This window comes from Rhinolophus hipposideros (assembly GCF_964194185.1).
Source record: "Rhinolophus hipposideros genome assembly, chromosome: 21".
In the NCBI taxonomy this organism is placed as follows: domain Eukaryota; kingdom Metazoa; phylum Chordata; class Mammalia; order Chiroptera; family Rhinolophidae; genus Rhinolophus; species Rhinolophus hipposideros.
This window is the reverse complement of record NC_138067.1, coordinates 29,795,821-29,918,183: the sequence shown is the minus strand read 5'-3', so window position 1 is coordinate 29,918,183 and position 122,363 is coordinate 29,795,821. Positions and strand designations below refer to the sequence as shown.

The 122,363-nt window shown below is 47.8% G+C and overlaps 2 protein-coding genes across 4 annotated transcripts; one reads left to right on the top strand and one right to left on the bottom strand.

Moving 5' to 3' along the window:
- Positions 1-27,794: 27,794 nt before the first annotated feature.
- Positions 27,795-47,243, top strand: MEAK7 (MTOR associated protein, eak-7 homolog). Of its 2 annotated transcripts, XM_081032536.1 has the most exons (10): positions 27,795-27,907; positions 31,623-31,660; positions 33,345-33,486; positions 34,711-34,888; positions 36,121-36,351; positions 36,694-36,838; positions 38,900-39,325; positions 41,515-41,633; positions 43,215-43,394; positions 43,895-47,243. In XM_081032536.1, the coding sequence occupies exons 4-10, from the start codon at positions 34,736-34,738 to the stop codon at positions 44,003-44,005; spliced, it is 1,365 nt and encodes a 454-aa protein (XP_080888662.1). In that variant the 5' UTR covers positions 27,795-27,907; positions 31,623-31,660; positions 33,345-33,486; positions 34,711-34,735; the 3' UTR covers positions 44,006-47,243. The 2 variants fall into 2 exon arrangements, with proteins under 2 accessions (XP_080888662.1, XP_080888663.1); XM_081032537.1 differs by lacking the exon at positions 31,623-31,660 and having other exon boundaries at positions 27,810-27,907.
- Positions 47,244-50,315: 3,072 nt separating this feature from the next.
- On the bottom strand, positions 50,316-110,447 carry ATP2C2 (ATPase secretory pathway Ca2+ transporting 2). 2 transcript variants are annotated; one of them, XM_081032534.1, is made up of 27 exons: positions 110,184-110,447; positions 93,765-93,875; positions 91,382-91,498; positions 85,022-85,111; positions 83,843-83,878; positions 83,677-83,738; positions 80,833-80,941; positions 77,123-77,272; positions 76,966-77,034; positions 76,562-76,637; positions 73,025-73,091; positions 67,593-67,717; positions 67,347-67,444; positions 66,363-66,464; positions 65,190-65,279; positions 62,874-62,975; positions 60,887-61,043; positions 59,128-59,298; positions 58,247-58,344; positions 58,097-58,147; positions 56,889-57,055; positions 55,513-55,581; positions 55,288-55,404; positions 53,816-53,963; positions 52,366-52,464; positions 52,088-52,229; positions 50,316-50,696 (listed from the first exon to the last, which is right to left on the bottom strand). In XM_081032534.1, the coding sequence occupies exons 1-27, from the start codon at positions 110,280-110,282 to the stop codon at positions 50,578-50,580; spliced, it is 2,841 nt and encodes a 946-aa protein (XP_080888660.1). In that variant the 5' UTR covers positions 110,283-110,447; the 3' UTR covers positions 50,316-50,577. The 2 variants fall into 2 exon arrangements, with proteins under 2 accessions (XP_080888660.1, XP_080888661.1); XM_081032535.1 differs by lacking the exon at positions 91,382-91,498 and having other exon boundaries at positions 110,184-110,392.
- Positions 110,448-122,363: the final 11,916 nt, after the last annotated feature.

Below are 122,363 nucleotides of genomic sequence, written 5' to 3'. Positions count from 1 at the left end.
GTGGGGAGGACAGCAGCCTGAAGGGACCAAGTGGCTCCTGCAATGTGCAGCCAAGGATGGGCAGCAGCCGTTTCAGAGCGTGGAAAGCTTCATAAAATGCTCATGAGGTTGCGATTCATAATGCATGAGAGGTCAGGTGGGGGTGCCCCACCGGACACAAGGCCTTTGTTCTCAGCGGGGTCTGAGGGGGCACTTTCCTCGCAATCATCTCAGAGGAAGGAAGCAAAGAAGATTTATCTCCCAGAGTCTAAGCAACTTCCTTTGGGGAGGCCGCTATCTGTCCCGCACAGAACTCTGAATGCTCCCCAGAGAATGCTTTGCAATGTTACTAAGGGTCAGACTTTGAAGGATCAAAGATATACAGCTGGCTTACAGCATCTTGGAAAATGTACATTCTATTGTGTGCACGTGTGTGTGTGTGTGTGTGTGGAGCTTCTTTCCAGACCAGCCATTTGCACAGATATTTTGCATTGTTCATCTCCCAGCCTCTTTGTGAAGTTTTGTTTGTTTGGTTTGGTTTTAAACAAGAGGAGAAAGAAAATTAGGAGAGCAGATAGAATTTTCCCCAGATCAATAGCTCAGCTGGAAATGGTCTGAAGGTTGAAGGTCAACTAATCAATCACCAAATACGTTGTGAGGACCTTCTTCCTAGAAGGGAAGCTCATGGGAGAGTGAGCATGAGATGGTTATGTGGTCAGTTCCGGGCTGCTGCAGCCAAGGGGCTGTTGAATGTGTTTCACAGGAAGTTTCAAGGCAGACTTGGTTTTTGCCAACAGCTGACTCTGTTTTCTGCTTCTACATGGGAGCTGTTTCATACCATGGGACCCTGCCCCCTTGGCCACAACAGATTGCATCAGGGCTGAATGCCTGATCCAAGCGGTGCCCATCAGTGTCTCTGTCCTATAAAATTGTTGTTGGAACTGATTTTAGAACAGAGGAGATGAAATCTTGGGTGGGGTTGACACCATGTTGTCTCACTCAGAGAGGGAATAAGGTGCGGTGTAGAAAGGAGAGTTTGATGATGAGCGGGAAGAAGAGAGAGAGATTAGACATTTATATAATGTATGTGGTGATCACCTCCCGATTAGTCTAGTACCCACCTGGCACTATACAGGGATTAAGAAATACAAATTAGTAGATACAAAGTAGTCACAGGGATGTACAGTATGAGAATGTAGTCAATGTTGCAACCAACCACATTTTTTATGCAAGACCAGCTACATAATATGTGGGTCTTAGTGCAACAGGAGACCATGGGGCCACTTGTTCAAAATTTTTAAGAATTTCAAGGTGGCAACAGCAGAGCATGAAACCAAGTAGGAACCCCTCCTAAGGTGGAGCCCTGTGGGACTGTACAGGTTGCACGCCCTTGGAGCCGGTCTGGATTTGTGGGTCTGCAACTAAAAAACCTTGAGCAAGACAGACCAGTTGGAAAAGTGATCTTTCCCACCGAAGGAAAGGTATTTCAAAATCCTTCCTTGAACTGCAGGAGGCAACCACAGGCCAGGAAAACTTAGAGGGCAGAAAAAGTGCAGGACAACTAAGTAAAATGAGAGAAAAGGTATTCCTAGCTCAGGCTTTTAGCAAGAGCCCTGGGGGTGGAACGGGCGCTGGGAGCAAACTCCTCTAATGCCATGCTGCTGGGACAAGTGCAGACAGAGCCCAGAGTTCAGAGAGAAATGGTCCAGGGCAGAGCTGTGCAGCCCAAGAAGCCCAAAGGGAGCCCAACACAGAGCTTGATGATGAAGAAGGGGAGTCTGGACTAGATAAGGGCAAAGGGAGAGAACTTTCTTTTGGTCCAGTGCAACTAAGGGGCCCATCAACAGCACAGAGGGGATGGCTGAAAAGGACCATTTGCACCTGTCATTAATATGTCTGTACAGCTGCCCTGTGGTATTTATTGCTATGTTTAATTAACTGTGCAATTAACTGAATGCTGTTCTCATTCTCCATTGTGAGTTCAAAATTCCCATCCAGTCCTTTATAAAATCTCATTAACAGAAGACGATATATCATGCCTTACTCTTTTTTTGAAAAAAGTCATGTTTATTGAAGCACAATTTACATTCAGTAAAAGTCACTCCAAATTTGACCAACATACAATCAAAATGATCAAAATGTAGAAGAGTTCCTCAAAACTCCCTCATGCGTTTTTGCAATCAACCCTGCCCTTAGGAATCCATTGATTGGTTTTGTCAAAAGGGTCAAATGTAATCATGAGGTATCTATTATGGAAAAATCTGAAGAGTATAAAACCTAGTGTATTTTTTTTTTAAAGATTTTATTGGGGAAGGGGAACAGAACTTTACTGGGGAACAGTGTGCATCTCCAGGCCTTTTTTCCATGTCAAGTTGTTGTCCTTTCAATCTTAGTTGTGGAGGGTGCCGTTCAGCTTCAAGTTGTTGTCCTTTCAGGCAACGTTGAAGTTGAGAGGACACGCTCCAACCAACTGAGCCATCCGGGAAGCAGCTCAGCTCAAGGTGCCCTGTTCAATCTTAGTTGCAGGGGGCGCTGCCCACCATCCCTGTGGGACTCGAGGAGTTAAACCGGCAACCTTGTGGTTGAGAGCCCACTGGCCCATGTGGGAATCGAACTGAACCGACAGCCTTCAGAGTCAGAAGCACGGAGCTCTAACCTCCTGAGCCACCGGGCTGGCCCTAAAACCTAGTTTTTAAAAGGAATACATCGTCTTTGGAATATATCATCTTTAGAACAGTCAAAAGAATGGAATTTTAAAATAAGCTTTGTCAATGAAAGCACAGTGGACAAAATTGTCTTAAGATAGTTGTAGAATAGCTAGTCTAGTTACTGTATCAAGTTGGGTGGTAGAAAATCTCCTTTAAATAATGGCATTGAATTTTATGGAAATTATGGGGCAGATGTATGTTGTTACAGATATTTGACACCTTCTCAAAATTTACTCCTGCTCCCATGAAAGGGAAAAAGAGAGCAAAAACTTCTTTGTACATATCAATCGTCACATGTTCAAATATACCTTATCTATGTGACGTGCTTCTTTTCAAGCACCAACCAGCCCTGAACTTTGTCAGCATCTTGAACTGGACTGAGTCGAGTCACGCCATGACCGAAAAGACACCTCATTCTTTGAATTGGATCCAACCCATCTGTGTGAGGCAGTCTCGTTGCTGGGGCTCAAGTGGCTGGGGAGAGGTTGGCAGTGTCCATAATACGGGTTCTTAGCTGCTTTGTCTCTGCCCCTGGGGAGCACTTCACATCCCAGGCACCTCGCTGGGAGCCGATGGGGTGGGAGGGCGACAGGGGATTGGCTGACCAGGACAACACCACAGCCCACAGCCCTGTGACGTGTCACCCCACTGGGGTTTCATCAGTCCTGCCCAGGAATCAGTAAATTCCTATTAAGAGCTGTCTTGTAATCATTTAGAATCTACTTGATTGGATTAAACATCGAGGAAAGCATGAGAGGTCTTTCACATCCAGTTTCTCTGTGTCTGTTGCGTTTTCCTGATAGATGGCCCTGGGAATCCTGTTGGAAAAGGAAATAATGAGTAGTGTGATGCCCTTAGTGGAATGGTTAGGAGATCAGCCTTAGATGGAGGACAGGTCTGGGGGTGAATCACAGCAACTCCACTTAAGGACTGTGTGGTCTTGGTAAATCACCAAACCTCTCTGAGCCTCAGTTTTCCTCAGCTGTAACGTGGGAATAATATTTCCTACACCACAAGGTTGCCGTGAGGATTAAAGGAGATAATATAAAGTTAGCTGTACTGATACAAATTATTGTTATTATTGTTAAGTTGTTATTCCATGCTGGTTCTTAATAAACACTACTTTTTTTTTCATGTGTTCCTAGGCCATCCATTCTAGGATCTTGCCTGTGTGTTAAAAGGAGGTCAATGCATGGAAGTGCTAGCAGGAACCATGTTATGGTTGTGTATGTACATGCAGAAAAGAGTCGGCTGGCCCAAGAAGGTTCTCCTTAGAAAGGCCTACTTGTAAGAGTGGCCCTCGGTTGATGTCTGGGAACTGGGCATTTGAACTGTTCCCTGCATTCCCTAACTGATAAGGATATTTTACTGTGCCTAGTCTGTTTGCACAATGTGGTTTATACTGAACACTTGCTTTCTTAATGGGGATCTGGGATTTTGATTCAAGCAAAATGGAGTGTACCTACATGACCAGGCCCCAGTAAAACCCTGGACGGTGAGTCTAATGGGCTTCCCAGGCAGACACGTTGCTTGTACATTGCTATGGGAAGAGTGTGCTCTGTGTCAACCTTCATGAAAGGGAGAAGCATAAGGAAACAAAGGCATGGATTCCTCTAGACTTCATGTACCAGTCAACTGGGGCTGCTATAACAAAATGCCATAGACTGGGGGGGCTTACACAACAGATATTTATTTCCCACCCCTCTGGAGGCTGGGAATACTAGATCAAGATACCGACTGGTTTGGTTCCTGGTGAGAGCTCTCTTCCTGGCTTGTAGAAGGTCACCTTCTCCCTGTGTCCTCACATGGAGGAGAAAGAGGGAGCTCCAGTCTCTTCTCATAAGGACACTAATCTTATCCTGGGGGTCCTACCTTTCTGATCTCATCTAACCTCCCAAAGACCCCAACTCCAAATGCCATCGCAGTGGGGGTTAGGGCTTCAACCTCTGAATTTGGAGGGGACGTAACATTCCGTTGATAACACCCCACCTGTGTGTTTTTCCTTTACAATCTGGCTGTGTATCCTGACTCCGTGGCTGAAATAAATCTTAACCATGAATACAACTATGTGCTGAAAATATGAGTCCTTTTAGTGAATCTCTGAATATGGGGGTGGTCTTGGGGACCTCTGACACAACGTGTGTGTGTGTGTGTGTGTGTGTGTGTGTGTGTGTGTGTGTGTGTGAGAGAGAGAGATGCTTCTCGTTTCTGGAAGGTAGTTATGTTATTTTCAATAAGGAACAAATACATATGCTTTAAAATGTTGTCAAATGAATGTGCAGAAAACAATGTTATTTCAGTACTAAGAACACATTCTTGGTGCAGCACCCGCAGTGACAGTTTCCGACAGCTGCTCAGCTGTGTGGCTTCCTTCCTGCTCCTGGCCCTTGGCCCCAACATCCCTCCTGATGATGAGATTGTTAGAACCCACCATCGCCTCCTCCCTTGACTGCAAGCAGGAAATGGCTGGGGTATCCTGGAGTAAGGCCTTGCCCCAGGAAGGGAACTGAGTGTGCATGCAATGAGAAACCAGAACTCCCATATATGGATATGAGATTTTGAGCAACCCAACAAGAGGCTTCTGGAATTGGCATTAAGGTCCTCAGCTGCTCCTGGGGAATTCCTCTTAGGAATGCTGAGGCCACCGGCCATTCTTTTCAGAAAGGTCACCGCATATGTCACATTCACTGTCCCAGTGATTGCCCTGGTTACACTTATGAATGAGAGAATCAGAATGGGGTGATTTCAGCAAGCAGAATGGACAAAAGGACATGTTGCCAAAAATGCAAATCCAGCAGCCAGATTGCCCATACATTTGCAAGTTGGTAACATTTTGTGTTTTTTTGTTCAAGTTCTAGCTTGTCTACTTAGAGGGTGCGTTTGCCTGAAGTTCTCAGAACTGGCCTGGGATGGGGGAGGGTACTTTTACACAGGACACCTCTTCCAGTCTGTGGAAATTGTGGAGGGATGAGCAAATGAAAAAGAGCAGGAGCAGTTATGGCTCTTAGGAATGCTGCGTAGGATCCCAAAGGGCAGCGGGTTGAGTGAGAGAGGGAGGAGAGTATAGTGGTTAGAACAAGGGCTGGTGTGTCAGACTTGGTCCTCCGGTCTGCCTTGACCACGGTGAACTTGGGCAAGTCATGGGACCTCTCTGAGCGTCTGTTTCCTCATTTGTAACGTGGTGATGATAGTTGCTACTTCAGAGGGCGCTGTGAGGATGAAAGGAAGTTATGCATACCAAGTACAGGCACCGTTATCTACTAGCTCCTCAGGGTTTATCGTGATCGCATGTTGAGGGGAGGGGAGTTTCTACCTTCCTGTGGGCATAAAAGAAGAACAGGGAAAGGAACTAAACTTTATCTAAGTCAATAATGTACCAGAAACTTTACATTTATTTACTCCAAACAAGTGTCTTGTGAGTCAGGGCAGGACTTTTTAAACTTGAATGTGGGTGTGAATTCCCTGGGGATCTTGTTAAAATGTGGATTCTGATTCAGCAGATCTGTGGGGGTGGGGCTGAGATTCTGCATTTCTTAACAGACTCTCAGAGCATGCTGATGCTGCTGGTCCATTGAGCACTCTAAATGACAATAAGATAGGCAACGCTTACTGTGCCCATTTCACAGACAAGGAAACTGAGGTTCAATAAGGAAAACCAGGTCTGTCTGACTTTAAAACCTGTACTCTCTCTCCCGTTCTTGTAAAGTTTTCTCAGTGGCTGGATGACATACTGATTGTCATAGGACAGGAAGATAAATCAGACAGGGTTGGGCAGCATGGATCTGAGGCACACAGAATGAAGGAGGGGCACAGATTAGGACGTTACTGAAGCAATTCCAATGGGAGGACATACAGTTCTGGAATAGAGGGTGAGAATAGAAAGGTGACAGGTACAGTTAAGCTTTGGAAATAGAGACTGGAGTGAGGAGGCTTTTGGCAGACTTGGGATGTAATGGGGTCACGGAGCAGTGTTGAGTCCAGGCAAGCCGCATCTGTATTAGTCAGGGTCAGTGTCCAAAATGTTTTTCCAAAGGAAAGTAATGATGGGGCTATTATTTATAAAGGATTGGGTAGTGGAGGAAACCAAAACAGGGTGGAGAAATGCCCACAAGCTGCAGCAGGGAGCCACTGCAATTCCTAGCCTAAGAGGAGAAGAGAAAAAAATCTACCAGCAGCATCGGAGAGAGGCTGACCACTAGGAGCTGTGGCCATGGCCAAAGAATGAAGCCAGAGCAAACCCAGTTGGAGCTGGGGGAAAGGGCACACATAGCCTGGCCTGTCTCTCTTCTTAGCCTCTCATCTCCTGCTGATGTTTCCCATTGGTCAACTCCAAGGGAGCCTCAGGGATAAGATCATGGACATCAGCTTCCTGGGCCCCAGGGCAGAGAATGGATCTGGAGAATAATCAGCTTGTCCTTGAATCTGCTTACCAGATGGGTGACCCTGGGCCAGACAGCTATCATCTCTGAGCCTTGGTTTTTGTGACTGTAAAGTAGGCCATACAACAGTACCTTTCCCATAGAGTTATTGTAAGCATTCAACCAGATAATGTACATTACTGTCTCTTATAATAACCCAGCTGATCAGGAAAGAAGCTTTGGGAAAAGAAAAGGTTTTCTTTCTGATGTCTAGAGCTGAAGACACAATGGTTCCGCTGGAAGTGTCAACAATCCAAACAGTCCTATTTTCCAAATACAGAGGGTGCCAAAAAAAAAATGTATACACGTTTTAAAAAAGGAAAAAACTGTTAAAATCATAATAATATATACCGATAACAAAAGATGAATACTAGTCATGTTTGACTTCTGCAATTACAAGAGGTGCTCAAAGTGGTTACCATCAGCATTCAGACACTTCTGATTACGGTGAACTATTGCTTGATCAATGTTGACCAAAGTGTCCACTTGTATACATTTTTTTGGCACCCGCCTATTAAGAAAACCTCTAGGACTCTGTAATGTAGTTCTAAACCAGTCCTGAATCACCACCCCCATACTGAAACATAGCAACTGTCTTCATATTCTGATGGTTTAGATAAAGCGCAGAGACCGTGAAAATGCTATTTTATGTGGCTTTGGCTGTATCTCATCTGATGACTGATGGAGAAAGAGCGAAACGTTTGCAGTAGACAGGAGGCTGCAAAACTACGCCTTGTTCCTGTCACTGCAGTGAAAGACTCCACCATATTCCTAGATACACATACCAGAAACTCAGGAGGCATCCTTGACTCCACCCCTCACCCTTATGTCCGATTCATCTGTAAGTCCTGTTGATTTTATGAGAGCAGCTCACTTCCATTTCCACCACTCTAGTCTAAGCCCCTGCCATCCTTTACCTCCTCACAAGTTCCCACTCTTCCCATCTGTTGTCCATATAGCAGCTGAGGTGAGGTTTCTGAAATGCAAATCTTAGTATGTCACTTCCTGTTGAAACCTTTGAATGACTTCCCATTGCTCCAAGAACATCGTCCTACAAGACCTCTCCTGTGCTAGCCTTGCTCATGTCTGTGGCCACCTGTCCTGACCTGTTCTGTTCCAACTAACACTGGCTTCCTTTTGATCCCCCAGACCTAGCTGGTTCTTGCAGACCCCACTGGTTCTCACAGTCTGGACTGAGTTTCCTTCTCTCCCTACTGTCCATCTCCTCCTCCCCATTTCTCAGGTGTAACTCCCACTTCCTCGGGACACCCCTTGGCCTTTCTGACCAGGTCCCATCCTCTGTTATCCCTTCTCCTGGCCCTATTTGTATTCTCCTTCAAGGCACTTGGGCGTCCTAACCATCTGCTCGATACTATAGGCCAAGGGGATTTTTTGCCCTTAGATTCAGTGAGTTTTGATCCTGTTCATGAGCCAAACCTGCTTTTCCTTTCTTTGTGTTTCCAAGGGCAGTGGGTAAGAACATTGATGCCAGAAGCAAATACCCAAGTGTAAATCCCAGCTCAGATGCCCCTGTGTGATTTCAAGCAAGTCAGTTAACATTTCTGTGCCTTGGTTGCCTCAGATGTAATACTTAAATAATGCCTGAGACTGCCTCATGCAATTGTGGCGATGGTTAAATGAATCGATGCCTGTGAAGGTCTCAGATCAGTGTCTGGTATGGAGCAAATGCGATGTTTTTGTGCTTGGTATTATTGTATTTTAAAATAACAAACCATACTTCCCCAAAGAACAGACCTCGGTTGGGAAAATTTCTTGAGTCAGTGCCTGCGTGGTCAGAGGAGCCACCTCTTCTGCTTAGAACTAGGAGACCTAAGCTCCAGTCTTGGCCCGGCCCTTACTAGCTGTGTGGCTTCGCACAGGTTACTAGCTCTTTCTGAGCACCAGTTCCCACATCTGTGACATAAGCTGCCATTCTTCCCCACAAGATTCCTGAGCATTCAAAAAAAATATATATATATTGGCTCAAAGGCAATGGCTGGCCTTGAGAATCTCTTCTTTTGAACCAATTATCTAACATTCACACAGGCAAACGCACCATCAGAGAAGTAATCGTGTTTCTCTGAGCTTGGCTCATGCCACCATTGGAAAGCTCTCAGAGTCGTTATTGATAGCACAGCCACCGTCTTTTCCTGTTTTTTTTTTTTCACCGTGTGGGCTGCTGAGCGGCTGGAATTGTCATCTCCACAGTGGGGTTGAAAGAGCATGAGGAACTCTCAGTCGTGACAGAGCAAATAGTGTGCCCATGGTTCTCCAAAGCCTGTGGCGCCCCCTCACATGTGCTGGGCCCCACCCCTGGACATCCCATGACTTCCCTGAGCAGAAAGTCTGGGTCTTTGACTGGCTGGGCTAGTGGAGGCTGGATTGTACTTTCTTGGTGGGGGGGATTTGCATGGAATCTGCTTATGCTCTCAGCTTGGCCGGCGCAGCGGAACAAAAGATGGAGGCAGAGCCATAGGGCCTGTGTGCTACAGGGAGGTGAAGAAGGAGGTAAGGAGAAGCAGGAGAGGAGAACCTCCTCCAACCTGGGGTTGAGATGCTTCTCTGAACACCAGGCTAGGGTAGGGACGCTGCCCGCCTGCTGTCATTATATTTCCAAGGAGAGGCTCAGGAGGGCTGATGGTGGGGACCAGGGGTGAGCCTGGAATTGGCACCTTTAAGGCAGAGCTCCTGAATGTGTGGTCTGGGGACCACACACTGGTCAGGAGGTGCCTTCCTTAGGTTTCTCTGGGCAAATGATCAGCAATTCTCTCAGTTTCATTTTTATACACATGCAAGGACGCTTAGTTGTAACACAAAAGAAAGTTTTTAAGGAAAGGTATTATAATCATTAAGGTGGTGTCCATGGGACAGGGAAAGAAACATTAACAGAAAAGCATGCACGTCCTTCTCCAGCCTTCCAAGTGGGACTGATTGCAGGATTGATTGATTGGACTGTTCTTAGATCTTGATAGTTCTGATCAGGGAAATGGGTTACATTTATATGAAAAGGGGGCACAGTGAAAAGATGCAGGAAAGAGAACAGACCTTACAGGGGAGGGAAGGTGAAAGAGAGGCAAGAGCAAGGGTATTAGGGAGAGAGACTGGGTCAGCAACTCCTTGTGGTGGCACTTTGGGGAGAGACCAGAGCACGTAGGACATCTTGTCATGCTGTGGCCACCTGTGTCTCTTGAATCCTGTTTCTGTACGTGGGGACACACCTATCTGACGAGTTCTGAGCTAAAAGCCAAGTTGAACTCTGTGCCAGTTCAGGTCCCATGCGGAACGGATACTGGTTGGAATTAGACGTGCAAGATACTTACAGTGTGTGATGCCACGTGATGGATCTAGGGAGAACCTTCCGTCCACAGTTTGGGTCTGACACCCAAGAAAGGAGAAGCGAAAGGAAGTAGGGCTGGGCAGGAAGAGGCTCAGTCAGTAGGGCATCAAGGAGGAAGTCTCAGCCAGGCCATCGGGGAGCCCCAGAACAAAGAAGACCCCTTGGAGGAGCCCCCATATGGGGCTAGAATGGCCCACTCCCTGCCATTGGCTGGGAGCAGGAAGGCTGCCAGGTTGTTGGAGGGAGATCTGAGTAGTGCACACCCATGGCTGCCACAAATCCGGGAGCACACAGTAGCCTCAAAGAGGGTGAGTGCAAAAGTCCACCGCAGAAGCCACAGTTAGAAGGTGAAGGTGGGGAGGAGTCTCAGGATGAGGGCTGCAAGAGCCTCACGGAAAGAAGGCAGAGTACAGTTTCCAAAACGCTGCCATGTGGGCCACCACCTCTCCGCAAGTTCTTAAAGACCTCCTGGAGCCACAAGGCTCCATGTTCTACAAAGCCTCAGCCAGCGTGCCAACAGTTGGCAGTCACACCACCCCAGTTCTCAATGCTGCTGTGCTTTGAAACCTCGGGTGCCTGAGCCCTACTTCCCAGAGCTTCCGACTCCGCTGGTCTGGGAGCAGCCTGGGTGTCATGACTGGTGTACATATGTGTTCCATGAGATTCCATCGTGCCGCCCAGCTGAGAGCTGCTGGTCTATACCAAGAGCGATGGGCAATTTGATCTTTCGACTCAACTACCTATTGGGTCTAACAGACTGTCAGTCCAAGTGTATGTGTCCCAGCTCAGGGGACCTCCCTCAGGAGCACTGAGGCCTTGGGACACTCACATTCAGGGTGTCTTTTCAAAGCAAGATCCTTTAGTGTCGGATGTTAGATGTTTGTAACAGCACTGTCAGATGAACATACTTTTATTTGGGGCCAGATCGTTCATTGGTGGCCTCTCCTGGGTGTTGGTGCCCCAGTTTATTCCATGAAATCTACAGGCTGGCAGGTGGGGCCACATCTCAGGGCCACCCCCCCATCCCTCAGGGAGGTGCTGGGTGTGCAGCCACCTGATTGCCCCTGTCTGGCCCCAGTTTCCTGGAGGTGCTGTAATAGAGGTTGTCAGCACCTGTCTCGGGATTGACGCCAGCCTCCTCCACCAGTTTACAAGCCACTGAAATCTCTTAAAGGAGGACACAGTTTTTCTTCCTTTTAGATTAAAGAAGAGACTTAATGAACATAAAATCCCTCAGAGAACAGCAACTTAAGTACTAAGAGGTGTGAGCCACAAAGCAGACCTGTGGTGGGTTGAATGGTGGCTCCCCAAAAGGATTTGTCCAAGCCCTCATCCCTGGTACCCGTGCCTGTGAATTTATTTAGAAATAGGGACTTTGCAGATGTACTGAAGGATGTCGAGATGAGCTTATCCTGGATTAGGGGGCCTACATCGAACGACTGGTGTTTTATAAGAAACAGAAGTCAGACTCACTCAGAGAGGGCCATGTGACAACAGAAGCAGAGATTGGAGGAATGTATCTACGAGTTCCATAACACCATGGATTGCTAGCAGTCAGCAGAAGCTGGGAGAGAGACATGGAACGGATTCTCCCTCAGCTCCAAGAGGGAACCAACCCTGCCACCCTCTACCACCTTTATTTTGGACACTGGCCTCTGGGACCGTGAGAGAATCCATTTCTGTTGTTTTAAGTCACCCAATTTGTGGTACTTTGTTACAGCAGCACCAGGAAGTAATACAAGACCCATTCCGGGAAAACCCAGCTGCAAAAACTGGAGGCTGATACTAACACCTATCTTCTGAAGAAGGGGTAGGCAGGTGGAGGCTGGGATGCACTGCGCACATTGATGGTGTCCCTGCATGTTGCTTTTCGGAACTCTAGGTTGAGGGACAATGCCTGGTGTCTGGGATCTTGTTAAAATGCAGATCCTGAGTCAATAGTCCGGGGAGGCCTGAGATCCTGTATCTCTAACAGGCTCCCAGGAGATGCTGCTGGTCCTCGGAGCAGTGAGATCTGAGGACGGCGTGTCTCTGTGAGTGCCCCCTGGACCATATGTGTCAGCATCACCTGGGATGCTGAGTGAAGATTGGAAATAACCGAGGTACCATTCCTGACCTACAGAATCAGACTCCTTGGGCCGGCACCCTGGAAACTTTGTTTAACCAGCTCCCCACAACAGCCTTACAACCACTGGATTTGGGTGTCTAGGGTGGTCAGGGCTGGGAAGACAGTGGCCCCTGAGGGAGTCTGAGTCCTTTTCTTACTGAGGCAGGGGGAAAAATCACCTACATTTTTTGAGCACCTATTCTGCGCTGAACCCTGTGATAGAAAGCCTTATGTTCATTAGTGTATTAAATCCTCAGAACAACTCCTGGGAGGCAGCTCCTATTCTTATGCCCATTTAATAGATGGGGAAGCTGAGGCCTAGAGAGAAGAAGCATCTTACTATCCTACAAATAAATGCGGCACAGTCAGATCCACAGCCAGCTGTCTGACAACACGCTGCCCACAAATTCACACGGTCTGACTGTCCCTTCTTTGCTGTGTCTGAGAGTCCTACTTAAGGCCAGCACATCTCAAACTTTAATGTGCCTGTGTATCACCTGGTGAAAATGCGGGTCCTGGCTCCCAGGGGATGACATGGTTACCCTTAGAGGAAGCATCCACCTCGTGGATTAGGAGCCATCTGCAGGGTCCTTCTGAAAATGCGCAATGCATACGAAATGAAAGACCAGGCATCTTGGGGAGGCGGGGCAGGGCCAGACCACAGGCAGGGGCCACCTGTTTTCCAGCCATTTTAACACCTGGATAATTGAGACTACGGGTGCAATCAAATTACAGGGCAATTAGCATTTAATAGAGCTAAGAGTCCATGAGCACCTGCTAACAGGCTTCTTTGGAAGCAAAACAGCTGTCCAGTTGCCTCGTTAATCTCAGTAGGCACCTGCTTGGCATTATCTTCTCCAAGCAACTCAGTGGCGCTACCTATGGAAGGCTCAGTCTACATTAGAAATGTCTGGGACAATGCGGACACGTCATTAAAAACAGAATGGGGGAAACCTGGTGGGGCGCCTCTTTACAAACTGATGCCCTGAGGGGTGGTAGTGGGTAAGCGACTGGAACTGGCAGGGTGAGTGCATGTGAATAATCTTGGCTCCTTTCTTCCCTCAGAGAAGAATCGTGTTGAGAACCAAGCCAAGAAGTCATCAAAGGGCTGTAGTAACTGAGACATGCAAGTGTTCTACAAAGCAATGCACTCAACTTGCTGCTTTTTTTAAAAAAAAACTTGTCTTTCTAAGACTCAGGTGGTAAGCTGATTTTACTTTATGAAACAGGTGATGATTGTTATTTCTTTAACGTCCTTAGTTGATAAAAGAAGGAGGCAGCCTCATTGCAGCCCTTTGATGTTCTAAGTAGTCTGGGAAATCCACAAATCTGGAAACCTCAGCATCTGGGCCGTTTGTATACAATACATGTACAAGGACGTTAAATGCAGCATCACACATAAAACTGAAAGAGGGGAAGCAACTGAAATACTGATCTGTAGGGGATTGGCTCAATTTTATATTAAACAGTGGCATGTGGTGAAAAGAAGTATGTGGGAGCTCCATAACATATTGTTAAAAGGAGAAAAAAGACAAGGTGTGAAACTGTAGTGGGCTTTTGGAGTGTGTGTATAAGGGGTACAGATGGAGGTGAATATGGAGTCATAGCAGAACTTGGGAAAATCCGTGAGAAACTACTGGCAGTGGCTGTCTTTGGGGAGCAGGACTGGAAACCAAAGTGGAGAGGAGATTTTTTTATTACATCCTCTCTTGGACGATTTGAACTTATTGTGTTTGTGTATTAATGTTTCAACAAACAAGTTAATTAACCAAGTCAGTGTGTGGGACCATCGTTAGGTGGAGGTCCAGGAAGGAAATTCTGGCTTGTGGCTGTTGATGTGGGATTTTGCTCCTTGGCACCTCCGCATAAAGAGAGCTGATAGCTCTTAATATCCCCGGCTGGGTTGGATGGAGGCTGTTAAAATGTTTGCAGAGCTCGGAACCCACACCCCTTTTAGGCTCTGCTTCTCAAACTTGAGCTGTATCTGAATCGCTAGGAAGGCTGCTTAAGACACAGCTTGCCTGGTCCCACCCGAGTCCATGCCTGACTCAGGAGGTCTGACTGGGGCACGAGGACATGCATTTCTCACACCCTCCCAGGGGATGCTGACCGACTGGTCCAGGATTGCACCTTGAGGACCACGGCTTTGAGGGCTCCAACTCGGGTGCTGGGCATTTCTCTCCCAAATAACGTGCTTGCCCTTCCCCACCCAGCAATAGGCAGCAGATGGGCTTCACCGGCCTGCTAGGTTATGGTTCCCTGGGAAAGCAGAGCAGAGGGTCCAGCCCAGCGGTAGCTGTGAGCCCTCAGGAGCGTTAAGAGAACCCATGCCTGCACCCCACCCCAGCCCGGTTACGTCAGAACTTCTCAGCATGGGCTCAGACGTCAGGTTGTTTAAAAAACACCACAGGTGAATTTTGAATGTGGACAGTGCATGAATGTCCCGTGGCTACTGTAGCAAAGTACTGCTATCTGGGAGGCTTACCGACAGAAATATATTGTGTCACAGCTCTGGAGGATGGGAATCCAAAATCAAGGTGGCTCTCAGCAGGGCTGTGTCATGCGGGAGTCCCTGCTCGCTGCGCCATTTGTCACGCAGGGCGACGTGCGGGGTTTCTGCTCTCGCTGCCCACATAAGAACGCAGGACATGGTGAGGCCAAAAAGGAACACCCACGGAGCCACTGATACGGGAGTCAGACCACTATATTGTCGTTGGCGGCTGGTTTGGAGACACAGGAAGCAGGAGCCACCCGATCCGCAACCCTCCACCGCTTGCTGGCTCAGCCACCATCTTCTTGCTAGCCCCCATTTTCTGCTAGGGTAGTCACGGCAGTTATATTAGTGGCCAATGGCTCACTGGTTACAGCTGACGGCCAACTAGCCACAGTTGATGGCCATTTACTACCTGAGCCAGCACCTTTCCACATGAGGCCGAGAGCCTGGAAACTGCACTTCTGGTTCTGTCCCCACACTCCACACCTACAGGGTCTCGCCTCACAATCTACGCGACAAGCATCTTCCGCAAGGGGCCCTGTGCGAGGACCCTGGAGGTGAATGCAATATCCTGGGCACGGCCATGGTTTCTCAGGGCACCACCAGTCCTTCTGGGCACAGCCAGACTTCCTGGGCTTCTTAGGGTACCACCAGTCTCCCCGGGTACAGCCAGGGCTCTCAGGGCACGGCCACTCTCTCTGGACACAGCCAGACTTCCTGGACTCAGACAGGGCTCTCAGGGCACTGCCACTCTCTCTCTGGGCCTCTCGGGGTACCGTGCTGGAACAACAGCGGCTCACAGCTAAGGTGCTTACATATTCTCGATGGTGGCCAGTCAAGACACAAAAGCAAACATCTGCCAGTTCCACTGCATGGTGGTATGTTCCCAAACAGTCAAGTGGTCCATTAAATCAGGGATAGAAGGCAATTCCCCATAGTCCATAGTCATTCGCCAGGGCTGTCCTGGGGGTGAGGGACGACCTTGACCTCACCCTCATCTCCCAAGGAGGACTCCGCAAGCGTTTCCTTCTGGGACAAGTCCCGCATCCGGGCTGCCTCAGCAAGCACTCCCCAGCCCACAGGGCTGCAACGAGCTTCGCTTTCTCCGGCCTCTGCTGGTTGGGGAACCATCCACATCTTTCCACCCCTCCACGGGGATCGAGCTCTCCGGCAGCTGCTCCTCCTGGTCTTCCTGAGACTGGATGTTCATACGCACAAACTGCTCCACTGCCCTTCGGAGAGCTTTGGCCAACACCGAACCCTGCTCGCTGCGCCATTTGTCACGCGGGGCAGCCTGAGGGGTCTCTGCTCCCGCTCCCCACATAAAAACACAGGACATGGTGAGGCCAAAAAGGAACACCCACGGAGCCATAGATAGGGGAGTCACACCACTATATTCTCGCTGGCGGCTGGGTTGGAGACACAGGAAACAGGAGCCACACGATCCACAACCCTCACTCCGCCGCTTGCTATCTCAGCCACCATCTTCTTGCTAGCCCCCATTTTCTGCTAGCATAGCCACAGCCGTTATATTAGTGGCCAATGGCTCACTGGTTATAGCTGACGTCCAACTAGCCACAGCTGCTGGCCATCCGATCACAGTTGATGGCCATTTACTACCTGAGCCAGCACCTTTCCATGTGAGGCCGAGAGCCTGGAAACTGCTTTCTGGGGCTCTGTCCCCACAGGCTGGTTCCTGTCTAGGGCTGTGTGGACGCATCTGTTCAGGCCTCTCTCCTTGGCTTGCAGACAGCTGCCTTCTCTCTCTTCACGTGGTCCTCCCTCTCTGCCTGTCTGTCTCTGTGGCTATTTTTTAAAATAAGGACCCAGGCATATAGGATTAGGGCCCACTCTACTCCGGTATGACCTCATCTGAACTAATTAATTACATCTGCAAGGACTGTGTTCCCAAATGAGGTCACATTCTGAGGTCCTGAGGGTTAGGCTTCAACATATGAATTCGGGGGGACATAATTCAACAAATACCAGACTGGGCATAAAGTTTGCTCCTCAAACTGTAATGTGCACACGAATTATGTGAGGACCATAGTAAGATGTAGGTTCTGACTCAGTAGGTCTGGGGGAAGTCCTGCGCCTCTGCATTTATAACCAGAGTCCAGACGACAGATCAGATTATAATAAGGAATTATTGTTAATTTTGTTAGGTGTAATCATGATATGGTGGTTGGGTAAGAAAGTGTCATAGTTTACAACGAGATGCAGACGGACGTATTAAGGCTGACATGTCAGGATGAGTAACATGTTCTTTCAGATGTACTCCCATGAACAGTAGGAAATACGGACCAATGTTAACAATTGTTAAATCTACGTGCTGGGCATATGGAGGTTTGTTGTCTTAGTCTGCTTTTTCTCATGTTAGAAATTTTTCATTAAGAAAAAGAAAAGCTTTCCAGGTGACTCTAAAGTGCCATGGGGGCTAAGTACTTCTGGGATGGATGCAAAGTCAGATGGGGGATGGGAGCGCTTGGCTGTGAGGTTCCAGGGCCCACTCCCGAGTTCTCTAACTGGGAAAAAGAGCTGCATGCATAGCGCCGTGTGTGTGTCAGCACTTTCTTTTTCTACCACTGTCATTTCCTTCTGTTTGCCTCTAGAGTGAGTTCTGGGAGGTATCAGGAAGAAGGTGGGATTCTGGGAACCCAATGCCTATTCTGGGGGGATAGGGACCATTTAGGTTTCTGAGCTGCATTCTTTGCTTCTGGGTCCCCACCCCTTAGCATAATGCCCAGCACACAGCAGGCACTCAATAAATGCAGCGAATGAACAATTGTACCATTACTCTCAAGACCTGGTGTATTCTAGAGGAGCCAGGCTCGGGGTGACCTCTCCCAAACGGCTGAGCTGGGCCTAAACTTCAACGCCAGCACTGTTCAGTGGAAATAGGGCTCAAAGCCCATGCATGAGTCTAAATTTACTAGTAGCCACATTTTAAAAGGGAAAAGAAATGGGTGGCATTAATCTTAATAATATATTTAACCCAATAGAGCTAAGATATTATTGCAGCATGTCACCTGTATTTTAAAATTATGGAGAAGTGACACGAGGGAAATCTTTGTGGTGAGGGACTAGTTCTATATCTTGATTGTAGTTGTGGTTACATGAATCTACACGTGTGATAAAAGGACATAGAATTAGACACACATGTACCCATGTCAATTTCCTGGTTTTGATACTATATGATAATTATGTAAGGTGTTACCATAGGGCAAAACTGAGTGTAGGATATCTGGGACCTCCGTGTGTTATCTTTGCAACTTCCCGGGAACCTATAATTATTTCAAAATAAAGTTAAAGAATTGAGATATTTTACAATTAAAAATAATTTTTTAACTTAAAAAGTTAAAAAGCCGAGTCTCTGAGCTCTGGTGTGCTCATCTCAGTTTGGACCAGTTCAAGTGTTTGGTAGCCACTCTGCCCATGGCTGCTGGGGCGGGGCGAAGCATAACTGTTGTCTTCTTCCCTCCAGCTCAGCATTCAAGGAGGTGGATTCCTGGAGGGCTGTTCGGGTTGTCTGATAGACAAGATACTTATCTTACATTAAGTAAGTTACTGCCTTCATCTGAGCCTCAGTTATCCTTATCTGTAAAGTGGGACTAATAAAGGTCCTTATCCTACCCAGTTGTGAGGGTTAAATGAGCTACTGTGTCCTGGGCATTCACCGTGTTTCCCCGAAAATAAGACCGGGTCTTCATATTAATTTTTGCTTCAGAAGCTGTGGGGACAAAGCCCCAAAAAACAGTTTCCAGGCTCTCGGCCTCACAATAGAAAGGTGCTGGCTCGGGTGGTAAATGGCCATCAACTGTGATCAGATGGCCAGCAGCTGTGGCTAGTTGGCCATCAGCTGTAACCCGTAAGCCGTTGGCCACTAATATAACGGCTGTGGCTACGCTAGCAGAAAGAATGGGGGTTAGCAAGAAGATGGTGGCTGGCAAGCGTGGACTGCTGTTAGGCAGATTATGTAGATCCTGCTCCCTGTGTCTCCAGCCCAGCCGCCAGCGAGAATATATTGGTTTGAGTCCCCTATCAATGGCTCCGTGGGTGTTCCTGTTTGGCCTCACCGTGTCCTGTGTTCTTATGTGGGGAGCGGGAGCTGAGACCCTGCCTGCCACCCTGCACGACAAATGGCGCAGCGAGCAGGGTTCGGTGTTGGCCAAAGCTCTCCGAAGGGCAGTGGAGCAGTTTGTGCGTATGAACATCCAGTCTCAGGAAGACCAGGAGGAGCAGTTGCCGGAGAGCTCGATCCCCATGGAGGGGTGGAAAGATGTGGACGGTTCCCCAACCAGCAGAGGCCGGAGAAAGCGAAGGTTGTTGCCGCCCTGTGGGCTGAGAACTGCTTGCTGACGCAGCCTGGATGCGGGACTTGTCCCAGGAAGAAACGCTTGCTGAGTCCTCCTTGGGAGATGAGGGTGAGGTCAAGGTCATCCCTCACCCCCAGGACAGCCCTGGCGAATGACTATGGACTATGGGGAATTGCCTTCCATCCCTAATTTAATGGACGCTTGACTGTTTGGGAACATACCACCATGTAGTGGGACTGGCGATGTTTGCTTTTGTGTCTTGACTGGCCGCCATTGATAATATGTAAGCACCTTGATGTGAGCCACTGTTGTTCCAGCACAGTACCCCGAGAGGCCCAGAGAGAGAGTGGCAGTGCCCTGAGAACCCTGGCTGTGTCCAGGAAGTCTGGCTGTGTCCAGAGAGAGTGGCAGTGCCCTGAGAGGCCCTGGCTGTGTCCAGGAAGTCTGGCTGTGCCCAGAGAGAGTGGCAGTGCCCTGAGAGCCCTGGCTGTGTCCAGGAAGTCTGGCTGTGTCCAGAGAGAGTGGCAGTGCCCTGAGAGGCCCTGGCTGTGTCCAGGAAGTCTGGCTGTGCCCAGAGAGAGTGGCAGTGCCCTGAGGCCCTGGCTGTGTCCAGGAAGTCTGGCTGTGCCCAGAGAGAGTGGCAGTGCCCTGAGAGCCCTGGCTGTGTCCAGGAAGTCTGGCTGTGTCCAGAGAGAGTGGCAGTGCCCTGAGAGGCCCTGGCTGTGTCCAGGAAGTCTGGCTGTGCCCAGAGAGAGTGGCAGTGCCCTGAGAGCCCTGGCTGTGTCCAGGAAGTCTGGCTGTGCCCAGAAGTATGGTGGTGGTGCCCTGAGAAAACCTGGCTGTGCCCGGGGAAACAGGTGGTACCCTAAGAAGCCCAGGATGTCTGGCTGTGCCCAGAAGTACTGGTGATGCCCTGAGAAACCCTGGCTGTGCTCAGAGAGCCTGGCTGTGTCCAGGATATTGTATTCACCTCCAGGCTCCTCGCACAGGGACCCTCGCGGAAGACACTTGTCGCGTAGATTGTGAGGCGAGAACCCGTAGGGGTGGGTGTGGGGTCAAAGCCCCGAAACAAAGCCCCGAAACACAGTTTCCAGGCTCTCGGCCTCACAGTAGAAAGGTGCTGGCTCGGGTAGTAAATGGCCATCAACTGTGATCAGATGGCCAGCAGCTGTGGCTAGTTGGCTGTCAGCTGTAACCCGTAAGCCATTGGCCACTAATATAACGGCTGTGGCTACGCTAGCAGAAAGAATGGGGGCTAGCAAGAAGATGGTGGCTGGCAAGCGCGGACTGCTGTTAGGCAGATTATGTAGATCCTGCTTCCTGTGTCTCCAGCCCAGCCGCCAACGAGAATATATTGGTTTGACTCCCCTAGCTATGGCTCTGTGGGTGTTCCTGTTTGGCCTCACCGTGTCCTGCGTTCTTATGTGGGGAGCGGGAGCTGAGACCCTGCCTGCCACCCTGCATGACAAATGGCGCAGTGAGCAGGGTCCCCCGCACTACACATGGTGTAGTCGGCAGGATACGGTGCTGGCGAGAGCTCTCCGAAGGGCAGTGGAGCAGTTTGTGCGTATGAACATTCAGTCTCAGGAAGACCAGGAGGAGCAGCTGCCGGAGAGCTCGATCCCCGTGGAGGGGTGGAAAGATGTGGACGGTTCCCCAACCAGCAGAGGCCGGAGAAAGCGAAGGTTGTTGCCGCCCTGTGGGCTGGGAACTGCTTGCTGAGGCAGCTTGGATGTGGGACTTGTCCCAGGAGGAAACGCTTGCTGAGTCCTCCTTGGGAGATGAGGGTGAGGTCAAGGTCATCCCTCACCCCCAGGATAGCCCTGGCGAATGACTATGGACTATGGGGAATTGCCTTCCATCCCTAATTTATTGGACGCTTGACTGTTTGGGAACATACCACCATGTAGTGGGACTGGCGGATGTTTGCTTTTGTGTCTTGACTGGCCGCCATTGATAATATGTAAGCACCTTGATGTGAGCCGCTGTTGTTCCAGCACGGTACCCCGAGAGGCCCAGAGAGAGAGTGGCAGTGCCCTGAGAGGCCCTGGCTGTGTCCAGGAAGTCTGACTGTGTCCAGAGAGAGTGGCAGTGCCCTGAGAGCCCTGGCTGTGTCCCGGAAGTCTGACTGTGTCCAGAGAGAGTGGCAGTGCCCTGAGAGGCCCTGGCTGTGTCCAGGAAGTCTGGCTGTGTCCAGAGAGAGTGGCAGTGCCCTGAGAAACTCTGGCTGTGCCCGGGGAGACAGGTGGTACCCTAAGAAGCCCAGGATGTCTGGCTGTGCCCAGAAGTACTGGTGGTGCCCTGAGAAACCCTGGCTGTGCTCAGAGAGCCTGGCTGTGTCCAGGATATTGCATTCATCTCCAGGCTCCTCGCACAGGGACCCTCGCGGAAGACACTTGTCGCGTATATTGTGAGGCGAGAACCTGTAGGGGTGGAGTTTGGGGACAAAGCCCTAAAACACAGTTTCCAGGCTCTCGGCCTCACAATAGAAAGGTGCTGGCTAGGGTAGTAAATGGCCATCAACTGTGATCAGATGGCCAGCAGCTGTGGCTAGTTGGCTGTCAGCTGTAACCCGTAAGCCATTGGCCACTAATATAATGGTTGTGGCTACGCTAGCAGAAAGAATGGGGGCTAGCAAGAAGATGGTGGCTGGCAAGCGCGGACTGCTGTTAGGCAGATTATGTAGATCCTGCTTCCTGTGTCTCCAGCCCAGCCACCAGCGAGAATATATTGGTTTGATTCCCCTATCTATGGCTCTGTGGGTGTTCCTGTTTGGCCTCACCGTGTCCTGCGTTCTTATGTGGGGAGCGGGAGCTAAGACCCTGCCTGCCACCCTGCACGACAGAAGCTGCATTAGGGTGTATTTTCAGGGGATGTCTTATTTTTTCATGTACAACAATCTACATTTATTCAAATACAGTCATGTCATCTTCTTCTGGAACATCGTCATACCATACTAAATATGTCCGTCTGGCTGATGATCTTAACTGGGGCTTATTTTCGGGGTAGGTCTTATTTTGGGTACTTAGGGCCTGGACCATAGTTTGCCTATAGCCGATATTTGTTAGTGTTGCCATATTTGAAATGGGACATAGTAGCTTCATCTGGTTCCCCTTGTGTTACAATACCTGCTGCCTCTCTCTGCTGGTCTTCCGCAGCAATGCATGCTGGAGCATCCTTTCTCCTTTTAGCTGCTGGACAGGAAATAGGAAGACCTCCCCCATGTATCTTTGGCGGCTCACTCCCGGTTGCTGTAGCTACACTGTCCCTTAAAGAAAGATGGTGAGCTGGTTGCGGGCTGGAAGGCCAGACCTTCTGCAAAGAGGATTTTGAAACCGAGGACTTCCTTTATGAAGCTTGGGCTGCACTTTGCAGTGGGCAGCTGCTTTTCACCATATAAGGCAATCGCTTGACAAGCCAGGGACAGGTGAGCCAGCAGCTGCGTGCAGGGCCGCTCTCAGCTAAGCCACAAAGGCGCTTTCAACTGAGTCTGTGCGCAAGAGATCTTAGCAACAAGGAGATTTTTGACACCTTTTATGGTTTTAGAAGAAGAAAAAAGACCTGTGTACCACAAAAGCAGAAACACGAAGATTTATCATGGTGAGAAACGGTGGTTTGACCTCATAGAGACACTGCAAAACCAGGGTGTAACTCACATTGCAGAGCAGAAGACTCACAAAATACCCTGGAGGAGGCTGTGTGCACTCCCCTTTTCCCCGGGGTTACTGCCGGGTGGCAAGAGATGGTCAGAGGAATCAACTGTAGAATTTAAGCAGGGGTGAGGGGGGGTTGGATGGCTCATAAGCCCCCACCCCTCCTGAACTTCAAGGTGCTTCCTTGGGGCCTTCCTGGCTTCTAATGAAGTTAGGTTTTCCCACACTGCCCTTGAACCCTGTTCTGTCTTAAAAGGACTTGATCCTTCTTGGTCTTCACTTCTCTATCTGGGCATCTGAGGTGGGGGTGGAGAGGGGACAGGAAGGTGTCTGGGAGGTGGGATTTGAGCTCAGACCTGAAGAGTGAAGGGAAGGGCCTGAGCGAAGGCTCTGAGCTGGGGAACTGGAGTGCTCCCAGAACAGAACGGCCATGCTTGTGGGGAGAGATGGGCAGGCCCAGGGCATGGGGAACTGCGGAGGCTACCTGAGATGGTGGAGAGTCGCTGAAGGATTTTTAAACAACTGAGAGGTGGGATCTCGCTGATGACTACAAGGAAGCTGGCATAGACAGAATGGGGAGCAACAAACTGTTCATTCATTCAGCCATCTCTTGAGCACCTCCTTCTGGACAGGTGCAGGGCCAGGCGTGGGGACACAGACGCAATGCCCTCTGTCACCGCGCTGTATCCTGGTGCTTACAGGGTGAAGTGGCATCATCCCTCTGGCCCTTTTCTCTGGTTGTCCTCTCCTGGACTCTCCTTCCTATAACCCCTTTAATGACACTGGTGGAATTTTACTTGGATAGCTGGAGACGTGGGAAGAGGCAGGAACCCCAAGTAATTGTCTTATGCTTGAAACTTCAAAAATGACTGGACTGCAAGTCTCCACTTCATTCTCACGCCATATGACTAGGCCTCCCTACCTTTCACACGGTCCTAACTGAACTGGGGGTGACAGGCAATGGTTTAAAAAAGGAAAACCTTAAAAAAAATATATGATCCAGAGTACTGTAGAGAAAGGGGAAGGAGAAGGAATGTACAGTGGAGAAACCAGACAGACAGGATCTCGGTCAGGTGATCAAGGTCCACACCAACAGTGCTAAGTCATGGTGATGGCATGTGCCCTTGATATGGTATGATGAAAAGGGCATCTCAGGGGTCTTTATCCGCCAAACCCACAACCTCAGTCTAATCAAGAGAAAAACGTCAGACAAATCCCAATAGAGGGGCACCTTACAAAACACCTGACCATGCCTTCCCACTGTCAAGGTCATGAAGAACAAGGAGAGTCTGAGAAACGGTCACAGCCCAGAGATGTCTAAGGAGACCTGACAAATAAACACGATGTGGGGACCATATTGGTTCATCAATGGTAACAAATGTACCCTACTAATGTACGACGTTAGTCGTAGGGGATAGTGGGTGTGGGATATGCAGGAACTCTGTGTGTCATATTCTCAACGATTTTGGAAATCTAAAACTACTCACATTTTTAGACACCATGCCCCTCGCTCTGTATTTTGTGGCAGTCGTGAGCGCCATCTTGTGAGCACACAGCTGCATTAGCTGTGTGGAGTTCCCACAGGAAGAAACCAGAAGGAGGGGCATAGACTCTGGGCTTGGGAAATGGAAAAGGCCAGTTTCTTGACCTGCGGTGGCTCCTAAGCCAATGGGAAGGGGGAATAGGGGATGCAGAGCAAATGCAGGACTCTTCATCACAGCTGGCATTTATTTGCACCTTTGCTTTGGGCTAGAGACTGAGCTGATCTATCCCACTGTCGTTGGTCCAAGGCAACCCAGTGGGGTGTAATCCTGACACCAGCTTTATTTCCTGCTGCCCCTGGAACCTGTTCAGGGGTGATGGAGCACCCCTCTTTTTCCTGGATGAAACGCTCAGACTTTCCCTATGATTTTTTATGTCCACTCTTAGGAAATGGTGTTGATGTCTTAATGCATTAATTCATTAATTAAAAACCTCCAGTCCTAGCTAATAAAGCTTGGACCTTGATTTAACATGAAATCTTCTCCCCTCCTTTCCGGAGCCCATACTGGACAGCACAGGGAGTGTGTTTTTTTTGGTCTCTTCCTTGCTTCCTTCTTCCACTGTGGCTGCTGTTTTTGGCTGAGGTTGCCAGATCAAACCAGGAGGTTCAGTTAAATGTGAATTCCAGATGAACAACGAATACTTTATGTTTAGTATAAGAATGTCCCACGCAATATTTGGGGCTCTTTATATTAAAATATTATTCATTGTTTATCTGAGATTTGAATTTATCTGCGTGTCCTGTAGCTCTCTTTGCTCCATCTGGTAACCCTATTTCTAACCCCCCCCCCCCCCGCCCCGCCCCAGAGGCTGGAAGGAGAGGTGGCGGGCAGAAAGCTTTTACTTGACGTACAGTGGTTTATTAGTTTCCCCTTGCTGCTGTAACAAATGACCACAAATTTAGTGGTTTAAGATAACGTTAATTTATTCTCTTACAGCTCTGGAGCTCAGAAGTCTAGAATCAAGCTGATGGCAGGGCTCCTTCCCTCTGGAGGTTCTAGAGCAGAATCTCTTCCTTCTTCTTTTCCAGATTCTAAAAGTCCGCCCCCCATCTTCAAGCCAGTATCACAGCGACTTCCGGTCCCTCCCTCCCTCTTTGCTTCCCACTCCCCTTCCATGGTCACATCTCCTCCTCTGACCCTCCTGCCTCCCTTTTATAAGGACCTGTGATGACACTGGGCCCACCTGGATCACCCAGGGTGATCTCCCCATCTCAAGATCCTTCACTTAATCACATCTGCAAAGTGCCTTTTGCCATTTACGGCGACATAGTCACAGGTTCTGGGAATCAGGCCTTGGATGTCTTTGGGGGCTGTTATTCAGTCTCCCACGGGTGGCAAGCTGGCTTCCAGCCATGTGGGCCTGGCCCAGTTTCAGGCTGACTTTGAGCTCATGGCCGCTTCTGTGCGTCCTTAGAGGCCTCTTTGCTCATAGCTGCTCCCTTCACTGGGAAGTGCCCATCCTCTGGCGGCTCCCAGTGTGCCCCAGCTGGCTGATGCCCCTGTAGTTTGTTACTGCTGGGCCCTGGGGAGAGTCCCCCTTTCACTGTGAAGCCTGGTGGCTGAGCCCACCGTGCATTCTGAATCCTGTCTCAGATCCTGACCAGCTGCTGGGTGGCAGGGCGGTCCATGAAAGGAGCAGGCCCCACTCTGCTGTCCCTATGCCTCACCTACTGCGCATGTGATGTGGACATTGGTTGGAGCTGTCAGAGAGGTACCATGGAAGCCTCCACCTGGCTTTAGCCCTGAGGTGAGAGGCAGGCTCCCCGCCTACTCCTGGGGAAGTGGACTCAACTTTCCCACAAGTCTCTCCTCAGGTCCCCCCTCATCTTCATGAGCTTGACCCTTTTACACCCTCCTTCTGGACGGGATTAACCCTCTCTGGAGTGAGCTCATGTGATGGAAGGTAGCAGAAGAGCTAGTCAGCAGGAACAGCATGTGCAAAGGCATAGAGCAGAGAAAGAGTAGCTGGGTGGGGTTGGAGGAGATGGTGAGTGTGGGTGGAAGGCCCCAAGAGAAAGCCAAAACCTGGAGAGGGCCAGATGGTCAAGGGTATTAGCCCAAGAGGCCAACGTGATAGAATGAGCTGTGTTTTCTGGGTTCATGATGAGCTCTGGTATGGGGGAAGAGATGGTTAGCTTGGGAGAGGGCTCCCCAAACCAAGAGTGTTCTCAGTAGTCACAGAAGGCCTGGGCATGAGCTATGTTCTAGCTGGCTGACTGCAGCCAGGCCAGTTAACCCTCCAGCCCTCTGCTTATTCAGGCTGAAAGTGCCCATCAGATTTAGTCACAGGGTCCCTGGGGCCAGGTTTCAGTTGTTTGGGGACTGAATGGAAGGTAAAGAAATGGGGACAAAGTCTTGAGACATTCTGGAGTGAAGGCAGGGTGGGTACTAGCTAGAGAAAGGCATGGGGAGGGGCAGGAAAGTTTATTGACCGAGAGTGGAGAGACTTAAGCACGTTTAAAGACTACTGAAGAGGACTTATAGTTAGGAGAGGATGCAGGCAGAAGACTCGGTTACCAGAGGGAGGTAAGGGGTGGGCTTCGGAGCAGAGGTCATGGGGAAGGGCAGGAACCCAAGCTTTAGTCAGGAGAGTGCATTTTCTTAGAGCTGAGAGGCGGCTAGAACTAGTGGTGGGGAGTGAGGGTTGTCAAAGGAAAGTTGCCTGGGTCTTCATCTATGGAGGGCCTCAGCGGTTCCGTAGCTGGGTTACCCTCTTCTTTTCTCTCACTATGTCTCCTTTTGGGTCCATTCTCCTCCTCGGGTTATATTCAACCCCCACGTGCTGCCTATTTCCCATCTATGCCCTCATCCCAGCCACACCCCTTCCCAGCCACACCCCCATCCAGGCCACACACCCTTCCCAGCCATTTTTCCCACATCCCAGTTAATGTTCTCTATTCCAGCCCCAGACACCCGTTCCCTCCCCAGGCCGGCTTCCCTGGCTTCTCACCTGAATCATCAGCCTCTCTTTTCCAGATCTCTGTCCAGTCTCACTTCCCCTTGCAGCAGCACCAGCCTTCATCCAGCCCCTCCTCGCCTCGCCTTCCAGCCTGCTGCTGCCGGTTGGTCCCACTCATACCCCGCCCGCCGGGCCCCGCCCACGGCCCCGCCCACGGCCCCGCCCACGGCCCCGCCCTTCCCGCCATTGCCAGCCCACTCCCCAGAAGGTGCATTGCATTGGCTGATCCTGTGTAGGACTCTGCCCCCTCGGCTTCCACTTCTGCGATTGGGGCAAATAGCCGCCCGTCTGCGCTGTCGCCCGACACCAGGGCTGGCAGCTCCAGGGGAAAATCCTTGGACAGCCTGACCGGAAAGAAAGTGAGTCCAGGTCGGTGCTGCCGGGAGACAGAGGTGAGCTGAGCAGAGGCACTGCCCCGGGGCCTGGAGGCAGGGGTAGGGATCGGGGGCGATGGCCCTGGTTCTGGGAAGTCTCCTGGGCCCCGCGCCACCTTGGCTGCCCATGTCTTCGACCCCAAGGTGGTGGGGGGCAGTGCGGGAACCGCTGCGAGGGAGGGAGGGTCTCCCGTGTGGTCAGTCGGAGCACAAAATCACCTTGCACCTGTGCCTTTCGTGTGGCGGAGCTCAGAGGGTCTCAGCAGGTGCCATCCCCAGGATCACCGCTAGCTGTCACGGAGGGATCATGGGGGTTATGCTGGAGTGGGTGTGGGGGTGGGTAGGGGGTAAGGACGAGGGCTGGTTAGGGAGCAGTCTTCCTTTATGTATTCTGATGACAATCTACTAGCTTTTTCCTTTTTCCCAGGTTAGTTGAGTTGATCACTAAATTCAGGGCAGAGGGGAGAGGGAAAGAAAGCTCTCTCAGGCGGATACCTCTGCAGATGAGCTAGTGGGTCTCCCTGGAGTGAGGCAGCCCCCCATGGGCAGGACGGGTCACCTTCTGGTCAGCAGGGACTCTGCACGGCCTGAAGGTTGGCCCAGGCTCAAGCTTCCTTTGCAGAAGGGTTGCTGGTTCTGGGATGTAAACAGGGCTTGAAGTACTTCTGTCCAGATGAGGCATTTGGACGCTTCCCTGAAACGGGGTGCTGAGGGTCAAATCACCACTCTCAGGACGGTGGCCCCTTAGAGGTTGGGGGTTAGAGGTCGGCAGGCCAGCGTGGAGAGCACCCCCAGGATAGGAGCCAGTTGGAGAGGCTCTGAGAAGGAGTTGACCAAGTTACCCTAGGATGCTAGCTGGAAATGCAGGCCCCATTCTGCAGAAAAGGACTCTTGGCGCCCTCCCCACCCCCCAGCACTGAGAGAGTTTGTTCCTTCCAAGCTGGGCTGTTTCTCTTGTTCCAAGGCAAGAACTCAGCCTTCCCTTGTTGTGCGCTCATCTGTTTTTGTCTCTGGCTTCAGAAAGCAGAAATCAGTGCCCTGTGTTACCTCATGTAATCCTTTCCACCTCATTACAGGACTGGTGGCACTTCCCCCGTTTTACTAAGGTTAGAAAAGGCTTAATAACTTGCCCAGAGTCATAAAACCACCAAGTGTTAGAACTTGAACTCAGATTTGCCCATCTTTGCTTACACCACGACTTCAGAGCCTGGGGCCCCTGTGCTAAGAGGGAAATGTTCTGGCTATGATTCAGTGCAGTTCAGTGTGGACCCTCGTATTCTGCCCCATGTCCCCATATCCTCGGCAGCCAGGGTTTCTCACCCTCTGCCCCGCTGACATTTGGGGCCAGGTAATTCTTTGTTGGGGGAGGGGTGGGTGTATCCTGTGCATTGAAGGATATTTAGCAGCACCCCTAGTTTCTACCCACCAGATGCCAGCAGTGACCCCATCCCCAGTTGCAACAATCCCAAATCATTGCCAAGTGTCCCCTGGAGGACAAAACCACCTCCAGCTGAGAACTACTGATGTGAAACAATCTTCGAGGAACAATGAGGTGTGTCCACCTGAAAGAGAACTTGATATGTATAAACCCGCAGAAGACTCAGGCCAGCAGAGGGTTGTTTCATGCACGACTTGCCAGGAAAAAGGCTGTACCACATAGTGAGGTGCACCCGGGACAGTCCCATGAGAAAACCATTGCTGGGGACTGAAAGAAAGTTCAGGAACTTGCATTGAGGGAGAAGGATGCATTCCAAGGCCTTCATGTCTTCCTCAAAGTTGATTAACGAGATTTCTGGCATGGTTAAAGCAGTCAGGGCTAAGATGGATGAACCGGGGAACATTTGGTAGCCGTGACTTCATCTGGCCCGGCAGGAGCTCTTTAACAGGAGATAGGTTGTTCTAGGAGCTGTTTTGAGATGCATCACTTCACCAGTGCCCTGTAGACTTAAGAATGGTGAGGCAGGGCATAGGGACATGTGGTTAGAGGCTGCCCCTCCTTCCGTAGGCCTCAAGCTCCGACTGTGGCTGCTGTACCCTCTTCTCCCTCCTTCTGGAAGAAAAACCAGTGTTGCCAGTAGGTCCTGCTTCGGAGCCTTTCCCAGGGTCTCCACCTGGCAGTGCCCTGTTCCCACCCCCATGCTGTTGGTCCACACCTCTCCTGTGTGTTTCTGCCCTCTGTGTTGGCTGCTCGCCCAGCCTGTTCCTCTCACTCTTTGGGGGCCGCACGTGGCCGGGCTGCTCCATACTGATTTGTTTACACACAACAGTGGAAGAAGCGGTTTCTAGTGAGACAGAGGAGGAGGTGGGGTAGGCTGGAAGAGGGGCAGACAAGGGCCCCCTGAGCTCTGTAGCCCCTTCCAGTACCTTCCCCACACCAGACCTTACGTTGCTAATTTCAGTGTTCAGCCACACCTTCGTGCACAGTGTGCAGGTGAACCACCTGTGGGTGCCTGGAGACCCAGCCAGAACATGTCTTGGCTGCTGTGTTCTCTTCACCCCAATCCCCACGGATCCCCACAGCACTTGTCTCTCTCCCTGTTGGACAGGACAGTCCTGCAGGCCCGGGCCTGCCTGAGGCTTCTCTGTGTCGCCCGCTCTCTGATGGGGCCTGGCCCAGGAGACGCTTAGCTATATATTGAAGGAATAGACGTGTGTGCTGACAGCAGAAAGTGTCCTGCAGGAGGCAGGAACTCTGTTCTTTTAGTGGCACAACCCCTGGGTACACTCAATCATGGAACATGCGGAAACTTCCATGGAGTGGCATTTAAATGTTGTCAGTAGGGCAGAGCCTGAGAAACCCCTTAAAGGGGTTGGTATCCCCTGGTAGAGCGATTCCTTTGTTCTGAGCAGGGAGGAAGCTTTCTCAGGATTCTGGGAATCTGAGATGTGGCATTTAGATGTCTTCTATTAAGGAGAAACTGGAGGTGGCATCGGCTCGAGATCCTGTCCTTGCTGTCGGTTCTTTCTGGTGGCCTCTGGGCTTGTGTTCTTCTCCAAGCGGAGGTGGCTCAGTGAATCTGCAGAGTCCCGGCTGTGGCCCAGGCCTGGTGGGCTGTGGGGCACAGTGATGAAGCATCTTGGAGCCTGTTCTTGGGCAGGAAACCTGTTGTGGATGGTAGAGCGAGTGACACTGATCCCAGGGGCGCCTGAATGCTGTGGGCACCTGGGAGTGAATCCTGTGGGAGCTGAACGTGGGGGTCTTGGGCCTTCTCAGGACCGAGGCCATGCCAGCCAGGATTCTGGGATTTGCATAGGGGAGCCCACAAGGTGGTGGGAGAATAAGCCGGTCCACCTGAGAAGCCAGCAACAAATGACATAGTCATTGGACAGGTATATCCTGTGCCTGTGTGTGCCAGGCTGGCTCAGGTGCTGGGCGGGTAGCCATGGGACAGAATCTCTATTTTGACTTCCAGATACTAGCCAACCAGTAAGGCCGGTGGTAGGGTGGGGGAAAGCAGAGTGATCGAGGCTAGGCCTGTCTCCATTTAAGTTAAGGCAACAGTCAACTCTAGGAAAGTCATAAATGCTGGGTGGTCTTGGAACCCGAAGGCTGAGTAGAATGGTGAGGTGTGTAAGGTGGACAGCAAGGGCCCTCTGAGCCATACAAGGGCAGAAAGGAACTTCCCAGAGGGACCACATACAGCCTCAGGAGTCTGCCTGGGGTGGGCACAGCCTTGAAAGCTCAGCTCTGAAGTGAAGCTGTGCTTATGTCTCAAAACCCTTTCCCTCCCAGGTGTCAGGAAGACTACATACACCTCTTCCGGCATTTAGGTAAGTCATACGCCTTCTCATGTCACGAACCTTAAGATTTTCTAGAGGAAGTAAAAAAGTGTGATGATCACTGGTACGAAGATCCTATCTAAGAATGAAATGAATTCATTAAGGTGCATTCTTATACGTTCACCAGTTTTAGGATTTCAGCAGAATAATAAGATAGGGGTACAGGGAGAGTTGTGTGACAAATTTTCTGGTGACCTGATAAATTAACCCGGATTTTGAGAGAATTACATTTTCGTGTGTGTGTGTGTGTGGGGGGGGGGAGTATGAATCTAAAAATACTTTTGATTGAAGTTGTCATGATTTACCAGTAATACATGTAAAGCTGTGAACAAACCAAGCAAAAGCAGAAACCCGCTGTACAGAGATAATATCACTATGTGAACTCCCCAAATAGCCCCCCATCCTCCTTTCCTGGGAAATATGAACAGGGTAGTGTTGTTCCGAATTATAACTTTAGCTCCTTTCTGTCCTTCCTGCATCTTTGTTAAAAATGAAGATACCCAATCCAGGCTGCACCCTCCCTTCTCTGAGCCTCCCAGGAAGGCAGCCCTGGCCCCATCCTAAGCCCCCCTCACACGCTCTTACCGAGACCCCCATGCTTTTTTGCTGCAGCCATGTGGGTACGTGGTTTGATGGCACGGGCTCTTGCTTACCTTTAGCCAGTGGGCTTGGACATAATTTCTGTTACGATTTCTCCTGGGCATTGCCGTAGGTCTCTTCAGAATGCATGCAGCACGTAGGATATGGGACAATAACTGCAGAATCACTGATGTAGGTGCCTTCTTTCTCCCTTTGCTTTGCACTCTTTTCCTATTCTCCTTTGGAATTGGTGGGCATTTAAAAATCAAATGATGCTGGCTCATTTCCTAATTGAGTTCTAAATGATCAGTTTGGTTTTTGGGGCTCTTAGAGGACTTGGTGGGACAGGATGGGTCTGCCTTGGTGGGGCTGCTTAAGCTGTGCCCCTGGAGGGGACCAGGTATCAGTTAGGGTCGTCCCCTGTATCTAGAGATGAGGAAAGCCTCATGCAGGCTGGACCTTGAGGGCAGGACTGGAGGTTTCCTTCTTGGCTCTTATGCTACTGAGAAACTTGAGTGGAAGCATTTAGATCAGATGGCCAGTGAGTGACAGCCCCGCACTGGTTTGTGGGAGCTCTCATTTCCAGCCTACCTTTGCAAGTGTGCTACAGTCCCCTTTCCAAGGAGCCCTCTGCTGCAGCCCTTCCATTCTGGGCAGATCAGTCCCCCTGCCAGGGTGGCCGTGATAAAAAAGACAGAAAAAATAGCCAAAGTGTTGGAGAGGATATGGAGAAACTGGAAACCTCATGCTTTGCTGCTGGGAATAGAAAATAGAAAACAGGTTGGTGGTTCCTCAAAAGTTAAACACTCGATTACCATGGGACCCAGAAATTCCACTCTTACGTGTATACCCCCAAAATTTGAGAGCAGGGACTCAAACAAGTACGTGTGAATAGTGCTGCCATGAACATGTGTGTACAATACCCAAAAGGTAGGAGCAGCCTAAATGTCCATCAACAGATGAATGGATAAACCAAATGTGGTATCTCCATACACTGGAATATTATTCAGCCATTAAAAAGAATGAACTGGCAACCTTGTCGTTGAGAACTCACGCTCTAACCAACATCTGACTGTTTTTCTCTTTGAATCCACAGATCTGTTGTTATTTGACCCCTTCGTGTAATGAGGTCTGTGACAATGAACAAAAGTCCCCTGCCTTTGGGTACTCGCCTCTGCTGAACTCCCTGGCTGGAATCTGAAGAGTGATAATTGTGAATCATCACAGCAATCTCTGAGGTAGGGCTGTGATTCTTCCCATTTTGGAAATGAGCAAATGGAGGCACAGAGTTTCAGTGAAATGCGCAAGGCTCCACAGCTAGTAGGAGGCAGAGCCAGAGCCAGGATCACAAAGGAAAACCTGTCAAACAGTATATTCTCTTTGTCAGCGATATTTCCAAGGTGTTGATTTTATTCAAACACTTGTGACTGTGGGTGAAAAAGAGGCCACAGACCAAACCTGACAAGCTCAGAGGGGCCTGCATGAAGGCTCTACAATCTCAGAGGCGGAACATAACCACCTAGGATGGTCTGAACATAAAAATTCCTAACTAAAAGTGGGTCATGGCCGGTAGTCACATCCTTAGCCTTGACAATGACCAGTCTTTCCCGCGAGCCTGTCTGTTGTCTATTTGCATCTAAAATAACACACTTTTGAAATATCAGCATACTCTTTTCCGTACCCCTCAGGGCACAACATCGTCCCCAGAGCAGAGACCACAGAACCCCTCATTATCTTGTTCCTCGAATACCATCTCTATGTGCTGTAAATGTTAATTACTAGCTGTCCTGTACCCACCAGGGTCAAAGAAGTATGTGTCTCCTTGTTTTACTTTTTATCCAATCCCAGAGGTTTCCCTGCTTTGCTTTCTCCCACCCCCTTAATCTATGACCAATGGATTTCATGTAAACTTTATGTCTCCTCCTTTTACTCTCATGTACAAACTAAGCTACAAAATTGCCATTCTCTGGAGCATTTCCTCAATCTGTTGAGATTTGGCTTCCTGGTAATTGTCAACTCGTCTCAAATAAATTCATAAAAATTCTCTACAGGTTTGGACATTTCTTACGTCAACATGATCATCCGACCTTATAGATTTTTTTTTCAACTCAGGTGTTTTTTTTTTTTAAATGAATATTTAGATTAAAATACTGATTTTTCTATCTTTTAGTCACATTGGCTTGGGAATTGTTGTTTTTCAAATAGAGAAATCCAGACTGTTTAGCAATTTTGAGCATACTTTCAGAGATCATAGGAATCCAGACTGGGTTTTCACACTTATTTATAATTGACTATTAAGTTCCACCACATTTAAACAATATTACATAGCTCTGATGTGTTTTAGCTGCATTTTGCAGCCAAATCAATATTTCTTGACTTGATCATATAGTTATCAATGTTTATTTTCTATGATTATTACATTTTGATTTTTCTCTCTAACTTGGTGTCTTTTCCTTCTGCAGAGACACCTGCCAGATTTTGGGAAAGATGGGGAATAGCAAAAGCCGATCAGGGCAGAATGTGCGTTCACAGTTTCTTCCTGAGGAACAGGCTGAGATGGATAGATTGTTTGATGCTCTGTCATCGGAGAAAAGCAACCCAAATACCTCACCCAGATCCTTCTCTCTGAAAGCACTAAAGGCAAGAATAACATTCATCAGTTAATGTTTAGTCCCGAGCAGGTGTCTGCAAACTATGGCCCCCCAGGCCAAAATCGACTCCCTGTTTTTATGGCTCTCTATCAGACAGGTGTACGGAAACACTGAAAAATGTATTTTCTCTAAAGGTTCAGGAGTACCTATTTTCTGCTGTGTGGGCTACTGTGGTTTCTGTTGCAACCACTCTGCTCTGCCTTTGTATCGTGATGTGTTGGGGACATTTCTAAATTGAGACTGACCAAAGGGGCCAGCCCTGCTTCCCATCTCTTGACCATTGTCTCCTGATTTCCCTCCTGGTGATAACTGCTTTAGTGGGATTCGTAGGTCCCGTAACTGCAAAATTTCAAGTGTTCCTTTGACTTTATTAGGATTTGTAAATGTTTGATGGCCTAGGAATTTTATGGTTCTCCAACAAAATAATGACATTTCAAAGTCAGAGTTCACCTGACGAAAAGTTAAAACTTTTTGTCTCGTTCCATCGGGCTTTGAACCATGTGTTGGAGTGCTCAGATTGAGGCAAGACATGGGAAAGAGAGAACATTAACCCATCTTCCTGGGTGGTGGGAGGCAAGGCAATATGGGAAGACATTCTAGCAGCCTCCTCTTCTAGAACATGCAGAATGGGAGCCAATGGGGCTTTGGGGACCCCCCCCCCAACATACTCACTGCACAGATGAGGAAACTGGCCAGCTGTGCAGTGTATATGCTGTGCACACATTTGCGTGCACATGTATCTCCAGTAGACCAAAAGCACCCCCATCTGCCAGGTCACCCACCATGCTGGAGCAGACAGAACCAGATGGGCCAATTAAGGACTTGACTGCAGAATGGGTGGCAATGCTCACAAGTGTTTATCGAGAAAAATATGGTTAAAAGTTGATCAGCAAACCTTGGCAACTGAGTCAAGTTTCCTTTGGGAAGAAATTCGAGGTTGCTTTTCCAGCAGAAGTTGGAAAACACCGACAGAAATAGGTGTACTCTTTTTGAGCAGTGAGCAGGGAGGGTGGGAGTCTGATGGGCAAGATGAGCCATAAGCCAAGACGTGTTAGGTGTGGGGGTCCTTGGGTGTAGTGATGCCCTTAGGTGAGGGATTTAGGAAAGTAGAAGCATTGTGGCATAGCAGGGGTTGGTCTTGGTCTCCTTGTTATTTTTCTGTGATCCTACCCCATTTAACTGGCACCCTGTCCCGCCTTTTCTCCTGCTTGTCCCCAGCAGAGCCGCATTGGGAAAGCTCTTCCCCCGGAGATGGTCGCCAGACTGTATGATGGCATGCGGAGGGTTGACCTGACCGGGAAGGCTAAGGGGCCCAGCGAGAGCGTCTCCCAGGAGCAGTTCACAGTGTCGATGTCCTACTTGCTGAAAGGGAACTCCGAGGAGAAGAGTCTTGTGATCCTGAAAATGATTTCTGTCACTGAAGGTCCTGTGAAAGCAAGAGAAGTCCAAAAGGTAGAGACTATCACAACTATCCCAAGGAGTCTTGGTGGCCATAGGTGGGGGATTCAGGATGATCAAGCAGCTGGTGGAGACATTGTGGAGATGTCTGCCCTCCAGGAACCCTAGAGCATATAACTAGTTGAGGTCAGAACTCTGTATAAAGGCTTTGGCAAAAATAGACCCGCCAAGGTGTCATTAGAAAAATGAATAACTCCCTAAGTTACATTGTCTTTTCCCATGTTGGGGCCATTGTAGTTGGCATTAAAGAGAGAAAATGCCCTTCCCCTTATTGAGTTGACGTAGGTCATCAGTCATGGTGGAAATGTTATTAATGGTAAAATTGTGATCTTCCAGTTTACAGAGGATCTGGTGGGCTCCGTAGTGCATGTGCTCAACCACAGACAGGAGCTGAGAGGCTGGACTGGGAAGAAAGCTCCAGGGCCCTCGCCCAGGGTGCAGGTGCTGGCAGCTCAGCTGCTCTCCGAGATGAAGCTTGCAGGCAAGTGCCCTGTGTGCGCTCACACACGGAAACCTTGGCGGCCTAGAGTAGTACCACCCTGTCTCAATTACTGTAGCCTGGCAGTAAAGGGTTGAAATCAGAAAGGGTGAGTCTTCCACCTTGGGAGGACTATTTCGATGGTCCAGTTGGTTGGCATACAGCTGTTCATAGGAGTCCCTTATAATCCTTCTTCTGCAAGAATAGTAATGACATCCCCACTTTCATTTCTGGTTTTAGTCATTTGAGTCTTCTGTTTTTTCTTGGTCAGTCCAGCTAAAGGTTTGTCTATTTTTTTGTTGATATTTTCAAAGCCAGCGTTTGGTTCTGCGGATTTTCTCTGTCGTTTGTCTAGTCTCTATTTCATTTATCTTCACCTAAGTATTTTCTTTTCTTCCTTCTGCTTCCTTTAGGTTCAGTTTGGTCTTCTTTATCTAGTTCCTTAGGCTGAAAGCTGAGGTTATTGATTTGAGATTGCTTCTTTTTAAACAGAGGCTTTTATGGCTGTACATTTCCCTTTAAGCACTGCTTTAGCTGTATCCCATAAGTTTTGGTGTATCATGTTTTTGTTTTCATTCATTCTCAGTATTTTCTAATTTCCCCATGATTCCTTCTTTTGTTTATTGGTTATTTAGAGGTGTGTTATTTAATTTCTACATGTTTGTGCATTTCCCAAATTGCCTTCTGTTACTGATTTGTAACTTTATTTTGTGGTTGAAGAACATATATTATATGATTTCAATCCATTTAAATTTATTGAGTCATGTTTTATGATCTAACATATGGTCTATTCTAGAGAATGTCTCATGTACACTTGAGAAGAAGGTGTATTCTGTTACTCTGTGAGAAACTATAAGTTTAAATTTACTTGAGATTTAAAAATACTTCATGGTGGATCTCTTTGCATAGTACACTTGTCTTATAAAAGTGTTACTATTTAATTATAAAGCTGGATTAAAAAAGTTTTTTTATTGGGGAATATTGGGGGACAGTGTGTTTTTCCAGGCCCATCAGCTCCAAGTTGTGTCCTTCAATCTAGTTGTGGAGGGCGCAGCTCAGCTCTAAGTTCAGTTGCTGTTTTCAATCTTTAGTTGCAGGCCGTGAAGCCCACCATCCCATGTGGGAATTGAACCGGTAACTTTGTTGTTGAGAGCTCGTGCTCTAACCAACTGAGCCATCTGGCCACCCCTAAAGCTGGATTTTTAAATGCAGTTTGAAAATAGGTTATATTTCAAAAGTTTAAGTGACGAATTTGGAACTCGGAAAAAAATAACATAATATATAACATAATATATATGTATACAGTACCAGTAGTTTCTTTTCTGGTATCACCACCATATTACCTCCATTCTTTGTTGGTAAGAGATAGAAAACAGGATCATAAATACTGTTTTGAAACAACTAAGCATAATTTGTAGTGACTGAAACCTGTTCTTCCAGATAAACTAGAGGGATATCAAAAGTTTACCAACCGGTACCCTGACTTGGTTGGAGAACAAAACACTTCTAAAATCCTTTCCAAAGGACTTTGTTAGGGCAGAAGCCCTGCACAAGTGGCTTTTGGTGTAGCGCAATCAGGAACAGTTGCTGGGAGTTTCGGAGCTGGGCCCCGGGGTGAGGTCATGGCTGCCTCCTGGACATGTAGCTTGGAGTAGAGAAAAACATAAACAGTGTTGCTGTTGAATTGTTTAGATTCACACTGTCCAACAGATATAACTCAAGCACCAAAGCAAGATACACATGAACCAGCAAATATTCTAGTACCCACATTAAAATAATCATTAAAAAAACACGTGAAATTAACTTTAATAATGCCTCCAAAATATAATTTAACATTGGCAATCCATGTGAAAATATGATTGAGATACGTTACATTCTTTTCGTTTCATGCTAAGTCTTTGAAATTGAGTGTGAGTTTCTCACTTACCACACATCTCAAGTCAGGCGCGTCACGGGTCGAGTGCCTAGAAGCCACGCATGGCTCCCGTGTTGGACAGCGCAGGCTTAGGTGAGCAGCTCTAAGGAGATGTCATCACCCGTTGATACTGTGTTCTCCTCCCCTAGATGGCAAGAAGCTGCTGGGGCCCCAGTGGCTGGACTATGACTGTGACCGAGCTATGATTGAGGACTGGGTGTTCAGGGCCCACCTCGTTGCCACATTCCTGAGTGTCATCATCCACAGGGGCTTTCTCCTGCATTTGACCCTCAATCTGGCCACTTTGGTCCCTAAGCGTCAAGTTGACCAAGGGCAGGAGTTTGAGAGCATCCTGGATGTCCTGTCGGTCATCTACGTCAACTCCCACCTGCCCAGGGAGCAGCGGGACCGCTGGCACCTACTCTTCTCATCCGAGCTCCACGGGCACAGCTTTGCCCAGCTCTGTGGGCGCGTCCCAAACCGGGGGCCCTGTGTGTTACTCCTCGAGGACCACGATGGCCATGTGTTCGGTGGGTTTGCCTCCTGCTCCTGGGAAATTAAGCCTCAGTTTCAAGGTAAGACTTGGCCACAAAATGCCAGTGGTAGCACAGTGCTTGTTAGGAGTTTCAGGCAGACAGCTGCGGCGTGGCGACCTCTGAGCACCGGCGAAGGACGTGAGTGCTAAAAAGCATACGAGCATTTCTTCCATCTTCTCCTCCAAGTGTTTGTCCAGATGTGTTGGGGAGGAAAGTGAAACATGATGCTGCTTCATGGCAGTTGAACTCTTCATGGGTTTCTTTTGTGATTTTGATAACAAAGTAAGGTAAGCAGGACAGGTATCCTCATCTTGAATTTCAGGTTTATGAAATGGTGCCAGGTCCAGGCCATGGGAGAGGCTGGGCTGTGGGTGCTGCATAAGAGACCAGGAGATGCTGATTCTTTCAGATGGAACATTTTCTCTCATGGGTCCCTCTTCCTTTCCTGGAACCCCAGTGGGTCCTCTTTGCTGCTTCTGCTATGGTTTTTTGGCTTTGTGATTTTGCTGAAGTTTGGAAGTTCTTGGTGGTATCTTGAATGCATGGCTCTGAGTAAATTCTTTTCATTCCTCAAAGAAAAAATGCTCTGATAAATATTTTTAAAGGACCAGTTTTGAAAATACTCTGCTCGGCAGTGGGCTGTTCTCATACTCAGAGGGTGACACTGCCTTCTCAGGGTTTGGTGTCATTTTGTATTCCCTGGTGGGTGGCTCAGCCCCTCAAGTCTGTGCTCTCAGTAGGGACCCAGGGTCCAGCGACTGTGAAGTGGAGGGCTTTTTCTAGTGGCTCTGAGAGACCCGATGCAGCCCCGCTCTCACTCCCATGGGCTAAATGAATTCCAGGGAGGGTCTCTCCTAGTGAGGGGGCGAGGTTAATATCCTCCCTGGCTGGATCAGTAGAAGGGAGGATCCAGGGATCTGAGATACGAAAGATGGAGGAGAGAGCCATGTATTCTTCTGGGATGGGTTGCACCTCTGAACCAGGGGGTCATCCACGCCCATTCATTCTGCCTGCATCTTTCCCTCCCCTTCTCTCCAACTCGTTCTCAGCAGCATTATGCAGCTGCCTTCTCACTGGCCCTCTGCATTTAGTCTCACTCATCCAATCTGTTTGCCACATCCCAGCGAACCTGATGTGCTGCTCTTCTCCTGGAAACCCTTGAACAGACCCCACTGCCCTCGGGATGGCACACCTTTTATTTCCACCCTCATGACTCTCTCCTGTCCCTTGTGTTCCACGCTCAGTCTCATTGAACTTCCTGCAGTTTCCACAACAGGTCATGTTCCCTCTCGTCTCAGGACTTGGCTCATGCTGCTTTCTCCCTTTTCTACCTGTTTGCACAGTTTCTTGTTGGGTCAACTCCTCCAGGAAGGCCCCCAGCCATGCGAGGGCCATGTGCTCCCTGTGGTCCTCTGTCATACTGCACATTCTGCAATTGTTCCTGTTTTTCCTCCGCTAGGCAGAGCTTCTGCCGGCTGGGGAGCCGGCTGTGTCCAGGTACAGAGTTGTCATTACCGGAGAAGTTTTAGCAGTGGCAGGTGGCCCTTTGTCTGGGATTGGTGGAAGGAATCATGAGAAGAAGTGTGGGTACTTCTATCCCTGAGATACTATTCTTTCTAGGATTTTACTTTCTGTTGGTTTTAGAATACTCCAGATCTTTAATCCGGGTACTGCTACCAGCTCTTCCCCACTGTGTCAGGGGTCTTAAAACTACCCACACACCATGATTCACTAGAACTCCCCAACTCAGCATCCAGCTGTACTCACGGCCATGATTTATTGCCGCGAGAGGATACAGAACAGTTTTATTATACTCTTAGGTAAAACCTATTATAGAAGCTCCTATGTAATTACAGAAGTTCCTTTAACATTAACTCCAGGCTCTGCTGGGTCCAATGATTTTTTTAACAAACAGAATTCATCTTCCTGAAGAACAGTGGAAAAATACAGTTACCAAGTTCTCCGACTTGCGTTCATTCTGTTCTGAAATATGAGGATGGGATTCCAGCAGAGGGCAGCCTTGCATCACAGAGTCCCGTCAAGTTCGGCCAGCGTTCTTGCCCATTTGTCCTGGAAACCGGCACTTCTAATGTTTGCGACTTGATTTGAAGTGATAACCTCTGGCTCACTTCACTTTTGCTCTGTCTTCTGTCTTGAGCAAAATTCCTATTGGTCTCTACTCAGCTCGGATCAGTGATCCTGCTTATTTGCACTCTGCTCATTTTCAGGGGACGACAGATGCTTCCTGTTCTCCATCTCCCCCAGCATGGCCGTGCACCCCTGCACGGGCTACAATGACCACTACATGTACCTGAATCACGGGCAGCAGACCATCCCAAATGGACTGGTGAGGACTGCAGAAGGGCTGAGGACGTCCCACTTTCGTGGTGCCCAGCCCTGGTGGAATGAATCCCGATTCTTCCAGGCGGGCACTTCCTGACACGTGAGGGGCAGCTGTGTACATTCGGTTACACAAGCATGCCATGTTCGGTTCATTCTGCTCAGGTGTCAGCGCCACGATGAGTGACAACGAGGGCTGAATTTCTCTCATGGAAGGAGAGATCCTCTGTTGGGGCGTTTTGGTCGTTTATGTACAAATGGCGGATTCAGCCAGTTTTCCTGGTAATCAGATTAGGTGTCCTGTGGCCTTCGTGGCTGTACGTGGTGTTGGTGTCAGACCTGTCAGCAGCCCTTGCTGCCCTACCACTTACCTGGGGGATGAGCTGGGGGAGGGGACACACCCAGGGCTGGGCTCCCCAGACCTATGGGGAGTGGTCAACAGCGACAGAACTGTGTGTGGGGTTCCAGTACGGGTGACCGTACCTCCTGTCTGTTCCGTGCTCCAGCCTGGAGGCTCAGTTACAGGAAAAGGAGGACCAGGGTGAAGGCCAAGGGTGGGAGAGGGGGCCAGGGTGGGTGAGTGGGAGGCTGAAGTGGGAGGCTGGCATGGGTACCCATATCCGCACACCAGCCCGGCACATAGAAGCCAGCTTAGCTTGGGTGAGAAATGTGATTCCCGCCAGCACCCCAGCCTCTGTTTTCTTCTCTGCTTCTGAACAAAAAGCTCCTTTTGGGAAATTCCAGCCCTGTGCTTGCAGAGCCGGGGCCAGGAAGTCTGGTCCCCCTCATCAGGATGGAGAGTGCCCCTGTGTTCCTTCCCAGGCTCTCTGCTTGCCTCCCATGGGGCCACTCAAGGACCCCTGAACACCTCCCAGAAAGGACAGTTTGGTGATCACAGGGGTGAGGGCTTTGGCCTCAGGAGCAGCACCCAGGAGGTCCCCAGGAATCGCCAGTAATCAGCCCGAGGGAGAAAAGCAGCTCTGAGAGTCGACTGCATTTTCCTGCTCTGGTCTCTTGCTCAAGATTAGTTCCAGGCCCCCAGGGACATGAGAAGAGGCGGTAGAGTTGACACCCAGAGATGCGATCAGAGAAGTGGAACAGCAGTTCTGTTCTCGTTGCGGGCAGGAGCTTAGAGCTGTCAGTGGGAAAACAGCTCTGAGTCACCCCCGGGTCTGCTTCCTGTTTTCTCTCCTTGTAGCACTGAGAAAGGGACTGACGCGCTCAGAGCACAGTGGGACGTGTCCCTGCCTGCAGGTTTTCCATCGTCGAGTTCTGTGTTGACCTCTGCCCTTATTTCAGTGGTTTGGATCTCTGGGCCCTGATGGTGTGTGTGTTTTTCTGTCCTCTGCTGTCAGCCAGTGTAGCCCCAGGAGAAGGAGCCATCGGGTGGGAGTCCAGACACCTCGATGATTGTTTTAGTAACTCATAATGGGATATGGAAATTGCACCAATCTAGATATTTTAGAGTTAAAAAAGGAAATGACATTCCCTTCTCATCCACCCTTGTCTCCGACGGGTACTTAAGGCTGATGTGGGCTCAGGGTCTGAGGTTCACACTGAGGAAACGCTGACGGTGTTCCCTCCACAGGGCATGGGAGGGCAGCACAATTACTTCGGGCTGTGGATCGATGTCGACTTCGGCAAAGGGCACAGCAAGGCCAAGCCCACGTGTACTACATACAACAGCCCTCAGTTGTCAGCCCAGGAGGACTTCCGGTTCGAGAAGCTGGAGGTGTGGGCAGTTGGAGATGCCTCAAGGCAGAAGCTGGTGAGCATGGTGGCGTTTCTCCACGTTCTTGGCTTTACCCCTTCTACTCCTCCATCTAGAAATAGTTTATTCCAAATTTGTTTCCAGCAGCTGTTCCCGGCCAGAGGGATGCCGGTAGGTGCACAGCATATGGTCCTGTCAGGGTCCGTGGAGGGGGGTTAGCAGAGTGAACTGCTGCAGGAAGTGAGGCGCTGCCCACGGTGGGAACTGGGGTGGGTGCATAACCCCTCTGCAAGACGAGGAGGGTCACGGTTCTTTCTAGTCCCGCGGTTCTACGATGAGTGATCGTTGGGCCTTCTTCACCTTGTCACCTCCTAACAACGGCAGGCCAGGGTCGGGGGTATCTCAGGGAGGGAGCCAGAGCCCGCAGGGTGTTTCCTTGTGGCAGCAGTAGGATATTGATCCACTCTAATAAGCTTGAAGCCAGCAGAACGTCACTGCCTGTTCTTGGTCGCCCATCATTGGTCACTGAACACATCCACCCTTCCCTTCTTCCCAAGGCCAACAGCGGCAAGAGCATTCTCGATGCAAACCTGGAAGCCCAGGTCCTGCTGGAGTTGAGTGGGCGGAGTCGCCACAGCCAGGGGCTCCGGGAAAGGCCTGATGAGTGAGGACCCTGGGCTCAGGTTGCCCTGCAGCTGGAGCATGGCCCCCCACCTTGGACAGAGTGCACAGTCTGCAGACCCTCTCCGCATATCCAGATTGCCCGGACGTGCTTAATCAGAACAGAGTAAAATTGCTCTGATACCATATATTGATTGGGGGGTGTTTCTCCTGGAAATCTTGAGTGTCGAATTAGCAACGTAATTCTTGTACTTTGTTCACCTCATATCACTGAAATGCAGTGACGCTGAGGCCTTTGAGACCTTGGTCGGAATCAGCATTTTGATGGGCTTGTGAGTTCTTGTGTGTAGGGGGTTCCACCACTGGGGGTCACGTGGCCTCTGCTCAGGCTGTCCAGGTACAGCGTGCCTTGATGTTCATTTTGACTGGTATAAAGGACAGAGGTGTTTGGGTGTGAATCTCAATACTCTTTGAAAATAGTTTCCTATGGCATGGAATTTCTGTATTTATAAATAAGCACAAGTGTATTAATGGGGGGGGGGAAGCTGAAGTCTTGGCGATAACAATGGCATGGATCCTCAATAGGTGTTTGTAATAAGGTTCCACATATGCCTTTCTCAGTTGGTTTTAAATGAATGTGTACCATGAGCAAGGGGGAAAATGAGGAGATCAACAGAGAAGCAAAGTGGTGGTTCTTTTACTAATTTAAATGTGGGGGACGTTTGGGGGTCTCACTGTGGCCTGCTGTCTACATTAGGCATGAGTAGCTTGGCAGCGCTGGCCTGGGTTCTGGGCCTCCTGGCACCCCAGCTGTCAGTATCACCTCCCTGCCCGGAGCTGCTCTGGAAGGTGAGGGCAGGTAATTTGACAGCTTGGACAAACTCAGTGATCTCCAAAGGCTAATGATGACTTAGGTGGGCTGGGCTTCCAAGCTGAGCTGCCGTCTCCCAGGCAACTCTATAAACACACTGTGAGAATTCTCTCCTTAAAGGAGCTGTGGGCGCCCCTCAGACATACATATACCTCGTCCTCTTGTCTTTTAGCTGTACGCTTTGACCTTTTATTATAGAGTTTGCCCTGATTATAAGCCATAGCAAACTGAGCTGTTTGCATTTTTGCAGGTTCTGCATTTTCTACCAGGGGGCTCATCAAACTTTGCACTTAGCAGTGCCCTTGGCTGAGCTCAAGGCTTTGCAAATTAGCCTTCAAAAGAAAAGCACACGCTGGGATGGCGCCTGGAGGGGCAGCAGCGTGACACACACAGCCCCAGTCATGATTGACTTTCCTTATAAAAAGCCATTTTTAAATAGCTTCTCTCGGGTACATTATGTGACTTCCTAACTGATGGGGTAGCAGTTACAGGATATTGGAATTCTCAGCTAGTTTTGCCATCAATCTGAAGAATTAGGTCTTGAATCTTCAGTTTGTTGTGGAATGATTTTTGTTTTTATAAAATGCAATGAAATATCTCACTAATAAAAGGTTCATTGGTGTTAATACCTTGAGTACCGTACACAGCTGCCTCTGTTTGTGGCGGTCAGAGAGGCTTATATTTCTTCTGCCTGCACGCTTTTCTGCCTTGTGCTGTTCTAACGAGAGTGCAGATCACAAATGGGGATCTATTTCCCAAGAACGCACACTTACGCCAGGAAAGGAGGGTGCCCAGACCAGGCGCGTGGTAACCTGGGGGATGCTGGTGGGTCCTCAGCGTGGTGGGTGTGTGGTTCTAAGCACATAAACTTGTGTAAGCCGTGGCTGGGGCCACTGGCCTTAGGCAGCATGCTCTACCTGGGACTGGGAAACCTGCAATGCTCTTTTTAACAAATGAAGTTTGTTCTTTTATGAAACAGGAATAATAATTCAGGTTGTAAGGACCCGTGGTCTCCCTATAAGTGAACTCTGGTCAGTGCCCAAAAAGGTGTTAGAAAGAGGTGGAAAAATGCAGTCCGTGGTACAAATGTGACTATTTTTTCTCACTATAGTATTAAAAATAATTACTATGTGTGTACGTGGTAAAAAGGTCAAAAAATAAAAGGATATAACTTCAAGTTATATCCTGTCTTCCTCCTGTCCCCTTTCCAGCAGTTGCTTCCCAAGAGGCAAAACCACTCACGATAAAGCCACTTAGGCCTCCTTGCCAAAGTAACTTCTTGTCTACCCAGCATGATTGTGTTTTACATGCTAGTGTGCCCCTCACTTGGAGAGAGTTGGCTCCGTGTTTACCTATCTGTCTCGCTCTTTGTTTTCACTGACTGTATGTCTCATGAAGGTGCCATCATTTCTAGCGTTCAGCCATTCCCAACTGCGGAATGTTTGTTTGTAGCTAACCACGGCTGCAGTGAATATCCTTTATGTGTGTCTTGGTGTGATTTTGTCTGGAGGATAAACTCTTAGAAGCTGAATTGTTGGATCAAAGACAATGTGATTTTTTATTTTGATATTGACAAATTAACAATTATTTTTCAAGCTCAATTTATACTTCTAACATACTGGAGTGCTTGTTTGCTGTGTTTTCACCAACACTATATTAAAATTCAGTTTTGTTTTTTTTAAGATTTTATTGGGGAAGGGAAACAGGACTTTATTGAGGTACAGTGTGTAGCCCGCACTCCAACCAACTGAGCCATCTGGGAGACAGCTCAGCTCAAGCTGTTGTGTTCAATCTTACTTGCAGGGGGCTGAGCCCACCATCCCTTTCAGGACTCGAGTTGAACTGGCAACTTTGTGGTTGAGAGTCCACTGGCCCATGTGGGAATCGAACTGGCAGCCTTCGGAGTTAGGAGCACAGAGCTCCAACCGCCTGAGCCATCGGGCCAGGCCAGCCCTAAAATTCAGTTTTTGTTTGCCCGATACACGAAAACTGGAACTTCTATGAGTGACAGTGAACAGCTCATTTTTCCAAAGCCATCTGTATTATCTCCTTTATGTGGTTTATCAGGGTGTGAGTCTTATATTGATTTGCAAGAATGCTGTTTCGAATGAGGCAAAGCAGCATTTGCCGTGTATGGTAAATACTTTTTCCAGTTTGTTTGACACTGTTTATTTTTCTGTACATGAATTTTGCACTCTATGTCGTCATAGTTGCCAACACTTCTTAAGGCTTCTGAGATAATGTGGTTTGCTAGGAAGTTTTTCTCTACATTGAGATAAAAAAAAATCTGTTTTATTCTACTACTTCTGTGCTGTCCATTTTTACTTCTAAATCTTTGATCCATTCAAGATGTATTTTAAAATGGACTTCTATCTTTCCCCCAAATAAATCCCGGTATCTTTCATATTAAATGGTATGTTGCTTTCCCATGGATTTAAAATGCTACTTTCTCATCAATTGAATTAGTTTTATGATAAAAAGCTGTAAGAGCTATTCCCCTATGACTACTGTTTTTTGGAATTTTCCTGCATATGCTTGCCTGCTTACTTTCTGCGACCTTTGGTAGGTCTTTGGCTACTTCTAAAGTTTGATAGTACCACGTTCAAGATAACACTAAATATAGATCAATGTAGGCAGGACTGATATCTGGCTAAAATTTATGATTCTTCCTAGCTAATAACAGGAATATCTAAGTTGGCTACAGAAAGTTTTGTCATTGCCGGCACCATGAGTGGACTTTTTCTTTCTGATGATTGAACATAGGAAAGCTCTAAATTTTTCTACGTAGTTTTGTGCCCAGTTACCTTACTGAATTCTTTTATCCAGTGGTTCTATTTCAATTGATATGACCATGTGGTTTTCCTTCTTTAGACTATTAATATGGTATATTGCATCAAGCTTTTTTTTTTTTACCTTTTTAAAATTAGTTTCAGGTGTACAAAACAATGTAATAGTTGAACATTTATCATTTTATATCCCTCACACAGTGATAACCCTATTGCATCAAGTTTTGAATATTGAACTAGCCTTCCATTCTTGGATTAACCCCACTTGGTTATGGTTTCCTGTACTCTTTATATACGGCTGGATTTAATTTGCTAACATTTTACTGAGGATTCTTGTGTCTGTGTTCGTGACAGAAGCTGGTCTGTAGTGCTGTTTTTGTTTGGTTTTGGTATCAGGGTAATGCTGGCCTCATACACTGAGTTGAGAAGTGTTCTCTCCTGTTTTATTTTCTAGATTATGTAGAATTGTTGTGTCTTTCAATGTTGAGTTAAATTTACCAGTGAAACCCGATTTCCTTTTTTGGGGAGAGTTTTTAATTACAACTTCAGTGTCTTTACTAATTATAGGACTACTCAGATTTCCTATTTAATCTTCAGTGAGTTTTAGTGGTTTGTGGTTCTCAAGGAATTGTGTTATTTCCTCTACCTTGTTGAATTTATGTGCATAAAATTGTTCTTAATATTCTTTTGTTGTTGGAATGTCTTGAGGGGTTTATAATGACAATGCACCTTGAATTCCTAATACTGGTAATTTCTATCTTCTTTTTTCCTTTGATGAACTGATAGCCCGACTGGCACGTTTATTGATCTTTTTAAAGAACTATTAGGTTGTTGCAAAAGTCATTGCAGTTTAAAAGGTTAAAAACAATGCAAAAACCACAATTACTTTTGCACCAACCTAATAGCTTCTGATTCTTTTCTCTATGTCTTTGACTTCATGGATTTCTGCTCTTTCCTATTTTCATTTTGGTGAATGTACCTCTGCGCTTCATGGGTGGAGTGTTTTATAAATGTAAGTCAAGCTCAGCTGCTTAACGGTGCTCCAGTCTACTACATCCTTGATGAAAAGAAGGTCTTCATTTGAGTATAGTTTATTTATCCATTGTACTTTCTGGTTCGTGTTTTGTGTCTTGTTTAGTAAAATTTTACCTACCTCTATTTTCTTCTTCCAAAAGCTTTATCGCTTTATCTTTTACATTTACAATCTACCTTGCGTTGTTTTATATGGTACAGGCTTAGGAGTACTTGTTGCTATTGCAAGTATCAATCGACCCTGGTTGTGTTTAAGTATGTTTTAGGGGAAGCATATTTCTTGGGTTAGCACTTTGCTGAAGGATCCTGAAAAGGGAGCGGAGCAGCCAGAAGTATCCCAGACTCAGAGTGAAGCCCCATAGCAGGTTGTAAATGAGAAATGATTTGGCCTGTACCTCTCAGCAGTTGCCAAAGGTTGGCAGCTGCTGGGCAGAGATCACCCCTGCTCAAAAAGTTTCTCCGCCAGTCCCCCTCAATATTCTTGCAGAGATGACATGTGTGTGTCTCTCCCCGGTTAGCTCTGGTGTCATTTGGTGGGGCAGAGGAGCATAGTGACCTCCCTCCAGTCTGTAAGTTTTACTTTGGGGGAATCTGGACTCTGTCTGGAAACTGCAGAGGTCCACTCTGACCTTCAGCCTGATCTGGTCCACGTATCACCACCCCGGACAGCCTATCTGATAGCTACTGTGGCTTACATGGTGTGATGCTTACTTTCATGTGTCTACCTGAGCTACTCAAACACTTGGTCAAACACTGGTCTAGATGTTTCTGCAAGAAACTTTTTAGCTGAGATTGACCTTAAATTAGTACACTTTGAATCAAGCAGATTACTTTGATACTGTGGGGGGGCCTCATCCAATCAGCTGAAGGCTTAGAGAAACGACTGCGATACCCTGAGAAGGAAGGAATCCTGCCTCCAGAGTTGAGGACTGCCTCAGGAAAGAGTTGCTTTTGCAGCTCAAGTCTGAGTCTCCAGCTGGCCAGCCTGCCCTAAAGATGTTGGACTTGCCAACCCAAGCTACCACGTGAGCCAATTCCTTAAAACAAATCTCTCTGTCTCTTTCCATTCTATTGGTTCAGTTTCTCTAGAAAACCCTGGCTAATAACTGGGGGGGTTATAGTTGTGACCTCATTGCATGAAAGATAAGAGTTTCATTTCTGGTTCTGCATGGTGGTTTTTGCCTGGCTGCAGACAGAGGAATGAGACAGAGACCTCTCTGCTCTACCACCATTCAACTGAAAAGTCAGACATGTTTTAAGAACAATCTTGGGGGCAGTGGGAAATACGGCTCATCCTCAGGCAGGTGGGAAATATTCTGGTTCCTGGTTCTGGAGATGAAGACCACTTACTCCTCATCTTAAAAGCTGGGGCCTTCGGTTAGGCAATTATTCAGGATGTTCCTGCTTCTCGTTCTTACGTGGTGGTAAGCACAAGGCTGGGTTTCCAACCTGGCCACTTGTAGAAAAAGCACTAACTCCATCAAAACAATAATCTGACCCCTGGCATAGCACTTAACAAAAGTACCCAAAGCCCCCATTTTGTGGATGAGGAGGCCAACAATGGGCAGAGCAATGACCAGGAGCCGGGTCCTGTCCCCTGTCCCCCATCCCCTCGGGTCCCCATGTATTCTTCACGGGTGGGCTGCATTTCAAGGAGCTACGACACACGTGGTTAATAAAAATCATTGATTTAATAAATAGCGAGGTGTTTCTGTACAGGTTCCTCCCAGTCTGTCCCTGAGCCTGGCGGGGGAGAGAGCAGTGTGGACGCGAGCCTGGGTCTGAGCTTCCTGCTGGCTTCCCAAGGAGGCAGTGAGTGACTTAACCCTATGGTATCCTGAAAGTATCCCTTCGAAGAAGGGCTGGGGGAGGGGCCACAGTCACATGAAAATATACATTATTTAGGAGACAGTACACTGGTCGGGGTCCACTATACATCTGGATGGTGAATCTGGGCTTTCTTGGCTCTGGAACAGAATTTTTCACATAGTTTGAGGAGCTCTGACAAAATGAACACGGATGAGGCCAATCCAGTTAAAAGCAACAAATCTGTGAGAAGGTAAAAAGGGAAAAGGGTCAGAGAGCAGAGGTTGCACCCTTGGGTCACCAGCTCCCCTCTGCCCCCAGAATCAGGGCAGTGCCCAGCAGGGAGGTGACTGTGGGTCTGCCACGCAGCTCTCGGGAACCTTTGCTTGGAGTTCTGGTCCCTACACCTTGTTCTGAGTTAGAGACAGGCGAAGGGGCCGGGACCAGTCCTTTCCGTTTCCTTGAGGGGGTGGAGAATCCCCAGAGCCCAGCTCCACAAGGCCCCACAGCCTTTCCAGGTGGTTCCGGGCAAGAGGCGGATGTGCTGGGTAGGGCGCACGTTACCCAGGTCAGCAGTAATGGATGCTAGCCGCCATCCCTCCGTAGGGCAGATGCCCCCTAACCATTGCTTCTGGCCCCCAGCTCACCCTGACTCATTCTAGGGGGTTAATTTTAAAAGTCTGCCCTGGACCCTCACTGCATCTTATTGTTCGGAACCACCTCTGGCTCTCTACTGTCAACAGGGAGTGATAAGCACGATGCCCAAGCACGGTCACTGTGTTTCCTTCAGATCTGGTGAGCTGGCTTAATTCCCAGTGGATGGAAACCTCCATTGAAACTTAGGGGGATTCGTCTTTTGTCAGTGCCCACAAGGCATTCACAGGAGCCCCACATGGACACTGTTTTTTCAATGTTGGGAGGAAAGAGCTCACGTTCCCTAGTCTTGCCCTAGTCTTGCCGGAAAGTTCTCCATGCACGTGGGTGGGAGCCGCCTCACCACCTGCTGGCCCTGGGGTGAGGCTGGCCAATGGAAAGCTTGGGCAAGAAGGAAGGGAGGAGGGAGGGGTATTTGCCCCGGCTCCCTCCAAGTCACTGTTGCTCTCTAGGCAACTTCCTCCCCTTCAGGACCCAGCCCTCCTCCCAGGTCTGTTCTCTCTCATCATAGCTTCAGGCAAAGGAGGCCAAGCCACCCTGGGCAGCTTCCAAAGGAAGAATGAGGGTCTGTGGGAGGCTTAGTTGAGGATGGAAGAGAGCCCCTGGGGTTCTGCACCAGGGAGTGTGTGCTCGGCCCCCAGAGAGATGGTCATTAAATAGTGTCCCTTTCAGCAAGAACTACTGACGGCCAATTTCCTGGCTTCAGGTAAGCAGTGGTCCAAGTCACACTGGCCTCTGTTAAAATCTCCCACTGTCCATGGGGGCAAACTCACTCCTCAGCTGGGGCATGCAGCATGTCACAGGCTGAGCCCAGACTGTCACTGTACCTGCTGTCTGCACTCTGGGTTCTCTACACCCCCATCATGTGGCCCTTCTACCCTGTGCAGGTACAAGTCTGCTGTTTTGGGGATGGCATGGCCCCAGGTTGTGTGATGGCCCTGGTCTTTGGTGACCCCGGCCTCGGGTCCCTTCCTACTCACCGAGCACTCCCAGGTTCTCTGTCTGGAAGATCTTCTGCAGGGGCGGGATGTAAATCACAGCCAGCTGCCCCAGAATTGACCCGAGCACGGAGTACAGGAACATGTGGTTCCGAAGGAAGCCAATCTCGAATATCAACTTGGTCTGTGGGAGAAAGCACGTGACCCCCACCTCAGATGAGGGTGCCTGCGTCCCAGAGCCCCTGAGCGACTTGGGCAGGGACCACAGTGTCTCACTGAGAGCACAAGGCAGTTCTCCAGGAAAGGAAGCCGAGTCTCACCTGAGAGCGGCAGGTCAGGGCGTTGAAGAGGTCAAAGAACACAAAACAGGTGAAGGTCATCGTTGTGGTACGCGGGGTGCTGGCCTTGTCTTCGGGGATCTGGAACATGAGTGACACAGGATGAGCTGATACAGTCTCCTGCCACAAACTCATCCTTCACCGAGCCCAGGGATAGAGCAGGCCTGTAGTCGCAGCTCAGTGTCCAGACCACAGTACTTTAGTTTTACTAGGAATTGATCGAAAGCTCCCTGAGTCACCTGGTATAAGACAGAAGTGTGTTTCCCAGCTTCCCCACGGTCTAGCCCCTCTGTTGGCACCTGGCAGGGGCCTCTAGCCCTTCCTCTGGAATTTCGGCAGCCCTTGATACTAGAGGAAGCACCTTGCACATGTGAATGGAACATCCCTTCCTCCCGCAGGTGACACTGCCTCCTGGGAGGTGACACCTCTACAGTTACATCCACTTCACAGACTGTCGCAACCCCACAGAACTAGGGCCTGTGAGGCTGAATGAACGGAGCCACCGCCCCATCCCTGGCTCTGGCACTGCAGCAGAACTGTCTCATTCTGGCTGACATGGTGGGGGCGGGGCTGCAGCCCAGAGTGAGAGGGTTCAGGGTGTGCACACTGAACATCCTTCTGCCTGATGAGAGGTGGTGCATGCCCTGTGGCTCAGGCAGCAGTCACCAGTCCTACCCTGAGCTCACGTGCTGGACCAGAGCTTCACACAGACGCCTCTGGGAGCGACTGTTAACACAGAGCCTGACACAGCAGCTCCTGGGTGGGGCCTGAGAATCTGCATGTCTCACAAGGTCCTGGGGTGCTGATGCTGCCGCAGGGCCCCCATGCTGAGGATGATTGTGTCACACCAGGAAGGTCTGTGTTGCTCTCTCCACTAGCTGCGCACACAGGCGGGCGGACCAAGGTGGGGGGAGACAAGCCGCTCCTTTTGAGGCAGAACAGTGGAGTGTCCTATCCCCTCCCACAGCTGGGTGACGGGGGCTAAAGATCTGGACGGAGTCTCCTGCCTATTCTCCATCTAGATCACTGGATGTCTCCAGACACAGGCTCCCTTAACCTGCAGGCCACGAAAAGACCCATAATAAGATCCTGCCAACAAGCACCTCCAGGGAACAAGACAGGAGTTTCTTTTAGGTTTCAAATCGTTTCCTGGTGACAACAGAAAGAAGTAGAGAAGGATGTGTCCCATTTAGGAAAAAGTCTGAATTCTTTTCTCTGCCCCTGAAGCTTCCCATCCCTTCTGCCTCTCCCCACTTCTGCCAAGTCAGCTCCTAGTCACCTGACCCTCCTTCCCCAGCGCTGCCCTGGATGCCGACATTTGTCACCTCCGTCCCCCCCAGCAGGGACCGTCCGCCTTGCTTTGCACCCGCCCCCGCCCTGCACCAGCCACCAGCACCCAGGCTTTGACTGAGCCAGTGAGAACGTTCTTCACCTCCTTCCAGAAGATGAAGAGGGTCCCGCTGATGATGATGGAAGCCGACAACAGGATCTTCAGGATAAGGGCTCTGCTGAGGATTGTGTCCTTGACGTTCCTCGGTGGCTGCCGCAGGGTGTCTTTGTCCACTGGCTCTACCCCCAAGCTGCTCGGAACAAAACGGAACCCTCTGACGTAAGCCACTGGAAAGGGTACTTTCGACAAGGCGTGTAGCAGTTATACAAGTAAGGACCCCTGAAGCAGAGACATGCTCAAGTTAGGGGGCGGGAGCCGGGGGTGTCCCCAGTCTCATGGGGACCTCCAGGGCCTTGCTGGAAGCCTGCCCTTCCCATCCTCCCATCCTCCTACCCCTTCCTAACTGCCCCGTCCCTAACCGCTCCTTCCAAGGAGTCTTCCACAGCCTAGACTCCCTAGGGCAGCTGCACACACCTCCTCCAACCTCACACATGCCCACCTCCATTGGGAACCTGCCAGCTCCTGATAACCATACCACGCACGGTCCTGGCACCACACCCAGTCATTCCTCATGTTCAATTTCCATCACAAGGGGATATCCGCCAAAGTTGGGCCTGGCCTTATCCCAGCTGGCCAGGAGAAACAGGATCCAGGCCTTACCCACTACAGATTCCTTTCATCAACTGAGAGATACCCTCCTTCATCCAACTCCTAAACAGCGGGATTGAGGCTAGACCAATGGTAGGTGGTGTGGGGGCACCAGGCCTGTCCTTATGGAGAGCGTGTAGAAAAGGGAGCCCTTACTCTGGGCATGGGAGGGGATGACAAAGTAGGACCCTCTTACCTTCAGCAGCTGTCACTGGCAATGATTAAATTAATAATGGTAATAATCAGCTACATCTGAACCAGTACCTACTATGTGCTCAAGGAGGTGAAGTGGCTTGCTTGCTTTGGTCTTCCTCACTCCAAAGCTCATTCTTTCTCCTGCACCATTGAGCCAACAATTTACTGAGTATCTACTATCTGCCCAGCACCATTGTAGGAGCTGGGATATTTCAGGGAACAAAATGAAAACCTTGCCTTCATGAAGCTGACATTCTAAAGGGGAGATGGATTATAATCAGATAAATAAGGAAATATGTATTTTCCCTTCTAGGGAAAACTAAGGCAGAGGAACTTGACTGAGAGTGAGGAGGCTGCAGTTAATCAGGGAGGACTTCTTGAAGGCGGTGACCTGAATGAACAGAGGAATTGGGCCATGCAGCTAGCTCAGAGAGAGCATTCCAGGTAGAGTGGGCAGAAAGTTCCATCATTCCCAGCCCTGCCTGCCTAGGTGTTTCCCTCTGTGCCCAGTGCATTCCACTCTCTCTTCCCAGTGCACCACACTTAGGTTTTCTGGGACTCCTTACGGCCAGTGACCATGTTTGCCCACCTCTGTAGCCCCCGGCACAGAGTAGGGGTGCGGTTCGCGGAGCCTGGCAGAAGTGGTGCGGTGCTCCAGCCCAGGACCTCACCTCTGTGCCGGCGGCCCGTCCATGATGATGTTGATCCACAGGATCTGCATGGCGTTGAGGGGGTTGGGCAGGTTGCACATGGTAGACAGAGTGATGAGGCTCAAGGCCGAGATGCTCCTGCAGGGCACAAGCGGCCGACAGGGGGCGCTGTCAACAGCTGCTTGCGGGATGCAGATGCCGCGCTGGGCGGCACCGGGAGAGGCTAGCCTCAGACTTAGGACTTACGTGCTCAGCTGAAATCGGACAAAGTTTTTGATGTTATGAAAAATCCCCTTGCCTTCCTCCACTGCATTCCTGCAAGACAGGAGAAGGCATTCAGTCACAAAGAGGGCCTGGCTCCACTGGCTGCTAAACGCAGTGATGGTGTCACCCTAAGTGCTTGGAACACCCCCCCCCCCCCCCCCCCCGCCCTCCTGCCCATTTCCCCTTGCTGCCATTCTTGAGGACACACCAATAGAGGAAGAAGCGCCATCAGCTGCTGGGGACAGGTCCCTGAGCCATGACCAGAAGACCGTAAATTACTGTCACTCTAGCCCAGGGACCCCCGCCCTCACCCAGCACTGAAATGCCTCCTGAAGTGCCTAATGCAGCTCAGTGATTCACCAATTACAGGTACAGCAAAACCAATTAAATCTGCCAATTAGAAGGGGCACAGCAAGGAGGAAGAGAATTGAGGTTGAAAACATCTGTTGTATTTTTAGGAGGCTCTTTGTGAAAGTCCTTGAGTCACTAATTAATAGAAAATGATTTAATTCTTCCCCGTTTTTACTACAAATTTTTGCAAAATAACGAAAACTGCCGAGCTATATATATTAACTACATCCTTTTTTCTTTTAACTGAGGAAGTGTTTTGAGAATTCCTAGGGTGAATCCATTTGTAAAGAAAAGCCTCCTTTTGTAAAGTTGATAATCACATCAAACTGTCATATTTGTTCAGATTTTTGGTATCAGGCTTAAGAAAAGTTTTCTCCCATTCCCAATTATTGCAATTTACGTATGGAACTAATTAAAATTAGCCTTAATTGGAACTAACTAAAGTCTTAACTGGAACGGATTAAAATTAGATCTAGAGGGAAGGTAAATTTATTACGAAAAAAATAAAAGTAAAACAGAAGAAAGCAAGTTGTTGTGACCCCAGCACCCAGAGATCATGGGTGTTCATTATCTGGGTATTTCTGTCCAGTCTCTTTTCAGTGTGTGAAATGTACGTGTCAACGCAGACAACACTAGACTCAAACTGAATGTACTCATTTCCCCAGTGTGAACGTTTCTGTGTCATTAAATGTTCTTCCAAACATGAATTTTAATGGCCACGTAGTGTTTCTGTCTCTTGCTGCTGGCACTCAGGGTCACCTAGGATTTCCCGGTACACAGACATACCAGCACATGCCTCCTTTTGCACACCTAACCCAGGCTTTTCTGTCAGTGCACAAATTAGGCTTCTGCCTGCCACTAACCCCAGGGTGGCCCCCATGACCCTGCTTTATGTGGTGTTTGGGCCTGGCACACCTTGTATCTCCAGCACAGCAGACCCCAGGGGCTGGTTACCCCAGGCATTTTTGCCACTTAAAACAAAACAAAACATCTAAAGAGCAACTCACATGATGGCTGAGAAGTCATCGTCCACCAGGATCATGTTGGCGGCCTCTTTGCTAACGTCTGTCCCTGTCTGCCCCATGGAAATTCCGATGTCTGCTGACTTCAGGGCGACTGCGTCGTTTACCCCATCCCCCGTCATGGCCACGATAGACCCTGACTCCTGCAAAGCCTTTAGAAAGAGGTGCTGAGTGGTGACCTGCAGCCTGAGGCCTTCCTCCTAGGTCCTGCCTTCTCTCCTGACACTCTGCCTCTCACACTGTGTGGCTGGCAGCAGACCCCTCTCTGGAAGGTACCGGAGTCAGGAGGCCTGAGTCTGAATCCCAGTTCCACACCCATGAGCTGTGGGGACTGGGCAAGCCTTGAACCTCTCAACCTCAGTTTTTCCATCTGCAAAATGGGAGTGATAGTCTCTCCTCAGGGCTGTGGTGAGGCCTAGACTAAGACCATGAATGGGATATTGCCCAGCAATAGTAAAGGTGCAGATGTGTTATCCATCACCATTCAATGATAATCTACTTGTCCCCTGAAATTATGTGGAGCCCAGTAAGTGTTAATATTTTCGTTGAGGACTAACTTAAGATTCACTCAGCAGAATGAAAACATCCAAAAATAACATAAAAGAAAAAACACAGCTACCAACAGAGTTAAAGAGTAAGTTTTCAAACTATTTATGTGCCAAGAAACCAAGCACCTTTGCAGGGCTCTTGTTCTAGCACTTTCAGTTTTTCATGCACAATCAGAAAATCTTATCAACTCTTTATTTGGCAGCTGCTGGTATGCCAGACACTGTGCCAAGAGCTTCACAGGCCTGGCTTCCTTTCATCTTCTCGCCAGTCTTGTGAATTAGGTGATGTCATTCATTTCATCCCCACTTTACAGACAAGAAAACTAAGGCCTGGAGTTAACTAACAAGAATATACCATAAAGCACTTGACTAACAAAGAGTAGCCTCTTTTTATTTTTCCCTTTGCACCTAATTCCTGCTCTCTGGTGGTAAAGCGCCCCTCATCCTCCCCTCCCCAAACGCTGGGAGAGGGCCACCGCTGATACAGCAGCTCTGGACCGAGAGCAGGAAGCCACAATTTGAGGATGGTTGAGGCTCCAGCCAGCTTGGGCCCTGGACCACCCTGCGGAGCAGAGCTACTGCTGCCACCCAAGACTGTACCCTGAGGGATGAGTGAGGCAGAACCTGTTTCCTTACACAACTTACCTTGATGATTTTGAGTTTGTGCTTAGGGCTGGTCCTGAAGAAGACAGACACCTGGATACAGAGGCGTGAAAGAGCAGAAAGGCAATGAATGCAAAGCTGGAAACACAACCCCCTCTACCCAGCCCCAGCGAGCCGCTGGGAGGACTCCACCTTCCCGACGTGGTCAGCCAGCTTGGTGTGCTCCATACTTTCCACTTCTTCCCCAGACATGGCTTTCAGCCTTCCATTGCACAGGCCGATGTTCCTCCCTGCACGGTAGGGAGAATCCGTTCTGAGGGCTTGCTTTGGGGCCTGCGACTGTGGTCCCCATTTCCACCCCTCACTCCACCTACCTGACATCAAGAGACTAACAAGATAAAACCACTATGGCTACCATTTACTGACCACCTGCTATGTTACAGGGTCTAATTCCATCCACAGAATTAACCTACAACAGAGGCTTCCTTATCCCTACTTTAAAGATCAGGAATCTGAGAGGGAAGTGACTTCCTTAGGGTCATAGGGTAAGTGGTGACCTGACAGGGTTCTGTCTGATTTCCTAGTGACAGGCTGCCTCAAGACAGAGGGCCAAGAAAACCAAGGCGTGAGAATCTTCACAGCAGTAATAAGTAGAATAGTGGGAACAGAGTTGCTAGCCCTCTGCTGATGAAGAGCCTGAGGGTCAGAGTGGTTCTATGATTTGCCAAGGACCCACAACTGGTGGCAAAAGCCAGACTGGAACTATACACTGGGATTAATGCTGCCCGTGAAGACGAAGTGAGATCATGGGTGAAAAACCCTGGCACATAGCAGGTTCTCATTATACAATGAGGATATTTTTTTTCCCCCTTTTGGAGAATCTGCCAGCATTTTAGACAAAAACCTTCAAAGGTGGAGTGCTGGTCCATGAATCTCAGAATCTTTTCTAAGCACTGAGAAGGTAGGTGTGAGCACCCCTGACCAGGTTTGCTGAAGATTAACCAGTGGTAGTGACCCCACTGTAAAGGATGGCAGATCCTTTCTTCCTTACCCTCCGCCTCCTTCCCCGTTACCTATCGCCAAGGCTGTCTCCAGAGCATCTCCCGTTATCATTTTCACGGACACGCCAGACTCAGAGAGAACCTGCACGGCTTCCTTCACACCCGCCCTCGGAGGGTCGATGATTCCAACGAGACCCAGAAACGTCAGCTTCCCCAGCTCGGGCCCGGAAGCCAGGGCCAGCACTGAGGAGAGAGCAGACCCACAGAAACGTCACTGGGCGCCGAGGGGTCTGATTTTATCCCATCAGCCCCGGCCCCCACTGTCCCAGACCAGATCCTCTTCTGTCTGCTATGGGTGTGGGCACTGAGTTTCCAGAGAAAACAAACATCTTTGAAAGCATCAAAGAAAGCGAACATCTTTGTAGTGGATGTCATTAGGCTTATGCAGGGTAATGGAGCTCATCACCCCCAAATAGAGATAAATGCTAGAGACAACTTGCCAGGCAGAAAATATGGTCCCTGTCCACTGGTGGTACAACACCCCAAGCCCATGCCAGCAAAAGTGGCCACAAGAAAGTGAAACAGCCTATGATGGGCCATTTCTGACAATTCTCCTTGTCTATTTGCTCTATTCTCATTTTGTCACTTCCAACAGACTGTGGATAACAGCTTACCAAAGGTAAAGAAAAATGTGCAAGAGGGTAACACGGATGAGAAGACTGTTGGCTTGTCTAGGCCTTGACTGTTTCAGTGGCACAGAAGCCAGGCCCAGCTCCTAGGGACGAGTGCTCCCAGAGGGGGAACTGACCTTACTTTGTCACCTTACTGATACTGGAGCTGGTAAGTGGTGACCTGACAGGGTTCTGTCTGATTCCCTAGTGACAGGCTGCCTCAAGACAGAGGGCCAAGAAAACCAAGGTGAAACAACCCTCACAGCAGTGATAAGTAGAACAGTGGGAAAAGGGTTTCTAGCCCTCTGCTGATGAAGAGCCTGAGGGTCAGAGTGGTTCAATGATTGCCAAGGGCACACAGCCAAGAAGCCTCCAGCCATGCCTCCTTCCTGCTCAGTCATAACAATGTGCCAGTGGTGCAGGTGCCATGTGCCCGTGATACAGGTGCTACTCCCAAAGCTACTCTCCCCACCTGCTAAGCTCAGCTCCGTCCCAGCAAGCTGCAATATCCTCACCTTGTACCTTGTCACCCTTGTCAGCCAGCTGCCAGCTATGTATAATTTCTGTCCCATGAAGGGGAAAACCAAGGCAACTGAAATCAATATGGCAAGCCCAATGCTTCCCATAGTCCCCTGAGGGAATACACGTGTCCCAGAGTGTTTTCAAATGCTGTCTCTAAAAATGAACAGGCTGACAAGTGACATGGGAAATGTGGTTTTTAATGTTCAGCCCGTCAGGGAAGGCACCGCCCCTGGTGCAGAAAATTGGAAATGGCCACATAATGAAATGTCTGCCTTGATTTAATGGAGCTCTGGATTTTCCTCACAGTAAGCGAGGAGCAAGCAGACCAATCAGGAAAATCGATGTTTCTGGTGCGTCGCCTTCACCTGTCTTAGAAAACTCAGGACGGAGGGCTCCAGCTCTTCTCACATACGAGCCGAGTTTAGGTTAATGGGTGTCATTTGGTGGCTGGGATGGCGTGGGGGGATCCTACCTTTCATCTCACCAATAAATTTCCCCCTTGCTTTACTTCCACCAGCATGCTGCCCGACTGCCATCCTGACCAATCACCTTACGGGCTGAGGACCCTGTGTGAATGCACTTGAAAAGTAGTGCTACATGCAAATTGAAAGCTCAAGGCTGGGGCCACAGGCACTGACCCCGCAGGCCGAGCGACCCCATCTTCTTTTCCTCCTGCTGGCAGAAGGATTGCTGTTGGGGTGTCAGTGGCAGGGAGATGCCCCCATTGTTGTACATGGTACAGTAACGGATCACTTCTTCAAAGGCCCCCTTCATGAAGTAAATGTCTTCCTCCTCCTTGAAAAAGACAAAAGGGACACAAATCAGTCACTGGAAGCTTCAGCTCTTGGTGACTGTCACCTCACTGACACAGAGAAGTGCATGGCAGGGTTATGTCCAGTGGACTGCCCCTGTTCACCAATATCAGACAGATCAGACAGGTTCCAGGAAATCTACACAAGGGAACACTCCACAGCCCACAAAAGGAACGAGGCCCAGCTTTGACCTGCATGGCCTCTGCTCTCCATTAAGTCCCCTGGTTACCGTCGCTCAGAGCGTCCCGTGTGTTTCACTAGTTAGTCATATGTCAGTCAGTGTTATGCTGCAGGTGGGTGATTCATAGCTAGCTGTCTATTTTGCTCAGACTGTTGCCTCTCCATGGTAGGCACCATTTCTATTTTGTTTTCCCCTGCCCTTGACTCGTAAGAGTGAATCCAAATGAGTAGCTGACCATTTTCCTGCCTCGTTGTTAAACTCTGTCTCCCCCTTGACTCAGCAGCTGGTTCTATCAATGTGGGTCATACTATATCCTCATTAATAGCATAGCACCTTCCTACTCATGGTGGACAGTGAATAAAGCCCCTATGAACTGACACAGAAAAAGGTGTAAGACATTATTTAAGGGAAAATAGCAAATGATAAACATTAGATACAGCTTGACCTTGTTTTGCCACCCCACGTGTCACTATGCACACATTTAGATCCTGGAGCACTCTATCCTAGGAGTTACCTTGCGTGGGGGGTGGGTAAGGAGAGAAGAGGGGCAGAATTATAAAGAGCTTCCATTTTTTTAAAGTCACATTCCTATAATTTTTTTGATGAGAATATTACCATTGCCTTTGGGGGGATGGAAGCCTAGAAAGTATTAAAATATTTAAAACATCCAATATTTAAAACCCCTTTTAAGTACCCAGAATTTATATGCCCATCCACTCATGACAAAGACGTGGCATGAGCTGGCCAAGTTGTCCACCACCCTGAATGAGGTGTGAAATCTTAGCATGGACAAGACATGATGGATTCCACAAAGAGCAAGAGAGAAGGAGAAGATTGGAGGAAAAGGCAATAAGGAGAAGGCAATAAGAAAACTCTTAAAAAACAAAAAAAGTTTTTTTTGGTTTTCTTTTTTCCTGGAAAATCTGAAAAGCTACAGAGAATATAAAAAGGAAAAAAAGTATCCTCTGAATCCCTATCTAGGAATGGACATTAATAGTTTGGCATATTTTCCTCTAGTCACTTATAACATGTGTATACACATGGGACAATGCACGTGTGTGTACGTGTGAGCTCACTGTTCACACCATTTGTGGGGGACCCCTCTTCAAAAATGAAGGATTGTTCCCCCATTGTGATCGTTAAGTGAGCTCATGTGTGTAAAGAACTTAGCATGGGGGTGCAAAGGAAGGACCCCCGAGTTAGCGATGGGGTCAGTGTTCTCAGTAGAGCCTGCAGTTGCTGGAATAGTAATTACTCAATGACTACATTATAGGCCAATGAGTCTCATACCCAAACGTGCATCAGAATCCCACAAACACAGATTACTGGGTCCCACCCTGGAATTTCTGATTCAGAAGTTCTGGGGTGGGGCCTGAGTACATGCATTTCTAACAACTTCCCAGGTGATGCTGGTCCAGGGACCCACCCCCTGCCACTTAGGCAACCAGTGATTCGGATGAAAATCTCAGAAGACCCAAGATAGTCAAAGGTTTAATTGCTATCATCTGTATTTTCATGTATTTGGAACCTCGTAGAAGTAGCTAGAAATTTTAAATGCTTCTCCTTGATGTCTGCATTTTGCTTTTTGGTGGTGGGGGGGGGGAGTGGAAAGGAGCAGACAGGATAACTCACCTCATTCTTGGGGCTGCATTTTACCGCCATCCACTTCTGCTCCGAACTGAATGGGAGCTCTTTTTTTCTTACGTATGACTCTTTAAGATCACTTAAGTCCATCTAGGATAGTAAAATGGGACACTTTCAGCGAGCCATTCTAAACAAACCTCGATGCAAAGCTCAGTCCATTTAAATGATTCACTATTCAAATCATCTCAGGCAGATGAGCAATCCAAGCGTTTAGCTCACAGAGAAAAGCCATTTGCTTTGAAATGTCCCAACCTGAAAAACATGTCTCTTTTCTCTGTCGTTTCAGAGGCAGAACCAGATGGCCTTTGCAACAGCTTCTAGCTGAAACCTGCTCAGAGACAGAAGCCTGGGGGTTTCTGCCAGGAGGAATGTTTCAGACTGGAAGTAGCAATTTCCCAAAAAGGAACCCGGGGGTTAGTGGCGGTCTGCTGTAACAGCCCGAGGTCCTTGCCAGGCCTGACATTCATTCATTTGCTCTTGGATGGCTTTTAGGCCAGTTCCTTGATAGCTCTGTGCCTCAGTTTCCCCAACTGTAAACCACTTTTAACCTGTGCATCCCATTGCCCCCCACGGGGTGAAAATGGGCGTTAGGGGACAAAAAACTCCTTGTATGTATAAAACACAGATATGCATACAGCGCCCAAACAGATACACAGTATATCTGTGATATTAAAATATCATGGGAGGGGTGATTAGAAATAAAAAGCTAGAAAGCATCCTTAGGAGAGTATTATGGGTTGCACTGTGACTCTCCACAAGATGTATGGACGTCCTAACCCCCACCCCCACCCACCCACCCACCCAGGACCTGTGAATGGGATCTTATTTGGAAATAAGGTCTCTGGAGATGTAATCACGTTAAGACGGCCTAATCCAGTATGACTGGCGTCCTTGGAAGGAGAGGACCACCCATATGAAGATGAATGTACAGGGAGGACATCATGTGAAGACGGAGACAGAGATTAGAGTGATGGCCTGCAAACCAAGGACCACCTACAATTACTGACAGCAGCCAGCGGCCGGGAGAGGCAGCGCCGCATTGCCGACACCTTCAGTTTGGATTTCTGGCTTCCTGACGGTCAGGGAACACATTTCTGTTATCTTTAAGCACGCAGTTATGGTGCTAGGAAACTATTAGGTTGGTGCACAAGTAATGGTGGTTTTTGTAATTTTCTTTTTTTTTTAACCTTTTAAACTGCAATTACTTGTGCACCAACCTAATACTACCAGGCGTGATGGTGGGAGAAAGGTTTAGAGGATGAATGAAATGATAAGTGTGGAGTGCTCAGCACTGTGCTTGTCATAATGGAAGCACTTAATTAATTCATGTCAGCGGTTATTTTTGTTATTGTAAAAGGTACATTTTAAAATTCCAAACCAGGCCCCCCAAATAATGTAGATGCATAAAAGAGTTAAATTCTAACATGTGAAAGAAAGGAAATAGGGTTCTGGAACCTCTGCCCTCTGTAGGCTGCATGGGTGGCTAGCAGTGGGAGCAGGATTTTTCTCCTTCTGTGATGGTCAGGCCAGTTGTCCCTTCCCTGCTGGGCAGCGGGAATTGTTGACTGAAGCTAGCCCATACTGTTTTAAAGGGGACAATAAGTCTCATTTGGTATTATTGACATTCTGGGGAGAATTTTCTTCTGTTAGTGGAAGGAAAAGAATATGGCGTAACAATTTCTTAAAGTACCTGATTTACCATTACAGGGAGGTACTGAAAAGGTAACCCTTTTCCCCACTCACCTGCACCCCCCAGCACTGGCTCCTGGAACACCCCATTCTGGGTTGTGCCATGGATGGGAGGCAGAGATAGGGAGCTGGCGTAAAGGAGGGACAAGTGAAGGAAGAGATGGACGCAGGACAGTGCTATGCATGACAGCCCGGGTGCCAGGGTGAGAAGAAATGACAACAGAGGTGGAAATTGCAGTGAACTTTACGAGAATGTCCAAGTAGCAGAGAGAGCAAGGCTGGCGAAGGGTCATAGCACAGGAAGCAGCAAGAGGGAGCAGACTGGCTGGGAAGAAGGGAGAGGGTCAGTTCCCACAGGAAAAGCAACCATGAGTGGGCTTCTACCTCAATGGAGGAATCTCATCGGACATCTTCTGTTATTTGTCCCCTGTGCACAAAGCAGAGAGGACACCCGTAAACCCGCCACCCATTCCTTCAACACTCATGAGCAGCTGCTCTGCATGGGGCCCTGGGCACAGAGTGGAGAGCATTCTGCCAAGTCACAGAGCTCAGGGTCTAAACCACTGAGCCCCAGAATCCATCGAACTTGTTAAAAGGAAATAAAAAATGTCCCACCTTCATTGCCAGGGCGAGCAAGGCACCTTCTGTGGGCTGTCCCATCACGGTGTTTTTCCTGATGACAGCGTTGTTGGCGACACAGCCTGCCTGAAAGGGGGGTGGTTTCCGAATGTCATTAGTTAATATTTGGAGCTGGTACCCCTCAGGAGTCCTGGGCTCACTCAGGCACGTGCAAAAGTCAGACAATGAAGCCTTGACCTATTTTTGGAGCTGGGCTGGGGTGGAGGTGAGGGACAAGATTTACTCTTCAACATGTATCAGAGTCCCTGCTTTTCAGAATAAATACAGTAGATATTTATTGACTCTGCTGAATGGTGGTTGTTCTAAAACCATCATAAGAAAATGTGGTTCGAAGGCAGGTAGATGGGTGGTGACGAGTGTGGGTGAATGGTGAGTGACCGCCAGTGGGCATGAGGTTTCTGTTCAGAGTGACAAAGTGTCCTGGAATTAGATAGCGGTGATGGCTGTGCAACTTTGGGGACATCCTAAAATCCATTGAGCTGTACACTTTAAAAGGGTGACTTCTGTGGTATATGAGTTACACCTTAATTAAAACTAGTAATTAAAAAAAGAAATGTAGAAACACACACACCAAAAAGAGCATGAGGTGCGTCCCAGCTTCCCCCCATCACTGGCTGGGCGATCCTGGGCACTCGTGTGACCTCTCTGAGCCCGTTTCTTAATCTGAGCCACTGAGATAATAGGAGAGGCCTCACAGGGTTGTTGTGATAACTAAGTGGTCCCAGGAGGTGGGACGCACACAGAGTAGGTGCTCACTAAATGTCACAAAGGCAGACGGCTGGATTTAGAGTTCACAGAGGGCAGCACTATGTGGGGAGGACAAATGAGTTTCAGTGGGAGGGTGAGCATGGCTGCTATCAGTATGGATAAAAACAATAGACAACACTGCCCAATATTCTTGAGCACCATCTGGGTGTAGGCTGTCTCTAAAGCCTTCCCAGCAGACAGGGAGAAGTACAAAGGGTTCTAGTTCTTCTCTTATCTCTGATGTTTCAATCTGTTTCTGGGCCACTGTGACAATCTGATTGCTGGGGTATGGCTCAGTTGTCACCAAGAACCAGTTGGTTCAATAGCTGTTTCTCTTTTCAGAGAGAACCCCCATCAGCTGTTTTAAATGCATTGTGCTACCATGGTGCTTGGGACACTTACCTCCACTAATTTCCCCACTGAGATGTTGGAAAACTCCTTAATGACTTCCTTTGATGGTAGAAGGCAGACTGTCCCTTGGCCGTTATATCCAACTCCACTGACCTGCAAGGCAAAGGGACAGGAAAGGTGTCATCAAGTGTCAAAAACACGTTCCCCCTGTTGACTCACACTCTCTTTTCTGGGGATCCATCCCAAGGACAAATCCTAGCTACAAATAAGGCTTCAAGCATGACGATGTTCCCTGCATGATTGTATATTAACCAGAATGCCTCACTAAGTGCCATGTGTCAGTAAATTGCAATAATCTTGCTCAATGGGCTATTCTGCAGCAAATTCTGGGTAAGAAAACTATTATAAGTAACAGCATAGAAGAGTGCTGATGTTCTAGAACAGAGGTAGGCAAACTTTTTCTGATAGAGCCAGATAGCAAATAGTTGCGGCTTTGTAGCCCATAGCCCATCCAATCTCTGTCACAATGACTTAACCTTGCTGTGGTGGCATGAAAAGGAGCCCTCGACAACACATAAACAAAAGGGTGTGGCAGCATGCCAACCAAACTTTATTTACAAAAATAGTCACTGGCCCATGAGCTATCATTGCTGTAGAAAGTTTTGTGAAAAAAATAGCAGGATACAAAATCGCACATTCAGGGAGCTTACAACGGTGTCAAACGCACAGGAGAGAGTCTCAGAATCACAAATGGACTAATCACGGTGAGTTTGTCGTGGGAGGTTATGGGTACTTGTTTCCTACCTTTGAAATTTTACAATGTGATTATTAAACCAATAATAAAAAAATAAAGATGGCTACCTTAAATCAGTTATGCACCTTACAGCCATTGGTGACAAGGATTTTGTACTATATAACCCGTATTTGTTTTCTCCTTATGGTTTTCTAGAAAATAGCCTGTGCTTTCTCTAGGAAGAAAAGGGTCTGCAGGGCACTTTATTTGTCTCGAGCCTTGTGCATTCACACAGAATTCACCTCGGCACGGAGCCCATCAGACGTTACAAGTTGGGTGACAGTCATTTCATTGGCAGTCAGAGTCCCCGTCTTATCAGAACAGATAACATTGCAGCAACCTGGCACAAGAGAACATCAGAGTTTATAGGAAAAAGCAGTCATCACCACCAACTCTCTGGTTTATGAAACACCCAGGTTGAATTAACATGGCACCAGAACATCCATTCAATTCAATTTATAAGAATTCAACCAGCTGGAGTCCCTCACCTAAAGTCTCCACGATCGGTAACTTCTTCACAATGACCTGCTTCTTGGCCATCCGCAGCACTCCCAGGACCAGCGTCACCATGACAACAATGGGCAGACCTTCTGGAATGGCGGCCACAGCCAGGCTAGATTGAAAGGCCAGATGGGTCACCTTTAACACACACTTAAGAATGATATGAATTCCAACTGGGATTGGCAACACTTTTATACGCTGAAGGTTGTCTCTAGTGTCCCCAAAGTCCCTGTTCTATTCTCTGTTTCCCATTCCATGATGCACATGCCTCCTTCTTCAACCTCCATTGCTCTGAGCTCTCCCCCTGCAAAACCCTGCTCTTGGGAAAGGACCTCATCTATCAGACATCCACACTTTAGTGTGAATTAGTCTTCCCATTGTTTTGCCTCTTTTAGTGCTTTTGCATTTAAATTGCTCTCATTTGTTAGAGAGAGAACTCAGGGCCCTAGGAAATGAATTTCCAGAATCAGCAATCGGTAGGCAGTGGAATTTTTTAGCTCAGAAGGTCCTCCTTTGAATTTCACTTTTCCTTGGTCTAATGGTTTAGAAATTCTGGTGAAGAAGCCAGACAAGGAAATTAAAATTGAGGGAGACAAAGTAACACAGCTATGCCTTTGCCTATCCTAGCAGACCTGTCCTGGGGTATCTGCTTCCTTCTTTATCATCCCTTCAACTCTTTCTGTATTGTGTGACCTTACTCTCTTATAGCCTTAGTTGACTAGATTAGAGGAGAATATGTGATTCAACCTGAACCAATGAGCTTCTCTTTCTTTCAAATCTGAACTGGGATTGAACGCATGTATCCCCTTCTTGTGGGTGGTATGTCAACACGTGATAGGTTGGTAAGAAGGGACTCTTTCTGTCTCAGTTTGGCTCTAGAACATTGGGGCTCACTGCTCCCCCATTCCAGATTCCTGAGCAGGCCTGCCCGAGGGCGGAGGGTTGGTTTATGGCATTCCACTGACCTCAGGCCAATGGGGGAAGCTAGAGATGAATGAGTGGGAGGGTGCTTTTGTGCAGAGCTGTGCTGTGAGTGTCACTGTGCCACACGTCACCACAGTTTACCCTCTGCACTAGAACTTCCAGCAGAGTCCTGCAGGCATTCAATAAATATTTGCTGAATGAACTCACAGGAATGAGTGGATATATGGCAGGTGTCTGGACCTGTGCTGGCCTAGCACATAGTGAGTGGTCTACATGGGCTGGTTAATAATCAGAAAGCCCAGCTGAGGATGCCCATTCAACCCAATTTCATCCAATCCAAGATACTGCTGCTTGTGAAGGGCCCCATAATCTTGTGTACCACTAAGAAAGAAAGGAAAAAAAAAAACCTGCCAATTAATCAACGTGACGGTACTTTCTCACATCCCTTATAAGTCTGATTTCAGAGAAGTCATAATGTGAAAATGGAGGGGCATCTTAGACAAAGAAATATAGTACATGAATGGTGGCTTTTCACCCAGAGACAATAGGGCATTCAGGGACAGTTATATAAACCAAGATTACTGAATTTGGTCAGGGGACTGTGCCCGGTTTCTATGGTGATGGCAAGAAGGCTTCCTTGGTTTTATGGCACAGACGGACAAGACTAGCTAAGTAAACATTTGCCGAGGGCCATGAGGGGGACTTTCCTCCATGTGGTGTGGAAAGGGCATCTTACATGTACCCGGAAGCTGTCAAAATAATAAAAAAATGAATCCACAAAGTAATAAAGATTAGAGTGGACCAGGAAAAGCAAGTATACCTTGGATCACCTTCAATGTCAGTCAACGCAGAGGGAATTAGGATACAGTGTTTAAAAGAATAATTTTTATTTATTTTGGAGAATCTCTTCCTCGTTGGCTATCCTGTCATTTCTATGGTCTAATTCAGTGGTTCCGAGCGACTTGACTTCTGCTAAAAACTGAAAAAAAATCTCATCCTGTCAAAGTCACAATTGAAATGCACAGTCAATTTTCTCTCAATCGCACGGTTGCCATGGATCAAGTGGGATGGATGAAAAGGGAATGAGAAGAAATCAGGGATGACTTTAGAGAAGTGGGGTAGAGATGGTCACGGGAGCCTTTTTTGTCATTTACTTGGAAATAATCGTCTTTTTGGCTCACAAAACTTTCCATGGTTTATATAAGATGGGAAGGAAATGCATCATTATTTCAGGGAGGTTCTTCAGCATCATGGTACCTGAGTGCTCGGGCTTCTCTGTCCCTCTGCCACCGCCCCTGCCGCTGATGGCTTAGTCACCTGAGTGCTCTTTTCAGGGCTTCATCCTTCTTCCCTGGTCCTGCCTCTGGCTGGCGCCCTGACTGGGTCAGGTTCTAGTTGCAGCCTCACTGCTCAGAGCGTGTGCCCACCCTAGCCCAGTATGACTGGTATCCTTACAAGAAGAGGGAGAAAAAGACACAGAGACGAACACAGAGATAGACCCATAGGGAGCAAGCCATGTGATGACAGAGGCCGATTTGAGTGATGTGTTTCCAAGCCAAGAAAGACCAAGGATTGCCGGTAACACTGGAAGCTAGGATTAGAGGTCTAGAACAGATTCTCCCTCAGAACCTTTGGTGGAAGCACGGCCTGGCCCAAACTGGGATCTCTGAGACTGTGTGCTAAGCGTGAGAAGGAATTCAGTGAAAATAATAGTTAGATCACGTGGCCAATACTATAGAATTAACACAAAAGGGTAAATGGCTATCAAAAGCTCTTTGAGGGGTGGCCAGTTGCTCAGTTGGTTAAATCGTGGTGCTAATAACACCAAGGTTGCCGGTTCAATTCCCTGCATGGGCCACTGTGAACTGTGCCCCCCTTAAAAAAAAAAAAAAGGTTATTTAAAAAAATGAAAGCTCTGTGAGCATGGTTTCTACTTTCTTTTAGATCCTTCCTGGCATCTAATTTTGGATATAAAGTCAGGAAATGCCAGTTGACATGAGATCATGACCTCATACGTTCAGAACACCATGGGTTCTGTTATCTAGAGCTCAGGAAGCCCTTTCTCAAGGTCAAAAGCGAAATGCAATAATGAGCCTACCATGTTTCAGGGGAAAAGGCCTGAAATCCAGCAGGACCATCTGTACAGCATAGTGGCCTTATTTTCATGGTTCCAAAGAGTTTGGGGGGTGAGGGTGGGTAGAGGAAAACCCAAACCCTGATATAATCCGTTTATTTTAGGTTAAAGTGAAATTCTAAAGACAGTTAAGTGTTAATACAGTTTTTTAAAATACTGAGAATTATCTTTTTAAGATATCCTCATGTTTTTTGGATGTCTGTCCCATTGTAGGACTTTTTTGCTTCATTTTACAGGGAAGAGGTGGACTATATATTTTTTTGGCTTGGAATTAGATGGGGGTTTACCAGAAGTCTGTCATTTGTATTTTTTTTAAACGATTTTTTGGTCACATCTGTATATTTTCTGTATTCTAACTGCAGCGTATTGTTTAAACCAACTCCTCTTTTTACTCTTAAGGTTTTGGTTTTTGTTTTCCAGGCTCCCAGGATTTGGGCATTAACTTTTGTCTGTTATGCACACTGAAAGGCAAAGTGTGTAAAATCAGACAGACTTTCCCAATTTCTACTCATGCAAAAAATAGTTCCTGTCTCACTTTTGTAGGAGGACACACACCCGCCCACATGCTGAGTTTGCTGGCCTGCCCCTCAATTAGTGTGTACAGTGCAGTGCGATTGAAAATTAGGGCATTTAGAATTTTTAAAGACCTGTGTTTGAATCGATTCTATTGCTAATTGCGGGGTAATGGGTGTCCCTTCATTTATACACAGGCAAGCTTGACTATGTACCAGAGACATGAACACCTGGCCACTGGGGAAGCAGCACCCTATAACCTCTGTGTCCAGCACCCACAGGGGGGCCTGATCCATTGTGAGGTGCCTCACTGTAATTTACTGTCGTGACAGTTAAAGCATCAGTGCTTGCAAACAGTTAACGTTTTATACAAGCTCCAGGGATCCTTGTAATAACAGCATTCCTAATTATCTGCTCGGTGCCTTCATTGTTATCTTTATTGACATATAATTCACATACCGTAAAATGCACCCTTTTAAAGTATATAACTCAACGGTTTTTAGTATGTTCAGAGCTGTGCAACCATCTCCAGAATCACTTTTAGAACATTTTCATACCTCCAAAAGAGCCCACATACCTCGTAGTAGTCCCTCCCCATTCCTACGGTGGACCTTGGAAACCGGGAATCTACTTTCTGTCTCTATTGATTTGCCTATTGTGGACATTTGATATAAATGAAGTTATATAATATGTGGCCATTTGTGTTTGGTTTCCTTCACTTAGCATCATGTTTTCTAGGGCCATCCATGTGGTAGCCTGTGTCAGGGCTTCAGTCCTTTTCTGTGGCTGAATAACATTCCTCTGTATGTTGTTTAGCCATTCGTGAGTACATGGGCGTCTAAGCTTCTTTACATCGTGGGTTTGATGTACTGCATATATATGTTTGCTCACAGACATTAAAATAATTTTCCACTTGTCACCTACAGCATCTTGCAGACACCTACGACACTGGGAGTCACCCTCCGGAAACCACAGGCTTGGCATGAACCTTGAAAGGTGTTGGCTTCTCTGTGTCCTGGAAGGGTCACCAGAAGGGTCACCCACACTTCCGCTGGGACATACCCAGTCAGTGGCAATCCCTGGCACTCTGCCTCCCTCACTTTGAGACGAGCAACTGTGGAAAAGCTGGGCAAGACCAGCCATTGCACTGAGCTGACTCTCTGCTCATCTCTGTAACCTCCCCAGGGTGGGATGGTCATTGTTAGAATCGCCATGTGGAGGAAGGGCAGGGTCCCTGGGCTTAAACTCAAGGGCCCTGACTGCCAGCCCTGCCATCAGTCGTGCGGCCTCGGTGACATGTCCTTTGTCCTCCCCTATAGCCTCCTCCATTCGCAAAACAAGGACCTAGACACAGCTCCAAATGAGTAATAGGAATAAACACACACAGTGCGCTCCATATTGTTGCGAGTACCTGTACCTGCAACCTCACCTTGTTCTCACCTTGATGACGGTGGGGATGGGGTGGGGGTGGGGGGGCTACAGCATCACTCCCATTTTACAGGGGAGGAAACCGAGGCACAGAAAGTGCAGAAGCTTGCCCAAGGTCACAGAGCTAGCACGTGGTAACCAGAATTTAATCCTAGGCGGGCTGGCTCTGGAGTCCACGTTCTTAGCCAGAAAGATCCAAACACACAAGCAAAAGGGTGACAGGAAGGGGAACTCCACATCGTATGCTTCCAATTGTTTTGCAAGCTTTCACTGAGCACCCCGATCTGTCAGACAGTGTGCTACTGGGAGACTGTGGCTTGGGGTGAGGAGAACGCATCTTCCCCACATCGTTCCTGCTCCCCAATCTCCCTACCTTATCTTGCTGCACTGAGGAGGGAAGGGATGGCATGGTGTGCTTACCTCACCCCAATGGTGAACATGCTAAGAAGTTGCTTCCCTTGCAGCCAGCCAGTGAGCATGATTATACCTGGGGAAGAGAGCAAAAAAAAAAGAAAGTGTGTACACACATACACACGCACACACATCTCCAACATCTGAAGGCCTGCAGGCATTTCAAAATCATTTTCTTAAAGAGTTTATAGGAATAGAGACACAGGGCAATGAGACATAACCTCAAGGACGTATAATCACTCTTTGCTGTTTAAAGAAGGTACCTTCGTAGCTACAAAAAAAGAATGGTTTTACATTTACCAGATGTTCTGGGAATGGGGTAAGTTCTGAGGCCACTAGAGATGGCATCAGTTTGCTCATCTGTGAAGTGGGCATAATGACCATGCTTTCCTCGAGGAGTTGTTTCAGGATTGAAGATGTGAGAACCCATCTGAAGTGCTTAGCACTGCTCCTGGCCCACAGTAAAGGCCCAGGTTGCCACTGTTTATGGAAAGTGGTATGAAGGGAAGTGGGAAGGTGAGTGGAGTTGCTGTTGACATACGAGGCTTTGCTAAAGAACGTCAGCTTTCTTTCGCAGGAACGAGGAGCCAGAGCAAGTTATATGCTGGGTAGTAGTGGCATGTGTGTATGTGTATGTGTGGGGGGCACGGCACAAGGTCTGATTTGTTAGGTTTGGGGTTTTTTCCATACTACAATGCTACAGAACTCAGTCATCAAATGAAATCTTAGTTGGAATCCAAATGAACCCAGATGCAAAAGATTGGAGGGTGGAAGCTCTGTTAGAAATTAGGGGTAGGGGAGTGAGCCTGGAGCCCCGCCCACTAAAACCCAACCTCCCGGCCCCCAGACCTCCCTGCAAGAGACTGCAGCTCGCTCACAGGAGCTCACACAAGCCAGTGTGTACATCTCCTCTCAAATCCATGTTCAGAACTCCACATTGGCAACGTGAAATTGGCAATGCTGAGAGTATTTATGCCCCAGACACTGGCAATACTTTACCCTGGAAAACCATCGTTAAACATTTCTCAGCACACCCCCACGTCCCTGCCTCTGCCACTTGGGTCCTTAGGGATCCATGGAACACAGTTTCAAAACTCCCATTCTTCTGGAACAGTTCTTGAAATATTTATGATACAGCAAAAGGTGTAAGGGGTATCATGGCCTGGCCATGGGCGTGCCAATTTAAGTTGCAATTTCACTTGAGAAATAATGACTTGTACATAGCATGACCTTGGAGGACCCCTGACTTGGAACTGCTTTTTTTTTTTTTTTATATAAACAAATTTCATCTTGTGGAAAGACCTGCTCATACTATCTACTTGACAATCTGCCTTAGAGCATATCTACTTGATATTTGTTCTTGGGGCTACTGGGATAGAAAAAGCAGCACTCATTAAAGCACACTCTCCTTTTGATCCCCCCAATCATCTAGAGCATGTGTCGGAAAACTTTGTCTATAACAGGCCAGATGGCAAATGGTTTTGGCTTTGTGGGCCATATAGTCTCTGTTGCAACTCAACTTGGCCATTGTGGCATGAAAGCAGCCATAGATAATATGTGGATGGGTGTGGCTGTGTTCTAGTTAAATATTATTCATGAACACTGAAATTTGTATTTGAATTGAAACTTGAATTTCATATACTTGCCATGTTACGAAATCATCATGTTTTTGTTTTTTTCTAATCATTTAAAAATGTAAAAAATATTCTTTACTCGTGGGCCGTACAAAAATAGGTGGTGAACCCAATTTGGCCTGGGAGTCATAGATTCCAATCCCTGCTCTGGAATGTAAAGGAAAACTTGGGGCATTCTAGTCTGTCCTGATGCCTGACCAATATGCAACCCCAAGGATGGCAAATGAATGGCCATGCATAGCCACTTTCCCCTCCTGTGTCCGTGACAGATATTACTAATCCATCACACAAACCTTTTGCCACCATGCCTCAAAATCTTCTCACAGCACGGAACCCCACGAGCTGTGATCAGACTTAGCAGGTTAAGATAAAACCCATTTTCCATCACTGCTCCAGGGTAAAGTAATGTGGAGAAGAGGGAAGAGTGCATATAGCTACTTAAAAACAGTGAATCTAGTGATTTAGCAAACTGAGCCATAAATCCAAAGCTGAAATTTGGAAAGGAGACTAGACATAATGTTGGGAAAGGGTGGCCAGGGAGGAAAGGGCAAGTCGGTCTGTGCCCAGCACAACAGAATTGAGAGCCCTGACTCCAGGGCACGTCCTCGACCACTTTGTTAAATTTACCACCTCCTACTTGTTGTAAAAGAGTAAGAGATACCTTCCATGCCTTTGAGCTTATCCTTTCTTCTGCCTGGAATTCCCAATCCCTTATTTTTTTTTTAACTTGGCAAACTCCTATTCATCCTACAAGACCCAGTTTAACATCACCTATTCCTTGAAGCCCTCCCAACTCTCACACACAGATTAACAGCTACCTTCATGTGAAACATTTGTTCAGGCATCTCTCCCCTATTTGCCTGGGGCCTCTCAAAGGCAGAAGCTGTGTTTTAATCATCTTGGTGGCCCCAGAACCCATCACAGGGTCTAGTGTGTCAGAAAACACTCATTTAGTGAATTCACTCATTTGGATGGCCAAAAGCACAACAACACTGCGGCTAGGAAGGACAGCTATTTTTCTCAAGAACTTTCTCTGGCTCTGCAGTTTTAGCCAGACTCACCAGTACTTCCTCTCATTACTGCTTGTGCTATGGGCAGTGGTTTTAGTTTGTTTCTTTTTTATCCATTAACCCAACAAGTGCTTATGGAGAATCTACTATGGGCCAGACACTGGTTGGCTCTGAAGGCTGAGAATGAAGGACACAGAATCAAAGCCAGAGCTGTACACAGCAGGAAGGAGCAGGTGAAAGGATCAGGGCGGCCCTACAGGGATGTAGCAGCATCATGTTGATGTTGTTTCTGGTGTGTTGCCAAAGGCCATGAGGCACAAGCCCAGGTACAGCCTGCTTAGTGGCATAGAAATATGGTTGGGTGCACCACTAAACTACATTTCCCAATCTCCCTTGCAGTTTGGTAGGTCATGTGATTCCATTCTTGCTAATTGAGAATGGGCAAAAGTGATGACTTCACTTCCTGGTCCATGCCTTAAAAATTTCCCATGCAAGCCTCTGTGTTCTCTTTCCCTACCCATTGGCTGAATAGAATTATGACCAGCCTCCAAGGATGGAGAGGAAGGGAGAGCAACAATACAGCAGGGGCCTGGGCCGCTGAGTCAGTGATTGGAGGTGAGCGATCCGGGAAAGCCACTCAACCAAGAATATGCCCATGGACTGTGATGTGAGCTAGACATAAATCTTGACCATGTTAAGCTATTACAATGCTGGGGCTGCTTGTTATAGCAGTTAGCCTGGTCTGACTTATACATAAACCTTTTGTTGTTGTCAGAGAATCTCTCTGATCCCAACCCCCATCTTAACCCAGATGATTAGCAAGATATCGGAGAAATAGCTGTGGCTGCTCAGGACAGCTCTCCCCAAACCCCAAGCCTAAATACAGAAACTGCTTCACTCACCAATTATGCAGAACGAGAAAAGTGTCAGTTGTTTCCCCAGCTTGTCCATGTTTTTTTGTAGAGGAGTTTTAGGTGTCTGAAAGGATGAGAACAGTGGGTTTGTTAGATGACATTCCAGTAGCGTCCCACAGCTTCTGCCTGGCTCTTTCATATCTTGAGCTGAGTGACAGTTACATAGGGGTACACATATATAAAAATTCATTGACCTCTACACTTAAAATCTGTATCTGTTTACTATCTATAAAGTCATACCTTGACAAAAATCTTAATAAATGTCTTAAAATAAATTTTTTAAAAGTATACTCATATTAACCCCATTATCCTCATTCCTAAGGGGTATCACTAGCCAAGTATAATCTCAAACCCCAGCTTACAAAAAGCCAGAGCCCCCCACTGGCCCTTACCTCTTCAGCCTGCATCATCTTAAACACTTCTCCAAATTGAGACCTTTCCCCAGTTCCGATCACGACTCCCTGTGTTCAGGAGAGAGAATTGTGAGCTCTAAGGCTGGAAGCCTGCTGGTGATGGAAGTCAAGGCCCCCAGGGCACCCCAGGGCTTACCTGCCCCTTCCCATACTGCACCAAGGTCCCCATGAACACAATGTTTCTCAGGGTGGTGAGGTCCCCTTCACCCGTCAACGGGGTATCTGTCTTACTGCACGGCTCCGCTTCTCCCGTGAAACTGGACTCATCCACCAGGAGGTCTGTGACCTAGGGAACCAAAGGGAAAAGACAATGGAATCTGCCCTCTCACCATGTAAACTGGTTTTGAAAGTGCAGAATGGTGTCTACAAATTGGTAGTTATAAAATAGTCATGGGGGTATAAAATATAGCATAAGGAATATAGTCAGTAATATTATAATAACTATGTATGGTGTCAGATGGGTACTGAATTTAGTGGGGTGATCACTTTGAAAGTTATATAAATGTCTAAAACTTTTTTAAAGAATAAAATATATGCCAATGCCATGGGATACCAGTCTCCAAGATGGCAGCGGCGACCACCTGCCTATGTAATACCCATCTCCCCCTGTTCCTCCCTAAGAGAACCCCCCAGTGTTGGGAATGGTAGTGTGTCCTGCCACACAATCCAATTTCCCAGCCTCCCTTGCAGCTCACACTGTCTCTACAATATGACTTTGAGACGTACAAGAAGCACCATAGTCTTGGGGAAGAATTTTGAAGGCGGCTGAGCTGACAGGCCCCCTTTGCCCTTCTTACCTTCCTCTTTCTCCCTGCCTGGGCTTTCATTATCATGGCTGGAGCTCCAGAAGCCATCCTAAAAGTACTAAGGGGATTACCACACCCAAGGGGAGGCAGAATGGGGGGCTGGGAGAAACCCAGGTCCTTCATTCCATGGTGGAGTCGCCATATTGGAGTCCACTTCTGGACTCGCATTATGTGAGACAGGAATAAATCCCCGGCCAGTTGAAGCCAACATATTTTTTTGAATCTATTACCAACCAAATACAATTACTGACTGATCTAGAGTTTGTATTGTTTAATCCCCAGGACACCAAGGGAAAGTCAAATGACCTCATGGGGAAGATCCCAGCCCACAATGAAAGAAGAAATGGGAGAACTGAGTCACCCAACACCACAGGCTGCTGACCCATAGACCCCAGACAGCAGAAATTGGCACCACATCACAATAACAAGCAGAGATTTAGTTCCCAGAAAACACTGTCTGGACAGGACAAGAGTTTACATAAGTTGTACTTGGTTTGAAAATTTGGCTTCGGTTTACAGCTGTATATAAGTTTGAAGTACCTGGACTTTGTACCTAACATTATGCCTTTTCACATTTAAGCACGATCATCACAAAATTAACTCCACACTGGGAAGGGAACCCCTCCATTGACTGAGTGTGAAAGGCATCATGAGAAAAGTCTCATGTTCTATCTAATCAGATCTAATCAGCAGCCGCAGGTTTGGGAATGAAAAACAGGAGGGCAGAGTGGCTGGATTATCAGCCACTTCTTTGCCAAGGAGGTGGCTCGGCCTGAAGACAGGGTACAGTTGAGGGCTCAAGAGCACCCTGTCACATCCTGCTCAGGTGCAGACAAAGGCTCTCCCTGTCCCCTCGCACTGGCAGGCGCTCCTTCCTCTGACATAAAGCATCACTTGGAATCCTGACAAATCCCATTAAGTCCCCTTTTCGTTTAGAAATGGTAGGAAAAAAGAAAGAGCCGTGGTCCTGCTCTACTGTCTGTCTCAGATCAGCCCTTCACCAAAGCCTTGGCCTTTCTTTTACTTGTGGGAACAGAAAATAATGTTCTGTGACACCCCCAACCCACCCCCCACACATACTCACACTGCAAAAAGGGCTAGTGTTTGGGTTATTTATTTTAAGAACTTTCCTGAACCTGCTCTTTCCGGGCCCTAAGTAGCTTCACAATGTATATAAAGCTCTCCTGGATCTCAGAGCTTAAGAGCTGATAAAAATATTCCACTGTGAATAAGCAAAGAAAGCTCCTGATTGTTCAACGGAGTTGCAAAATACCAAAAAGGAACTCTATAGAGTGTTTGTGGCTGGTAGCTTAGAAAAAAACCCTTGTGATGTCGATAACCAGGTATAATTCAATTTAATATGAGCAGGGTAGGAAGAAAACCAGTTAAGTAGCAAGGGAATTATTTGGGGTTAAAAAAATTTCAAAGGACTGTTAGAGACAGGTAATGATAAGAAAATCAGTTGCCCATATGCGCGAACTACTAACCCACATCAGGCATCGTGCCAAGCATGCTGCAGGGTTTAGCTTGTTTCATCTTCACAATAACGCTACAAGGTGGGAATGAATGTTATCCCCTTTGATAGATGAGGAAACTAAGGCTCAGAGAGGCCAGTCCCTTCCTCAAAGTTACACGCTGGGAGGCGCTGGGTGGGGAATTAAAACCTAGCAGCCTCTGACTTCAAACACATGCCCATCACTCACTCATGCCAGGCACCATTCTGAGCACTTTGCATATGTACAGTCATTTAATCCTTACAACCACACTATGGGCATTATCAACCCTTCCACCCCCAATTTTACAGATGAGGAAGCTGAGGCACAGAGAGGTTAAGTAACCTGCTACAGGTCACGCAGCTTGTGAATGACAGGCCCGGGTTCAAATCCAGGTGAACACCCAGCCCCAGGGCATTAACCACGGAGCTGCACGGCCTCTCCATAGCACCTGTAGCGGTGTCCTCCTTATTGGCTGCCCAGCATCAGGACCCCACCCTGTACCCCATCTTGGTGGAGAAGTGAACAGTGTAAGGCTTCCCAGCCTTCCCTGGGACAATGGTTTCTCTAAGGGCATCCAAGTGCCCCAGACTTGGATGCTGAATGATGGTGCAGGGAGGAGTAGATGGTGAGGAATGCATTCTGGTGCAGGAAGGGGCACCAGCGTGAACCTAAGAGAGAGTGCCCCACTCCCTAATCTGCTCACCCTGGTCCCTGTTCCCTGTCCCATGTGGAGATTTGAAAGTCAGCGCAGAAAGGTGGGAAAGCCTGGCCCTCTCGCCCCGGACTCTACTGCAAAGAATGGCCAGAATGTAAACACAGGTCCTGGGAATTGACTGCTGTTCACTTTACCTTTCTCCATCCCTTTTAAAAGTATGCTATTCATCCTTCAATTCCTGAGAAATAAATCAGGCAGACAACCTGTCCTTAATCCTTTATCACTAAGAGCTTTGAGTAATTCTTAAGCATTCTAGGAAGAAATGATAAAATAGATTACTCCAATCAACAGATCCCTCTGAACTTGACTTAACCTCTTTTTGAGAAGCCAGGATCATCTCAGAGAGCTTCAGGTCTTGTTCTGTGAAGCTGTGACACTCTGTCACCTACAAAGATTGGGGAAACAGCTTGCCCCACACCCAATGTCCCCAAACCAAACAATTGTAAAAGCTTGTACTATTTTTTATGTCTTCACTGGCTCTGGTTCCCTCCTCATTTCTAAGCAGTCTGATATCACTTCTTCCTGATATCAGTGTGGTTGTTTCTAGAAGGAACTCTTGCCTCATTCTTCAACCCCGCCCTAGTTTAATTTGCTGCTCCAGTCGGCTTTAAACTAGGAAATCATACAACCATATTTGTTAGCCTTATACTTAAGATGAGAATAAATAATTTATGAAATATGATCTGAGGTGCTTTGTGTTTAAAATTGGCTTGTTTGCCAACTCCCCAACTTGTTTGTATGCGTGTATGTACACGTGCAAGAAAGAATGCCTACCTTCAATAAGCTAAGTGCCTATATATCCCACAGACGAGGGTCTGGGACCCCTCACCTCAGTGAGACGAATGTCTGCAGGGATCCGGTCTCCAATCGACAGACACACAATGTCTCCGGGAACCAGGTCTCGTGCAAGCAGATGCTGGAGTTTTCCTTCCCTTATGCTGCATTTGAAAGGGTAAAAAGCAAAAGCATTCATGTTGACATCCCATTTTTATGAGCTTTGATAAATTGGAGCAAATAATTATAGAAGCACTTTCTCAGCAACGGAAAAAAATTTGTTGCCTTTATGGTTTTATTATGTTTCACATTCACATATCTTAAAAGACTTTTGGGGAAAGTGTGTGGTTTCTGGGAGACTCTGGGCCTCATTTGAAAAATGAGGCTTTTACTGTTTACTCTGCCTGGAAACAAGGTTGGGCAACATGGCCTCTGGAATCTTCTACAGGTCTAGGTCAGCAGTTCTAAGCTTCCTTCATGGAACCAGTAGCTTTTATCCTCAGAGAAGACACCACTCTGATGTGCAGAGCCCGTCTGGAGAACTCAGGGATGGCAGTGCCTTGTAGGAGCTGGGAGAGCATCTTAAATGCCTGAGAAGATTGGGACCTCCATTCCCACAGGGCCATAGCCGTTCCTCACAGCCATCCGCCTATAGACCATGGATTTACTTCTGTGCACGGGCTCTGGCTGGAACCCCACTACATGCCACTGCTCCTCCTAATGCTGCAGTGGCTCCCAGCTGAACTCCTGTGGGTGGGGTGGGGGGCGAAGAGGTGGGGGGAGCACAAGGCTCATAACACCAGCATGGGCCAGGGAGCTGTGTCCTACACAAGTAGACTGAGAAACAATGGTTTGAACTGGAGTGTGTGTGTGTGTGGGGGGGGGGTGGGGAAGTAGAAGAAGGGGGCGGGGGAATGTCAGCTTCTCCTTAAATGTCAGATTAGGGCTGCCTGGTTGCCAGCTATTTAAAGTTGTCCCCACTTCTCTGCTAGTCACTGTTACATCTCTGTGGGGTTTTTTGTTTGTTTTAACATTTGTGTGGCTTTGGGTTTGAGGGGTTCTTTTTGCCTATAACGCACCTGCTACATTCCAAAATCTTGTTCACCGATGTAACCCCAGCACTATTACTCCTGGTACACTGTAGGTGCTCAATAAATACTGTGCTTCCCCGAAAATAAGACCTAACTGGGAAATAAGCCATAGCATGATTTTTCAGGGTGTTTGTAATAATAAAACAAGCCCTAATATATCTTTTGGAACAAAAATTAATATAAGACCCGGTTTTATTTTCGGTGAAATACGGTTGTGCTTATTTTATATTACGAGCATCTTGAAAAATCATGCTAGGGCTTATTTTCGGGGAAACATGGTACTTAATGTTTGCACAAAGGAGGGAGGAAACAGAAAGGGTCTTCCTGGCAGGTGTTTCTCCTAATTTGTAAAACAGGTCTTGGAGCCTCGGGGAGCGAGGCTGAATATCTGCAATGCTCTTTCAACTCTACCAGGCTGCCTGCCACCGCTGCTCTTGAAAATAAAATGTCTTTTAGAAGTAAAACTTCTGAGGACATCAATAATGTATACTATTTACCTGAAAGGCCAAGACTTGATATTTAGACTTAAGATCGGATCATCAAACCACATACATCATTTATGCTTCCCTTTGCTCGTGTGATTACGTCACACATCACATCTCTGGAGTTCTGACAGCGCCCGGACCTTTTTACTGCCCCTAATGAGCTCCCTAGAATTGACTCTCCCTCTTTCATGCTTTCATATCATCCCCTTTTTGTCTCTATTTTGTTAGTCATTGTTCTATGCTTTGTATCACACACATACATACACGCACTTTATGTTTAAGTCTTTCCAAAGTACCTCAAATCATATAATATTTTAAATTACGTTATTTTGTGTAGCAATGCATATTTAAGAAAAACATATGACCCTGAAACGACCTCAACCTGTCATAGTAGGGGGTGAGGGAGAAGGTTGTGGCCTTCTCTGAAATAATTTCAGTTTTACAAGCAGAATCATTGTATGGATTTCTGGTATACTAAATATCAAATCTAGAGAAAGCCAGGTCTAAAACATTTCCCCTTCCATGTCTGCTGGATTCCTTTACTGTTGGCAGTGGCCCTTGCGAACTCTCTAAGCCTGAGCTGTCCAATACGGCAATCGCTAGCCCCATGTGTCTATTTTAAATTAAAATAAGATGAAGATTTCAATTCCTCAGTTTCCCCAGCCACATTTGAAGTCCTCCGTGGCCATATGTAACGAGCCATGCTGTATTGGCCAGAACAGATAACAAAACATTCCAGAAAGTTCCATCGCACAGCACTGCGCTAAGCAGAAATGCCCATGAAGTATTGGCAGACATTTTTGTCTTTTCTTTTTCCTTTTTAAACATCTTTGGTAAGGGCTGTGTGCTAATAAGTGGCAAAGTGGAAATGCCTGAGCAGGAGACAGGCTGATGGGGCGGCTGAGCAAATACCCAGAATTCATTCTCGCCTCGTCCCACCCTTCAACCAATGTTCTGATGCCTTAGCTTGTGAAAGTCCCACATCTCAGCCTCTTCTGAGTCCACCCTTTGAGAATCCAATGAAACCTCTGAAAGAAAAGCGCACACAGCTTTGCACACTGCATGACAGGTTTTCCGAGCCACCCTTTTCCCAAAGCCATTTCCACCATCCACGGCCCCAGGGTAGGCAACCAGGTTAGACACTAATGACAGAATAGAGGCTCAGAGAGGTTGAATGACGTGCCCAAGGACACGAGTCATCCATTTATAGGTCAGAACCCCAGTAAGACAGGGTTTTCCTATATGAAACTATGAGGGGTACAAATTTTGCCAAATTCTTCATCCTCTGATGAACCAAAAAGTCCCAAGATGCCTCTGACTTACCAGTTACATTCAGGAGGAACCAGCTTGGTCAGCTCTTCCAGAGATTTCTCCGACCTGTACTCCTGGCAGGAGGCATATCAAACATGCTGTTCAAAGGTGGGAACTCCCCAGAGCTCCCGTCCTGCCTGGGGTACCCCGACCAGGACCTCAGGAAATAAATACACACCTGGATAAAGGCCACGGTGACCACAATCAGCACAGCCTAGGGAACAAATGAGAGGGGTGTTACCATCCAGCTGCCCAGCAAGTGAGCGAGCCCATGGGAGGTCAGGGGAGGACGTCGTCTTTCGAAATATATTTCCGTTCTTCTCGCAAAATAAATGTACTGTGCAGAAACTTAGAAAAGAGATGAGGCCAAAAAAAAAAGAAAAGAGTAGAAAAATGACCCCAAATTCCACCACCCAGAGGGTCACATTTTGGAGTACCCCTCTAGATTTTTCTGCACAGACATACTTATAACACAGGACCCGACAGCACAGACATGTTCTTTTATAAACTCACTTTTCACCCAACAACGTATTGTAAAGATCATTCCACGTGGGAACACCTGGATCTCATTTCAGCCTTTTAAATAGTAGCAGTGAATTTCACTGTGGGGAATGAGTCCGTTGTCGTATTTTAGCAGAGTATGTGACAGAAGGAAGCCAGGACGACAGCCCTCAAAAGGTATTTGGTAGAAGCCAGATATAAAAGGTCCCATATCGTGATTGAATTTGTATAAAATATCCAGAATTGGTAAATCCACAGAGATAGAAAGCAGACTGGCAGATGCCAGGGGCAAAGCAAGGGAAACGGGGAGCCACAGGGTTTCCTTTTCGGGCCATGAAAATACATGGGAACTAGATAGAAGGGGTGGTTACACAACATCGTGAATGTACGAAATGCCACTGACTTGTTCACTTTAAAATGACAGATTTTTTTAATTATGTGATTTTCACCTAAATTAAAAAAACCTTTTTTTTGAAAGATGCCTGGTGGTTCTCTCTGGGTAGCAGATTAGGAGCGATTACTATTTGTACTGCATGCACAGCCCGAATCAAGCCATTGCATCCAGGGGGCATGAGAGAGGAGTTCATTGCAACAGTATTCCCAGCAGCAAAGAACGGAAGCCATCTGGGTATCCACTAAGAGGGCAATGGCCAAATAAACCAGGACACATCCATATGGGGGCAGAGAAGAACATGGATCTGCTTTCCTTTCTTCCTGCTACCCTTTTTTTTCTTCTTTTGTCTACAACCAAATTCTTTTTTCTTTGCACAATAAATAAGCAACCACATATCAAGCCCCCGGGCAGCCAGGTCTGGGGGCCAGAGGCCGGGTGCCACTCCCGGCATGGCGCACTCACCATGGCGATACTGATGGCGTCCTCGTACTCCTTCGTTAGGATGCTCACCAAGGCTGAGGCCAGAAGCAGCAGGATGAGGGGGTTCTTGAACTGCAAAAAGAAAGCAAGCAGGTGGTTCTTCTCTAGTCTCGCACGGCCCACCGTGGGCTTCTTACCCCGCAGCCGCCTGTGTGATGCAGTTCCTCACTCACCACCTGGCTTCCGAGCCATCAACTCCAGGGAGCCGAGCGCAGGGGAAGGGAGACCACCGCCATCCAGGGGTCTCCAGTTCTCCTCTGCCGGAAATCTCCTGACTGCAGTTGCACGGACACTGTCCCCCTGGGGGTCATCCTGACCCTGCCTTTGAGGTCTCACCTCTCCACATCTGCATGACAATCTAGGTCGGGACCTGTCCCCTCTGGTGGGATGCCGGCCCTGGTCCCAGCCCATGGCCAAGGAGTCCCTTCTTGTCACAACAGTGCCCTAATCCTGTGTGTCCCAATCACACCAACGTGCTCCTGTAACTGCTTCTAGGGGCTCCAGTGATGTCCCTGCTGAGAACGCGTATTCCAGAAACTTCCCCAAAGGATTTTTACTTTATTGTTTTTCGTATCTACCCTCTCGTTTCACAGATACAGTAGCTCATGCTACAGACAATTGAAAGGAAGCGTAAACACAAACACTGTAAGAACAGAAACAGAGAGAACAGACCAAAGATCAGGATCGAGGTGAGAGTCAAAATATCAACTGGCAAGTCACAGTTGTATAAAATGGGGCTGCACATTTGGCCCTGAGCTTCCCAGCAGCCATGGCAAAAAGGGAAATGTGATTAGATGCATGATTCATGGTGCTCATGAAAAGCAGCACATCAGCGTCATGCCAGTGTGGTGCATGAAGGGGTTTAACATCCCTCACCACCTCGCTGAGAATTGCTGGGCTTTATCTCCTTGGAACGAGGGACAGGGCACTTTATGGTCAGCTTACCAGCAGCCCCGAGTTAGCCAAAGCATTTATTTTGAGTGCTCAAGACTGAGGAACTGGAAGACATTTCACCCTCTTAGCTATGATCTTTCTGATTCTATTCAATTGTTTGTCTCCATCCTTTGCTAGAATGTAACCATACCACAGACGCAGACCACACCCATCTGATTGGTGGTCCCAATCCTCCAAGGACTCAGAACAGGGTCTGACTACCATGGGGTGGCAGGCAAGAGCTCAGGAATCTGATAGAATTCTCCACCATTGCCTCACTGAGAAACTGCGAGCGAGCCTCTAACTTCACCAAGCCTGCTTTCTCTTGGCGGATGAGGACTAAAGGTGATGAGTGTGAAGTGAGCTGCCCAGGCCCTGACACACAGCAGCTGCTCAATACATGGTAGCCCCAAGGACCCCAAGACTGGTCATGGAAGGACTCAGTAAACATAAGTTGAAGGGAGGAACTGAGGTCCAGAAAACGGCCCCTCTATCAGGGCTCTTGATCCAATAGCTGGCCCTAGGGGAAGCTTTCCCACTGACCCTTGCTGAGGCTGGGCTGGCGTGGGTGGGGGGACATCACTCATTCAGAAAGACCCACACCCAAAGCCAGCTTGCCCATTAGTCTCAGCACTCGGGTCTGAGACACACAGGTGCAGAGTCAACTCGAGGAGGCACGCAGAAGAGCATTCCACAAAAACTTGAAAGCTGCCCCAAAGTTTCCAAGGTGGACCTTATTCAATTAGCGACGGGCTTCTCCCTAAGGGTGATGTTGTCAATATGTAAATACAACATTCGTTAATTTTGTGGACCTTGTAAGCCATTCCATGGGCGTGAATTCACAGATTAGAAACAGGGCTTGGATTAAAACAATTGAAGGGACACATCACCCAAAAGCGAAGGATGGGCTTAGTTCAGACCCCCAATTTGAGCAAATCAACTGGAAAGAGGTGTCTCTGAAGCATGTGGGGAAAATTGACTCCAGACCAGTTTTCTGGGGGATATTAATGCCGTGTTCATGATGTTAGAGAGATAATAGTATTGTTATGTTGTTTTGTTTTGTTTTTTCAAAGACAAGGAAGAGAAATATCCTCTGATAAGATATGGTAGGGTACCAAAGCAAAGGATATAATTAGATACTAAAATGATTTAGTACCTAAAACTTGTTTTAAAATGCTAGAGAGAAAAAAGGGGGGTAGAATGTGCCCAAAAAAGGTTGATAGTTATTGAAGCTGGACAATAGATAGGTGGGGGTCGTTAAATGATTTTCCTTACTTATGTATATTTTTGAAATTTTCCCTAGTAAAAGATTTCAAAAAGGTTTGATCAGAGAAGTCTCCGTGTTGGTTCTGAGAGGATCTGGAAGCTCTTGGAGCTGGGTAGATTGGGTCAACGTGCAGAGGGAAGGGGCTGCCGAGTCCTTGGCTGGACTCATAGCTGCCTGGCAGGACTCACAGCCAAGCTCAGCCAGTCACCACCCAGAGGCAGACACACCCTTTCCTTAGAAATCTCAAGAGGACAAAGGGACAGAGGAGAGGGAAATGTGTGCTTTGGAAAGCCCAACTGAGTGTCCGCGTTGGTTATAACAAGTGACCGTAATCTGGGAGGCTTCAAACAACACAGACTTATTCTCTCATGCTTCTGGAGGCCTGAAGTCCAAATACAAAGGCGTCGGCAGGGCAGCGCTCTCTCTGGAGGTGCTAGGGGAGAATACTTCCCACCCTTTCCAATTTCTGGTGGTTGCCAGCCAGCCTTCTAGTTGCGTCACTCCAGTGTCTGCCTCTTTTGTCATTGGGTCTTTTCCTCTCTCTGTGTGTGTCTGAGTCTCTTCCCTTCTTCTAATAAGGACACCCGTATTGGACTTAGGGTCCCCCCTGGCAATCCAGTATGACTTCACCTTAATTAGTCACATCTGCAAAGACCTTATTTCCAAATAAAGACATATTTTGAGGTTCCAGACGGACATGAATTTGGGGGACACTGTTTAACTTAGTACAGAGAGGAAAAAACCCTCAGTTCAGTGAAGTCAAGATTAAGATTTCATTTCAGCCTTGAGCCCATCACGGACTTTCCACCAGGTTGGATGCAGGGAGAAGATGGGAGAGATGCACAAACGTGTGCCAAACACCTATAGCATACTAGGCACTGGGCACCTCCATTCTCTAGGCCGCCACACCTGAAGCTGGATGGTTCTCACGTACTCCTGGCCTCTCCTACCTCAGGGCCTTTGTACTTCCTCTCCTGCTGTACCCTTTCTCCAGATCCCACACGGCTTCCGTCCTCACTTCATTCAGGTATCTGCTCAAACACTGCCCCCTCTGAGCACCAATCAAATGCCTCCCTTGACTATCCAGAGCCAAATAGTGATAGCCCCCTGCTGTCACAGCTTAACTCCTCGCCTGACTCGTTTTCCCCACCACACTCACTGGTATATACAGAGCTGTCTGTCTCCCCGAAAGCAGAAACTTGGTTTTGCTGCTATTTTATGCATAGTGCCTAGACCAGGGCCAGGAGCATAAAAGGCTTTTATCTAGAATGAATGAATGAATGAATGAATGAATGAATGAACGAATGAACGAAAAATACCCATTTTTAGTTGCGGGAATCCGAGGCTTGGTAGGGTTGGCACTCCTGCTCAAGGTTGCACAGCAGAGTGGAAATGAGTACTGGGCCTTTCCTGCCCCACGTGTATGTCCTTCTGTCCAGCTCACTTCCATAACGCCACTTGGCCCCCTAACCTTGCTTCTCCTGGCCCTGGCTCGGCAGCTCTCTCCCTCCCTGCACTCTGAACCTACTCTGGGGAGCAGTGGGCCTGTTTCTGGTCAAGGGACCCCTCTAGCCCTGGGCTCAGTGTTAGCTCAGGGGTGCACGCTCCTGGCCAGGGCCACACTGAGAACTGGCACCAGCTATTGGTCTCTAGCCCGGCCTGGACCAAGTCACACACGGAACCCCAATTCTAACCCCATCGTCTTGCCTCTCTCCTGAGGTGGACCTGAGCAGGTCTCCAGGCTGAACCTGATACCACCACCTTCCTCATCTTGAGACAGTCCCAAGCTCCTGTCCTGTGCCATCCAGTAGAAGTGAGTCACTATGAGACACAGCAGGGTGACAGGCCCAAATGGAAGAACACAGCACGTGCCACTCGTGCTGCTCTGGCCACGGATAATCAGACTCTTCCTGGCTTGTGGACCCCCTTCCAAGTCCACACGCAAAGAGAGCCAGGCAGCAAGGCGTTTGTTGAAACTTTACTGTGCAGGGGAACTGGCGATACACTGGAGAAATGGTAACGATAAAAACAACCAACACTTATTGGGCACAGCTCCCTGTTATTATTCCTGCTTGAAACGAACAACCTGAGACTCTGAAAGAAACTGCATTGCCCAAGGGTTTATTTAGGTCAGGCCGACTCCAAAACCTGTGCGCTTAACTGCTGTACTCCAGCCGGGCCAACGTGTAGACCCAGGGTGGGAGGGGCCATCCTTTATTAATACTTAATATGTGCTAAGGTTTCTTCTTAGGTAAAATTCAGAACAGTGTTTATTCGTCCCATTTTCTAGACTGGGAAAATTGAGGCTCAAGGAAGTTCAATAACTTGCTCAATGTCACTAGGCTGGAAAGTGGGATTTGAACCCTGACCCACTGACTCTTATATACCTTTGCCTCACATGCCAGGGCAACACATCTCAGGTCATGCTAAGGTAGAATTCCTACTGGTGAGTCTCCTGAGATGGAGAAGTAGGGCTGTCCTGTGAAGTGGTGAGTTCCCCGTCACTGGAGGAGACAAACGGGAGAAGCACCACATCTGGCACCTGGCAGGCGCTCAGAGAATGTAAAGAAGACGTGAGTGCAGATGGATTTTCTCATCAAGGAGGTGGGGGGCGGGTCATGGCCATCAGGAGCCGCCTTCCAATCCTGCAAGGATTCGCACAGATGGGCCTCTGAACTGAGAAGTTCAAGATAAATAAACATGTTCCCCATTCTTAGAAATGGAAGAGATTTCATTTCTGGAAAGGCCCTGGCTGGAGGCTGGAGGAGGGCCCTTGTTGCGAGGTTTTGACAGGGCAGAGGCAAGAAGGAGGATGGCTGGGGAAAAAGGGGAACGGGTCTTAGTGGAAGGGGCAGGCAGGGCAGAACTGAGGAGGCACAAGTGCCAGAGAAGAAGGTGCCCCATAGCTAGTGTGTCAGCCTCCTTCCCTGAACTCCAACTTCCAGGAACCTCTAAGCCTCCTTCCAACACTGGGGTTCCAGGAAGCTTCTGGGCTAGCCAGAGCCACCTGCACACCCAGAAGCCTATTTTGCGGCCAACATGCATCAATGAATGACATCCCGAGTGCATTGAAAAGCGCTTGGAACTGGAGGAGAGTGGAGGGTGAGAGTACTGCAAGGAGTGCTGTGTTGGTCCCTGAACTGACCAATCAAGAAAGCTTTAAACATTGAGTCAGTGCAAAGGCAGCTGAAGGGGTGCGGGTGGGGGGACAGAGACTGCAGAGGGAGGTGACAGGGATGGAAGAAGGGGTGCAGAAGGCGGGGTGGGGGTGGGGACCAAGGTAATCTGAATGCTTTCAGGTCTCTGGGAAATTCTGCCTGTTAACTGGAGCTTTCTGAACTGATACTGGGTGGGTTATGGGGGTGTTAACTTCTAGACTGAAACTTGCAGTCACGTCTATTTCAAATTTTTCTGTCCTCTTCCAGTGGCTTTAAGGCACTTGATTTGTGGACCCTCCTTTCAGCACTGTGCCAGCACCAACAGCCATGGTTTAGAAGGGCAAGGACTCTGGAGCCACTGCCCAGCGTTGGCACTTACTCCTGCGTGACTTTGGGCTCCAATTGCCAGATAAACTATAGGATACCCAGTTAAATTTGAATTTCAGATAAACAAGAAACTTTTTCTTTTATTTTTAGTATAAGTACGTCCCATGAGACATATGGGACTTAACTTATACTAAAAAATTGTCTGTTTATTTATCTGAAATTCAGATTTAAAAGGACATTCTGTGTCTGTTTTCTCAATCTGGCAACCCTACACGGCCTAGGAAATATTTTAATATCTTTGTACTTTGCCCTCCTCATCTCAAAACAAGGATTAGGAGAAAGATAAAGTAAGTTAATGCTTACATATTTACTTACTCGTTAGCATGGCGCCTAGCAGGTGGAAAACCCTCTATGAATGTAACAACTACTATTCATGACCATGGCAGCCTGGGAAGTCAGTAATCTATTCATGGCCATCCCTTCCGCTGGCTAAGAGTACCCTGAATAAAGGGGGAGCCTTCTTTATCTTTGTAGTAGAGGTGCTCCACGGTAGGGACTGGTCCAAAGACACCCTCAGTCAATATTTAAAGAATAAATGACTGCCGCGCCTTCCCTGGTTACACTAGTTAATGCAGGGAATGACACCTATCGTCCTACCTGATCGAGATATTTCTTCCACATGGGTTCAGTGTTGTCAGCAACAAACTCGTTCCAGCCATGGACCAGCCTGCGCTGCGTCACCGAGAACTCTGACAGCCCATTCTGTAAGTCCACCTGGAGGGAGATGGCCAAGCACAAGCTCACTGATGGGCCAGTAAGGACCAAGAAGCCCAAGTCACAGAATTCCTACTTTGGAAGCCAGCTGCTACCATGATGGATGAGGAACATGGGCTGGCCACAGCGGAGAAGGGACTTGTTCAAAACCCCTAAGCAAATAGGGGCAGAAAGAGAAGGAAAACCCACAGTCCAATTATTTTTCAATTAGACCCTACCTTTGCTCTACAATTACAGCAGAAAAAAACAACATTGGGCCTAAATTTCAGCCAGTGCAATGATCATTTGAGATTCCGGAAATGAAGAAACACTTGTATTTTCTTCTTGAAACAAAACAAAACAGGCCTTGGGAATGTAAAATGGTGCAGCTGCCATGGAAAACAGCATGGAGGCTTCTCAAAAATTAAAAAGAGAATTACCACGCGATCCTGCAATTCCACTTCTGGGTGTAGAAATGCCAAAAGAATTGGAAGTGGATCTCAAAAGAGATATTTGCAGACGTATGTTCATAGCAGCATTATTCTCAACAGCCAAAAGGTGGAAGCAACCCAAGTGTACATGCATGGATGAATCAGCCGGTCACAAAAAGGCAAATACTGTATGAGTCTACCTAATTGAGGTATCTAGAGTAGTCCAATAGAGGTGGAAAGTAGAAAGGTGTTTGCCAGGGGCTGGGAGGAGGCGGAAATGAATGGGAGTTATTGTTTAATGGGTATGAAGTGTTCAGTTCTGCAGGATGAAAAGAGTTCTGGAAATTGGTTGCATAACAATGTGAATGTACTCAACACTATTGAATTTACAAATGCTTAGGATGATAAACTGTATGTTGTGCATTTTACCACAGTTAAAAATGAAATTAAAAAAAAATACAACCCAGAAAAAAGGCCTGTCCTTGGAAACAATAATAGCTAAAATTATATCTTGCATACATTGTGCCAGAAACAGTTTCAAGCTCTTTACACAAACTAACATTAAATGTAGCTAATTTGAGTCAGTAATTATGTAAAGAAACTTTGTTCTGGTTGCAGGAAAAGAATCCTTGTTTTTAAAAAGTTGACAGGAAAGCTCTACCAGGTGGAAGAGATGACAGGGAAAGCTGAGTTGATTTCTAGGTTCTTTCCTATGAAGAAAATCAAACTCATTTTCTAGGCAGGGTAAAATGTCTAGGCAAGGAAAAAATACTTCCTTCCTCTTTCCAAACACTAACAAGCAGGAGTTGAACTTAAACAGACTTTCTGGAATTTAAACATTCCAGAAAAGATGGGCATGAAACATTGACGTCCAAGCTTCTTTGAAGTTGTGACTTCATTGACGTCCATGCGCCTTTTTATTAGTGAATTTTTATTTGCTTTTCCCCAGTGTGGTGGGTTATGAGTGAATGCACACACACACAAACACATCATTATGTGTTTTCTAAGTAAGGAAAATGAAAAACATAAAGCAAGTAACATCCTTCAGCCTCAGAGGAGAGCTTCATGGAGTACGGGTGTTTCTTTTGTTTAGGGTGATTTTTTTAGTCTTGCAATGGCCAGGAATTCAAATTCCCTAGAGAAACTTGTGAAGATTTGGTTGCAGTAACTGGCAACAGCATGGATTATAAAAGCTGAAGGGTGTGAATAGGGGATGGTTAAGAGTTTGAGCTTTGGTGTCAAAACACCCAGATTCAACTCTGGCTGTGCTACTGTGTAGCTACCGCGTTTCCCCCCAAAAAAGCCCTAGCCGGACCATCAGCTGTAAGGCGTCTTTTGGAGCAAAAATTAATATAAGACCTGGTCTTACTTTACTAAAATATAAAAACGGGTCTTAAATAATATAATGTAATATAATACCCGATCTTATTGTACTATAAGACTGGGTCTTATATAATATGATATGATATAATAAATATAATACCGGGTCTTATATTAAGTTTTGCTCCAAAAGACACATTAGAGCTGATTGTCCAGCTAGGTCTTATTTTCGGGGAAACGGTATGTGGTTTACTGCTTCTCTATGTCTCTGATCAAGAGAAACATGTAACAGAGTGTTTCGGGGGCCTCGGCCTTCTGGTATGGGGCTCATAAGGATCAGCTCTATTGACAACAGTGTTGATGACATTCCAGGTGGGAAACCGGGAACAGTTCCATATCAATAGCATTTTTTAACGATGGTGATAAAAATGTATTATGGCACAGAATTCTAAAGCAGCTTTCGGGACTTTGTGTTCTTTTCTTCTTCATCTAAAAACCTTCCCACCACGGGCATCAAATGTAAATTCAATTCTTACGTAAAACGCTTCGGCCAGCTCCTCTCTGTGGCACTTGCTTGCCTCCTTGGGTGGCAGGGCTACCACCGTCTTCTCTTTTTCAATGGCTTTCAACTCACATTGTTCATCAAACTGTGGGAAAAAGCAGGATGGCTGTTAAGCAAAGCTGAGGTTTTACACTGATGTGTCTTTATAAAGTCTCACATACACACAGAAAATGCACAGATCTTATGTGTACAGCTTGAATGCTCACAAATGGATCCATATAACCAGCCTCGAAATCAAGAAACAAACATTACCGGGCCCCAGAAGCTCCCTCATGCTACCCAACCCCCTGAGGGGTGATGTCACCAGAGATCAGTTTGGCTGGAGTTTGAATTTTACGTAAATGGTCACATGCAACACATATTCTTTCGTGTCTGGTTTCTTTCACCCAATGTTGTTAGTGAGATTCATGCATGATGTTCCATGTAGCAATGGTTTGCTCATTTTCATGGCTGCATAGTAGTCCATGGAATGAGTACAGCGGCCCCACCATCCATAGGGTCAGTGATCCATGGTGTTAGTTACCATGGTCAGTCATGGTCCAAAAATATTACATAGAAAAGTTCAGAAATAAACAATTCACACGTTTTAAATTGCTTGCTATTCTGAGTAGCGTGATGAAATCTCATGCAGTCCCTCTCTATCCCGCCCAGGCTATAAACCATCCCTTTGCGCAGTGTATCCATGACTTTGCCCATCCATTAGCCGCTGTCTCAGCTATCTAAGCATCACTATATCACAGAGCTTATGTTCAAGTCACCCTTATTTTACTTAACAATGGCCCAAAGCATAAGAGTAGTGATGCTGGCAATTTGGATATGCCAAAGAGAAGCCATGAAGTACTTTAAGTGAAAAGATATGTATGGATAGGAAAAACCATAGTATATATAGGGTTCAGTACTATCTGAGATTTCAGGCATCCACTGGGGGGGGGGTGTCTTGGAATGTATCCCCACAGATAAGGGGGGAACAACTGTATATCATAATTTAGTCACCCATTCTACTGTTGACGGACATTTGCATTGTTTCCAGTTGTCGGCTAATACTGTTTTTTAAGCAAAATTATGTAACAGAATTGAAACTTGCAAAGGTGACAGAGCAGGGCCACAGTTTACATATTTGGAATCCTGAACCTTGAACTTCTGGGATTCCCACCCAAGCACGCAGCATATAATAGAGAGTGCCCCCCGATGGTGATTGGTGGTATCACAGCCTGTGCTACAGGTTGTTTGAATGCGTGGCGGGTGGGGGGGTGGGGGGGGTGGAACCCAGCCCAGCTCTGGGTGTCTGACAGGCCTGGGAAGAAGCCATACGAAACACCTGGCGGGCATGGGAGGATATGATAACACAGAGGACACCTCAGAATCAGGAAAACATGAAGCATTTGGGCAAACTTATTCTGAGTATTCCTATACCCAGGACATGATAATCATCGTTTCCTTTTCCACCAGGTTGTTGGCTAACTCTTCCTTCAGATGGAATAAAGGTGGCAAGTTCCTCTTTTCCTTTTTGCCAGCTCCTTCTCCCCCCACCCCATACACACACAAACAAGTGATCTCCCAAATGCCTCACTTGCTTAGAAACGCTCTGCTAACCACATCCAGTGCTGGGGGTGCTCCTCACTTGTGCCAATGACCAGGAAACACCGCAGTGATTACACAGATCATTCAACAGCTTCCCCCGTTACGTTCACTGTACAAGATTCACTTTTCAGAGAATTGTGCATCACTACACGAGACAGAATGTTTTTTTCTGTTCTCAAGATCTGGTTCCATCGTACCCAACAAAGTGCTCATTCTTGCACACACTACAGTTGGAGGTGTCCCAGGGTTTTAGGACCTGCTCCACCCCCCACCCCCGGCTGTTCTCGGTCTTGCCATTTCTTTCTGGCCATGACCACACCTGATTCACCTTTTGTACAGCATCACAAGTGACACTGAAACTGTGAATCCCGACTCTCTCTCTCTCTCTCTCTCTCTCTTTGTCTCTCTCACACACACACACACACACACACACTCATACACACACACACAATGCTTGAAATACTTGGATAGATTCCAGTTGCTCTGAGGAGGAAAACCCAACCATCTTCAATATGGCTACAGCAGACCCCACCTCATGCCCATCCTCTATGCCCTCCTTTAAAAAATTCTGGTCTTGTTTGGGGCTGTAACACAGCTAGCAAAAACCCACTTCTTTGGCCCATGAGACACAATGCTGTCCATCGCAGGAGTCCCGTGTCCCCCAGAAATGGGCCTCTCGAGTGCCCCTGCAGGAGCCCCAGTGGCATATTTTCATGGCTGCCACACCATAGTTTAAAGCAGCTGTTCTCAGCCAGGAGAAATTTTGCCCCCAGGAGACTTTGGCAATGTCTGGAGACATGTTTGGTTATAATTGGGGGACGAGGGTGCTACTGGCCTCTGATGGGTAGAGGCAGACATGCTGCCAAGCAGCCAACAATGCACAGGACAGCCACCCACGACAAGGAGTGATCTGGAACAAAAATGTCAGTTGTGCTGAGGGTGAGAAGCCCCACTTTTGAGACAGAAGAATTATTCTGTCTTGACCTCTTCCCAGACTGGAGGAGTCCACGTGCTCTATCTTCTTAGCATCCTGAACTGCGTCTTGGTGTCACCTATGGAATCACCAGCAAATGATTATCCCTTAAATGCCTTTGTCTGCTCACAAGGAAGCTGCTCAGGACGGCTGGACCAGTGCCTGGTACACAGGGGCTGCTCCCCGAGCATTTGTCAATCAGAGCTCGGACATCGTTGGAAAGGCACCTGCAGTCAGTTCCATTGGATGGAAGGCTGGATAATGCTCTCAGCCACAAGCCTCAGTTTATCCTCATCATCACTGTTGCCCAAGGAGACCATCCAGTCCCACTGGCCGCAGGTTACCTTGAGCAAGTGACAACCTCTCTGACGGTAATTTCCTCATCCGCACAATGGGGAGGGTGACGTCTACCTGTCATGCTTTTGCAGAATCAAGCAAGTGCGTGCCTCCTGACGCCTCGGTGCAGTCAAGACCTACTGTGAGCTCCCAGGAAACACCAGCGTGGTACCTGCTGTGGGGACCAGGCCTACAGCGCTTGGTTGGAAACACAATGATGGTGACACGGCTTGGGTGGCTCAACCAGGTTTAAGAAACTCAAGAACAGGAATCAGAACAGTGCAACCAAAGGAGCACCGAGGTTGGAATCGCGCAGGCCAGGGTTCAAATGCTGCCACTGACTAGCCCAGTAAGCAGGGATGATAATCTGTATGTCCCCGGGGAGTTTTGAAGAATGAGAACAAACAAAAACAAACAAAAAACAAGTAAAAAACACCTCTATAAATGTACCTCACCCGTAGCAGGTGTGTTCAGTAAATATTCCACCTAGGGCAGTAACGTCAAGGGTCAAAAGGGTCCAGGGGCTGTGGTGGCCCCAGCCCTGGAGGAGACAGCGTCTTTCTGTGACCTTGTTTTGCTGGGAACAAATATTCCCTGAGTTTCTCTGAGAGGTTAAAGATTCCCTAAGGGGGTCTAGAAGACACATAAATGTTTGAATCTGTGTGTTTTAAATAAATGCTGTGTCACTACAGACAAGTAAGAAAAGTATGAATTTTAATGTTTAAAATCCCTCTTGATTTGCATTTAACACTGATCTCAAATAATTTCTCCACATTTCAGTTTTTTTAAAAAGGTCCATCAACAGATGGATTATTTTTTTTTCAAGTGGTCTTTCCATATAATGGAACATACCCAGCCTTAAAAAGGAATGAAATTCTGACCCTTGCTACAACATGGATGAATCTTGAGGACATTATCTGAGTGAAACAAGCCAGTCACAAAAGGACAAATACTGTATGATTCCACTTAAATGAGGTCCCTAGAATAAATCAATTCATAGAAACAGAGAGGAGAATGGTGGCTGCCAGGGGCTAGGAGAGGGGGAAGGGCAGTTAGTGTTCAATGCAGACACTTTCATTTGGGGACGGTGAAAACATTCTGGAGACGGATGGTGGTGACGGTTCCACCATGGCATGAATGTACTGAATGCCACTGAACAGTACATTTAAAAATGATTAGGATGCTAAATGTTATGTTATGTATATTTTACCATACTAAAAAAAAAGTCCAGAATAACAACAATGAAATCAAAGAACCCCCTTCCCTGCCTTTGTGAGTCAAGATTTCTCAGGAACTCTTGGGCTCTGAAAGTGCAGGGCTATCCAAGTGCCAGGAGCCAGCCAAGAGTCTGAAAGAGGCTTGTGTGGTTAAGGGGAGGGGCCGGGACCGGCAGCCTGGAGGGGGAGGGGCTGGCTAAGGAGACTCCTACCACCCAGCTGTGTTCCATGAGGGTGGGGGCAGAGTCTGAGCCCGAAGTGGGAGGGCACCTGGCCTCCAACTGTGTTCTGTAAGCAAACGCCATTTGCACACCCCCAGGTATGTGACCAAGAGAACCAAATACAGGGACTCAAATACATACACATTCATGGATGTTCATAGCAGCACCCATCCACACACACCTCAAACATCCATCAACAGATGAAGGATGAACAAAATGTGGTCCATCCGTACAAGGGAATAATATTCAGCCACAAAAAGGAATAAAATGCTATTACATGTTACGTTATGGGTTGAACCGTGTCCCCTCAAGAATATACCTTGAAGTCCTAACCCCCAGTACCTGGAGGAGGAGGAATGGGGAGTGACTCCTAATAGATGTGAGCTTTTCTTTAGGGTTGACAAAAATGTTCTGGAACCCTCTATTGGGGGTTCCACTAGAAATAGCGGTCACGCGACATTGTGAATGTCCTAGATGCCATCGAATTGTTCACTTTCAAATGGTTAATTTTATGTTATGTGGATTTCACCTCAATAAATAAAAAATAAAAATAAAAATTTTAAAGCCATTTACAAGCCACAGATAGCAACGACCTCCACAACCTTGAACTAACTGAAGATCTCAGATCGCTGCCCTGTACCACCTCCAGTGTCTTCCATCTTCTCCTGTGAGCATTTCAATATGGTTTTCCACCTTAAATAGGTCCTCCTGCCTGCGCTACTCATTGGAGATGGGCACAGTCACTCCTCTCATTTGCCACACTCCAGCTTGGTAAGGAGTCGTCTACATTCGCCATCTCTAATTCTTCACCTCCCATCCACTTCTCAACCCACTTGGCCAGGTCTCCCGGGCCCCTGCTGTGTTCCAAGGCTGCTGAGACGTGGCCCAGGATCCGAAACATCCCCAGGACTCCCTCTCACTGCAAGGCTGTCGTTCTCAGAAAGCAGAGCCCTTGGATCCGGGACTCAGCACGTGGCCCCTGTCCCTGCCTGCACGTGGGGGACTTCTGCTCAGGATGCCCACGTCTGGCTCTCTCACTCCCTTAAGAACACACATTGAGTAGATGTCTGTCTGGTTTGAACCACGGCATGTTCTGTTTGTATCGAGAATGGCACATCTTGATGGAGGTCAGCCTCCCTCTGGGGGACCCCTGATTCTCGCTTCCTGTCAGACCTGATTGATGCAAGTAGAGTCACCCCACCCTCTCCTGTGGATCTCCTTTTTAAAAAGTTCTTTTCATTAAGGTACAATTCACATGACATAAAATTAATCATTTTAAAGAGTACAGTTCAGTGACATTTAATACATTCTCAATGCTGGGCAACTACCACCTCTATCTAGTTCTAAGACATTTCCATCACCCCAAAAGAAGACCCCATCCCCATTTATCAATCACTCCCCATTCCCCCTTCTCCCAGCTCCTGGCAACCAGCAATCTGCTTTTGGTCTCTATGGATTTACCTACTCTGCATATTTCCTATACATGGAATCATACAATATGTAACCTTTTGTGCCTGCTGTGTGACCCCCAAAGTATTGTTTGCCTGTGGCAAACAGACCCACATGGGTGTGCCAGGGCTGGCGACGTAAGTAGGGCCTTCCTGAGCCCCTAGGAAATGATCTTGAACATAAGGACACCTTAGAGTATTTTCACCAAGCAAGGACAGCTTGGCACCAATATGAACCCAGTGGAGGCTTCCAAGGGAACCACACAGGGCAAACATGGCATTGCTGAGAGAGGAGCTGGCTGAGAATGTGAGCTGTGAGCTCACTGCAGAGTAAGAGAGCAGGTGGCACCTGGAGGTGGGCCCGCCTCTCGGAGCCGGAACCCAGCTTTCTCTGCCCTCCCATCCAGCTCAGGGATGTGGGTCATTTCAAACACTGACGTAAACCCCAATGGCCACTGCCTTGTTTAGGGCTCATGCAAACATTTACTTCAATACACAGAGGGTGCCAAAAAATGTGTACATGTTTTAAGAGAGGAAAGTTGTATTAAAATTGTAATACTCACTATAGACTGGTGACAAACGATGACTACAAGTCACATTTGACTTCCGCAATTACAAGAGGTGCTCAAAGTGGTTACCATCAGCGACCAGATACTTCTGATTTCAGCGAACTACTGCTTGAGCAACGTTGACCAAAGTGTCCGCTTGTGTACATTTTTTTGGAGCTCCCCAGTATTTGTCCAAAACCTCCCTTGTGCCTGCCTCAGTTTCCCCCTCTGGAAAGTGGGAGTTATAACAGCAGGGACTCCATACAGCTGCCGCGGGATAACAGGACACAGAGTCCCCATGCAGTGCCTAGCACCCAGGAGGTACTAATCAAACATGAGCAACAGGGTGAATGAAGGTGACAACGGACTGATGAAGGTGACAACTGACAGGGGCAGCAGGAGTTCTATTCTTCCAGTAGCTCACGAAACATAGGGAGAACAGGCTCCAAATAGGACCAGATTTAGCAAATAAAAAGTCTGGATCTCCAGTTACCTCTGAATTCCAGATAAACAGCAAATCATTCTTCAGTATGTGCTTGCCAAATATCGCAGGGGGCATACATGTACTAACAAAAGAACTCACTGCTTATCTGAAACTCAAACATAGCTGGGCGTCCTCTGCGAATCTGGCAACACTGGGAAGGAACAAGCCAAGAGATGCTTATGACCAGGTGGCAATGACGTGATGGGGACACCTCCTGAAGAGACTGCAGGAGTGAATTCCCAGGGAATGGAGAGGGGGCATTCTGGGCATCAGGAAGAACCGGTGGTAGGAAGGTGACAAGAGCGAGCAAGTGGCCCATTTGGAGAAGTCCCAGTGCCCTGAGCTGACAAGAGCATGTGGCCTGGAGGGTTTCAGAAGGAGGGAGGGGCCAGACAGAAAGCCAGTGAACCCCCAGCCCTGACCCTTGGAGAATTTCATAATATGGATGGACGTAGTTCTCGGGATCAGTACAATTGGAGAGGAACAATATAAGGGTCATGGTAACCCAAGAACAATCAGATGGGCATCATGAAGGAGGTGACTTTTGACATGAGCGTCCCACTCAACATACAAATATTTCCTTCTTGCCAAGACCTCTGTACCTGTCTTTCCCAAGGTGTGCACCTGTGAATTATCTAGTTATTCTTTAGTCTGGTGGTTCTCAACACGTGGTCCTCAGCCTGGCATCATCTGGAACTGGCTGAAAATGCAGATTCCCAGGCCCCATACTGGACCTGGTGGAGCAGAAGCTCTGTCGGTGGGCCCTGCAATCTGTGTTTCAACAAGTTCTCCAGGGGATTCTGATGCTGTCAAAAGTTGGAGAATCAGGGATCTTATCAAAACACACGGGTTGTGGCCTATCCCCAGTCTAACTGAAGAGTGAGGCGCAGCCATCAGGATTCCTAAAAGTCCCAGCTGACTCTAACATGCAGCCAGAGCTGAGCTGAAGACATGCGCCTGAGAAATGTATTCAAAGAGCAACCCCATGGGGTCCTGTTCTTAAGGGACCACCCTCTTGGAGGAGAAAAGGTCAATGGCCAATGAGACAAACACCAGGTGGGGAGCACCGGTGGTGGGGGGAGGCCCCCCACAGCTGTGGGAGTCCAAGCAGGGAGGGGCCCTGCCGCTTCCTGGAGGAGAGATGAGGGTGAGGCAGCAGCTGCCCCCCCCCCCCCCAGTCCTTCTAGAAGTTGGACAAAGGAAGGAAATGGACTATGGAGGGATGGCCGAGAACAGCAAACAGATCATAAGGACACTAAAACAGCACAGCCCTAGCGACAGCAATCAGTACTGATGACACAGCAGACACGAGAGCTGCCCTTTGATATCAGCCATCGTGCCCAGCATTTGCCTTGGACAATCCCATTTGATGTTCACAGCAGTCCTTGGAGGTGGATGTAGTTTTTACCCCCATCTTACAGATGAAGAAATAGCTAACCCGGCTGACTCCCTAGCTAGTACCTCTAGTTACAGCTCTATAAAAACACAAGAAAACATCTTTATAGGTTTTGTGTTGTGCAGATGAAAGAAAACAGAGAAACACGACTTTCTGGCTCTTCCAAGTGGAGTAGACGAGAGAAGATGGTGGGAACAGGAGAAAAGCTGAATAGTGCCCTCAAAAGACCTCTATGTCCTGATCCCCGGAGCTTGTGCTTACGTGACCTTACATGGCAAAAGGGACTTCGAAGATGTGATTTAGTTGAGGACCTTAAGATGGGGAGATGATGCTGGATTATCTGGGTGGGCCAATGTCACCACAGGGTCCTTATAAGAGGGAAGAGGGTGGGTCAGAGAAGATCTAACAATAGAAGTGGAAGCTGGAGGGATATGGTTACCAGCTTTGCAGATGGAGGAAGGGCCACAAGCCAAGGAATGCAGGTAGCCTCCAGCAGCTGGAAAAAAGGCAGGGAAACAGATTCTCCCCAAGAGGCTTCAGAAAGAATGCAGTCCCACTGTCACCTTGATTTTAGCCTGCCAAGACCCGTCCGTGTCAAGACTTCTGATCTCTACCACTGTAAGAGAACAAATGTGTTGCGTCAAACCACCAAATCTGCGGTCATGCGTTACAGCAGCCCGAGGAAACTAACACACTGTCTATCATCGACCTTGGGAAGGAATCCAGCTCTGAGCTCTCAGACTCCCAGTCTCCTCTCTGCCCACTGCACGGCTGCCATACTTGTCCAGCTCCAGCACTGGACCCTCATCCTCAGCGGGCAGTGGCTGGTCTTACCCAACTTGCACCTGAGTGCCCAGCACAGTGCTTGGCAAACAGAAAGTGCTTAAACATGTTTGTGAAAGGGAGGGAGGGAGGGAAGGAGGGAGGGAGGGAAGAGGGGCAAGTGCTGAGCTGCCTGCACGGTCTCAATGCTCCTGGGTGCTGGGAGCCACACCAAGACTGGACAGAGCGGTAAGCGGGAGGCAGGTCACCCAGGACAGCTGCATGCACAGACAGCCCAAGGGGGCCGCGGTTGGAAGGCACAGACATGGGTCATAGAGTGCATGCTTCTTCACACTACACTGTTTCTCTCGGCGGTGGCTGAGCAAGTGTCCCATGCTGTGCCCTGTACATCTGGCCCAAGTCCTTGCACTCTCTTTTCTCCAGACCATCCTTTGTGGTTCCCTCTGTTTCTAGCTGATATTTCTCGAGTGTTTATGAACTACCAGACTGTTTTCTTTAAAAAACAATTGTTTCTTTCCGTGACAGTTGACATTCCATATTATATTACTTTTAGGCCACCATCTTCTTAATGTGTGCAAGAAACTATGCCTGGTGCCTCAGGAAAACCGACACAGTCCCGGCCCTAAATCAAGAAATTATACAGGCAAGTTTATTTGAAAGAATAATTAAAGCTAGAGTAGAAGAAAAAAGAAACCATAGATGTACTATGATAGAAGAAACCATGAGCTACATTTTTTGTGGTTTGTTTTAAATCTCAGGGTGAGAAAGGACTTTTCTGAGGGCAAGACAACACCGGAGGCCAGGAAGGCAATGACGGATAAATTCACTACGTAAAAATGGGATTGTCTTCTGCAAAAAGCATTGCATGCAAAGTCCGAAGATTAAAAATCACACTGGGGAAAATATCTGCAGCTCATCATACTGATGAAGCAGACGCTTCACAAATAAGTAAAGTGGGAAGAAGAGAAAAAGGAGGGAAGAAGAAAGGAAAAGACTATGTGTATACGTAGGCGTGTATACCTGTGACCCAGCAGTTCCACTTCTGGGTATGAGCCCAGGAGAAATAAGGGCTTATACGTGACTATGCATAGCAGTGTTATGTATAACAGGCCAAGCTGGACACAATCTAAATGCCCAACCACATGCATAAATTGTGGCATATCCATGCACACATGGATATTTGAAGTGTTATTACACAGCAACAAAAGAGAATGACTTACAGTTACGAAACCATGTGCATGGACCAACACAGATAAATCTTGCTAAGATGACCTGAGTAAAAGAAGTCAGATGTAAGAGTACCTAGATATGGTTTCTTTTATGTAGGGTTCCAAAACATGCAACGCAAATCCATGTTGATTAAAGTCCACATGTTGGTCAGCTTTGTGGAATTTCCACTGGGAAAGGGCTTGTTCCGATCCACCTCCCACCTCCGGCCTCGGATGAGGCTCTCTCCCCCACCACCTCTCTCTGGCACTGCACGTTACTGACTTCTTGAACCTGACCTATCAGAGAGGCAAAGGATGGTAGACTTTTAAGTGTGCACCTCTGATTTGAAGTGAATTTGGGGGCAGGGGTGGCCTTCAGGGCTGGAAGTGAGAGGCAGTGAGAGACTCCTACTGGACACGCTTTTGTACCTTCCTGAATTGTGAACCACAGTAAGAACTGATGATTCGAAAAAGGAGAAACCAGTCCTGACCAAGCCAGGGGGCAGAGCTGGTGCAGCAGGGAAGGGGGCATCCTAGGGAAAGGAATGCTTCGAAAATGAAAGACAGCAGGTGTTAACTCAGGAAGGTGAGAGAGAAGAAGAGCCCGCAGGCAGCACACAGTGTGGGCAAAGGCTGTGCCCAGAGCCAGCTGAGAGGAGGCGGGCACTCTGGGGCACACAGAAAACAGGAGGCTTGGATTCCAGCCTAGAGCACTGCAAAGGAACCCAAGTGGCCTGCCCAATATTTTTTAATATTGGGGGAAAACCCTCAATGCAGCAAACTGGATGGAGGAAGCATCACCAGGCCCACGTCTCACTGATCTGTGATTCTAGTTCCCCTGGGTACCAGCTGTGTGACCCTCAGCAAGTCCGTTAACATCTCTGAGTCTCAGTTTTCTTCTCTGTAAAAATCGGAATAATGAGAGCCGCACCAGGGATTGCTGAGGCAGGCCTTCTTCAATTCCAGCCTCAGGTCAAGATGAGTTTCAGAGGTGTTTTCCCAGTTTCTGAAATTCTACCTAGCTACTGTTTGTGATGTGTGTGTGTGTGTGTATGTAATGAGGGTGTGATCTCAGGCAGCAAAGAACTACCAATAGGACAAAATGAGACACACAGAGTGAGTATCTTGTTTACAGGCAACCAGTGCAGTCAGGGGCCAAGTGAGGAGACGGCCAAGCCAGGTGGTGGCCAATGTGACCGGGGGCCAACAGTTGGCAAGGTGAGGAGACTGGTTACATACAGGGATGTTGTGCAATAAGTAAATATACTGAGGATAATTGGAGCTGTCATTCTCACTGTTGGTGAAGGGGATTACAAATACAGAGAGAGCTGGCACTGCACTGAGCCTGTGGTATTTATTAGATTGGAATCTATGGGTTTACACACACACACACACACACACACACACACACACACACACACCTCCTCTGACAGTAACCACACATTTAATTGATTCAGGCAAGGATCATCAGCGGGTGCTAAAACGAACGATTTAGTATGAAAATGGTAGATTGAAAATGTTTAGAGTGAAAATGACCTGAGAAACAGGCTATTGACATAGCCTCATGTCTCTCCATAAAATACTTATTAATTACCACTTTATAGAAGAGAAATCTGGCCAGTAGGAGTAGAGAACGCAAGCACAGAATTCAGGCAGCCCTGGCTCCATATTCCGGAGAGCAATGTGACTTTGGGCAAGTCACTGCACTCTCTAAGCCTCAGATTTCTGCAGGGAAGTTTGCAAGGATTCAAATTAACACGCTGTTTCCACAGGTGTTCATTGGAACATTGTTCTAAACATTAAAAACAGGAAACCACCTGCATGCCCATCAGTAAGGGGTAAGTTAAATAAAAATGCCTACACAGCCATTAAAGAAGAATGCTCTTGGTGTGCATATACAGCAGGGATGGGGAGGGTGCAGGTGTGCCGAAGGACCTTATGTGTGTTTTTTAAACAGAGACACGTAGGCAGTTGGATGTGAATAATAATTGCAGTGATCAGGTGCTGTCCTAAATGCTTTATGCAATCATCTCACTTCACGACAGATCTCTGATGTGTGTATAGTTATGACCTCTTTACACAGAAGAGAAAACAAACGCATGGGAAACTGAGGAATTGGCTGAAGGTCTCCCTACTGGCAAGTGGCAGAACTGGGATGTGTGACTACGTAGCCTGGATCACAGACTCCAGGGCTCTCAACCACAGCCTCTCTAGAACTGTTATAAAACAAGGGGCCCGGAACATCCATGCAAACAGTAAACTGATTATTGCCAACTGACTGGATGTAGGCAGTGCCTACCCTGTCCCCCCGCCACACACGCGCGCGCGTGCGCAGACCAGGGGAAAGTGGGAGCAAAGAAGTTGGGGAGTGGAGGAGAATTTCATATTGTGCAAATTTGGATTGTGGTTTATGGAAAAAAAATATGACAAGTTACGGAAGGAAAAAAGAAGAAATGAAAAAGAAAGGGAAGGAAAATAGGGATAGTTCCTGGTTCATAAAAGATGGTGGATACATAGCAACTCAGTTTAGCACAATTCAAAAGTCAGTAAAGGCAAAAACTGTTGCATAAATGTCAATATGCTGGTAGTGGGAGAGAGAGGAACCGGGCAAGGAACGGTCCCCGTTGTGCCTGTGACAATAATCACATGACACACCGAGGGGATGACAGCTTCTCAGTGGCTCAGAGAGAAAAACTGGCAAGAGAATGGAGTTAGCACACAGCAGGCGGCTGAGGTGGCAATGAGTCAACTCTAGTATGTCTACCCACGGAGAAGCAGAGTCACGCTGCTAGCAGGGACCTCGCATGAAACCTGTCTTTGTACATCGCAACTTGCCACAGTTGATGGGCACCAAGTATGGTAGTCAGTAGGAAGTGAAGAAATAGTCTTTCCACAATGCCTGATGCGCACCTTATCTTCAAGTGAATGAGCCAGTTCTGCAGTTATCAACTGACAGCCTTTCAAACCGGCATTCACAGGCTCCTTGCGGGCAGTCCTGGTTAATTAGGAGGCTGGTTGTCCTAAACTGGCAAACAAATTCTTGACATATGCCAAAGCCATTACAGGTACATGTAATTAAGCTTCTCAGTACGAGCATTATCCAAATCAAATCAAAGCGTCTAAATAAACACTGGAACTCGAGACTAATGCACACATTAACAAAAATAGATAACTCTGGAGCAGACGATGTGCCAGGTGTGGTTCTGGTTTTTACGGGAATGATCTTCCTTAAGACTGTTTCTTCCTACCACTGGCAGACTCTGAGGCAGCCTCCAATTATCCCTGCCTCCCCATATTCACACCCTTGTAAATCCCCTCCCCTTGAGAACGAAACTCCTTCTAATGAATAGAATATGGCAGAAGTGGTGAGCTGTCACTTCCAAGATTGACTTATAAAAAGACTGCGGCTTCCAGGTTTCTATGGGTGCTCTCTCAATCTCTCCTACATCATTCATCCTTGGGGAAGCCAGCTGCTGAGCCAAGAGGCAGCCCTATCGAGATGCCCATAGAGCCAGGGTCAGAGACCTGCAAACAACCATGGCAGTAAGCTTGCAAGCAGATCCCTCCCCCTTCTATTACGCAAATCTGTTGGAACCCAGTCTTTACCCTGCAGAGCCCCAGGAAAATGAATCAGTTCACCCACTGGGTACATAGCGCAGGGTGGAGCCATGGCAGTCTCGGTTAAGAGATGGGAGCCCTGAGGGCCCCAGATAACTTCCCCAGACTCATCCTGGAAGCAGGAATTTCTGGTCCAGCTTTCTCCTTACCCAACATTCAGGTCAGCAGAGAGAAGCCCGTCTCCAATAATTAAGGGGGCTTCTCAAACACCTTTCTTTCCATTACACTGGAAATGCAGCCAGATTGAGGCAGCTGCAGAGCCATGAGAAGTGTGCTTAGGTTCACCATCTGATGCTTCTAACTCTGGATCCACCTTGGTCCCCATCCCAACCACTTGTCCCCTGCCCAGTCACTCTGCTCTGTATTCTTCACCACACCTGAGACTGCTGGATCTTACACATCTCTTGGTTGACCTGTTGGCTGTCAGCCTCCCCCATGAGTTTTGTTTTGTATAGAGCTATGGCCTTCTCGCCTGGCCTCACCTGTGAGTCCTGATGTCCTCATCGCTCACATGATTACAATAAAACTTCCCTCGGAGTGAAGAGACCCAGGAGGAGACACAATAAGGTCTCAATAAGAACTACTATTGTTGAGACGTGGCAAAGTGGTTGGGGTATTCTGAGACCGCCCAGGAGTCCGCATACAACAAGTGCTCATAAGACAGTTAGGACTATTTTGGAAATGATCACTGTAGCAAACTTTGCTTCTTTTTCAAAATTTCTTAAGAGAGAAAGAGTTCAAATCAGAGGCTATAAGTGTGAGAGCAAAGGAAGTGTTTGGGGTGTGAGCTGAGCTGGCCGGAAACAGGTCGCCTCACCCAGCCTCCCTGCCTCATCACACCCCTCACCTGCTTCACTACCCTGCTTGTAATTTCCTGGGATTGCATAAGGCCACCTTTAGAGAGAGGACACGTTGTGTCTCAGCCAGTCTTTGCTGCTGGCTGCCTGGGTCACCAGTGTTCCCATCACTGCACACTGCCAAGTTGTCACACACCCCTTCAGGGTGCAGCTGATAACACCAGGTCCACAACCAGATGGGCGAGCCCCTCCCCCCAATACCTACAGACAGGTTGAAGACCTGTCTCACCCTTGAGGGCTCCTCTGAAAAGTGTGGGGAGCCTGAAGTCCACTTGGTGCAGAGATCAAATTCACCCCAGCATTTCTATTAGTGTTATTTCATCCCTATGCCTGACACAGCTGGCTAACCTGGACATTCCATAAAATCTGACTGGAACCGACTACACTCAGGAATGTCTGAAAAATACTCAGCTTAATGCAAAAATGAAAAGATGGAAAGAAAAAAAGGTAATGTAGAAAAGGCAACCATGTTGGCAAACTAACTTCAAACTCCTTTAACAGAAGACGGTATACGACACATAAGCAGAGAAATGGATTTTGGCAAAATAAGCAAACTCTATCTCCAATCCATGCACACGTCATTTCAGAAAAGTGAAGATTACTTGAGAACTGCTAGTTACACAGTCCTGCGGTCTACCACCCCAGTGCCAGAATTCACATATGAACATCCATTTATAAAATACTATTTTTAAATGCACAAATATTTATGAATCACACAACCAACATGTGTTGACTGTTGTCATTCTTTGGGAGGAAAATTAAATATTTTAAATCAAGTTTTTTCCAACTGATCTTTTGCATTAAAAAATAAATTTAACTTGGAGGTTTCTCTACAGAAGTCAAAAGGCAGGGTTGTAGTCTCATGAGCACCACCAGGGGACTATTTCAGGAATTTTATTTTTGAATGACTGATTCAGCTTTTAAAAGAAAGAAATTGCCATGAGCCAGAGATGCTTTTGCATAAATTCAGCGCCCTCTGCTCTTGTATCACGCACAGTTCTGCTTACAAAATCAGGAGAAAGTTGTTGGGTCACTGGTCATCACCTTCACCTCTGGTTTCTCCAAGTGGAAGGGCTTTTGGGGGACAGCTGTGCAGTTTTTCCACTGGTAAAAACTCCCCTGCCTGAGAATCCTGTTGGTTTATCCTGGAGGGTCCCCAGGAGGTTGCAGTCAACACACAAACCTGCTGAACCCTTTTCAAAAAGGGCGCTGGAGACGTGTGGGAGGCCTGGCTACTCCAACCTTGATTTCCACCACTATTGCTATTATTGCTGAAACATGCGCGCAACAGTTTTCTGTTGCTGCTGTTTTTCACATCCCGCCCCCTTTCCCCCCTCAATTCAAGCAGCTTTTAAAAATTCATGTAGCAGCCTAGGTGTGGAGACCCGGGAATTTCTCCGGAGTCGGAGAAACCTTGGTTAAGTTTCTAGCTAGGTCGTTTGCTAGCTATGTGCCCCTTGAAAGACATGTTTACCCCATCTTAGCCTCAGTTTCTCATCCGCAAAATGGGCTGGTGGATTACGGAGAGTTAGGTGGCCGGAGCTCCCGGCCCAGAAACGCGAGCTGGCATTGCTATGAAGACGGCTTCTTTCTAGAAGCAGCGGGAGGAGGGCGGGTTGGAGGATCGGAACCCGCAGCTCGCGAACAGGGTCTTGGGGTGGGGTGGGGTGCAGTAGGGTGGGGGGTCAGGTCGTATGCCCCGCGCCCGGTCGCCCAGGCTCACCAAGGTTTCCAACTCGCCCCGCTCCAGCGGCTCGTACTGGTGGCCCGCGCGGGAGAATCCGAGTTTCTGCAGGAACTTGGAGAAGCGTGTCTCGACCATGGTGAGCCGGCGGAGGTCCCTTGCCCAACCTGCAGAGCCGGCGGCCGCCCCTGCCTGCGTGTCTCGGTCCCTGGCGAGGCCAGGGCTGGCTGCGCGCGCCCAAACCTCTTGGGTCCGGTCCTGGTTACCAGGGAGCCGCCTACCTGCCCGCCACAGGTGAGGCCCCGCCCCCGGGGCGGGGCTGCGCACCGGCAGCACTCGGCGCACCTGGCCCCTCCCCGCCCCACAAGCTCGCCTGGGACTCTGGAGAGAGCAGAGAGGCCCAGGAAGGCCCGGGAGCTGGAACTGCACCTCAGAGCTCTGGCTGTTTCCCAAACTTGCCGGATTATGAGAGTCATCTGGAGCGGGGTATGGGGAGGAGGTGGGAAGCAAACGCTTGTTTAAAATGCGGATTACCAGACCTCTCCCTGCCCTGAGTCCTTGGGAATGGAGCGGGCCAGGAAGCTGGAGTTTAACAAGAGGCCAGGAGATTCTCCTGGGGAGCCCAGTGGTCAAACCCAAAGCTCTGGGAGCTAGGTGCACGGGAACTGAGTCAGACTCCTTCCGCTGCTGTGTGGCCCTGGACAAGCTACGTGGCCTCTCTGAGCTAGCGGTTCCCTAGTTTGAAATGGAAGGAGAAGGCCAACACCTTACCTGCTGGGAGGGCCCTGGTAGTGAAACCCAGAACTGGGAGGAGAGCTTGAGGACCCCACAGTCTTTGGGGGTCTTGGATGATCTCTGAGCCCTTTATTCTCGTCTGCAGAATGGACGTCTGCACTTGCCAACCATGGGACCTCAGGCAAGTTTCTTCAATTTTTAGAGCCTTAGTTTACTGGTCTGTAAAATGGCCACCATGATAGCGCCTCCTTCATAGTGAAATGGAGAGGATTTAATGGACGGTGTTGCATAGGACGGGCTCAGGGCAGGGCTTGGCACAGCTTATCTTGGTATCATTATCACCACAGGGAAATTGCTGGGCTCAAATGCCTCCCAAAGTATATGAGTGAATGGGCATTGTAGACAGTGTCCAGCCTCCAAGAGGATGTATTGAAAAGTGTAAGGGCTCTGGCTTCCCATGGGACTGGAGTCCATAACAAGACCCACCACTTAGTAGGGAGATGGCTTTGGGGAACGCTGTGTGCCACTCCTCTGTGCCTCACTTTCCTCATCTATAGGGTGGGGTTACTTAAGGACAATAGGACATGGTGCGTGTATTTGTCCATTAAATTGTGCTGCCTCCCCCCCTTTTTGTAGTGAAAAGTCACAATTTTGCTATTGAGGCCATACACTGCTTTGACTCATTGTTTCTTCTGAGCTAATCGGCAAAGGGCATGAGGAGGCTGGGGCGCTGCACAAAATATGGAACGCTTCATGAATTTGCCTGTCAGCCTTGTGCAGGCGCCATACTGACCTCTGTATCGTTCCAGTTTGAGTCTATGTGCTGCTGTGGTGAGCACTGGGAAGCCCCTTTTGAGACAATATTTGCCACCTGCCTCAACTGCTCCCTTAGGGGTGGCCACCTTAGGTCCGTTCCACCTGATGAGCAGTTCCGGTGGCCCTTCTTGTTTCTCTTGCCTCTTCCCTCTTTATAGAAACAAAAGAGGCTACCGGCATCTTGCTGCCTGGCTCTACCAATTTCAACAAAGGCCCGAAAATAATGGGAAAAGCAAAACTCTGGTGTGAGTCAATTCAGATTTGAATCCCAGCCCTGTTCCTTTCCGACGTGTGACCCTGGGCAATTTACTTCACCTCTCTCCACGTCAGTTTACTCATCCACAAAATAAGGATGATACGACCCACCTGGTCAGGATTCCAGTAGACAACAGATAGCACCCTCACATTGAGTGATTTGGGGGAGAGTTTGATAAACAGACTATTTAGAAAGGTGTGGACACGGCATAGTGAAACCAAAAGGATCGGATTGTGCAATTGCTTAAGATTTAGCAACAGTGGAAAGCTGCTACCTTCCGAGGCCTGGAAGGCAAAAGGAAAGAGTAGTTACTTGGTGGAGGTAGCTGTGTTGAACTGAGAACTTAGTGGAGAGAATAGCTTGGAATGAAAGCCACAGATGCAGTCTCCTGGACCACAACCCCAAAGAAGAAGGGCGAGTGGCAAGTGAGTCTGCAGGAGCAAAGGGGAGATATCTGGAACTGACCTCACAGCCATGTTGTGCAGATCTGAGCTAATGTTTGCATTGTGGAGTACCTAGCAGTACCTGACATTAGTAGGTCCTTAGGAAGGTCTGTTTTTCATATCGAAGATGCATATGAATTTGGCTCGGTTGTTTCTCAGGTTCTTTCCAACTGGCATTCTGTTCTTTTAAGGTAGTGTTGGATCCAGGGAGGAAACATGCCTTGTTGGCATAGAACTTCATGCTTTCCCAAGGGTGTTAATCGGGTATCGTCACGCCAGGTGGTGCATCACATTTAGGGGGCGACGTGTTGGTCAAATTCCTTTCCCTTGAAAACCCAGCTTCTTGGATCTGATCACTGTACCCTCTCCTCCAACTCAGAGGTGTCAAGGCTGGAATTCATGAATTAGATTTGAGAATGCCCAGGCCATTCAGGAAGAAAACTCTGGGTAGTGGATATTGTGAAACACCTGTATCTGTTGGGAAAACAAAAACAACAACAACAAAAACAACAACAACAACAAAAAAAAATTATGGAGTAGACCACAGAGAAAGCAGTTAAAGCGATAAGTTATGTGACTGGAGGCAGCTGAATGGGCACCCTTCAGCTTAAGTTTCTTTAATTTTTGTTTTTGTTGCATTGTGATCAGAAGATGTAGCCTGCACGCATGTCTACTAAATTTTCTTAATGTGTTGAGATTTTGTGCCTGATTTGTATGCCATTTTTATAAATATTTCAAAAAGTTGGTATATTCTTTGTAAGGGACTGGGTAAGCTGTGCTCTTTTTTTTTTTTGTAAATTAGTTCTATATCTATGTATTCCTCCTATTTATATTTGTTTTCAACATCGTTTTTTAGCCGTCACTTTGTTTGGATCCCAAGGTCATCAACATTGACTTCAAGATTTTTTTCCTTCAAGAGTTGTTTTCCTGCTGAGTTCCAGAGTCTACTCTCAAGGAATCGATTCAGACAAGACTCTCCTGGGAAACTTTGAGGTGTGCCGTCCAGAATGATCCTGGTGTTTTGGCCAGCTTTGGGAATCAAGGGCGGGACTCAGCCAAAAGCATCCAGCATTTCTTGAATATCTGCTCGAGGCACCTTGGATAATGAGGTCACACTCTTCAACTCCCATTCACTCCCTGCAGGAAAGTGGTGTCATCTCATTTCCCATAAATTATCTCCCAACAATACACCCTGTTGGGAAGCCTCCATACAATCCCAAGGCACCTCAAATTTATTTGGTAATAACCCTCATTCACAAATTATAAGGTTGGCATTTGAAGGCACCATTTTCAGAAGGAGTATGGCATATGAAGGGCACATTATATATATATATATATATATATATATATATATATATATATATATATATATGTATATGTATATGTATATGTATATATATACACACATATATGTACATATATATTAGGACTTAGTATGAAGTTATGGCTGTTTACATAAACCCTCAATTCTGTTTGTTTTTTAATGGCTGCACACACAGACAACAAAATAATCATTTTATACATGAAAAATGGAGTTTAGGGAGGTAAAGCCATTTGCAATTATTCCACAAGTATTTTTAAGCACTTGCTATGTGGCATTGGAGGTAGACCACTGAACACAATAGACTCTGTCTGGACTCTTGTATCTTATCTCCTACTGGGTGCCATAGGCTGCAAGCAAAGCGATGTGTAATGCAATGTCAGGCCGTGAGTGTATTGAGTTGTGTCATGGAATCCCCCAAAAGCAAATGCCCATGTCCTAATCCCTAGAAACTGTGAATGTAACCTGGCTTGGAAAAATAATCTTTGAAGATATAATTAAGTTAAGGATCTCAAGATGAGATTATCCCAGATTAACTGGGTGGGCCTTAACACTAATGACTGGTGTCCTTATAAGAGACAGAAGGGGAGAGACACAGACACAGCGAGAGGCCACATGAAGACGGAAGCAGAGATTGGAGTGTTGCAGCCACAAGCCAAGGACCACCTGAGGCCACCAGAAAAGCTGGAGCCGGTAAAGAAGGATCCTCCTCTACAGCCTTCAGAGGGAGCGTGGCCTTGTGACACCTCGACTTCAGACGCATGGACTCCAGAACTGGGAGAGAATCGATTTTCTGTTGTCCTAAGCCACCTAGGTTGTGCTCACTGTTTCAGCGGCCCTAGGAAACTAGTAGACGAAGCCACTCTGAAAGAAAGTAAACAAGAAGGGGCCTGGAGAGGGAGTGTGGAGAGTGAGTGGGGCTTTTGTAGCCAGAGCAATCAGGACATTTGTGCAGAGACCTGGATGAGATGAGAAGTGACGCTTGTGGATATCTGGGAGGACAGTATTCCATGCAGAGACAAGGGAAAGAGCCAAAGTCCCACGTGAAAAAATGCTTAGCTGTGTCACCATAGTGAGACCCACTTACGTGCAACAATTCACACATTTGCACCTAAACTGTGGTCACACTCACACTCACAGAGCCTATTTCCAGGCACTATCGGTGTCCTACTGTCTTTGTCACTTCTGCCACAGTCAACGTGTGCTAAATGAGGAGGAAACATCGGCTGAGCACTTCCTACAGTTATGGGCATTTCTGGGCTTCCAAGGGGCTTAATTCACCAGAGAGACAGGGCATAGCCCTGCCGAACACCACACCATGTGCCAAATGAATGTGCCTTGGGACTTGCTATTTGTAAATCCCAAGACGTAAATACCTAGCACAGATGCCACTGCTCCCACCTCCTCTTACACCCACGGGTCTGACAGTTCTCCGTTGCCTGGGACAGGCCTGGGAATCCTTCTCCTTATTACACTTTAAGTAGCTGCCAACAATTATTTAGACCTGGCCCATGAATAAACCTATTTACCAAAAGGCTTTCAGAAGAGGAAGGAATGATCTTGGGTGGGGGAAGTTATGGAAACTTTTAGAAAGTGGTGATATGGTTGAAGGAGAAGATCTCCATATGTAAAGTCCGTAATTTAGACAAGGATTCCCTCTTGGTGTTGTATATTTTGTGGGTTTTGACAAATCCTGATGCCATGTATCCACCATTACTGGATTATACAGAAGAGTTTCACTACCCTAAAAATCTCCTGTGCTACACTCCTTCATTTCTCCCTCACCCCTAAACCTCTGGCAATCACTGATTCTTTTATTTTCTCTATAGTTTCGTTTTTTCCAGACTGTCATGTAGTTGGAAATTTGATTCTCTTTCAAAATCTGCTCTCATTTAAAAATGCAAAAGCATCCAGACCTGTCACCCAGGGTCAAGAGAATTCCAGTCCAAAGCAAAGAGTCCCAAGACTTTCCATATTTATACTCACCAGATAATGCTCCCCATGGAGGTGACCAACCATCCCAGGTTGGCTGAGATGGTCCTAGTTTTAGCACCGAAAGTCTTGGCATCCTGGAAAATCTCTCAGTCCCAACACGGTTTGTGTTCCCTTCTTCCCACCCCAGCACTGTTCTGAGATTCACGACTGCTTGTATCACCCCCTCCCTGCTTCCTTTTCCTCAGGTTAAATTCCAGACTCTTTTACAGGCCACAGCAGAGCCAGACTCTCTCCCCACCTCCCTGCTCTGGCCATACCAAACCCCTTCCCTTCTCAAAGACCCCAGGGGCATGGTCTCTCCTCTCCCCTTTTGCCTGAGCTGTCCCCTCTGCCGGTAAGGCTCCCCAGCGATCCCCTCACCCAAACTCCCCTCCACCTCCTGCTCACCCTACAGGTTTTGTCTGAATTGTTGCTTCTCCTGAGAGGCCCCCTGATCCCTGGACCAAGTGAGAGGCACTGCAAAGGGATCCCCACTGTCCCAGTGGTTCCCACAAAGTCATGGCCCTTTATTACACTTAAGAGTTTAAAAGAAGGAGCTGAGTACAAATAGCTCAAGTATCCATCAGCAGTGAATGTGTCCACAGGATGTGGTCCATCAATGCAGGGGAATATTACTCAGCCATAAACAGTAATGAAGTACGGATCATGCTACAACAGGGATGGACCTGGAAAGCATTATTCTAAGTGAAAGAAACTAGACACAAAACACCACATAGGGTATGATTTCCTTCGTGTGAAATGTCCAGAATAGACACATCTATAAAGATAGAAAATGGATTGGTGGTTGCCAGGGGCTGGACAAGGGGGAAATTTGGAGGTAAGGAGTTTCTTTTTGGGGTGATGACAATGTTCTGGAATTAGAGGGGATGGTGGTGGGACCTCATGAATATATTAAAACCCACTGAATTGCATACTTTAAAGTGGTCAAAATGGTGAATTTTATGTTACGTGAATTTTATTTCAATCCAGATATATTTTAAAAGGAGGCACTGAGTATGTATTTGTTGAATGGAGAATGAATGAGTTAATATTTTAGTTACATCAGGAAGCCTGATCAGAAGTTGAATGTACGACTTCTGTTGGCTTTTTAATATAATAAAAAGAGTTCAAAGTTCCTAGTTACTCCCTGTGCAAGTTCCTAGAGACTACGGGTTTCCAAGTTAGGTTGTGACTGAAAGGGTGGGGTTAGTTCTCAGTGAGGTAGCCCGTAGAATGGAGCAGGACGTTCTTTTCCCGGGTTTGGTGCAGCCTACCCAGCCAGGCTCACTTCCCTGGGGCTGAGAAATTCTGAAGGGGCTTGGAATCCCTTCAAGCATGGAAACAGAGAGGTGGGGGTCTCTCCCCAACCCTCCTGGCTCCCCCTGCAGTCAATCTTCCATGCAACAGTCTGAGTGACCCTGCAAAGGTGAACACAGAGCACACTGTTCCCCTGATCGAAGCCCTCCATAGCTTCCAGGAGAAGATGCCGTTAACACACCCTGTTCACACTCACCTTTAAGTGTGAAGGGTGCCTACTGTGGCTTTTTGCTTGAAGGACTTTATGTTGGCACCCTGGGCCAGAAATATTGAGTTAACAGCCTGACGCATGGTCTACGCTGTATCCCAGGATCCTCTCAAAGGATCAGGATCCAGTCATCCACAGGGGTAACTATTGGGAGGATGCCCCCTTTATTTTCCCTGTCTCACTTCCCTACTCCCCTGCTTCTATTTCCTGGGATCTCACCCTGGGATCTGGGAGCCCTGGTATTAAAATCAAATGCCTCACAATGAGCCCATAGAGCCCGGCTGTTATCTGGCCTCGTGGTCAACGCCACCCCTCCTGTGCCAGCGAGCCTGCCCCACCAGCCTCCTGGCTGTTTGTCAAGCAACTTAGCTTGGTCCAGCCTCCTGGCCTTTGAACTTCACAAGCCCCTCCACCAAAATGTTCTCTTCCTCAGCAACTCACAGGGCCCACCCCCACTCCTTTCAGGCCTAGACTTAAGTGTCCCCTCCCAAGGGACACTTTCCTGTACATCCTGATGCAAACACCTCCTCATCCTGCTCTGCTCGTTTTACTTTGTAATAGTTCATTGAGCAGAACTCGTACTTTGTGTACTTTCCTCTAGGTCAATTTTGCTTCAATAAAAAATATCTTGTTAAAAAAATTTTTTTTAAAAGCAGATGAAAGTTTAATAAGAAACAAAATATTAACACAGTCTTAGTGTGTCCCCAAAAGATACTGATTAGTGACAGAGGGAAAACAGTCACTTTACAGAGGAGAAAAGTGGCAGACTCCACATTAACCAAGGAAACAGCGTTACCACGACCAGTGATGGGACAAATGACATCGTGTGGCCCCCAGATACCACAGACCAAGGAGAACACAACATGCTTCGGGGATATTCCTGGCAAAGTGTTTAACAAATTCCTTCAGGAGGAAACAGGACACCCACATCGAGGGGCATCCTAGGAAATGAATGGCTTGGACTCTTCAAAAAATGTCAACACCAGGAAAGATAAAGAAAGGCCATGGAATGTTCCAGATCAAAAGAGATTAAAGAGTGCTAACAATCAGATACAACTTGTGATCCTGGCTCAGATTCTGGACCCAGAAAAAACGTCTTTCTCTTTTGTTATAAAGGACATTAGAGGGACAATTGGTGAATTTGAGTAAGGTCTGTAGATACCACGTTTCCCCGAAAATAAGACTGGGTCTTATATTAAGGTTTGCTCCAAAAGATGCATGAGGGCTTATGTTCGGGGGATGTCCTCCTGAAAAATCATGCTTGGGCTGATTTTCTGGTGAGGTTTGATTTTCGGGGAAACATGGTAATATTATACTGATGTGAATTTCTTGATTTTGATCGTCATGCTCTAGTTATATAAGAGACTGTCCCTGTTGGAAAGTAAACCCTAAAGTTTTTAGGGATAAAGAAGGGAGGCGGGAAGAGAGAGGACACACATCCACACAGACTTGGTGAATCTGGTGAATATACACATGCTAATCTGAAAAGGTCACATATTATATGATTCTACCGTGCAACATTCTTGACATGAAAAAATTATAGAGATGGAGAAGAGATTAGTGGTTGGCAGGGGTTAGGGATGGTGTGGGGAGGAGAATAGGTTTGACTCTGAAGGTGGAAAGAAGGCTATCCATGTGGTGATGGAACCGTTCTTTATCTTGATGGAGGTGGTGCTTACATGAATCTAGATAAGTGATCAAATTACACAGAAACCACGGACACACAGTGTAGCGTGTCAATTTCCCTGATTTTGATAGAGCATTGGAGTTATGTAAGATGTAACCATCAGGGCACATGGCACTGTGGTTCTGTAAGAGATAACCATTGGAGGAACCTGCGTGAAGGGGAGACAGGGCTTCTCTGTATAATCTTTGTTGCTCTCTGTGAATCTGTAATTATTTCAAAATAAAAAGTTTGAAAAGCCAAAGAAATAGAGCTCCTCTGTCACCCTACATTTCCCTATCCTGATTTATTTTGCTCTGTAGCTTTTATGCACTGATGTCAAAATTTACTTATGTTTACCAGCAGCACCCCCCACCCCCACACACACTGAACTGACTGTCACTCCCATGAGGGCAGGTGGCAAATTTACTCCCAGGTCTTCCTTGCTTTATTCCCAACACCTAAAAGAGTGTGCTGCGCATAGTAGGCACTTAACATTTTGCTGAATTGATAAACACATAAGAGAGCCATAGCCAGAGGCAACTGAGTGGCTTGGCCACAGTGAAACTGAAGGGAGGCAAGACCAGGGACAGTGGCCATCTTGAAGCACAATGGGCACCTCTGGGAAGAGAGGGCACTCCCAGGGTGGCAGGACTAGATGATGCAGCTGCACCTGCGATAGTCAGCTTCCTCCTTGCTTTGGGTCCCGCTGCCATTTGCACCAACCAGTCTGGACACGAAGAAACTTCCGATAACCAGGTTGGGTGGTGGAGGAGCAGCCACTGCGAACCCGGTTTAACCAGTAGGAAAGCGGGTTCATTCATTCAACAAATATTTATTGAGAGCCTGCGGAGAGGAGAGAGGTAGCTTGCAGCAGGGTAATAACAATACTAGCGAACAACACTGCTGACTTGGCACCAGGCTCTGCACTCAGATTTCTGCCCTTACTCAAGCCTCATAACGTGTACCATATTTGCTAGCAGCACCCCCATTTCACAGAAGCGGGAATGTAGTAGAGATGTGGTCCTCCACCCAGCTCCCCTGGGATCTCTTTGTGTGTGGGGGGGCTCCCCCTTCTAAAATCCAGCAGCTGTGGGTTGCTGGAGGCCATAGCTGGCAGCACCCAAGACGAAAGTGCCTGGAAATGTCCAGAACCAGAGAACCCAAGAGAGAAGCCGAGCTCTTTGCCCCCCAGAAGGACAACTCAGGTGGAGCTCACTCCCCCAGAGCTCCCTGCTGGCCAGGCTGAGCCTCGGATCTGGCCTGAAACCACACTCTTGCCTCTCCTGTTCTGTCCCCTCCCTTACCAGTTGTTGCTGGAAGGACATCCTTCACAAACCACTTGCCCATGAGTCTCATCTCAGGCTCTGCTTCTGGGGAACTCAGAAGAACGGGTCAGAATTGGAGGCACAGAGTGGTTGAGTAACTTGACTACAGCCACACAGCGAAGAGAAGAGGGAAAGCCAGAAGTTGTGTCCTTGGAGTCTGAGGCCAGAACCTACACATCATGCTGCACCGCCTCATTCATTCATTCACAAACCTGTTGTACCATCTGCTGCTGCCAGGCTCAGAGCCAATGATGGTCAAGAGGATTCTCAGGCCCCTCTTCAGAAGCTCTCAGACTATTTCAGAAGACAGACTCAACCTCATCCATTTGATCATTCACAAATTCAATAATCTAGTGTCGAGGACCTACTACGTGGCTGCACCATGCTCGATGTTGGGAAAGAGAGGATTTAGAAATGGTCCCTGAGTTCCAAGAGCTCTGGGTCTGGTAGAGAAGGAGCAAAATCACATGGCGTGTGTCACAATGTTACCGCACGCAGGACGCAGTGGGAACATAAAGGAGTACATGTCTGTCTACCGGGGAGACTCAGACTGCAGGGAGCAGAGGCAGAGCTGTATCTAAAGAATACAGAGGAGTTCGGCTGGGAAGAACGGGAGAGAGACCCACAGTCCAGGAGAGGTGCGCTTGCGCGACAACGAGGCTCTGGGTTGGGGCTGAAAGGAGGACACGTGATCATAGCAAGTGTGCCCGTGTCCCAGCTCCGGAGAAAACACCCACAGAGGCGGCCCTTACATCACACCCTCCTGCGGGAAACGCTTCTATGGGGTCCACACCCAGGCCCCAGTGTAACGGCTTCTTCACTTCTTTGGGACTTTGAACCACGTATTTCATCCTTTCAGCCTGGGCCACTCTTAGCTCTAAAAGTGGAAAAATTATACACACCTTGCAGGTGGTCATGAAGGTTCCATGAGGCTCACCTGGCCTGGAGTTAGCCCTGGATAGAATGCAGCAGCGCTTCTCGGTGGGCTTGGGCAGGTCGGGCAGAGGTCTAGGGGCACTGATCACCAGCTGCAGACGCTCATGGCAGAGAATGGGCGCCCTTTTCGAACCCCTCCAAAACAGGTGGTTTGGACTAGCAGTGCTGCTGCCTGTGGGAGCCAATATTGCTCACAGGGTCCCACTGCTGAGCCCTGCCTGGGGGAGGGGATCTTTGGTACCCACACGTGAATCCCCCACTCGAGCACTGGTCATCGGAGCTGGGAGCTTCACACTCTCCATGGGTTTTGGGCCAAGTCGGGCAGCAGAGAGAACATGACTTGAAAGTGTGAAGGGTTTCTGCTGACAGCAGGATTGTCACTGACACTTAGGGAAAAAAATCCATTTTGAGCCAATTCTCACTCTACCATTAACTTCCGGGAGTTCTTGACAAATCGCCCCACTTTATGAGCCTCATGTCTTTTTTCCATTTAGTTATTTGTTTGTTTATTTATTTATTTTTATTAGTTCCAGGTGTACAAAACAATGTACTAGTTAGACATTTATCATTTATATCCCTCACACAGTGATAACCCCCCTCCCCCAATCTACTACCCCTCTGACATCACACACAGCCATTACATTTCCACTGTCTCTATTCCTAATGCTGTTCTCCACTTCTTGTAGCTATCTATCTATATAAAATTGAAGTTGACATTCATTATTGTTCAGCTTCAGCTTCAGGTGTACAGTCTGTGGTACATTTATACAATGGAATATTACGCAGCCATAAAGAAGAATGAAATCTTATCATTTGCAACAATATGGATGGACCTAGAGAACATTATGCTAAGTGAAATAAGTCAGACAGAGAAAGACAAATACCATATGATCTCACTTACATGTGGGATCTAAAGAAAAGCATAAGTGAATGAACTAATCAGAGCCTCATTTCTTACAAGTGAGAACAGAAGAATGCCCACCACCGGGCTGTTAAGAACTCACTGAAATGAGCTGAGTTGAGGAGACGAAAGCACTCGGTTCAATGCCTGCTCGTGACTCTGCACTGAATGCCCAACCACACCCCTTTACCTATGAAAATCCCATCTTCCCAAAGTTATTGTATTAGTCTCTATATTTTTTTCAAGTTTTAAACGTTTCATACATTTGTTTTAAATAAAAAACAGAATTCTCTTTATTCTTCAGGGCCCACCTGGCATCAT

Excerpts from the sequence above, each read along its gene's own strand:
- MEAK7 (XM_081032536.1), top strand. The coding sequence starts at position 34,736 with ATGGGGAATAGCAAAAGCCGATCAGGGCAGAATGTGCGTTCACAGTTT. Across the intron at positions 34,889-36,120 it reads TCTCTCTGAAAGCACTAAAG|AGCCGCATTGGGAAAGCTCT; the intron begins GCAAGAATAACA and ends TGTCCCCAGCAG. Across the intron at positions 43,395-43,894 it reads ATGCCTCAAGGCAGAAGCTG|GCCAACAGCGGCAAGAGCAT; the intron begins GTGAGCATGGTG and ends CTTCTTCCCAAG.
- ATP2C2 (XM_081032534.1), bottom strand. The coding sequence starts at position 110,282 with ATGGTCGAGACACGCTTCTCCAAGTTCCTGCAGAAACTCGGATTCTCC. Across the intron at positions 83,739-83,842 it reads TCACCGTGGCCTTTATCCAG|GAGTACAGGTCGGAGAAATC; the intron begins GTGTGTATTTAT and ends GCCTCCTGCCAG. Across the intron at positions 67,718-73,024 it reads ATGTTCACCATTGGGGTGAG|CCTGGCTGTGGCCGCCATTC; the intron begins GTAAGCACACCA and ends CTTTCAATCTAG.